Source organism: Pagrus pagrus (assembly GCF_965226575.1).
Source record: "Pagrus pagrus genome assembly, chromosome: 4".
Taxonomy (NCBI): domain Eukaryota; kingdom Metazoa; phylum Chordata; class Actinopteri; order Spariformes; family Sparidae; genus Pagrus; species Pagrus pagrus.
In genome coordinates, this window is record NC_140188.1 from 26992782 (window position 1) to 27136960 (window position 144179).

The 144179-nt window shown below is 41.6% G+C and overlaps 9 protein-coding genes across 15 annotated transcripts in view; 5 read left to right on the plus strand and 4 right to left on the minus strand.

Moving 5' to 3' along the window:
* Positions 1 to 10924: 10924 nt before the first annotated feature.
* LOC311256209 (lysophosphatidic acid receptor 4-like) lies at positions 10925 to 11788 on the plus strand (the record flags this gene model as incomplete). The annotated part of the gene is made up of 1 exon (XM_084351059.1): positions 10925 to 11788. One exon carries the CDS (start codon positions 10925 to 10927, stop codon positions 11786 to 11788), a length of 864 nt encoding a protein of 287 aa, XP_084207185.1.
* Positions 11789 to 19867: 8079 nt separating this feature from the next.
* On the plus strand, positions 19868 to 20731 carry LOC311256210 (lysophosphatidic acid receptor 6-like; the record flags this gene model as incomplete). Its single annotated transcript, XM_084351060.1, has 1 exon — positions 19868 to 20731. One exon carries the CDS (start codon positions 19868 to 19870, stop codon positions 20729 to 20731), a length of 864 nt encoding a protein of 287 aa, XP_084207186.1.
* Positions 20732 to 24018: 3287 nt separating this feature from the next.
* Positions 24019 to 24882, plus strand: LOC311256211 (lysophosphatidic acid receptor 6-like; the record flags this gene model as incomplete). The annotated part of the gene is made up of 1 exon (XM_084351061.1): positions 24019 to 24882. The coding sequence occupies one exon, from the start codon at positions 24019 to 24021 to the stop codon at positions 24880 to 24882; it is 864 nt and encodes a 287-aa protein (XP_084207187.1).
* A 1142-nt stretch (positions 24883 to 26024) lies between these two features.
* LOC311256789 (integral membrane protein 2C-like) lies at positions 26025 to 31656 on the minus strand. Its single transcript, XM_084352095.1, has 6 exons — positions 31376 to 31656; positions 29612 to 29755; positions 28998 to 29186; positions 28468 to 28578; positions 27359 to 27509; positions 26025 to 27162 (listed from the first exon to the last, which is right to left on the minus strand). The coding sequence occupies exons 1-6, from the start codon at positions 31466 to 31468 to the stop codon at positions 27071 to 27073; spliced, it is 780 nt and encodes a 259-aa protein (XP_084208221.1). The 5' UTR covers positions 31469 to 31656; the 3' UTR covers positions 26025 to 27070.
* A 1446-nt stretch (positions 31657 to 33102) lies between these two features.
* On the minus strand, positions 33103 to 44333 carry cab39 (calcium binding protein 39). Of its 4 annotated transcripts, none has more exons than XM_084352091.1 (10): positions 44097 to 44333; positions 42466 to 42599; positions 40157 to 40312; positions 39815 to 39979; positions 39006 to 39124; positions 37871 to 38039; positions 36780 to 36839; positions 36053 to 36118; positions 35374 to 35517; positions 33103 to 35288 (listed from the first exon to the last, which is right to left on the minus strand). In XM_084352091.1, exons 3-10 carry the CDS (start codon positions 40268 to 40270, stop codon positions 35100 to 35102), a joined length of 1026 nt encoding a protein of 341 aa, XP_084208217.1. In that variant the 5' UTR covers positions 40271 to 40312; positions 42466 to 42599; positions 44097 to 44333; the 3' UTR covers positions 33103 to 35099. The 4 variants fall into 4 exon arrangements, with proteins under 4 accessions (XP_084208217.1, XP_084208218.1, XP_084208216.1 ...); XM_084352092.1 differs by having other exon boundaries at positions 44223 to 44328; XM_084352090.1 differs by lacking the exon at positions 42466 to 42599 and having other exon boundaries at positions 44097 to 44332.
* Positions 44334 to 54043: 9710 nt separating this feature from the next.
* On the plus strand, positions 54044 to 55618 carry her8.2 (hairy-related 8.2). Its single transcript, XM_084352099.1, has 4 exons — positions 54044 to 54174; positions 54282 to 54377; positions 54472 to 54550; positions 54891 to 55618. Exons 1-4 carry the CDS (start codon positions 54112 to 54114, stop codon positions 55241 to 55243), a joined length of 591 nt encoding a protein of 196 aa, XP_084208225.1. The 5' UTR covers positions 54044 to 54111; the 3' UTR covers positions 55244 to 55618.
* Positions 55619 to 58824: 3206 nt separating this feature from the next.
* her13 (hairy-related 13) lies at positions 58825 to 61565 on the plus strand. Its single transcript, XM_084352098.1, has 4 exons — positions 58825 to 59199; positions 59390 to 59476; positions 59574 to 59655; positions 60173 to 61565. The coding sequence occupies exons 1-4, from the start codon at positions 59113 to 59115 to the stop codon at positions 60631 to 60633; spliced, it is 717 nt and encodes a 238-aa protein (XP_084208224.1). The 5' UTR covers positions 58825 to 59112; the 3' UTR covers positions 60634 to 61565.
* Positions 61566 to 65219: 3654 nt separating this feature from the next.
* On the minus strand, positions 65220 to 85972 carry LOC311256782 (period circadian protein homolog 2-like). 2 transcript variants are annotated; one of them, XM_084352083.1, is made up of 22 exons: positions 85822 to 85972; positions 81758 to 82328; positions 79865 to 79957; positions 78619 to 78773; positions 78204 to 78325; positions 77848 to 78049; positions 77190 to 77241; positions 76534 to 76676; positions 76224 to 76302; positions 76031 to 76137; positions 75642 to 75795; positions 75421 to 75529; positions 75042 to 75321; positions 72105 to 72261; positions 71874 to 72010; positions 71434 to 71640; positions 71059 to 71304; positions 69696 to 70885; positions 69284 to 69515; positions 68872 to 69109; positions 68508 to 68658; positions 65220 to 68071 (listed from the first exon to the last, which is right to left on the minus strand). In XM_084352083.1, the coding sequence occupies exons 2-22, from the start codon at positions 82210 to 82212 to the stop codon at positions 67919 to 67921; spliced, it is 4662 nt and encodes a 1553-aa protein (XP_084208209.1). In that variant the 5' UTR covers positions 82213 to 82328; positions 85822 to 85972; the 3' UTR covers positions 65220 to 67918. The 2 variants fall into 2 exon arrangements, with proteins under 2 accessions (XP_084208209.1, XP_084208208.1); XM_084352082.1 differs by having other exon boundaries at positions 72105 to 72264.
* A 5410-nt stretch (positions 85973 to 91382) lies between these two features.
* Positions 91383 to 144179, minus strand: part of pik3cb (phosphatidylinositol-4,5-bisphosphate 3-kinase, catalytic subunit beta) — a 69038-nt gene continuing 16241 nt past the window's right edge. For 2 of the 3 annotated variants that reach the window (XM_084352086.1, XM_084352087.1), the window contains 23 exons: positions 134354 to 134433; positions 117350 to 117545; positions 114488 to 114716; positions 112394 to 112623; positions 109719 to 109898; positions 108233 to 108400; positions 105664 to 105753; positions 104613 to 104867; positions 104380 to 104476; positions 104137 to 104267; positions 103769 to 103819; positions 102637 to 102825; positions 100376 to 100497; positions 99926 to 100069; positions 99719 to 99818; positions 98663 to 98859; positions 98446 to 98555; positions 98158 to 98236; positions 96061 to 96228; positions 95836 to 95959; positions 95602 to 95747; positions 93449 to 93581; positions 91383 to 93204 (listed from right to left, as the gene is read on the minus strand). In XM_084352086.1, the coding sequence (XP_084208212.1) occupies positions 93067 to 93204; positions 93449 to 93581; positions 95602 to 95747; positions 95836 to 95959; positions 96061 to 96228; positions 98158 to 98236; positions 98446 to 98555; positions 98663 to 98859; positions 99719 to 99818; positions 99926 to 100069; positions 100376 to 100497; positions 102637 to 102825; positions 103769 to 103819; positions 104137 to 104267; positions 104380 to 104476; positions 104613 to 104867; positions 105664 to 105753; positions 108233 to 108400; positions 109719 to 109898; positions 112394 to 112623; positions 114488 to 114716; positions 117350 to 117508 (3240 nt within the window). In that variant the 5' untranslated portion in view covers positions 117509 to 117545; positions 134354 to 134433 and the 3' untranslated portion in view covers positions 91383 to 93066. Of the gene's footprint in view, positions 93205 to 93448; positions 93582 to 95601; positions 95748 to 95835; positions 95960 to 96060; positions 96229 to 98157; positions 98237 to 98445; positions 98556 to 98662; positions 98860 to 99718; positions 99819 to 99925; positions 100070 to 100375; positions 100498 to 102636; positions 102826 to 103768; positions 103820 to 104136; positions 104268 to 104379; positions 104477 to 104612; positions 104868 to 105663; positions 105754 to 108232; positions 108401 to 109718; positions 109899 to 112393; positions 112624 to 114487; positions 114717 to 117349; positions 117546 to 131220; positions 131375 to 134353; positions 134434 to 144179 lie in introns of those variants that run through there. The other variant, XM_084352088.1, reaches the window with a different exon arrangement.

A 144179-nucleotide genomic window follows, 5' to 3' on the forward strand; every position in this document is an offset into this window, starting at 1 on the left:
GCCATATATAAACTGCTCAGCAAAAACGGAGCATCAGCTTGGTGATGTAATGAGATCTTTGTGCCTTGTAATGGCTTTTTTTCGAGTGGTTAAGTTACAGGAGCAGTTTTACATTAGAAAAAAGGCCTGCACTTTCTTTCAGAGTTAGGCCTTGTTCAGACTGCCAGCCCAAATACATTTTGTTGGCAGATTTAGATTGTATCCTGATTGATCTGAAGTAGTTTTCTAAGGCGATTCCATTTGGATTTTTATGGGTGTGCCTCAGTCCGGATGCTCTGGACACTGTGTCTTTTGAGTCACTTGCAATGTGACACACAGCGACTATGTCAGTCCAGAGTGACAGATGTGCATCAGAGCAGCTGAGCAGAAGCAATGCTACTTCTAGAAGAGTGGTCTGGTGCGACGGACAAGTTCTGAGCCACAACTTGATGATTGTTTGGAGAGCGAGACGAAGGTACGACTGTATGCGAGAACACAGTACTGAGAACATGTATGGCGCTTGTTCTTCGTTGCACCGCCTGCACCTGCATTTTGCTACATGGAGCTATGTACATGACCAAAGTTAAGTACATATCATCGTAAAGAATCGTAATGTAGAGAAATGGTCGCAATTCAGTTTAAGCACCAAAACTACTTAGTTAGCTTCATGGTTTGGATTAAAATGAGTACGTTAACTATATAATAACATCAGTTCAGTTGCATGTAACAAGTTTCAGATGCTGTGTGTTTTCATATAAAGTTGAAACTCATGAGTGAACACGAAATTAAAACATGAATTAGGTGAAGACACATCCATGACAAATGAAAGTTTTAAAGATTTATGCATCTGCAGTTACTTTGCTTTTCTTCATTAACGCACAAAGACGAGAAGAAGTAGTGAGACAGGAGGAAAATTTAAAAAAGAAACAGAGGTTGCCCATTTTACATTTCTGTTTTTGTGCAGAATAAATCCAGAGATGGTTTAAGCCAGTATTTTCCACTTTGGGCAGAGCCAGGCTAGCTGTTTTCCCCTGTTTCCAGATAAGCTAAGCTGTTGTTTCAGTTTTAGCACATGGAAAGAAAAGCAAAACATTCTCCAGTTTACTTTACCGTCTCATGATTATCTTCAGTGTCACATTAAATATCACGTAGTTTCTGTTGTGGGTGTGATGAGATTCTCCACCACATCCTGCCATAATAGGTGGCTATGCTGAGAAAACATTTCTATCAACATTCAAATGTCAGCGGAGGCTATGTCTTCTCCCTTTGAAAAAGGTCACATTACATTGACATTACATGGAGAAGGCTGCAGTAGGTGGCTGTTTTTGTTACATTTGCATATTTTTGTGTTTTTTCTGCTAAATAACTGGATGTTTCTGTCAGAATTTGATTGAAAACAAAGGAGAGCTCAAAGTAGGGCGGATACGTCTTACATTCATCAGGTCTACACATACACAACTGAAAGCTAATATTGTTGCCATCTGATGTAAGGCAACTATTTGCCAACAACCCAGTGAGCAAAGAGTGGTCTAGATCACGTCTTTTAGACATCATTTATGGACATCCAAGACGTCTAAAAGACGTCCTCTGGGGAGCCAGAATGAAAGTGACTGGACGTCTTTTCTCAATGTCATTTACCGACTAATTCTGGCTGTCAATGGACGTCCAGATCATGGCTTGGCCATGTCAATAGTCAGGCCATAATCTAGACATCCACTGACATCCAGAGTTAGTTGAGAATAGACGTTCATACTGGCTATGATCTGGACGTCCACTGACAGCCAGAATTAGTCAATAAACAACATATAAACGTCTATACAACGTCCAGAAAAGACGTATAAAAAACTTTCATTCTGGCTCCCCAGAGGACGTCTTTTAGACGTCTTGGATATCCATAAATGATGTCTAAAAGACGTGATCTAGACCACTCTTTGCTCACTGGGAAGATCACTTTTGGTGAAAATATCTCAGCACTGTGGAAACAGCTTGTTTCTGATGCTCTCGTGGTTGTCACTTTGCAGCAGATAAAGGAGAAAAGCCACACCTTATAAAGTTGTTGTGGTGAATGTGCGAGCAAACAGTTGCCTGTTCACACATCCAGCAGACATTGAGCAGCATTAGTATTTTATGCATGTGATCCATTATTAACGCAACTTCAAGCTAATTTGCAGCCTTAATTGAACTTAAATACACTGTGTAAATGGTATAAGTAACATTCAGTCAGCATCCTGTAACTTGCATTGTGTCAGATTTTAGTTGCTCATGACAATTGTTAGAAATGATTGAAAAGGTACTCAGAACACTTGCATGGGATAGGATCCCATTTAGAGGAAAATCAATTTCCTAAAACATTGCCTCAGCAGGCTTTATAATCTATACAGTTAACAACACCATCTATCCTTAGACCCTCAATTCAAGAAAGGATAAAACTCACCAAACACCCTTGGTTTGGAAGAAACCTCAGGAAGAGCCACAGAGGAGGGATCATTCTCCCAGAATAGACAGACCAACAAAATCACGGCGTATACAGATTACACTGCCAAAATATCTGAATAGCATATTGTAAAATACATGTGAAGACTGTGGATCCAGGAGGACAACTGAGCAGGCCAAGGTGTCTCCAGGTGGTGCCCGAGCCACACGACCTTCTCTCCACCATGGTGACCTGGAAGAGGACAGGCTAAATAAACAAGATGGTGACCATGGTGACCTGGAAGAGGACAGGCTAAATAAACAAGATAATTAGCATAATTAAATATGTATATAGGTCGTGTTAAAAAAGTACAGATATAAGAAGATTGTAAAGCAGAGGTGAGCAATGTTTCATGAGAGGGCCTAAGGGTATGACGTTCTTGATCCAGCATACATGAGGCACTCACTCAGTCAGGGGAGAATGGTTCCCGGGTGGTCGATGGTCCAGCAGAGAGGAGCCTGAGTGAAAAGAGAGGAGAGGAGGGACAGACCCACACACAGCTTGCAGCTCTTGGCGGTTCGACAGACTATAAATATTAAGGTTAAGAGATTCATTGATTAAAATCAACTATTGTTTTACTAATAATTTGCACTCAAACGATACAAATATGATTAAAACATCACCACAAATTCTCTTACAAATGGCTGTATGAAAAATTTGCATAAAAGAGAGAACTACCTATGTCATTCTACAACCTAAATATATATATATATATTAGGCCTGGGCCAAAAAATCTATTTTTATATTAATCGCGATTTTTTTCTGGCAATTTTTAAAAATCGATTCTCGTACGAGAATCGCTATTTATTTATTTATTTATTTATTTATTTATTAATATTTTATTTCATTTTTTTTTTTTTTTTTGGAAGACCAATTTTTATTGTACGACCATGTTATCTGTGCCATTACACTCGACATCAAGTCAAACCGGCCTGTTGTGTTTGTTTCTTCACACTGGTCTGTCTCTTTATTTTCGTCATCTGCATTCCGCTTCCGGAAATACAAGCACATGGGTCACCATAGTAACCTGAATGCGAGCAAATGCACACAACAAAATGGCGGAGCGCAGCAAGCCGAGTACCTCCACAGAGCCACCTGAACTCTTTCCCCCACCGCCCCCCTTCAAATCCAACACATTGAGTCTATTTGGTTTTTATAAAAAGCAGGGAACAGGAGAGTTCAACATGAAGAAAGCCGTATGTAAACTTTGTCGCAGTCAAGTCGCTTACTGCGGTAACACCACGAACATGACGGCGCACATTGCTCACCACCACCCTGAGAAAAAAAACGATCTGGGGAAAGCTAAACAGTGGCCCTTGCCAGTGCAGCAGACTCTTCAGCTCTCCACAAACTCCCAGCTGGATCAGACAAGGCGTCAAGGGTAACTACAGCAATTGTGCATTTCATATGCAAAGATCTCCGCCCCTACAGTGTCGTGGAGAATATTGGTTTTCGTCACATTATCCACACATTGGAACCACGATATGTAATTCAGGTCAGGTAGGGCAGGTGCACAGTTGTCAAAATAAATCTCACAAACTGATGTGATGTGTGTATTGTTTTTTGTAAATATGACTTATGATGTATTATCAAGTGTTCGGTTCAACCTGTTCTTGTTTAAGGAAAGTTGAATTGAAATAAATAAATATACAGTATATATATATATATATATATATATATATATATATATATATATATAAATTAATTGAAATATAAAATCGCAATACTTGTAAAATCGAATCGCAATACTTGTTTAATCAGAATCGCAATTTAAATCGAATCGAATCGGTAGAGAATCGAATCGGCACAAAAGCATATCGGCCCAGCCCTAATATATATACAGAGATTAAATTGGGCTGTGTGTGACTTATGCGCTGATAAAGAGGTGGGTGATCGATTTGCCTGGCATCGATTGATTCAGTTTCAGCAGCACCACGGTGGACAGCTCCCACTAAGAGCTTCCCTTGGATGCATGACCTACCAATACCTACACTCTTCCATGAGTGGGGTCAAAAATGACCCCAATTAGAATCAATGCGTTTTTGCAGTAAACTTAAGAAATTCCTTACATTTTGGTTAAAGATGATGATTTTCATTATATTTTGGTCAACAAAAGAGTGATTTAATTAAAGAACTTGTTCATTTAACACTTTTTATTCACATTCAATCAAAAACAATCAATCAATCAATCAGGTATCAAAATCCATTGTGTGTCTGTCTGTCTGTTACTATTGTTATCATGGAGGACGAACAGAGAACTCATAGGTCCAGGGACCATAACACTGTCCGCGCATAATACAGAAACACACACACACACACACTCACTCTCACCCTCACCCTCACACACACGCACACACACACACTCTCACGCTCACTCTCACACACACACTCACACACACACACACACACACACTCACACTCACTCTCACCCTCACACACACGCACACACACACACTCTCATGCTCACTCTCACACACACACTCACACACACACACTCACTCTCACCCTCACACACACACTCACACTCACTCTCACCCTCACACACACACGCACGCACACACACACTCACTCTCACCCTCACACACACACACTCACACTCACACTCATATGGCGGTAGAATCGTGTCATAATGCGTGCGCACCTATCAACTGAACGTGTCACACGCGCATGCTTTGACGCCTGTGCAGCAAGCAGCGCCTGACGTGTAATGTAGTTTCCCCATTGACTTATAATGGTCCCCCGTTCACACGCACGTTAACGCGTATGACTGCTGCACGCCGGTAATCACACGACGCGTAGTGACTACGTGTAACATTCATGCGTTTGTATGCGAACGCACGCATTAACGCTCGCATGAAGATAATTGAACATTTTTGTCACACGCTCACATGTAGGCGGAAATGACGTGCGCAAACTATGTCACGTGTAAAGCTTGATTTATGCTTCTGCGTCGCGGCGACGGCGTAGCTACGTCGTCGACGCAGACCCCTACGCAGACCCTGCGCCGTAGCCTGACGTGCGCCTCCAAAAAATCCTGACTACGCGTCACGTCGACGCGTCGAGACGCGAACGGCAAGGACTGGGATTGGTCCGCTCAGACCGTCATTCCGGCAGTTGCTTTTCCGGTCAACAGTATAACAACACCGCCAGTTACTTCTGCTGCTTGCATGCTTGTCTCCTATTGCTTGTGAACTCCATGCTTTGTGAGATCCCAGCAGGGCAGGAGGAGTATTGGTGTTGTGCAGCATGTAGCTTGTAGCCCCACACTGTGACCAGAATGCTACACAGCATATCCGCTCTGACCGCAACTGCAGTGCAAGAGAGCAAGAACCCCCCGAAACCAATCCCCCCACCCCCACCCCCCCTCGCGGCTTGGCGGTGAATTGCAGACCAACGCGTTCCCTCGACGCAGAACTTCGAATGCTCAATGACGGCGTCGGGTCGACGACGTAGCTCCGCCGTCGCCGCGACGCAGAAGCATAAACTAGGCTTAACAAGATGCTGCGTGCGTACGAAGCAGCGTGCGCACGTCTGTCTGTCACTGTTTGACAAATGTTGTCACGCGTTCACACACGCGTGCGGTCGCAGTTTCTGATGTGCGACCGGAAGTTGATCTGCACCGTGCGCAACACACCGCGTACTTAGACGCCTCGCGTAGTTGGCCTTTTCATTTTATTGAAGTGTCGTCAACCAGGGGAGGCAGCAGTGAGCCAGACACTGCTGCCAGAATTATAAAAGAAGAATGAGGAGGAGGAGAAGTGTTTTTTTTGTTATATTATATATATATATATATATATATATATATATATATATATATGTATATATGTATGTATAAAAAACGCTGCTGCTCGAGTCCTCAGTGGGACCAGGACGGTGGATCATTGATAAAAGTGCGTGCTTCCCCCGCCCCTCCCAACAAAAGTCCTGGGAGTGTGTTGCAGCTGTTCAGGTGCACAAACCTAACGCACCTCTCCAGCGGTCCCAGCAGTTCTCAATGAAGTGATTACCTGCGGGGGGCGTGGTTAACTTACAAATGTTTGTCATTGATTTTGTGTCTTATGTGAGAAACAAAGTAAAAGAAACAGCAACAGAACTCTTTCTCTGTCTTCATGGAACAAATGAATCATGTCATGTAAAAGCCTGTATGTCTGTATCTCGTATTGGATCGATTGCGCCATCTACTGGATGAACATGGAACACAGAACAACTACGCGAGGCGTCCAAGTACGCGGTGTGTTGCGCACGGTGCAGATCAACTTCCGGTTGCACATCAGAAACTGCGACCGCACGCATGTGTGAACGCGTGACAACATTTGTCAAACAGTGACAGACAGACGTGCGCACGCTGCTTCGTATGCACGCAGCTTCTTGTTACGCGTGAAATACAGTCTGCACGTAACAACGCACGCACGCACGCACGCACGCATAACAAAATTCTCATGCGTGCACACACCCGTTGCTGCGCATCTCTCTGGTTGTTTTGACATTGATATACCTTCATAACACTCACTCTCACCCTCACACACACACACACACACACACACACCATTGAATAATCAATAATCGTAAAGTAGGCTACCTAACGGGTTAGCTTTTATTACAAGGAAGTTATATAGTCTCACTCTCTACACAACAAAATGCAGCAATGTTAGCTACCTTACTAAACTAGCTAACATTAAAGTACTAACATTACTTTATAGTAATACACTAGTAATACACTAGTGTTAGCTAACACTGTTAGTAACACTAGTGTGCAGTAATGTTAAACTAGCTAACATTACAGTACTAACATTACTTTGTAGTTAGCTAACTAGTGCTAACACCAGTTAGCTAACACCAGTTAGCTAACAACAAAGTAGGCTTATTTGATGACAACTAGCGTTATACTCTATCACAGAAAAGTCACTGATGTGGAAAATAAGTTCATAAATGAAGATAATACTTACATATATGGAAAATAAGAAAGAAACTTTACCTTTAATTAGCACATCTTTACTAGAAATGATCAACCTGTCTCTATTAACAGGATACGTACCACAATCCTTTAAACTAGCTGTAATTAGACCGCTCCTTAAAAAGCCTAATCTTGATCCAGAAACTTTAGCCAACTATAGACCTATATCCAACCTCCCTTTCCTCTCCAAGATCCTTGAGAAAGCAGTCGCCAACCAGCTATGTGACTTTCTTCATAAAAATAGTTTATATGAGGATTTTCAATCAGGTTTTAGAGCACATCATAGCACAGAGACGGCACTGGTGAAAGTTACAAATGACCTCCTAATCGCTTCTGACAAAGGACTTGTCTCTGTCCTGGTCTTACTAGATCTTAGTGCTGCATTTGATACCATTGATCATCACATTCTACTACAGAGACTGGAACACTTAATTGGCATTAAAGGACCCGCATTAAACTGGTTTAAGTCCTATTTATCGGATCGATTTCAGTTTGTACATGTTAATGATGAGTCATCCCTGTATACCAAGGTTAGTCATGGTGTTCCTCACGGCTCCGTGCTTGGACCCATACTATTCACCTTATATATACTCCCTCTAGGAAATAATTCGGAAACACTCCATAAACTTTCATTGTTATGCAGATGATACACAGTTATACCTATCAATAAAGCCAAATGAAACTAATCAGCTTACTAAACTCCATGCATGTCTCAAGGACATTAAGACCTGGATGACCTGCAATTTTCTGCTGTTAAACTCAGATAAAACCGAAGTTATAGTACTTGGTCCTAAACACCTTAGAGATGCATTATCTAATGATATAGCGAGTTTGGATGGCATTAACTTGGCCTCCAGCACCACCGTCAGGAATCTGGGAGTTATCTTTGATCAAGATATGTCCTTCAACTCCCACATAAAACAAATTTCAAGGTCTGCATTTTTTCATCTACGTAACATTGCAAAAATCAGGCCCATCCTGTCTCAAAAAGACGCAGAAAAGCTAGTCCATGCATTTGTTACTTCCAGACTGGACTATTGTAATTCTCTATTATCAGGCTGCCCTAACAAGTCTCTAAAGAGTCTCCAGCTGGTCCAGAATGCTGCAGCACGTGTACTGACAGGAACTAAGAAAAGAGATCATATTACTCCTGTACTGGCCTCTCTGCACTGGCTCCCTGTAAAATCAAGAATAGAGTTTAAAATCCTTCTCCTCACTTACAAAGCTGTTAATGGTCAGGCACCATCATATCTCCAGGAGCTCATATTACCCTATCACCCAACTAGAGCATTACGCTCCCAGAACGCAGGATTACTTGTAGTTCCTAAAGTCTCCAAAAGTAGAATGGGAGCCAGAGCCTTCAGTTATCAAGCTCCTCTTCTGTGGAACCATCTTCCTGTTTTGGTCCGGGAGGCGGACACCCTCTCTACCTTTAAGAGTAGACTTAAGACCTTCCTCTTCGATAGAGCTTATAGTTAGGGCTGGTCCAGGACAGGCCCAGGCCTGTCCTGGACGAGCTCTTAGTTATGCTGCTATAGGCCTAGTCCGGGGGACAATGACACACTGAGCTTCTCTCTCCTCCCCTCTCCTCTCCTCTCCATCTGTATACATTATGCCTGTATACATGCCCCATCTCTGGATGTCACTGACTTGCTTCTTCCCCGGAGTCCTTGTGCTTTCTAGTCCTACAGGCTCCCTTGGATCCTGGCCGCGCCCGGGTCGTGGATCGTGGATGCGCCCACTGCTATGGCCCTGCCTGATCGTGGATGCGCCTACTGCTATGGCCCTGCCTGATCGTGGATGCACCTACTGCCATGACCCTGCCTGACACCCACCACTACTGTCGCTAATATTAGTCACATCTCTGTTACATACGTTCCACTACTATTATCGTACTGCATTGCTACATACCATCCTTGCCATTGATCATTACTACTGTTATCACTAGTAATCACATTTCCATGTGCATTTCATCATTATTGCTGTAATACATCTTTGTGTACTTTCACTCCTGTCAACCATCGCTTATAATTGAATACATTGTGATCTCGTTGATCTGCTCTGTACATGCGACATCTATTGCACGTCTGTCCGTCCTGGGAGAGGGATCCCTCCTCTGTGGCTCTCCCTGAGGTTTCTTCCTCATTTTTTCCCTGTTAAAAGGGCCTTTTTTGGGGCAAGTTTTTCCTCACTCGAATCGAGGGTCGAAGGACAGAGGGTGTCGTCTCTGTACAGATTGTAAAGCCCTCTGAGGCAAACTGTGATTTGTGAATTTGGGCTATACAAATAAAATTTGATTTGATTTGATTTGATTTGATATATGATATATATGTTATATGACTTCCTGGGTGATGAGACGGCTGACATATGTGTAAGTGGTATGCCTACTGACAGTCAGAGTTGATGAGATTCCATAGGAAATGCTTGGGGTCATTTTTGACCCCACTTATGGAAAGGTGGGCTAGTGATACAAAAACTGTGATTTCTTTAAATTAATGATTTAAAAAAAAAAAAAATGCAAATGGCCTCATGTCACAAACATGTTTTATGAGGAATACCTGGAATATGAAAATATACAAACTTTTAATTTCAAAGATTTTGAAGAATAACAACCCATGGGGTCATTTTTGACCCCACTTATGCATCTAAGGGTTAAGAAGCTTCTTTGGCTTGATCTTAAGGTTCTCCTAAGAAGGCAGTTAAGAACGCATCTGGGAAACACCCGTATCTTAGCCCTCCTTCTTAGCCGAACCCTTGTTAAGAGCCTTCTTAAGTCCTTAAGAACGATCGAATCTGGGAAACACGGCCCTTGTCAGTACAGCCAGCAGGAGCTGAGCTCCCTCTGCTTCCGTGTTTTATTGTAATCAGGTAGAGAGGTAGCCTACTTCAGGACACATGAAAGGTGTATAGCAGTGTGGATGGATGCTTTTGTAAACTGGTTTAAGATGGTTGGCTAGTTAGCATCACACCAGATATGTTCACTGCCAGTGTCCTAGTGTAGCATAATTCTTTATAATACCATAGCTCATTTGAGCCAGTGAGACTACCATATTTGCCGGTAGACTCATACTGTAGTTGTTTGATTAGCTAAACTGATTGTGTCTATTTATTCAGATGCTGTATGAACATAATTTTGACAATGCTGATATGTGAATTGACTGTGTATATTGTGAATACGTTTTACAAATTACAGTGTAGATTGGCATTATATATATATATATATATATATATATATATATACATACATGTGTGTTTATTTAGGTTGCAACAAGATAATACATTTTAGAATTGCACAGAACTTAAAGTAAGATGGTTACTGTAGTTTCACACACGTCACAGTGACCACAGTTCCCACAGTACAGAATTGACACGTTTCCTGGTTCATTTTTAAGCTAGTGACACGGTCAACATCAAACCTCACTTTGTACTGTTAAAGAGAAGATTGAGGAACTACTGCGTAGTGTGCTCGACTGCAATATTAAAGCACACCGAGACATTGCTTCTCTCATCAGGTAGACATGAACAACACCGTGGGAGATGGACTGAAGCCTGAGCCAGTTTATGCTGCAGTCTTTGGCTGTATTATGGCACTTGGGCTTCCTCTCAATGCTGTATCACTGTGGATAATGTTACGCCGACACAACCTCAAATCCCCAAATGTTGTCTTCATGGTCAACCTGGCAATCTCAGACCTGCTGCTCGTCATCTCCTTGCCAACGAGGGTCTACTTTTACGCCACAGGCACCTGGCCACTGAGCTCAGAGGCGTGCATTGTGACCACAGTGATCTTTCGCAAAAACATCAGCTGCAGTGCCATCTTGATCACCTTCATCTGCGTGGACCGCCTGCTGGCTGTGGTGTATCCTCTGAGGTCACGACGTCTTCGAACTTCTGCCAACGCCTGGAAAGCTGTTGCGCTCGTTTGGCTGTTTGTGCTGGTGGTGAACATTCCATGGAGCATAACCACGTTAAGAGATTTGAAAAACTGCAGCGTACCTATCTGTTATGATTATCATCACTGTTGGACTACTAATATCTCAGAAGTGATTTATTTTCAGCTTGTGTTAATGTTCATCATGCTGGCAGTAAATGTTGTGTGCACCACTCTGGTGTCTTGGACTCTACGGAGCCATCTCAAGGACTCTGCAAGGGTCAGCAACAAGGTGAATGTTATGCTGATTTTTGTCATGAACTTGGTTATGTTTGCCATATGTTTCTTTCCTTTGTCTCTTGGGTTACTTACAATTAAGACATCTGCAATCAGGCCTTTAGTATGTCTTGCTACCATGAACTGCTGTCTGGATCCACTGTTTTATTACTTTTCTCTGGATAACTTCTGGAAGAAAAAAGAAGATGTGGATCTTGCAGCAAGTGAGCAGTAGACAAAGGACGTGCCACAGTATTTTCATGAGAAGGCATCAAATTACCAGGTGACATGCCCCTTTCTGTTTTTCAGCTGCTGAGGTGTGGGGTGCTTACTTGGCTTGAAGTTTGACAGTGTGACAAATTTTATGACAAAAAAAGCCTGAATGTTTGTTAAAGTTTGCCATTTAATACAAGATAGAGAGAAGCTTGGCTTGTTCATGAACTATTGCCAACCTTAATTCGTACTTACAAGCTGTAACATCACAGACCCTTGAAGAAGTTGTTTGACATACTGTGAATTTGCTTACTTGCTAAGAGTTAAATAAGAAGACTGATACCACTCTCATGTCTGCAAGGTAAATATGATCACAGTCTCGAGGCAGAGAGGCTTAGCTCAGCACAAAGACAGGAAACAGAGCTCTATTTGAAATTTAGACCAAAGTGTAAAAACATGGAAATAACTCAGAATTATGGAAAATACACTTGTTGGCTTTCTTGTCTAAATTTAGATGGGGAGAGGGATACCAATTTACATGTCTGTAATTATAAAGCTTCAGCCAAAGGATGGTTAGGAAACAGTGGGACACAGCTAGCCTGACTCTGTTGCAGCTTAGTAAAAACAACCAAAAAAAAAATGTCAAAGAATAGTCTCTCACGACCCTTAAACCTATAAAATTGTCATTTTTTGACACTTTGGTTCCCATTCTAAAAAAATACAGTGTGTAGATGGATTTAAGAATTGATTTACACCTTTCAGTAACAGTACAGTAATGTTAGCTCAGAGGTGGCTGAATGTTAACATAACTGTTGTCTAACGGTAGCTTATAGTTATCAAACAAATTATTTAACCTTGAAATAAAGCCTGATCGTCACGATGAGAGCAGACAAGGTGAACCTAAATGCAGGAGACGGCAGGCAAAAAGAACAGTTGATGAAGTTTCATTCAGGAACAGGCATACACAACTCTACCAAAAACCCAAACCACCATACGTTGTCTTTTCAATCAGGAAGTGGTGAAAGGTTTACAGTCCATCAGATTGCCTACATTTATCAGACTTGCAATCTGCAACACAGCAGTACAACATTTTAACCTCCCACCCTGCGCATGATGGCAGATGAAAATGGTCGCCTTGTGAATATTGTCTATTGTAACCGAGTTGAGGCAGAATATTGTAATGACCCTGTCAAGTTTGTTGTGTGTTAACCCATTTCTTGGTTATGTTTGTTTAGATTTATTTGCTAAACTGAACTACACTCACTCACACACACACACACACACACACACACACACACACACACTTCAAATACCATTGATAAGACTGACCTACATACTTTATTTTATTTTTGTATATAGTTGTTTAGTTGGTACAATAAACTATTTTGCTAATTACTTGAAATCTCAGTGTGGTCTCCCATATTTTGTCTGAACACTGAGCTGGTTTATGACAATATTCAAAAACTGGACAAACCCAAAACAAGAGATATGGTTGAAAGCTCCAGAAAAGAAAAAAAAGAATTTCATATTACGTTCATATTATATTAACTTCCATATCTATATATATATCATGGACCTTGAGATTTTGTCAAAAGTAAGGTGTTTAATGTTATTGTTTTCTCACGTTTTTTTTAATGAAACATGAAACGTCTTATGGAGTACTACTGTGTATGTGGAAAAAGTAGTATAAAACCTGTTGCAGCTCCATAGGGAGCTGCATGTAATCTGATAAACTGCCACTGTGATGTTGCTGTGTGGTGACGTACTTGGTCTTGCATTTTACTGAAACAGTTGGGACCTGTTGTGTTGTCTGTGCGGGTTCTTGTTCTCAATAATGACACCGTAGTTGTTTCTTTGTACGTTTACTTCATGTACTTCATTAGCATGTTACAAGCGGCCAAGTCCACTTCCAGGTTAAGCTCCACCTACCCAGCATGCACCTACATGTGACGTCATCACATGTAAACAGAATACAATTACACCACATGCCCCTTTCCTTTAGGTCAGAAATTACCTGTAACTGCATTTTAATTTAACCTTAGCTCAGGCTTCAATACAAATCCATAAACATTCTTTGTATAATTAACAAAACAGCATCTCAGCTCTCGCTATCAGTGGTACCATATTTCACACATAACACAATAACAGTTTGGTCTCAACAAGTCCCGTAACCTTGTGAATAAACTGTATTAACATTATTAGTTTCACATCTCCATAACCCATCTGGGACATTAGAACTGAACATGTTTCACACCAATGCAAGACTGTCGCTACAGGTCAAGCCTCTGTGGCTTCTGTACTTCTCTGCCTGACCTCGTTCTCGTGATGCCTGCTGCATCCTGATGTTTAACTGGTGACACAGTCTCTGGTGCAGTCTCTTGAGGGCTCTCACTCTGAGACTCAGATACTGGCATGGGCACTAAATGCAGTCTGTTCCTCCTGAGTGCTCCTTGTGGTCCGTTGACCAGGTAGGACCGTGGTGAATGGTGTTTAGATATCACTGTCCCTTCTGTTTTTGCATCTGAGAACCACACAGAATCTCCAGGTAAGGGGTCTGGGAGATCTTTTGCTCTGTGTCTAAGATTGAAATGTCTAGTCCCTTTTTCACGTTGCTCCCTCTCCTTGCGCTGGAGCGCTTGAAGATCCAGGAGAGCTGGCCACAGAGTCTCTGGAAAGGTGGGCAGTGGGGTTCGAAGGTGACGTCCCATGAGCAGCTGGGCTGGGCTGTAGCCGTTGCTCAAAGGTGTGGCCCTGTAGGCCAGTAAAGCACGGTAAGGATCCCGGGCTTTCTTGAGTAGGTTTTTGATAGTCTGGACGGCATGCTCTGCTTCTCCTTTACTCTGGGGAAATTTGGGGCTGCTGGTTACATGATCAAACCCGTAGTCTGATGCAAATGTTTTCATTGCAGCTCCTGAAAACTGTGGACCGTTATCACTCACAAAAGTCTCTGGGATACCGTGTCTGGCGAACATTGATTTCAGGTGAACGATCACATTTGTGGACCTGGTTGGGCTTAGCTGTGCTATTTCTACAAAACAAGAGTATGGTCTACCACTAGTAGAAATGTGCTGTCTCTCAGGGAGAACAGATCAGCACCCACTTTTTGCCAAGGCCTTTCTGGTTTGTTAGGCATCAAAGGCTCTTTTGCATTGATTCTCTCTTTACAGCATTCTCTGCACCTAAGAACTAGCTCTCTTATCTGACTACTCAGTTCAGGCCACCACACTGTCTGGCCAGCACGGTCCCTGCACTTGACCACCCCCTGGTGGCCCTCGTGGATTTTCTCGAGTACATCAATCCTCATGTTAGCTGGTATGACTAACCGTGTGCCATACAGGAGAAGTCCATCGTGTACACTTAAAACCGCTCTCTTGTTCCAGTAGTGTCTGATTGGTGCTGGCAATTGGCTCTTGTCAGGCTAGCCCTCCAGACAGTACTTCATTACTTTAGCGCAAACACTGTCTGCACACAGCTGCTCCCACAGCTCAGCCATGTAGCTGTCGCTCGCTGGAAAACTCTCAACGACACTGTCAATGTAGATGTTGGTATCCTCCATCAGGCTCATGTCAGCCTGTGTTGCACTATTTGTGAGGGGTGAACGTGACAACGTGTCAGCTGTCGTGAGGCTCTTACCCGGTGTGTGTGAGATGGTGTATGAGTATCTCATCAGGCGCATCCTGAACCTCTGTATCCTAGGCGGCAGCGAGTCAAGAGCCCGCCCACCTAGCAGGCTCACCAGAGGTTTGTGGTCTGTTTCCAGCTCGAAATGGAGACCAAGGATAAAGTCACTGAACCTTTCGCAGGCCCAAGTCAGAACTAGCGCTTCTTTTTCTAGCTGGGCATAGCGCTGCTCCGTCACTGTCAGTGCCCATGAGGCATATGCAATAGGTGTCCACATCTCTCCAGTCTTTTGTAACATGACTGCCCCCAACCCATAGGATGAGGCATCAGCAGATATTCCCAGAGGTTTGGTAGGGTCATACAGCTGGAGAACAGGTGATGTCAACATCTCCTGTTTGAGCCTGTTAAATGTCTTTTGCTGCCCTGGACCCCAGTACCACTGATTCTTCTTCGATAGGAGGTCTCTTAGCGGTTTGTCTTTTTCCGCCAGATTTGGTATGAACTTCCCTAACTGGTTCACCATGCCGAGGAAGCTCCTGACCTCTGTCGTGTTCATCGGCTCTTTTAGCTCCTGCACAGCTCTCGTTTTATCAGGATCAGGTTTTAGGCCGTCAGCTGAGACGATGTAGCCGAGAAACTTCACCTCTTTCTTTCCAAACTCACACTTTTTCAGGTTGAGTGTGACTCCTGCTTTCTCTGCACGCTGCAGGACTGCATGTACCCTCTCGTCGTGCTGCTCCTTCGTGGTCCCCCAGATGAGGAGGTCATCCATGTGACAAACAACACCTTCAAGTCCCGCCATCACTTCAGTCACCATCATGTTCTGGAAGTGCTCCGGTGCAGAGGAAATGCCGAAGGGCAAACGGTTGAAGTGATAGCGCCTGAATGGGGTAATGAAGGTGGTAAGGAGCGCTGAGTCTTTGGCCAAAGGAATTTGCCAGAATCCCATGTTTGCATCTAATCTGGTAAAAAACTGGGCATCAGTGAGCATGCCAAGAGTCTGATCAACTGAGGGAAGAATGAATTTTTCTCGGCACACTGAGTCATTTAGAGTTGTCATGTCCTCACATATTCGGACCTCTTCCTTGTCCTTCTTTGGGGCTACGACCATGCCACAGCACCAGTCTGTGGGTTGCTCCACTCGACTAATAACCCCTAGACTTTCCATACTGTCTATCTCTTTTTTGACTTTGCCATTTGAGGCAGGGGAACCCTTCGTGGCACCTTCAGCTAGAATGGTTTAGCATTTGGTCTGAGTTTTACTGTGTAGGGCTTCTGAACTCGGCCAAGACCACCACAGAGCTTTGGGTATACTATTTTCACTGTGTCTAGGTCTATGCTTATGCTGTCTAGCCTAGCCACAAGTTTGAGCCGCAGCGCTACCTGTAGATCTCTCACTACAAATAACTTCTCGGTGGTGCTTATCTCCTTGTATGAGAGTGTCTCTGTGGTAACCCCTATGACATCTAATTTTGTACCTCCTAGGCCATAGAGTGGTTTCTGAGCTCTGTCTAGCTTTCTGTCTCTATGTATAACGCCTGCAAGCACATGCTCAGGAATGGCTGACACGTCGGCTCTTGTGTCAATCTTAAATGATACTTATCTGCCTTTCACATGTATTTCAGCCATCCACGGACCCTCACTGTCCTCAGAAGTCACTGTCCCTAAAAACAGTCCATCATGTAGTTTTCCACTGTCCTCAGCTACTGCATTAACTGAGCTAGCAGATCTGCACACTCGTCCATAATGACCACGTTTACTGCAGTTGTGGCATTCCACGCTTTTAGCTGGACATTGAGATGCAGGGTGAGAAGGTGATTTGCCACATTTATTACATGACATATATCCCCCTTTAATCTGTATGGGTTTCTTGAATGGCTTTTGATGTCCTTGTGGCAGTTCTTTGAGTTTGCTTTTGTGCAGTTTGCTCTTTTTAAGGTGCATTGCATCCACAGCTATTTTACTGACAGCTGCATCCCCTCTCAGGTCTGACTGCTGGCGTCTAATTTCTTCAGACTGCCTAGCCATGGTGATAGCTTTGGTGAGAGTGAGGTTTTTATCCAGCTGCATTTTCTCTGACAATGTTGCATCATGGAGACCCACAACTAGCCTGTCTCGCAAGAGGTCGTCGTGCAGTTGTCCATACTCACAGTTTTCTGAGAGTGCATAAAGTGCTGTGATGAATGAGTCCACCGGCTCCCCTGGCTGCTGCACTCTTTTGTTGAATCTGGCTCGTTCATATATTACGTTCTTTTTAGGGACGAAGTATCTGTCAAATCCCGTTTTGACAGCCTCATACTGCTCACGCTGCTCTCTGGTTAAATCCAACCCCCGTAGCACGTTGTCAGCCTCATCTCCCATGCAGTAAACTAGTGTGTATACTTGATTAGCATCTGATGATTCTTTCAGGTTACTTGCCAGTCTAAAACGCTCGAATCTCTGTATCCACTTCTCCCACTCCTGGGGCTTCGAGAAGTCGAGGAGTCTGGAGGTTTTATGGTGAACGTAGCCGTAGGGCCAGCTGAAGGCAGTGTGTCTGACATCTCACTCGTCTCCTCCTCCGCGGTCTCGTTGCTAGCCGTGCGTTAGCTGTCATAGCCGCATAGCTACGTATCGTAGACGTGACAACGTACGGTGGCTCGGGGCAGCTCCCGAGGCAGCTACACTTCTGACACCATGTTGTGTTGTCTGTGCGGGTTCTTGTTCTCAGTAATGACCCCGTAGTTGTTTCTTTGTACGTTTACTTCATGTACTTCATTAGCATGTTACAAGCGGCCAAGTCCACTTCCAGGTTAACCTCCAACTACCCGGCATGCACCTACTGTACATGTGACATCATCACATGTAAACAGAATACAATTACACCACAGGACCGGGAATAAAATTAATTAATTAATTAGCAGAACTGTGGTTATCACCTTTTTTTATTCAAAGCATTCTTCCACCTTTTCAAACCCTGCCACCTACTTTACCCACAATGCAACTTAGCCACAGATTAGCATGCCTTCCTGTGGAGCTGCTAAAGGCTTTATATCATAGGCCACTAACAGGCGGACCCGTGGTCCGAGTCCGGACCCAGAAGCCGTCCTATACGGACCTGGACCTATAGTCAATAAACCAACTTTTCTAGACTTTTCAGTACTGGTTTAGCGGATCAGGAATTCCACTGACCAATTGCATGCGAGTTAAGCCATCCCACATGATGCTACTCAGCCAATCAAATCTGTGCATTCCAGGCGATAAACATTGCGACTCTGAATACAGACAGATTAAAGTGATGAGAAGTGAGTGACAGACGGAAATACGAGTGAGCGATACAGGGAGAGAAGACAGAGATAGCCGGAGACAACAGAAAACAATAAGTGAAGAGAAAAGTGGACAGCGAAAGCGAAAGCTTTCAACCCACAATAGACAGACTCATTCATGTTCATTCTTCCCACTGGAAGCACAAAACCAGTCTGGCCCATATGCTCAGAGACCGTGGCACTCATAAAAAGTGTCAATGTGAAACCCCACTATGAGACAAGCACAAAGTTTTTGACCAAACATACCCACTCAAGTCTGAACTGAGGTCACAGAAAATAGGCAGTCTCAGAGCCCAATATGAACAATTCACCCAGATCCTGACCCATTCATTCACTACCCAACAGCGTGCTAATGAATGTTCCCCCAGAGTCGCTTGGATTGTGGGTCAATACAAAAAGCCATTTACTGATGGAGGGGTTTTCATGGAGTGCATGAGTGCAGTAGCTGAAACCTTACTTGAGGGGAAAACAGAAATCTGTGCTTTATTTGACAATGCACAATTTTTAAAAAGCTATTTTATTTATTTTCACTGTTTTATTTTTAAATGCAGCCCTACTTTTCCTTAAAGAGAGAAGAAAATAATACATATCTACAGTATTATATATCTGTATAATTAAATGTTAAGTGACAATAAATATTGTCGAAATGTTTTTGAATTGTTCTTTCTTTATTTGATTTGACAGTCAGTTGTTGATTACATGCAGACGTTGATACAACTGCGAGGCTACTTCAGTATATATCACACTAAATCATAACACAAGTTAGACATTATAATGTTCCAGACCTTTGCTTGAGGAAATTTTCCCTAACCAGACCTACTTGAATTTTAGTTGAATACCCTGCTTTATAGAATTTTTTTATTTTTTGCATATACAGTAATACTCCCTAAGACCTGTAAACACACTTTAATGTGTAAAACTGGTGGAGTTACCCTTTAATATTTCTCTGACTGCTTAAATTAACTGATTGATGCTGGAAACACAAGGAACTGACACAGTCACAGTTACCACATTTCCTGAGTTGACACGTTTCCTGTTACATTTTTAAGCGAGTGACTCGGTCAACATCAAACCTCACTTTGTACTGTTAAAGAGAAGATTGAGGAACTACTGCGTTGTGTGCTCGACTGCAATATTAAAGCACACCGAGACATCGCTTCTCTCATCAGGTAGACATGAACAACACCGTGGAAGATGGACTGAAGCCAGAGCCAGTTTATGCTGTGGTCTTTGGCTGTATTATGGCACTTGGGCTTCCTCTCAATGCTGTATCACTGTGGATAATGTTACGCCGCCACAGCCTCAAATCCCCAAATGTTGTCTTCATGGTCAACCTGGCAATCTCAGACCTGCTGCTCGTCATCTCCTTGCCAACGAGGGTCTACTTTTACGCCACAGGCACCTGGCCACTGAGCTCAGAGGCGTGCATTGTGACCACAGTGATCTTTCGCAAAAACATCACCTGCAGTGCCATCTTCATCACCTTCATCTGCGTGGACCGCCTGCTGGCTGTGGTGTATCCTCTGAGGTCACGACGTCTTCGAACTTCTTCCAACGCCTGGAAAGCTGTTGCGCTCGTTTGGCTGTTTTTGGTGGTGGTGAACGTTCCACGGATCATAACCATGTCAAGAGATTTGAAAAACTGCAGCATACCTATCTGTTTTGATTTTCATCGCTGTTGGAAACCTAAGATCTCAGCAGAGATTTATGTTAAGCCAGTGTTAGTGTTCATCATGCTGGCAGTAAATGTTGTGTGCACCACTCTGGTGTCTTGGACTCTACGCAGCCATCTAAAGGACTCTGCAAGGGTCAGCAACAAGGTGAATGTCATGCTGATTTTTGTCATGAACTTGGTTATGTTTGCCATATGTTTCTTTCCTTTGTCTGTTGGGTTACTTACACTTAAGACAACTGCAATCAGGCCTTTAGTTTGTCTTGCTACCATGAACTGCTGTCTGGATCCACTGTTTTATTACTTTTCTCTGGATAACTTCTGGAAGAAAAAAGAAGATGTGGATCTTGCAGCAAGTGAGCGTTAGACAAAGGACGTGCCACAGTATTTTCATGAGAAGGCATCAAATTACCAGGTGACATGCCCCTTTCTGTTTTTCAGCTGCTGAGGTGTGGGGTGCTTACTTGGCTTGAAGTTTGACAGTGTGACACATTTTATAAAAAAAAAAAAGAAAAAAAATGTTTGTTAAAGTTTGCCATTTAATACAAGATAGAGCGAAGCTTGGCTTGTTCATGAACTAATGCCAACCTTAATTCATATTAACAGGCTGTAACATCACAGCTTCATGAAAGAGTCACAGCAGTATCAGGAGACACTTTGACACTTTGGTTCCCATTCTAAACAAAATATACTGTATAGTGTGTAGATGGAGGTGCGTTGTTTTTACATTTGAACAGCCTAGCTGCTTCCAGTCTTTATGCTGTGAAAGGCTATGCTTTCCTGGGCCGTAGCTTCAGATTTATTGTACAGACTTTAAAGTGGTATCTTCTCATCCAACTCTCTGCAAGAAACTGAGTTTAGTTCATTTCTCCAAATGTCAAACCATTTCTTGAAACTGGGAAGGAGGCAAATGTTTCCCCCTACAGCTCCCTGACTGGATGGGCTACTGAAGGTTTCGTGTGATTGAATGTTTATAACCCAAGATGGTTTTCAAGCAGTGGCAAAAGAAAGTGTACCAAAGATAACGCTTATTGTAGCATCATTATTTTTTCTTTTTCATTTTTTCCTTGTGATTGTTGTAATGATTGACTCTCCTATGTGTCCTGTATATAATAAATCCTTTGATGAAACTCAGGCTGTTGTCTTCTTGGAGAGCGTCTCAGTCACAGAGCCAGCAGCTCCTGAGCCACACCAGATGGAAAGGCATTATTATAAGCCTACGACAGACTGTTAGCATCTAGATGGCCTCATTTGCAGATTTCAAATGATCCAAAAGTAAGTAATAGCTGCAAATTCAATTAGTCATCAGGGATTGGCGGTAGTCTATACTGAATTTCATCTCTGACTGGCTTCATCTTAACATAATATTAAATTACCCTGTCAGATGAGGCCGTTGATGGAACACGATGCACATATTTGTTATCTGTTGACAATCGACCACAAGTACAACGTCACAAAATAACTATCTGCGTATTCTCACTTCCTAAGGTGTAGGATGTGTATGATGCACGAGCTTGATAAGGATGATGACATCGGAAAACAAACTCAAACTAGCTACTAGGTCAATACTTAATCTGTCAGAAAACTGTTTATTTCACAGCACAAATACATTTAAATGCATTAACCTGCAACAGAATGAGCAAATAAATGAAAAGAGGAATCAGAGGAAGATGTGAGCACAAGAGAAAATTGAGCTTAATGCTCCATGCATGCTTACATAATTTGTTGGAGTGGATAAATGTTTTTGGTTTTTTTTCCGATGCGACATGGATCGAAACATCTGTTTGAATAAATGTTGTGTGTGAGTCAGTGTGCAGGTCAAGAAAGAACTGAATTTTGTGTTGTTCACATGAATTAAAGTTTTCAGTACCAACATGTCTGTCCATAATCAGTGTCCCCATTGCTCTTGATAGCAAATCAATTTCCACTCATCTCCATTGACCATATTCATACAGTGGTCATTTTCCTCTGATGTCACTCTCAGGGTGTGAAGCTTAGATGCTGGGTTAATGTCATGCTGCTTTTGTTCTGTGTTGCACTTCCTATAAATGCAGGGAATCCGACAAATTGTTATAACTTCACCACTTCCCAATTGATCATCAACTGAATAGATTATGGATGGTGAAAATCTGGAGGGACAGTGGGCTGTATTTCAAGGTCAAATAACACATTTGATAACTCATTAGCCACCGTTAGCATTGAGCCACTTCCTAGCTATGAATACAATTTGATTACATCCATTGTTTCACTTCCGACTTATATACAGTACATGTGTACAAGACATGAATTGATATTTAAGGATTGATTTACACCTTCCAGTAACAGTACAGTAATGTTAGCTCAGAGGTGGCTGAATGCTAACATTAGCTGTTGTCTAACGGTAGCTTATGGTTATCAAATAAGTTATTTAATTTTGAAATAAAGCCTGATTGTAACGATGAGAGCAGACAAGGTGAACCCAAATGCAGGAGACGGCAGGCAGAAAGTGCAATTGATAAAGTTTCATTCAGCAACAGGTAAACACAACTCTACCAAAAACCCAAACCACCATATGTTGTCTTTTCAATCAGGAAGTGGTGAAAGGTTAACAGTCCATCAGATTGCCTAGTCAGTCCGTCTATTTTATTTTTGTATATAGTTGTTTAGTTGGTACAATAAACTGTTTTGTTAATTACTTGAAATCTCGGTGTGGTCTCCCATATTTTGTCTGAACACTGAGCTGGTTTATGCCAATACTCAAAAACTGGACAAACCCAAAACAAGAGATATGGTTGAAAGCTCCAGAAAAAAAGAATTTAATATTATATTAATTTCCATATCTATATATATTATGGACCTTGAGATGGACCTTTTGTCAAAAAGGTGTTTAATGTTATTGTTTTCTCACATTTTTTATGAAACATACTCACAATATCCACCATACCAAACTCAGTTTTGTCACTAAAACTGCTCAAAGAAAAATTAACAATTCAAGTACCAATTTTACACATTAAAGTGTGTTTACAGGTCTTATGGAGTACTACTGTGTATGTGAAAAAAAGTAGTATAAAACCTGTTGCAGCTCCAGAGGGAGCTGCATGTTATCTGATAAACTGCCTCCTTGATGTCGCTGTGGTGTGTGGTGACGTAGGCGGCAGCTTTGGAAAAGCAAACACTTGGTCTTGCATTTTATGGAAACTGTTGGGACTGGGAAAAAAAAATAGCAGAACTGTGATTATCGCCTTTTTTTATTCAACGCATTCTTCCACCTTTTCAAACCCTGCCACCTACTTTACCCACAATGCAACTTAGCCACAGATTACATGCCTTCCTCTGGAGCTGCTAAAAGCTTTATACCATTTTTTATTTTTTGCATATACAGTAATACTCCCTAAGACCTGTAAACACACTTTAATGTGTAAAACTGGTGGACTTACCCTTTAATATTTCTCTGACTGCTTAACTGATTGATGCTGGAAACACAAGGAACTGACACAGTCACCGCTACCACATTTCCTGAGTTGACACGTTTCCTGTTACATTTTTAAGCGAGTGACACGGTCAACATCAAACCTCACTTTGTACTGATAAAGAAAAGATTGAGGAACTACTGCATCGTGTGCTCGACTGCAATATTAAAGCACACTGAGACATCGCTTCTCTCATCAGGTAGACATGAACAACACCGTGGAAGATGGACTGAAGCCAGAGCCAGTTTATGCTGCGGTCTTTGGCTGTATTATGGCACTTGGGCTTCCTCTCAATGCTGTATCACTGTGGATATTGTTACGCCGCCACAGCCTCAAATCCCCAAATGTTGTCTTCATGGTCAACCTGGCAATCTCAGACCTGCTGCTCGTCATCTCCTTGCCAACGAGGGTCTACTTTTACGCCACAGGCACCTGGCCACTGAGCCCAGAGGCGTGCATTGTGACCACAGTGATCTTTCGCAAAAACATCACCTGCAGTGCCATCTTCATCACCTTCATCTGCGTGGACCGCCTGCTGGCTGTTGTGTATCCTCTGAGGTCACGACGTCTTCGAACTTCTTCCAACGCCTGGAAAGCTGTTGCGCTCGTTTGGCTGTTTTTGGTGGTGGTGAACGTTCCACGGATCATAACCATGTCAAGAGATTTGAAAAACTGCAGCGTATCTATCTGTTTTGATTATCATCGCTGTTGGACTCCTTATAACTCAGCAGCACTTTATGTTCAGCTTGTGTTGGTGTTCATCATGCTGGCAGTCAATGTTGTGTGCACCACTCTGGTGTCTTGGACTCTACGCAGCCATCTAAAGGACTCTGCAAGGGTCAGCAACAATGTGAATGTCATGCTGATTTTTGTCATGAACTTGGTTATGTTTGCCATATGTTTCTTTCCTTTGTCCATTGGGTTAGTTACAATTAAGACAACTGCAATCAGGCCTTTAGTTTGTCTTGCTACCATGAACTGCTGTCTGGATCCACTGTTTTATTACTTTTCTCTGGATAACTTCTGGAAGAAAAAAGAAGATGTGGATCTTGCAGCAAGTGAGCAGTAGACAAAGGACGTGCCACAGTATTTTCATGAGAAGGCATCAAGTTACCAGGTGACATGCCCCTTTCTGTTTTTCAGCTGCTGAGGTGTGGGATGCTTACTTGGCTTGAAGTTTGACAGTGTGACAAATTTTAAGAAAAACATTTAAAAAAGCCTGAATGTTTGTTAAAGTTTGCGATTACATACAAGATAGAGAGAAGCTTGGCTTGTTCATGAACTATTGCCAGTTCTTTACATTTGAACAGGCCAGCTGCTTCCAGTCTTTATGCTGTGCAAAGCTATGTTTTTCTGAGCCGTAGCTTCAAATGTATCGTACAGACTCAAGGTCCACATCTATAAATATCATGGACCTTGAGATTTTGTCAAAAATAAGGTGTTTAATGTTATTGTTTTCTCCCGTTTTTTATGAAACATACTCACAATATGCACCATACCAAACTCAGCTTTGTCACTAAAACTGCTCAAAGAAAAATAAACAATTTAAGTACCAATTTTACACATTAAAGTGTGTTTACAGGTCTTGTGGAGTACTACTGTGTATGTGAAAAAGTAGTATAAAACCTGCTGCAGCTCCAGAGGAAGCTGCATGTAATCTGATAAACTCCCTCCATGTCAGTGTGGTGTGGTGACATACTTGGTCTTGCATTTTACTAAAACTGTTGGGACCGAAAAAAAAAAAAAAAAGAAAGAAATTAGCAGAACTGTGGTTATCACATTTTTTTATTCAATGCATTAGTCCACCTACTTTACCCCCAATGCAATTTAGCCACAGATTACATGCCTTCCTCTGGAGCTGCTATTTTTTGCATATGCAGTAATACTCCCTAGGACCTGTAAACACACTTTAATGTGTAAAACTGGTGGAGTTACCCTTTAATATTTCTCTGATTAATATGCTAAAATTAACTGATCGATGCTGGAAACACAAGGAACTGATGTTTGCTGATGTTACAATGTCTAGTTGGTGCAAAAATATTTTTCATCAAATAAATAAATTATAAAACAAAGAACTTAAATCATATGAGTATGTTTTGTGTAGATCATAATTTTCATGTACACTGTATTTAACCTTACCGGACAGCAGCATAACGATGATGTCATTGGGTCATTTTGAGGGTCTAAAAATGAATAAAGCATCAACAGATATCTAGTTATTTTCACTACTTTATTCACAGACAGATTTCATCGGCAGACAAAATATACAGATCAAAGTTGGTTTTGTTTAACTAACATTTCATATAATATGCTCCCTTTCAGTTGTACTGACTTTAGTCCAGTCTCTGACTCTGAACTAAGGCTTTAAACGTTGTTTTACAAAACATTCTAATGGTGCTGCTTTTCTCTTATAGATTACACATGCAAGGGGAAACGAAGACATCGTTTTAAAAGGATTCACAAAGGCATTGATGCGGAGTATGCGAAAATAAAAATAAAAGAGAAAAGCTGAGGAGAAATGAGAGCATCGAAAACAAATACATCGGTTTCAGTTATGATAGAATACTATAAAACAAAGAGTGAAGCATTCTAATGTCCATTGCAACCGTCTCTAACTTCTACTGGTGATGCTTTTTAAGAAGGAAATGAAAAGCAGAAATGGCAGCAAGGAAGCAACAGGCAGGCAAGAATTTAAAGATGCAATCAAGCAACTAGTTATCAGCAGTTACATGTTTACATTACAGAGAACATAAGAAAACACGATAGTTATTGTATTTTATTGATTATGTTTGCTATGTTTGCTCAGGGAAGCAATGCTGTCATGCTTTGCACAGATGACTGTTAGAAGTAAGAGACAGAAAGTAACCTCCAGGGAAGGAGGAAAAAAGTACAGTCACCTTGACAACACGTGGAGACAGTCATCTCCCCTAACAACAGTAACCACTACACAAATCCCCAGAGGAAGAGGAGAGGTCTTGAAACTGTAATTCATTATTGGCTTACGGACTTTGCTACAAGGAAAATCCTGTGATAGAACCAACAGCTTAGTATTGCATCACACATCGGAAATAGAAAAACTAAAAACAAAGACAGGTTGTGAAAAAAACAAAACGGCTTTTACAAAGGACATCAAACCAAAATCACAAGTAAAGTGCAACTCAGACGTGATCAGATCCACAGGAGGATGCTACAGTGGCTGGGGTAGTGACTGGAGATGTGCCTTTGGGTGGGTGGGGTGACACGGATGACCGTCGCATTTACGCTTCATCGCAGATAACCGTCTCCACCACAAATGTGTTCTCAAAGTGACGGATGTGGTGGCAATCCTTCGCCTCACGCTTGTTGATGCCTGAGAGGGAAATGGGGTGAGACACAGAGAGGAGGATCAGTGATGTGACTTTGTTCTTCAGATCTCATAACAACAATTTAAAACCATAAAGCTCCTTATTTCCCTTAAACAAAAACACTGAGTTCACCGACATCTTTCAGATGATTAAAGAGCTTTTGTCATATTTCCACTAATCCCTCCATTAACCCCAACTCACGTCTGTGGGTGACACGGCGGTTCAGACGGTAGGTGTCCTTTCCATTACACAGGCGGTAGATGAAGGGTCCCAGCTGACGCATGTTGTGCACTTTGCCAGTCACCACCATCTCTTCATGGATGATGTAGGTCTGAGGCAAGTATGTTCCCTTCTGCAAGAGACAACAACAACAACAAGCTCACTAGGGTATATTTTCCAACAGATACACTCCAAAAAAATCAGACAGCATTGGGTGTCAACACACGCACAGACACACAATAACCTGACCAGGAAATGGAGAGCTGGAGGGTCCAAAATTGAGGAAAACCAATCATAACTATTTGGCTATGTTGCTCCATCCAGTTTTATTTATCCTGCCTCTTCCGAACAATAAACTGATAAACAAAATATTTTGCATTTTCGAAAATTGAAGAGACAGGAGCCAATTGAATGTTCTGGCCAGTAAGTGACCAAGCTAACAAGCTTGATCACTGACAGCTAGCAAGCATTCCCCCCTCTTAACTAACTTATAGTGAAGTTATGTAAAAGCAAATAAGATGTTCAGAGACTAGAAGCTCAACGATTGCCAGAGGCTGACTAATGCTAGCATCCTTCAGGAGCACAGGCGTGGTAGCTGTTAGCTTGCTAGTTGCTGTAGTTCACCAACTAGCCCTGCTTGGGCTGGTTTTTGGTGGTAATTGGTTGGTTTGTCAGCAGGATTACACAAAAGCTACTTAATTGATTTCCATGAAACTTGGATGGAAGATGGGTCTCGACACAGAATAGACCACATTAACTTTTGGTGTGGATTCGAATTCGTATTTAGGTTGCTGGTATCTATGAGTGAGTAGAATTTTGTGAGGATTCGAACTGATATTGGCTTAGGTTTGATTGAATCAAAGTGGACTGTTGGTCCTTGGAAGAGGTACGCACTCTACTGAGTAAAAACTTCTAGTTTTTGTGGGTTTTTTTTTATAAAGAAATACATTTTTAAAAAAAATGAACATCTTAACCAGTTCATACCATTTGGGAACAGTAAAGGCTAAAACTTAAACCATTGCTTTCTCAGAATTCAAGAGGAAAAGGTGCTGGTGTAGGCATCAAGTCATCTAACACTGCAGTCGTGTTACCTTGACGTTGATAAGAAGCTCCCAGAGGTTTCGCGGAGGCATCACGATGGTGGTGTTGAGCTCGATAACATAGCACTTGTCCAGGGCAATGTCATGGTAAGCAGTCAGTCCCTTGAAAATAAAGCAGTTTATTGAAGACTACCTTAAAAGACCAGTGTTACGTTTGTTTTATGCAAATCTGTCAATGCTAGCTATCTGCTGGCAGTTCCTTGTGGTAATGTTACTAATTTCAGTGATCTCAATGGTCTGATTCCTACTGACTTAGGTGATTCTGTCTTTATCTTGTGCCAACATCAGGTCAAAATGTTGCCAGATTTGTCCAATATTCTGGTCTGTGACCAAATACCTGAGAAGCATAAGACATTCCTGGTTCTGGCTGTAGGCTGTGTTCTTGTTTTATATTAATTTTCATTTCTGTAAATTGTTCGTAGTGTGCTTTTAAAAAAGTGCACTGCTATTAGTGAGTTGTAGTAAAAAGAAGCATGTAGTCAATGAGTGTTCTTTATGTCAATGCGTGTGTTTGTCCTCACTCTGTGGAAGTCGTGGATTATATCAGCCGGGTCGCTGCCTCCGAAGTGAGGCACGGGCACAGTGATCTTCTCGTAGTTGTCAGCCAAGTAGATGCCAACATTTTCCTCCAGCTCCTGGCGCCCACGCAGCGGGGCGTACACAGAGTCTTCATAGAGCACCCTGCAGTGGAACAGGTTCTCCTCTGGGATCTGCACGCACACACACAGATCAGCATCTAGATCAACAGATCAGCATGAACACTCGGAAATTCAGATGTTCAGATTGACTTTTTTCGTTCCCGATGAAGGAACTTCAGTTCAGATCAGAATACTGAAGACTATATATGTATAAATAAATATTATTGTTATCATTTTTGACAGCTGTATACTACTAACAGTGTACGGATGTCATGTATTGGATTGGTGCATAGACCTGTGTACTCACAAATGATCAATCCAGCTCTTAAGACATGATTGTACTGATACCAGTATCGGAACAACCCAACTCGGAAACAAGTCCGATTCAAAAATATCTATCCTATAAGGAGGTTACTTTAAAAAAATAAAAGGACATATCTTTATTTGTACATACAGTGTTGATACACAGACAGCACACAGTAATAATCAGGTCTTACATGAGGTATAAAGTAGTAGCGGTAGACATAAATGGAGGCCAAGACCAGACCGGCCATGAACACAACCAGGCCAAACGTCAGGCAGCACAGCCCATTGAGGGGAGACTTTTTGGGCCGCAGTGGCAGGACCAGCTCGTCCTCATCCTGGAACACACACACACACACACACACACACACACACACACACACACACACACACACACACACACACACACACACAACCCACATATTAATACTTCAAATGAGCACAGAAAGGCATTTCAAGGCAGCTTCAATACAACTCCCAGCCTACTCATCGTCAGCGTGACGAGCAGCTTAAAATGACCTGAATTGACTAACTGCTAAAATAGAAGCTCACATAAATGACGACTCCGCAATTCAAGCAGGAATTAGTAGCACTGGGCCCGACGCTGGGAAATGAAAACTCGACCGAGGTGGTGAGTAATCTTCCCAGACGCCTCCAGTCTCGCAGTCCATCTGCCAGTGCCACGCGCCCAAACTGAGTAGGCAGGTTGGCACCACTCACAGATAGTAGCCACTCACTGTGTGCTTCCATTTACAAAAATAATGACTGTAGCTGAAGTGCGGAGTGGCTGTGGCAGGTACAATTATCCTCTGAAAAAAGTGTCTCTATAAAGAAACAATGGTTGCTATTCTTAGCTGGAGCTATGAGGGAGAAAAATGATTGTGTGCATGAGTGCAATGGCTGTTGTCAGAAACTTCAAAAGAAAATGATGACAGTCTCATGTGAACGTGTTCCATCATTTTGAAAAGGAAATGGCACAAAGAGCCTGAAAGCAGTGCCTTTGATTCAAGAGTATTTTCATGTTATGACACTCATTTCAGTTCAGTGGCTGTTCTTTGTGCAGACACTTGGAAACAGAGGGTGCATAAGGACAAGGCGACGACTGTGTATGTGCGAACACACACTTCTGTGATACTTCGTGTTCTCCCACCCCACCGAGAGGGATAGAGGCTCTTTCACACCAGCTGAGAGCGTGACACGCCATGAGGCCTGTCTGTCTCTTGCTCAATGCATTTGGGTGAACAGACCTCACACAGACACGCAGTCACTCCAGCTCTGTACTTTTTGCAATATTCACTTTATATGCATGCCTGATGTCCTATCTATATTCCATTATGGTTCATCATCTCCAGGGCTCCGTCATGTATCTTTGATAAGGGTTGAGGGGATGCTGGGAATGCTGCTGCTGCTGCAAAGTTGAGGAGTCCACTGCTCTTCATCCTTTACAAAAATAATCTTGCATGCGCTGCAAGCATCAGCAACCCATCTGCCATTTTGTCACTCAATGCTTCTGCATTTCTTGCATTCAGATTGTTTTTTTTTTTAATTTAAGCTGGGGAGTTGTTTACTTAAATCTGCACTGAAGGAGAAACACGTCAGAGGCCACGCCACTTATAAAGCAAAACCCCATTCAGAGCCTTTCTATTGTTCTATTGCTTTCTGCTTGTTATCCTCGCACAGTCCTAAACAAGGAGCAATGCATGTGCACACTGTAATAACTTGCACCGAGCCTGCAATGAGCGCACTGGCGCAGAGGAAACCATCACGGCAATGACATGTTTTGTTTCCGACCAAATGGCGATAGATGGTGTCAAAATCCCCCTGCTGTTCATGGCCGTGCAGGTGCAGCGGCCAGGCAGCCAGGCAGGGGGGTGAAATACAACATCATGTTAAAGCGACAGTTAAAAAAAAAAGGCGTTATCAACAAGACAAAAGACAAGAAGAGACGCGCTGCTCACCAGCGGATGAGGAATGAGGATTTCGGTCTTGTCGCCATCATTCTCCTTCTCCACTTTCTGTCCCGCGACAGACTGGAAACTGATCTTCACCATGGCTCGGTGTCACTGTCCCTCTGTCTGTCTGTCTGTGTGTGTGTGTGTCTGTCTGCAGGCGCCTTCACTCTTCGTCTGTGTTAATAATAGCTGGTCACCCTTTCTGAAACAAATCCCCTCAACTCGTCGACGGGCCGTCCTCTTCTCACCGCTGGGCTGCCTCTCTGTCTGTTTTTGTCCGTATCAACCGGAAGTGTGCTGGTTTGGGTTTTTTATTTTTTTTTAATATCTGCCCTTAAAGGACCAGTCCGCTGCTTTGTGTCTACCGTAGTGCTGTAAACTCAATTCAGAAAAACAACACTATTGTATCAGTTCTCATTTAATTGATGACATGTGCTGTTACATGCTGTATACATCAAAATCAACAGAGCCTCCCTCCACTTATATAAAATTACATTAGGGAACCAAACTTATCTCAACGCAGCTTATCAGTGAATGGTGAAATTACAGTGAGAGGAAAAAAAGGTGTTTTTGATTTGATTAATTTTAAAGCAACATTATGTAGATATTGGCATTTTGTGCGATTTGGCTCCGCCCATAGATTCTGACTTAAACACAGCTGTTGTAAATACAAATCCCAGCTCTGTTAAAGTTTGTCAGATGTAATGTAGGTGCTAATACAAACAAAACTCATTACATCATAAGTGTTGTGTTGAAAGCTTGTATGTTGAAGTAAACTTGTGTAACACTGTGATCATCCCCTCTCACTGAAGCTACATGGTGCAGAAACAAGTGACAGTGAGGCGGAGACACCGTTCACTCTATTACAAGACACTGTACCATCAACATGATTCTGAAGCTGTTATTTTAAGGTAAAGTTATTTTATGTTCAGAAGATCAGAAAATGTTGGCTAATAATCCTATAAGGTTGTAGCCGATAATAATGACTAACCCACAATTATCATATGCTTTTTAACATTTATGAGATATTTATGGCGGAAAAAATAAATACTTGGGTGTTACAAATTGCATCTCAGAGTACATTAAACTCTTTCTAAGTCCACATGAGCTTTGTTCTGTGATCTGTTATGGGTATTTTGTTAAAAGCAGTGAGCTTGTAACAATTAATCATAGTTGCCAACTATTTTGTTAATTGATTAGTTGGTTTGAATAATTTTTTAAGGTAAAATAGGTCAAAATTCTCTGATTCCAGTTTCTCAAATGTGAATATGTTCTGGTGTCTTTACTCCTCTATGACAGTAAACTGAACATCTTAAGGCCTATATTTTTCACCATTTTCTATCTGCCCTCAATCTGCAGATTAATTGACAATTAAATTCATTTAGTTGCAGCCCTAACTTGTACTTTAAGTATGTCCATTATGTTGATACTTATCCTCCAATACAAGTCAGAAATATTGCACTTTAAAATGTGTTCCTCTCAAAAAGTTATCTTATATAGGATCCACACTCCACAATGTTGACTATTTTGAGACAAAAGTACATTGTGCTCATTTTACTTATGTTTTCTGACTTAAGTAAACGTTCATGTACATGGAGTATTTTTACGTAAGGACCCGGTACCAAGGCACCACTTCAATATATATACACGAAGCTGATGTCCCCCCCCCTAAAACGTTAACACACATTTGACAGATGAGTTGTTAAAAATGACCACAGCTTTATTTTATTCCAAATGTTTTTTTTTTTCTTTATTTCGATTGTAGGGCCCAGGCCTTTGACACTTCTGAAAGCACCCACACGCTCTATGCTGAAACTGGAGTCAAAATCAGCATACAGCCATACAGCCAAGGGTTCAATTTGACATTTCAATGTTAAATACTTGGAGAAAAGAAACAATTCCAGTACAACATCTTTAGTACAGCATCATGCACAGCCAGTGGAGGAACATGCATGTTCAATGCGTATGGAGGAACTGTGGGCTATCTAAGTGCTGTTGTCTGCACTCAGATGGTTTCTCATTTGCCTGTTTGAATGTATCTGTATCTGGTTTCATCAGTTTTGCTTTTTCAGCACCATGAGGACAATCCAACATGCCCAAAATACTCTGCTACCCACAATGCTTTACACTCATCATTGTACTGGAATTATAAACCCTCAGAGAGGAAATGCTCAAACATGAGGAGAAGGGGGGGAAAGTAAGAATGATGTGCTGAGTTGCCAATGTCCTGATGAGCTCACCCCTGATGCACACTCACTGTGAGGCTACACAGCACTCCCTATCCACTAGCAGACCGGTGAGAATGAGGAAAAAAAACAAGTTAATGACTTTGAGGAGGGGGGGAAAATCCCTGCTATCCTCGACTCCAGTTAGGTGACGTTGATCACTCAGCACCTCACAAAGTGCACAAACACACAGGCTTTAATGTTTCAGTTAATGCTCTCCAAATCCCCTCCCTCCCCTCCTGCACTGCTCACACCCCTGCACGTTTTCAGCAGTCTGAGAGATACTCAAAATGTAGATGGAGAATAAAAAGAGGATTAACAGATCCAGAGCTAATACCATGACATTCCTCTGCTGTACAAATTGTTAATATCCTATAGGTTAGCTAAATGTGAGCTGGCCCTTTAAGTTATGTACAAAGAAAACCCACCAGCAACCATTTCAGCAGTAAAATGAAATGCAAAAACAACGTCACTTAACTTGTTTGTTTCTTTTATGGTTTAGAAAGTAATTTGATTACAATTAACCAAAAACGTGATGTTTAAGGTAATATATATATAATATATATTCATATGTCAAGGTTAAACAAAAATCTACAAAGCAAAAAAAAGGCATATGTACATGTTCACCCTGTCCCAGAAAACAATAAAGAGACCCAACTCCTGGGCTTCACCAAATTCATACCTTACATCCCTCCCTCCTTTCCTCATGTGCTTCAAGTGCTGTGTCGTAACAAAGCACACGGGAGGTAAATGGTTCTGTGTGATGGCCTCTGAGAGCTTGTCCCCACAAATCGCTAGAATGAACCACTGTTGCTTTATTGGATGAAGGCATAGATGCAAACTGTAGCGGTTACTGTGATGCGCGTGCATTTCCGAGTCTGTGGCACTGAACATGGGAGCCAGACTGGGCAGGCCATCACAGAGCCGACACTGGGTACAGCCATGGATCTGTCACATTTCAAGGCATGCAACAAACACACCAATGTTCAACTCTCGTACCATTTCCATCACAAGGTTTTAGCTGATATTCTTGCAGTATGTGTGTATGCATGTTTTTTTTTTTAATGTAATTTATATATGCGTGTAAACATGTGTCTGCTTTTGTTCATATGGTGTGTTTGTGTGTATGTGTCTATCAGGAAGTCTGCCTTACTTTGAATGCACAAATATTTTCTGTCACTATGTTTGATGGACTGTTGTGTCATTATTATATACCTTACATGTCTCAATGTGCAAGAAAGCAGCAGCATCTATTATTTTCTCTTATTTCTTTTGAAGGAAAAAGACTGAAAAAAGAAAAAAATATCATCAAATGTTCACTGAGGAGCAGAGGAGCTGGCAACTTCCTGATGAGTTGATATGGGTACGTTGGTTTTTCATTTGTTTCCTCAATTTTTGTTCAGAAACCAGAACAGCAGCTGCTGATGGGTCCGTTAAGCAGACGTTGTCTGGATGGTGTCCAGACATGGTCCTGGTGGCTCCTCCCCCCACCTCTGCACCCTTCCTCAGGCCTCCTGAGGGGCAGGCCTCTTGAGGTCCCTGATCTGTTTGACCAGGTAAGTCTTTTCATCATTGAACTGTTCATCCTCCGTTCTGTCGTTCTGGAACTTGCTGAGAAACTCGATGAGTTTGGTCTGGTTCTTCAGCAGGATGTCCAGGATGGGCTGCGTCTTGTTGGGGTTGGCCACAAACACCTGAAGGTGGAGGAAGATAACAACGATGTTCATGTATACGGATTGTGCACTCCATTTAATGTTGACCACATCTTTGAATTTTTACCTTGAAAACATGAAAAGCCTCAAACTGGATGTTGCGGCTCTTGTCCCGTAGCAGGTTCATCATTAGTTTGAGATTCTCTGGCTTGCTGATGTATTTCGTCATTATGGTGAAATTGTGCCGGTCCAGAAGCAACTCCCCGAGTAACTACATCATATCAGAGGGAAACAGATAGAAATATTAATGTGATATTTCTTTTAAAATTTACAGACAGTTGCAGATTCATCAAGTTGACAGGCTGATTACTTAAAGCTTAATTAGTTTAATAAAAACTACATTATATTATAGGCGTGTTTTACTCCTGTATGTACACACATTATAATGTTAAACCTTAAACAGAATCAGAAATTTATAATTAATTTGATAAACAACTTGAGAGAAATAGCGGATAATAATTATGGGTAATAATTTGTCAGTGGGGGACCTGTTTGTTTACATCAGATTACAGATTGTGGCTTCAGAGCAATAAAATAAGGCAAGTCAAGAAAACACTAGCCTTAAAAGATAGGTCAAGCATATACATGGCACTCTCACCACTAGATGGCGTTAACAACAAGGTGATGGAGATGGCATGGCTCAGAGAAACCCAACACTCTGACCAGACCCCATCTTTAAATAGCTCTCTGAAAAGAGTTGCACTACTACATGAGACCTGTTTACTGGTACAACCCAGGCTCCTTACCTTGAGGGACTGCCTTTTAGTCACGTAGTTTTCTGAGTGGAGTAACTTCTCATATTCACTAAAGAACTAGAGAGAGAGGAAGAAGTAGTGAAAAAAAGAGAGAAGACAGAAAAAATAGAAGGGGTCGGGGGTGAGAGAGATGGAGTCATCTAAATGTGTCAAGAAGTGTTTTTCACAATTGCATTCGTGTCTTGTATCAAAACACAATGACAGGGAAATGAGAGATTTCCTCTAACAGACTGACAGTTACTTTGTGTTCTCAAATAACTGGTTTGATGATGTTCGGAAACAGACTGCAAGCAGGCCAGACACACAGACTACCAGTTTTAATTTAAATGTAAACTGGTAGGAAGAAAAGTTCACATAGTTTTAAGAAATGGTAATCTCAAACATGTTGAAATCCTTGAAAGGTCTTCAAAGTTTCAAACAACCTCAACATCTAAAGTGCTGTATAGGGATGAATGATTCTTTGCTCCATTTGTTGTACTGATCTCTGAACTGATGAATATGTTCACTAAATATAAATGTAAAATACTAATACCTGAATATCTGAATAATTATCCATTTCTCCATCTGCCTATAAATATTAGTGGTAGGATACATACTTTCTGTCCTCTATGATGACATGACCACACTTAACATACATACCACTTTAAAGCCTTTCTTTCTCCCTTTGGGTGAGCCCATTCCCAATTTAATACTAGGTTTCACATCAGTATGGACTTACTCTGTCGTAATGTTGCTCCAGAAACTCAGCACTCAGTAGCTTGTGTCTTGTGAGGAGGTCCTGGAAATAGACAATGCAAATAAATTCAGACTTAATGGTTCTGACTGGTCCCGTTTGACTCCTTTTTGGAAACTGTAGGTACAACACACTGATGCACTTGCAAAATAATCCTTAGAAATGCATTGCTCAAATCTGAAAAACCCCAACCTAAAATTAGACTGAAAGAAATGCTTTGGGTTACAGTGTGTATTTTGCTGGGACATAATCATTTTCAAAGACGTAAGAAGGTTTATAGCTGGTTTATCTGTTGCAAATATGTTGGCAAATCAATCCTTCATTGGACCAGATAAAAAATGCTTTGTAATTAAAGAAACCTCATCAGGTCTTCTTAACACTGGTTTTCATTAAGCAGTTAAAAGTAAGTCCAAACGGCACAGGATTTATTCCAGTCTTTTAAATGTCAGTTTTAAACTGAGCCCCTCTGATAGAAGCCTAAACAATCAGCAAACTAGTAATGGTTTAAATCATCATATGAATTAATATAAATGCTTAATCAAAGTGTTTTATTTCTAACCTTACATTTAAACCAGAAACTAAAGTAAGTGGAACATTAAGGAGATTTTGACATGAGTTTCCACAACAGCCACCAATTAGAGGCAGATTATTGACTGTTCAAGTGGTGCATTCAGGTCCATAAAGAATGGCATAACTTTGCATATGAACCCTGTCTTTCTCATCATAAAAAGCCATTGTTGGCTGTTCATGTGAGCATGTCTGTGATTGCAGTATCAGCAGGAGCAGCAGCAGGAGCAGCAGCAGGAGCAGGTGCCAAGACTTCATCTAATCTGCTGTTTGAGCTGTCTAATTAGTTACAATGTTTCAAATTATATAATGTGAATAAACCATCAACGAAGAAGCAGGAAGTAGGAAATGAGGATGCTGAAGAGAGATGTCATGAAATTATAGAGAGCATCTCTACTAATCACAGTATGTTAATGAGTTACTTTTGAAATGATGCTTTTGAATTCTCTTGCAAAGGAGTCACAGATGTTTCAGAGCACCCATCAAAGAAAATCTGCTGAACAACTTACTTTGAAAGTGGCAAATGCGTCTGAGGCAATGTCGAATGTGGACATCTCCACGTATCTGAAGAAGTCATAAAACTGCTCTGACCACAGTGTGATTTTGGCCAGCGGTTCATGTCTGATGCACTCCCTCAACATGATACCGCAGTTTAGGGCAATCTCTGGAGACTCATACCTGCAGAAAACAGCAACACAAGACAAGGACTTATCACATAGAAGCATACTACACACACACAAGGGGTGGTGAACTGAAACAAGAGGTAGGTGTATGGCATACACGCTGCATAAAATGTGCTGTGGTGGGCTATTAATCTCCTCAATCTCCTTAATCTTCATAACAGGTTTTTATTTTCACCTAAGATTAGTGTTGTTATACATACAGAAACCCCAGACTTCAAACGTTCAGATAAAATGTCACCAGATATCAATTTTACTGACATTTGGCTCTTAGCTGGTTGGCCATGGGGAAGAGCAACTGAACAGAGAAATCTAATTTATGGTGCATTGTACAACAGAGAAGGTCAATCACAATGGGAGTATTTGCACACGGTGTAGTTTCTCTCAATAAAAATTCTAATATATATTTACCTTTCTACAAGTACTACAACCTTTTTATTCACTTGGACTATTCTGTCTTTAGGTATTATTGATATTGGTTAAACTTTGCCATGTGTATATATTTTAGCATGATTTAAGGCCAAGTATTGTCATCTATATCAGTTCCTTCTGAGTACTTCTCTCTTGCTTCATGGAGAAAGAAGCACAGGAAACACTGATACAATCGTCACTGGTATTTTGGAACTTGTATCACAGAGAGCTAGATTGACACAGCTTTCACCAAAGTTAAACGTTGCTTTATTGACATAAACATTTGAGCCTATTTTCGTTCTTCTACAATAAGAAGCAGTCAGACAATTTGAAAACAGGTGCTCTCACTTCCCTTTATGTCAGGAAGTTGCTATAACTGTTCAGTGATGTGTTTAAAAATGTGGGAATTCAAAAATATTCATAAATACAGAAAATCAGAATGAACATGGGAGCATGATTGCTTGCGTATTTGTGTGTGTGTGTGTGTGTGTGTGTGTGTGTGTGTGTGTGTGTGTGTGTGTGTGTGTGTGTGTGTGTTTGTGTGCCTCCTTACCCTTTAAGCAACATGAAGAGGATATTCTGCTGGGTGCAGAGGTACTCCACCGTGGGCGTCCTAGTGCCAATCTGACGCCTAAGGATGTTGTTGAAGATCTGGGCCACATCTTTCTTACCCTGGTGGTAACAGATAAAGCATACATAAAGTTTGATAAAGCCAACGTTAATGTAGGATACAATACACAAAAAAGGTTTTACAACACACTTCTAAACTGACAGTACAATCAGGAGCTAGATCAGGGTGGAAAATGCAGCGCTAAACTTAAGGTGTGTTGTAGTTTGTTCAGCAGTGAGGAAAGACAGATGTCCTCTTAAGATAATAACAAGGAAGGATATTGACGAATAGCTACCAAAGAATATTATAATCATACTGATAAGAGAAAAAGTGCAATGTCATATTTTTATGTTAAACTCTTGTGATTTGCAATTCTTGGCCAGCTTTTTCTTTTGAAAAGGGAGGGAGGATGAAAGAGGTTAAAAAGAGGAACAGAGAGATCACAACAACACAGTGGCTCATGCTGTGACAGTGAGTCAGAGAAACCTGCTGCAGCAGTTACCACACAGCACCAGTCACAACATATTGCAGAGGGACATGAGTTTGCCCACGTATCAACATATACCCAGCTGTCCCTCACCCCCTGAATGCACATTTTCAAAACATATGCATCCCTTTCTCACATTCTTCAGGTTTGTACATAGCTCACATAAACTTAGCACTAACATTTGCCTCTCTGTTTTTCCTTTCTTTCTGTCTCATTCATGAAATACTTTTCTGCCTCACCCCCAAGAAAGGACACAAAGTCTCACCTCAAAGTCGATAAGTTGCAGGTCGGCTATCAGAGTGCTGAGCAAGCCACTGTTGTAGAGCTCCTGGGCTAGCTGGGCCACTGCTTCTGTTTGGGGCTCTTTCTCATTAGTCCCATACAGGATCTCTTTCATGGCCACCAGGCTTTTTGACACCTCTTCTGTGGCCTGAATAAAATACATGCAGACATATACAGACCATAAAGCAGGTGTTAAACTACTTCAAGCTTAAGAAAGATACTTCAAACTCATCTTCCCTCATCAAAACAAAATTACTTTTATGTCTTCCAATGACATTTCAGACATGATGAATCCCCAAAGCGAGTTCGAGCAAGATCGACCTACCTTCTCAGCCTTTTTGTCAGAAATGTCATGCTTCTCAAGCACCGTCATGCTGTCCTTAAGGTTCTTGACGATGTCCGCCGGCGACTTGTGGGACTTGCCAAAGGGGAAAGGCATGGCGCAGAGTTACCACGAGCAACCAGGGAGCGGACTGTCCACCTGAGGAATGAAATGTAAAACTGGATCAGAGCCTGTAAAGATGGAGGGATTGCCTTGAAGAAAAGTACGAGAATGTTAAAAGCACAAAAGTACAGAGAGAGACCAAAATTAATGTTGTTGCACTGTACAAACAAAATGTTCAGTAAGTGAATCACAGGTGACCAAAAACAAAGTACCAGTTATTCCAGACAAAACCGGAGCAATACTCTGCTCAGACTATCAAATAGTTATAGAAAAGGACAGAAGTAGGCACTGTATTAGGTGAGGGTGATTGCAAATATACAGACAGTGACTTGCAAATGATTCAGAAGTCATACTCATGCTAACATAACAATGATACCATGCAAGTCTGAACAAAGGCCGACAGATCTCAAGAACGATACAGGAGTAAGACAGAACAACACGTACACCACTAAACAGCTTCAGCAAAGAACCTCTACAAAAAGACTAATATAAGTGTATAAGTTTATACCAAGTAAATGTAAGGCTGGGTGTGGGTTGTAGGTTTCAATGTGCATATTTTATAGTGAACTATGGTGACATTTTATATCTAATAAACAATGCCATAAACCTGAAGAATCCTTTTTTATGTTTTTATGCTGATGTTTAAATGGGAGAGGCTGATGTGTCTGTGTGCATTAAAATCCTCCCATCAGTCTGTAAAACTAAACACTGATCATAAGAGAAAATCAAAAAACAACAGCAGACTGAGAGCTGTTGGAGCGCATTCCCAAAAAAGGTTCTGTTGGTCGGCCAAGTCTAGTTTCCACAACTTAAGTCCATCTTTGAGTCCTTGTGCAGTTGTTGCTCTGGTGTGCTCATCTGGAACAAAGCTGGTTTCTGAAGACAGGTACACTCCAAATATACCAGTGAAATGCAGCATTAGGTCTTTTATACAAAAAACTACAGTGGCAGCGAGCACTGATGGCAAACTGTAAGTTAAACACTAACAAAAAATCCATTGCTGGTAATTAATGCTAATAAAGTTCCATATCAGGCAAACATTGAATACAGTATACAAACACACCAGTGTTGACAAAAGTATAGATCAATTCTGAATATTTGAACCAGCTGGTATCAGAGTATCGATACTGCAGATAATGAGTATTGAAACCGTTTATCTGCAGTATCGATACTCTTGATACCAGCTGTGCTGTCTTTTCTCTCCAACAGTGTCAACTCCAACAGAGTTGACACACACACACACAATTTTTAAAGCGCTAAAGAAAAAAAAAAACTAATGTTTCTGAAACAATGTGACATTTACCATTTACAACAGTCTTTCTGCTCCTAGCCAAAAAAAGTTGTATCTCTTTGTCATGCAGCCTTGTTATATATATATATATCTCAAAAAAAATTGTTGCATTATTTTTTTCCCTGTGGTATCAAAATGGTGGATATCAATTTGTTTTCAAGGTATTGATGTATCACACACAGTGACAACACTAATACACAACAGAGGAGAGGTGATGTATTCTTTAAACTTGTGAACACCATAAATAGATCTGACCTTTAATGCTTTATTGAGCAGTTGCAGTTCTGTGAATCTTCTTTAGTAAATAATTAACAACACAATGTTGACTATGACATAGGCCTACTAACAGCTTGATGACATATCCTCTGACCTTTGTATGAACCACTCTATGAAGAGTGACTAATATATCCAAGTTAACACACTACTAAACACATTGTACTTTCTCAGGTAACTAATTCAGGTCAATAATAACACCCTCTCTTTATAAAAACCTCTAACCCAGGACAAAACTGAAACCTGCTACAAAGAATATAGCAAAGAAGTGGGCGATGCAATTCACAGATGTGACAACCATATCTTGTCATAGCTCTTATTTAACTGGGTTACTCAACAAGGACCCTTATCTACACATTTCCCTGACCCACCCAGCCACCTTACAAACACAGAGGCCAAAGTTTTCTGAACAGACAAGAAGGGTATGACAGTGTAATTAGCAACACAGCAGCCTAAATGTGTTTTCCTTACTTTAGGAAGGCTACAATATCTATTCCAATAGCGTCAGACAGAAATACACATTCATATAATGTAATCATAGTCACATGATGGTTTCATCTTAAAAGAATATTGTCACAGAAGATTTACACTAGTCACTTAAGAGGTAAACATCACTGACACCAACCTGTTGTCCTGCCGGGATCCTCTAAACTCTGAACACAAACCCTGGAGCTGTCACTCTCTTCCTCTTACGTCTTTTGGCAGTGAGTCCACATTTAGAAAGCAACGCAGGGGCCAGGAATATAAACCAGGCAGCACCTAAGTGGGAGGTGCAGTCAGTCCACTATTCAGATATGATGCGTCATGTGTGACTGAGCGGAAATATAAAACGTGTCCCCGGGTTCGCTGGTGACCCAAACACTTGCTCTCATCTTTATTAAACTAGACACACCTCAACTTAGCCAGGTGGCCCAATCCGTCTTTCGCACAGGCTAATGCTTGTTAATATAGCCAGCAGGCAGCAGAACTGCTTCAGTATCAGTGACGCAAATACGAAGGAAACACATATGGCAGGATCAAAATCAGCTGCTCACCGCTAACCCACAATGCCTCGGTCACTTATCAGGTGCGGTGTGCTGGAGTAATGTCAGGCCAACAAATGTCACAGGTGCAGCGGGCCTGACTTTTCCACAACAGACCTAACATGGCCTAGAAGACGGAAAGAAAGTCCAAACCCCTGCCGACCATCTCAAAGGAAACGTCACGTTAGCTAGAGCTGACTTTACATATCCTCGATTTAAACAGCCAGTGAAGCGTGAAGCATAGATATCCTCCAGAAAACAAACAAGAGTGTCTGTCAGCTCAAACGTCACCCCCACCCTTCAGTCCAGACAGCAGCAGATGCTCTGCTATCATCTGACAGTAAGCTAGTGACCACTGTGAGCTGCTAGCTAATACCAGCCCTGTCACATAAGCTAGCTTAGCTCATGTACATGTATCACAAACTCTTCCAAAGTGCCTCTGCTACATTTATGATCTCATGTAAAGACGAGCATAACTCAAACAAGTTACAAACCCGCGGCCCAGTAAGCTGGCCAACGTGAAGCTGACAGTGAGCACCGCCCCTCTGTTATCCATGCCTGGTTTGTGATGGTGTGAAGCCTGCCAACTTTGCGCAATGCTTACAAAATGGATACTTGCTCACTGAGTAATTCTGTGTCAAGCAAATGCGAGACAGCTTCATCGTTGAGCCTCAGTGAAATGTGTGATTCAGCTGCCTTTACCCTTTACTTGACAGCGAACTTTGTATGTTTGTAAGCTAACGTGGCCTGTAATGTTTCAATCACTGTCCACCAAACAACAGTGCTACTGCTGCCTCCTCGCTTGTGAAGTGTGTCTGTGTATTTTGTCGACATACAGAAGGCCTCGGCAGGCCCAATGCTTACAAACCTTTCATAGCTGCTTTAGCTTCATTTAAAATAGCTAAGAGTGTAGGAAGCAACTTAATTTATACTACCCAGCTTTGTCACGTAATGTTGGTAACGTCAGCTAGGTAGCTAGCTTAGCATAACGTTAGCTAGGCCTGGCAGTGGCTCCCCGCGTTAGTGCTACCAAGTCCATGCCTGCCTTCAGCAGAACATCAACAGCGGGCTAACGCTGGCAGCTGCTCCGCAAGCTAACACTAGCAAATGTAAAACAGTTAGTTAACAAGGATAACCTAGCTAACTTTAATGCTGATAGCTAAAGTAGCCCTGGCGTTACCCCACATCCTTGCATACAGTAATCCATAACATCACAGTTATACACAACATATACCTTGTAAACGGTGTTTTCTCTAGTTTCCCCCGATTTGTCAAGACAGCAGAAGGCAACACAGGTGCTCCTCGGAACAAAAACTGCTTTGTTTTCCTTGTTCGTCGCCTCCCCTCGTTCGCAACTTACTGTAGTTAATTGTGCGGCCCCTGTTTCCTAGTTCTCTCTCTGAGCCCGACTGGTAGCGCTTGCAGCGGAGCAGTTGTCACTGCAGCAGCATCTACCGCCTCCTCTGGCTGTCTCCTGTCATGGCAGCCGTGGTGGTGGCTCCCCCCCGCGAGGATGCTCGGTGACCGTAGGAGGGCGCGCTCACCCCGTGTACAGACTATCGGACATACTATCGTGTGTGACTGAGCCACCTAAGTTCATTTTATCAAGTAAATTTAAGTAGCCCACAGTGCAAGTAAATACCCCAAGTCCATTATAGCAGCCTACACTAATATCAGTGTACTAGTATACTTGCAAGTGTACTATATCAAAAGCCTAGGTCTTGGGACTAAATTGAAGTAGGCTACACTTCTGAACGTAGTAGCCTACTTCAAGTGTTAATTATTGGCTACATTACCCAACTGATAATCCAGTCTTAGCCCTTGCACATGCTCATACCTCTGCCGACTAGTCGCTATCTGTTAACATTGCTGACCTTGATTTTTACTTGTATTTTACTCAGTATGTTTGAATGGCCAAATAAATCTGAACCACATCTTTTTTAGATTTAGCTTGAAAAAGTCTTGACACAGCCACATGTTGATACATTCATACAAATCTATAAATGCAGGCATTGAAACATGTGCACCTTCACCTGAAATTCAGAGGGAGCAGCAAGTAATGCAGCAGAAAATAAGCACAACAAGGCACAGCAAATCATTTGTGCCCATTGCTAAAGAGAGATATACTGTATGTGCACTTGTATCATCTGATGTGAGTATCTGGATTGTGTGTACTTTGACTGTGTTTTGACAGTTGGTTGTTTGTGTACATTGTATATTTTGATTGTGTATTGTAAATGATATATATCTTATACCAGCACCACTCGGGATACTTCTCATCATATATCCTGTGTGTATTTATACTTGTTTACTGTGTTTTATAAAGATTTTGATTTGGTATATTGTATATTTAGATTGTATATTGTACATAATGGATATTTATATATTGCTCAGGATATTGTGTTGATATACTACAAGTGTTGCTGGAGATTTTACCTCTTTAGACCTATTTTCTCTTCTTTATGCACCTTGGAAGATGATGAAGATGAAGCCAGAAACCCCTACTCTGCTTTTACAGTATTTCACAAGATCACAAGTTCAGATCATTAGGATGCACAAGTATATTATAGTATTTTTTTTAAAAAGCAAAAAGCAACAGTCATCTGTCAACAGTGGGTCTGTAAGGTAACTATTCAACAATGGCAGTAGTCTGCACTGTCACAATATATTTACATAAATGTCTCTCGTCAGCTTTTTACGGACATGTAATTTGAATCACACGGCCTCTTTTGTGTCCACATCTGTGTCTTATCACAAGGCATCATCACATCAGTTACAGTAGACACTTTTCCGTTGTGTGACTTTACAGCCACAACATTTTCTATACATTTAAATAAACAAATACTTTCCCAGCTAACAGAGCTGTATTCTTTAAGGACAGGAAGAGGTGGAAGCACTCTGATATTACCTCTCCATAAGTTTCTCAATGGATGTGGAGTTCTGAAGAAATCTGACTTGAGTCATCACACAGCACCTCATCCCTTCTGCCAACGGACCCTGCAAGACTAAAGTGAGAAAAAGATTAACTCTACTTTTAGCTAGTTACAATGAAGTAATTAGTAATTAATGAGTCTATTGGGTAACTACTCAGTATTATGTCATTTATTTGAAAGTGCACAAAAAGTAATTAATGATAAATGATAATGATAATGATTATTATTATTATTATTATTATTATTATTATAATCACCATTATTATTATCATTATTATTTATAATTATTATTATTTCTGCGTATTCTGAACTTTGAATGGGAGCAGCTGTAACACAAACAATTTCCCCTGGCGATAATAAAGTATTTCTGATTCTGATTCTGAAAGTAATATAGTCATAGTTCATAGTTCATAGTTAATCAGGAGCAACTCATGAAAAAAGTAGTCAGTATGTGGATTTACAGAAATTTTTCAACTAATCATTACCAAATGATACATTGATACAGTATCTCCCAGTCTGTTCTCATCATGGTCTACTCCAAGCTATAGTCCTTGAATCACAGTTATTCAGGAATTAAACCGTTAATGATTCATCAAGTATTCATTCCTGTCTCGCTCCTTAGTAACTTCTCACCTTATTGTAAAGTGTGACCACTTTTAACATAACAAGGGTAGGGTATCAGTTATTTTAAATGACAGGAAAACCATGTGTATATGCACTGTTGCAGATCACTCTATGTTGATTACTGTACTTGAGAATTACGGTATGTCTGTTTTTTTCTCTTGTTTTATCACAAATCAAGCCTCAACATAAATTGCTCATTTTGCTCCAAAGAAATCCTTTGACACTAAAGTCTTAAGGCTGCTGAAGTCTCATTAGGTTTTGTCTGATTCTGCCAACAGGCTGTAACTGTACACACCATGGACAGGAACACAGTTGTTTTCATGATCTTGTCAGGTAAGCGTGATTTAAATTTGGTTATTGTTGCTGTTGATTTTCAAAATCCTAAACAAAGATTTAAAGTAGATACAACATTTTAATTGTTTTTTGGCTATTTTTCATGTGACTGACATATATAAGAGTGGCATTTGTACAGAGTGATAGTAGAACAACTAAATAATTAATGCTTTCATAGCATGAATGAAATCCCAAATCTTTGTCAGTACTACACCCGGTGTACTCACAAGAGGACAGCACTTCACAGCTGGCATTAAAATACCGTAGACCAACAAAAAGCAGGTCTAAAGTCAGTGGCACATTATTTTTCCTGCTATTTAAAGGGCAGAGTATTCAGACACAGGTGGGCTCACAACACGTGCACACACTGGTTTTATGATTAGACTGCTTTTGGTTATTTTAAACATTTCCATGCATGCAGTAACATCGCTGTGACAAGACTTAGCTTCTGAAATGAATATTTTTAAACACATATAACTTAGCACACAATTCAAATGTGATGGAAATGTATGTTTTTTATGGGTTATGGGCGGGGCAAAATGGCTCTCTAGTGCACCCTTAAAAAAAAGCCTTCTGGACCACTTTCACTTACGTGTATGAAATTAGATACATATCTGTTTCGTACCTAGACCTACGATAAAGTCTCTTGCTGCCATGACCTAAACCCAACAGGAAGTCAGCCATTTTGAATGAAGTGCTCATTTTTGGCCATTTGCACTTGTTGTACTTTAACAAACTTGTCCTACAGCTGTAACCCGATCAACTTCAAATTTTGTCAGGGCAATCTTAACACCTTTGCGATAACAAGTTATTCAAAGCTTCAGGTTTCCTTGAAGGGCATGGCTGTCACGGCCAGGTGAATATCGTTCAGTGTGGGCCTGGACATGTGTTTGTACACTCTGCTAAAAGTCCACATGCGACCCAGACCATGTGGTCTGGTCTCAAATGAATCCTCAATGCAACTGGTGACTTCTCGGGACTGCAGCCAACACGTAACAAGCACCATCTCCCCATAAATCAATACTCAACTCATGTCTGTGCAGGAAACCTGAGAGAAAGATGGTTTTAAAAATCTCAGTACTATTGTAGCTTCTAACTGAAGCTTCTAACTGAATCTCTTTAGTTTCTAACGTCCTGTTTGTACTTCAAACATCTGCTGTGTTTTACTGTTTCGTTGTGTTCACTACCAGCTGTTTCATTCACTGCTGGTGAAAACACAACATTTCCTGCAATGTTGCTTCACAGTAAAAGCTTTTAAATGACTAAATAACAGGGGGTTTTATTGTGAAGAAGTTATAGTCAATGAAACGTGTTTGTGACTGAATTAGCGGAGCCACTTTGTTAGCAGTGATTCTTCAATAGTACTGCTGGGATTGAGTCAAACCGAGTAGAGCCATGCCGGCAGATGCGATGGAAAAACGGCATGGGTGTCCCCAAATTTTTAACACCTGTACTTAGATTGTCCACTTGTGATTGGATCACTCAGGACAGATGTTAACACAGGTCTGAACAGAACCCAAGATTCAAACATCTGCTCTGACTGTAGCTTTCACACACAAAATATATCACTAGATATATTCTTCATGTAAGAGTTCACTAAATGCAACAGTTCCATGACACTGAATGTTATTGTGTTAATTGTCGTTATTGTGATCACAGGACTCTGCATCCTCCCCTCATGCTTTGCTCAACTTTACCACATTGTTAAAGAGGCAAAGACCTGGAGTGAGGCCCAGAGTTACTGCAGGGAGAAGTACACAGACCTGGTCACCATAAAAAGCGAGGAAGACATGGTCCGGCTGAGTCACTTGTTATGGAATAATGTTGATGAAGCCTGGATCGGTCTGTATGGTGATTTTAACAACTGGAAGTGGTCTCTGGAAAGGGAGGGATTTTATGAAAAAGGGGAGGCTGAGTATAGAAAATGGAACAATAATGAGCCCAATGTCTACAACGGAGCCTTTATGTGTGGTAACATAGCAACCTTTGGACCATGGTCAGATTATTGGTGCTCTGGAGTGCTCCCTTTCGTCTGCTACAATGGTAAGACAAGAACAATAAAGCCAGTATATGAATCATTATCATCATCATCATCATTAATAGAGTGAAGTAAATAAACAAAAGTTCCCAAACACAAATAAAAATATGTTTAGTAATGTGTGACATGTTCATCCCCATACTATGAATAATACAGGAAATGTCGGGATGTGTTGGCTTTCTCTAGAGCCAGCTATGGTCTCTATATTAACAATTCTCTTCTTGTGTACTAAGATACCATCATTTCAGGCTAATTAGGGATACTCGCATGCACACTAATAGTGAACATGGTCATTGCTAAATTTTCTGAGCACATTAGCATAATGCCATTAGTGTTTAGCTCAGTAAAATCAAGCACTATTCTCGGTCATTGTATGAGTGAATTTTTTGTTGAGTTGTCATCTTGACTTTTGTTTAAAAGAATTTTCCGAGACTAAATACATCTATGTGACGAAGAAAAGGAACTGGAGCGATGCTCAGAGCTACTGCAGGCAGCGCTACACAGACCTTGCCAGTGTGAGGAGCATAGAAGAGAACGAGGAGATCCGGAGGCTCGTGCACACTTATTCCTGGATCGGCCTGTACAGAGAGTCATGGAGGTGGTCAGATGGTCAGCGGCTTCGTTTTACTTCATTCAGCAGCTGGAACTCTGGTCAGCCTGATAAAATCATAGGTTCCTGTGTGACTACAACTCCCAGTAAATGGAATGCACAACTTTGTAACGCCAAATATGCTTTTGTCTGCAGTGGTGAGTCATGACTTACTATTCTGATCTGAAAGGCAATATACTGTACACAAAACCTGCTTGTAACATGGCTTTCAACTTCACAGTTTACCACATTAACATATCATCATTATGAAATTACTATCCCAGAAGATGCAGTGATGAAAGGGGTGGTGAAGGTGATGTTGACAAAATCAGACTCTTCTATGGACCTGGAGGAGATGCAGGACGCCATCTTAGAGCAGGTAATGATGTTTGAGTACAAAGCTTATTTGCATAATGACAGTTTCTTTGTGTATAGTTTTGATATGTGGAGGTTAGCAGCATGTATCGCTGTCTACCATAGTAACACTGACGGCCTGACTCCAGGGTTGATTGTGTCGGTCAGTCCATTTGACAGCTAACGCAATTTGGTACAGACACTCATATTCCAGTCAGGATGGATTGCAAAATTCCAAATTTAAGATCAACTGCTTATTAGAAAACATGCTAACACACTAAAGTATTGAACATGGTTAACATGGTGTACATGACACAGCGCAACACATACCTGCGAAACGTATACAGCTGCTGACTAGACGTGTTGAAACTTCTACTGGATGATGCCGTACTTGAAAAGTTCCAAGTCCTTCAGCTTGTACCCAAATATAGTAACGGTAAATCTGTGTGTTCAGCTCAACCAGAGACTGAAGAACCACAATCTGGGAGAACACGTCAAACTGACATGGATAGCGCAGCCTGATGGAAAGGTCTTCCATTTGAAAGAAACAGAAGAGCGCAAGGAAAAAGAAAAAGACACAAACAAGAGGAGCTGCATAATCAAAATATGATTTTATTTTTTCATGCTTCCATCTGTTTTGATTAAAGGGGAATTGTGGTATTTTAAAACCTGGGTCCATATTCACAAACAGTCTGAGAATCCTCTCAGAGGGCCCTGATGTAGCCTAAAAACATAGACCAAGGAGTCCCAGCTTAGAAGCAATTTGGGAAAACTTTGTAGAGCAACTCTGAGCAACAAAAAAAGGACAGAAACTTTTATCTTAGTGAGGGGGTGGGGTTGATCCCGTTGTTAGGGGCGACACATTCTTTTAACAGCTGTGATTGGTTGATCCAATATATATATATATATATATAAAATCTTGGGCCACTGGCTCCATGGCTAACTGAGCCATGAGCTAATACGCTAACGGTAGCGAGTTGCAGCCAAGGATAGTTAGCAAGGAGCAGCAGTTGCTGGTTACTGTGGTGATATGCTGCCCCAATGGATTCTGGCCATATTCTACAAATGACACCTTTAAGGAGAACAGGGTCAGAGGGACGCTTAACCTTACACAGCTCTTGGTTAGGAAAAAATTCACCTTTTTTCATGTAATTACTAGTGTCTTAAGCATTTGAGTGTGTTGATTTGTTCATAGTTAATCCCCCAAAAAAAGTCGTAGTTCCTTAATTATGCATGGATTATATATGTATTATATATCTTTCAGTTTTTTGGTTTTTAAATTATTTAAAATGTAAGTGAATGCCACATCATATTTCTCACATAAACACTCACACCCACTTTCTCCTTTCACATTGTTGTTGTTTTCTTGTTTTGCATTGTCTGTTTAAATGCAATGCTTTTTTATTTGTTATATCGTATTAAATTAGATGTTTACAAGATAAATATATTGAAAATATATAGTAAGCCATTCTATAGTAATGGGACATGTTGGTAACAGGCCCTGTATGGTAGAAATACATTTGTTCATGTTATTTGATTTGGAGCTGGTATCACCTACACATTTTTCAACTTTTTATGTTTTAATGTCTTTATTTTATTCATTTTTTTGTCAAGTGGTTTATCAATAAACATTCTCTTTTTCTTACTCAAATCGAAACATACTGTGATATTTAACATTGTTGCTTTCCTCTGGAGACAAACAGAGACTTACGTGCAGCATAAATTCATTCTGATGCAAAGTGTTTCCAGCACACCACACAGGTGCAGGTGAAGGCAGATAAATCTTTAGTTACATAAAAGAGGAAATGAAAGGACTTGTTGTACTGTATTTGCATATTTTGACATGTCTGCTACATTAATATTGATGATTTCTCTCGAATACACTTTGAGGAAGTCCACTGTGTGATGAAATACCAACCTATTTTGTTCATCTTGGACAGTAAGCATAAGAGCAGTCACACTGACATATCCTGGTATTGAAATCACTGTAAAAATACCAACCTTCAGTATATTCTTGGGAATATAAAAAATGGGAATATCAAATGAGTCTTAGATATATATAAACACAAAATTTCTCTTGTCTTAAGTTAAAATTCATTGCAAAGTAAAACGGTCAGTTAAATTGTTTCTTAAGTTGTTTGTTTCATGGCCCGGCCTTTATAGCAGACTCCTCCAGGCTCAATTCTTACAAACAGTGATTAAATCAGATATTAAACCAACTCATCTAAATCTATCAACATGAAAAATCTTGGACACATACAAGGCTCATATAATAATTAGTAAAACAGAAACTGACACTTGACACTTTTTGTGAGTTATATTTTACAAACTGCAATTTTCAAAATCTTTTCATAAAAATAATATTTCAATGTTTGTTTTTACTCTTGAACAAGTGAAAAATCTTGGCGATAACTTTTTTCAACATTTGTTATTTTGAAGGACCGTGCATCAACAGTATAAGAATTGACTCAGGACTAACTGTAAAATCTATCTATACTCAGAAAACCAGACAACGAGACAGGTGGAAACTGAATGAAAATTATTTTTCAATGAAAAGGTTTTAGAAATACTGTTAATCAGGTTTTAATAAAAGTATTTTTCTTGTACATATTTTTCTGTGACTGAAAATAGGCCTACAACTGTCGACTCCAGTGGACGTTTTGCACCAAAGGGTACATTCTGCCAGATGGGTCTATATTTAGATCAAATCTGAATGCTATATAATATTGCAGTTTAATTAAACTGTTAAAGTATGGATTATATCATGGTTTAAAATAAAACATAATAAAAAGAAAATAAGGCAGAACTAAAAAGAAGCAGAATTTACCCTTTGGTGCATAACGTCCACTGGAGTGGACATGTGTTTTTAGTCACAGAAGAAGAAAACTGAATAAAAACATTTCTTGCATTTTTCTTGGTGTATTGTTTTGTCTGGTTTTCTGAGAATAAGATGATTTAACAGTTATCAAAGAGGTACTTGGTTGGTGCATCTCGTCTCCCCTATGCCATATCTCAAAATGGTAAGGAGATACAGAGATAATATTTAAATGCAATTGTGGACGAGGCAACCATCACTACTCTAACTTAAATGGTTAAAAATGGCTCCAAACACCTGTCCACAGTAGTGGAAACTAAACAAAAATAAACTTGGCTTTGAAGCTTGAATGAAAAATGACAAGGAGGTATTAACCACAGACCTTGTTGTCATGTTTCTGACATTTGGATCTAATATGCTGTGGCCTATGTTAGCTGGCTATCCATCAGACCTTGCTGTGGCTTCGGTCATCCTGGTCACCTGCCAGAGCCTCCTCCTCCTCCTCCTCCTCCTCCTCCTCTTGTCCACCCACTCTGGAGGTTATTACGCTCTTCATGCTGATTTGGTTTGGATGAATAGAGGCCTTTGTTCGGCTCCAGTTCCCACGACCCGGCATTCGCCTGGCAGTCGCGTGGCTCTAAAAAACAGGGGCCCTCGCTTTAAGGGACCCAAAGGTGGGTGGGTGGGGTGCTGCTGGGGGGGCATCTGGTCAATCTGACATCTGCTCGCTAACAGTTAACAGCAGATGTCGGACATTTGAAGACAGGGAGAATGATCAAAGCCGGCTAAATACCCCGCAAGAGTGTTGCTCTTGGAAAACAAGTCCTCAAAGAAGAGGTGTGTGTGTGTGTGTGTGTGTGTGTGTCACTATTTTAATCAGACTCTCCCGCTGCAGCCAGCTGATAAAACTATAATTGATCAACTCAGGAATCAGAATTCAAATAAAGTTAACAGCTGATAGAAATGATTGAAGAACTTTATGTCAGAGTGAAGCATGTTCCACACAGGACAGCCTGTGGTGTACCCAGGCAGACATATCCTCAGGTGATTTGTCAGTCTGTTGTGTCTTCCTGTGAGCTCTGAGGGAATGGGTTTGGCCTTTTTGCAGGTAGTGTAATGTTGCTCCTGTGAACAATAGGCGAGGGGCTCCCCGGAGTCAAGCACGGTAACTGCACACTCTTGTTCAGCCCTGGGAGAAGAGGAAACTGCGTTGTGTGTGTGTGTGTGTGTGTGTGTGTGTGTTGGGTGGGGGCTGGAGGGTGGTGGGTGGTGGGTGTAGCGCATGGTTTCAGGCTGGACATCTGTCGCTTGTCAGTATTTTCTTTTTTTTTCTCTCTTTTTTTTTCTAGGCCGGGTCTCTCGGTTATTGAATGGAGCCAGTGACCTGTCAGTCTTGACTGATGGGACCCCGTGTGTGGGAAAATCCCGCAGCCAAAGAGCTGGAGCATTCACATGCTAATTGCGCCCCGATAAATAAGAGGGCCGTGCCGCGCCGAGGGCCCTAGAGACGCGCTGAGACTCAGAGCAGAGCAGGCACAGGCGCACAGACACCCGAGAGGAACCATGACTGCTTCATCCATGGCGCACAACGTGGGGAAACATCCCAGCGCCAAGGAGGAGAGAAAGGTATTTTACACTTGGATATACAGTAGATCGATGTCCCCTGCGCTCCAGCATGGTGTCTCACCATCCTTGCTGCCTTTTTTTAAATTTCTTTTTTTTTTTTTTTACAGCTGAGAAAGCCGCTCATTGAGAGGAAACGACGAGAGAGGATAAACAATTGTTTGGATCAGCTCAAAGAAACTGTGATCGGAGCGTTCAGACTTGATGTGAGTATTATCCTCACGTGGCACACCCTCTCTCTATAAGTAAACAGTGGAGTCTGAATCACGTTTAACCTCAAGGCTGCTCGTCTCTCAACAGCAATCCAAGCTGGAAAAGGCCGATATCCTAGAGATGACAGTGAAACACCTGCAGAACATCCAGAGCAGTAAACTCAACGGTAAGGACCATGATGTGCTCTGTGTGTGCCACCCTGAGACAGTCATACATGTTATTCTTTGGGTCAACAATGGGGTAGTACAAAGTAAAATATGACCCAGTTGACATCAGGCAGCAGAGCTGATCAGCAGCACTCAAGGTGTCAGATACTGTTTACCTCAGATACTGTGTTCTCACTGTGTTTAACAGTTAAGTGATTGTGTAGCACACTTGTGAAGGATTTACTGAGCAGCTTCCTGATGGCAGACAGCATCACTTGGGGCTGTGTTACTGGGTGCATGTTGTGCTGTCACCACCAGGGGCTGCTGTAACCTCACACCTCCCCCCTTTCCTTCCTGCAGACCCCACATTAGGCCTGGAGGCCCAGCAGAAGTACAGCACAGGGTACATCCAGTGCATGCACGAGGTCCACAATATGCTCCTCACCTGCGACTGGATGGATAAAACTCTGGGCTCCCGGCTGCTCAACCACCTCCTCAAGTCCCTGCCCAGGTCCACCGATGAGCGCCCCCTCCAGCCAACACCCAGACGCGATGTCCCTCCTCCGGCCAGCCCGGGCACGGGGCTCCCCGGCACACCCCTCAGAGGAGACCCCCTCGCTGGGAGGCAGCTCCATAGAGAAGGGCCCACCTGCCAGAGACCAGGGCTCCACAGCTCCCACCTGGGGATGCTGGACATGTGGAGGCCCTGGTGAACTGGTGGATTAATGATCTTGGTTGTCCATTTTTGTTAGACCATCCTATGTTATGTATCTTATAGATATGCAGCTCAGAAGACAAACGTGGGGCAGTTTTGTTCCAGTGATTATTATTGTAGGTGTGCTGTAATGATTCTATACAGACCTTTTCTCAGTACTTCCCTTCAGAAGTCGACTTCCTGTAGCCTGCATTGTAGAAGGCTCTTATTAATCTCTCGTGTATTTATTGTATTAACAGCTTTATTTATTTGATATTATAAGGCATGGCTTTGCTTCTTAGACACTTGCTTGGCATTACATAGATTTTTATGTCTTCCTGCTTTTCTGTATTATTAACCCAAATATGAATAATAATAAATTGAATACAATGTATTGTACACTCTTGAGATTTTATTTAGCTTCATGAACTAGTTTTGACATTTGACCTCTATGGGCTATAACAGCTTCCTCAGGAGAACCAAACTGTCAGGTTGTTTACTGATATAATCACACAAGTATAGATATGTAAATATAATTAGCAACTGAGGCCATTTAAAGCATTTATTACTCAGCCCGGATTTTTACCATCAAAGGTAGAAATTAGCATCAACAGTCCCATACCTGAAAAAACAAAGATATTAACCTACACACTAGCCTCTTTATAGTCAATAGTGAACATTTTTAAGCTGCATTAATCAACATTTTACATACGTTTCAAATCAAGTTGTGTAATTAAATGGGTCACTCGCAGTGACACAGCACATATGATCCAAATTTTGCAGCTCACTGCGTCTTTTTGTAGCCTTTTTTAGCTCATTGTTTTAATGGATGTAAATGCAAATGCAAATACTGAACAGTTCAGTCACACCACATTATCACCAGCAGCAGGCAGGTGTTTCCAGTAAATAAACTCAGATAAACACACTACCTGCCCAGCAACCAATGTCAGACAGTTAGCAGTCGAGAACGAAAACAAGCCAGACCAAACCGAGCTAAAGAAGAGTGACCGCAGGCCTTTTTCACAGCAGACACCCTGACTTAAAACCTCAAGAGCCACTAACTGCAATAACAACACTCACTTTGTTTTATTCAAGTGTCCCATTAAAGTGTCACAGTGTTCCAGAGACTAGAGCAGCTAAATCTCTCTGTCATTTTATTTTCAATTGTTTTTCTGACTGTAGTCTCAAACTGTCTTGATGATGCTATTAATGTGTTTGCCAGCTGACATGTCAGCTCCAACTACTTTATATTTTGATAACATGTGAGGGGATTAGAGGTTTTTATTGCCCCCTAGTGGTCAATATTGGAGCTTTAATTAAAGGGTCAGTTCACCCTAATCACAAAGCAACACATGACTTACTGACTTACCTGTAGTGGTAGCCTATTTACAGTTTGACTTTTATGAGATGAGGTCTTTACATGACCAGTCGACACAGTGGAGACGGGTGGGATTTCATTTTCACAGTGGACACGTCAGTAAAAGCACAGGTGTAAATAATGAAATCAACAGTGAGTGAATTCCACATTGTTGTGTCTCACTGGGACACAGAACAGAACAGACACATTACTAATGTTATCTGTGACACCTGCTCTGTTCCTACTGTGGCAATGTCCAGATTCCATACAGATTAAATCTTTGGCGAGTAACCAGGACATTGTTGCTGGAGAGACATGCTGCCTTCCAGTTCTCAAATTTCATCTTCTGATACTTCTGATACTCTACAAATGAAATTCCAGTCACCTCTGTTGTGTTTGGGGTGGCGACAGAAACCAGCCCCTGTCCCTGAGACTGGTATCTCAAAACCTGTTCCTTTGTGATGCCCCTATTATGGGGGAACTACGCCTTTAATTCCAATGTCCAACCAACATCCTTATGGAAGTATTAATTCATAATGAATGGGTTATAAATCATAATAAATCAGCATAATGTGCGTTTTGTGTTTGAGAGAACAAGACACCAGGTTGAACTAAATGAATAATGAACTATTTGACACTTTGGTTGACTATAAACTTAAAAAGTAAGTCGGATAATCAGATGAGGGACCCAGTGAGGTCTGAAAGAGGGATTTGAGACTTCACAGCACCACAGCCATCTCCATCTGTGCGCACAGAAACGCCATGATGTTGCCCAACCATGGTCAAAGCGAGTGCTCTGCTACGTTTGCGCTTTAATAAAGATGTAATTCATCACTGGGATGTGAAGAGTAGAAACGTGCATATGGCCCCTTCTCCCGCTATTATTGCCGTTATGATTGGCCGCCACATGGAGCCAGGCGGCGGGTCTGAAGAGAGGGAGAGACAGAGAGGGGGACGCCTGGTCCCTCAGCGGAGCTCACCAACAAAAGCGAGCCGAGACAGCTGCTCTCTCCACAGTCCACACCATTAAAGATCTGGAACAGAGATCTGGGGGTGGCGAGGTGCCAAAACCCCCTCCACTTGAAAGGTCTGAAACTCTTCCTTCATGTGGGGCACGAGAGTTTAGTGCTGCTTTTATTCTGCGGAAATGCTGCGCAACTGTGGAAACACCGTGCGTAAAAGAGCACCCGAAAACACATGGCTGCGTTTACCTGGAAGGTGGCACAGATGCCTGCGTGGTCCTTTAACAAGCAGACAGAGCGGGTCTATTGTGAGGGGTCATTAACATGATAATGCCGTGTTCAAAACATGTCTAATAACGAGGGCACAGGGCTGAGCGCTCTTATTAGATATAAACACATGGACATTGTGCGTAACCAGCGCGTCCAAACGCACAAAGTCCAACACTGATTCCACTAGAATCATGTCATTCTCAAACACTTTACGTGCTGTGTAAATGACGACCGCTCCATAAACGTGCATGTTCGTACACGCACCACATTACAATAAAGACGCCACGCAGCACGGATGGTTTCAGATCAACCAGATACTTAAGTCTCTCTTAGAGGAGAGCAGGCAACGTGAGAATTCAGTTGCAGACACACACCAGAAGTCACCAAACAACGGGGAGAACAAACGAGGCGCAGGCCAACACCTGTCGCTTTCTTTGGAGAAGGGCCCTTAATTCCCCCGGCTGATTCAGTTTGGGCCGAGGGGCCGCCGGCAGCAGCTGCCAACTGAAGGCATCGCGTTACATCCGCCAAACAGCCGGGTAAATCTGCTGAGGCTCGGACACGACAGCCGGCAGAGCGATGAATGGGTAGGGCAGAAAAAAAACAGAGCGAGGAGATTCACTTAAAGCGGCCAGTAAGGTAGAGAGAGAATCAACACAGACCACCTTTAGTGAAATACATCAAGTATATTTTCTAAACATTGAACGTATCACATTGCACTTTAAATTATTAGGGTGCTAAATGTTATTAATTTTAGCGCTTTAGAATAATAATTCTAATGTGTTTTTTAAGAACACGTATCAGTCTTATTTGAAGATGTAAGTATGAACACCATTACTCCGGAGCTATTCTGCCTCTGCATTATAAAGATTGCGTGCACACGCATTTGATCAGTGCCAACAGTGTGGGTGAAAATGAGAGCGGTCGGTCCCCTAACACAACAAACTGTCTGATTAAAGCCCATCCAGCTCCTCGGGGCGCAGACCGGGGCTGACCGGAGACAAAGGGAGTGGGCGCTCATTGGCTCCGGCCGTGTGCGCTCTGTTGTCCCCCAGCGAGAGCAGCTCAGCCCCTATTCACATGTTAATAAGCCCCTATAAATACTAACAACAGCCACTCAGCGCCAGCAGCACGTCTCACTTGGATTGCACAATAAACAGAGGGCGCCTCGCCTCGCCTGCGAGTTTGTCGATTTTTTTTTTCCCTTCCTGAAACCGGTTCCGTTTGCCAGCTGCCCCCTCACTGACGACTGGGGAGGAAGCAGCAGCAGCAGTGGGAGAAGCCACAGAAGAGACAAACATGGCCCCGTCGGCTCGGCCCAGCAACACCGAACTGGATATGGAGGAAGATGAGTCCGAATATGGGATTCAGAAAGCGGACAGAAAGGTAACTCCAGGGGCTGATGGGAGGGGTGCGGGGCAGGCTCCCTCCGGACGCACTTGGCAGTGTCGCACTTGTCACGCTGGTGACAGCCTGTAATGCATTTTTTTTAAAAAGAAGATAAATCAATATGATTTTGTACGCACAGCTTGATGTTTCTGTCAGTGGATGAAGTGTGATGTGTGTGTTCCTGCAGACCAGGAAACCTCTGGTGGAGAAGAAGAGGCGAGCGCGCATCAACGAGAGTTTGCAGGAGCTGCGGACTCTGCTGGCGGACACAGACGTGAGTACGGTGCGCCTCAGCTCACCTGGCCCTGTGACACAGTAGTGAGAGGGGTCGAGTTCGGTTCTGACGTGGGCTCTGCTGGTTGTTTCCACAGTTTCATTCCAAGATGGAGAACGCAGAGGTGCTGGAGATGACGGTGAAGAAGGTGGAGGACGTACTGAAGAACCGAAATCAAGGTCTGCACACCTCTGCTCTGCTTACGCTTTCACTCAGAATAATCAGACAAATTCAAAAATATTGTACAGTCTTAATGTAATGTATCCACTAACAAAAAGCCAATATTAATGACATATTACCACACCATGAGTCAAAATCCCTGCTGATGTAGTATGACCCTGGTGTTATCATTTTTATTTGGCCCAGTTCTAAATCAAAGGTGTTGCTGTCTGTATACTTGAGGTTCGACCTGAAATTTAGAGCCGTGGTTCCTAACTTGTGGGTCAGGAGAGCTTTTGTTTTGTAAATGACTGATAACCTGACTTCTCCAGGACTTTTAGGTGTATGTAACTGATGAAGGAGGGTATTTGTGTTTTATCTGATTGCCCTCTTCTGATAGGAAATTGTGACAAATATCTCACACCACTTCTTAAAGTCACGACTAATGCAAAACTCCCATCTGATAACGACCAGGCTGGGACCTCGAGCTGCCCACCTGCTGCAGTCATTTCATCCTCTCTCTCTCTCCTCCCACAGAAACAGACGCACTCAACAGAGAAGCCAGTGAGAGGTTCGCCGCCGGCTACATCCAGTGCATGCACGAGGTCCACATGTTCGTGTCCAGCTGTCCTGGGATAGATGCAACGGTGGCAGCGGAGCTCCTCAACCACCTGCTGGAGTGTATGCCCCTGAACGAGGACCACCTCCAGGACGTGTTGATGGATCTAATCACTGACACTTCTGGGAGTAACGGCAGCACTTGGCACGGCAGCAGCGAGACGCTCTGCGCCAGCCTGGCTTCACCTGGAGGAAGGAGTCTGTCCAGCAGCTCCTCGGCCCTCTCCCCGGCACCCTCCACCACGTCCAGCGAGGACCTGTGCTCCGACTTGGATGAGACCGACAGCGAGCACAACCAGAGCTCCACTGAGAGCTTGGAGAGCAGGGAGGCCCTGAGCATGCCCCTGACCTACCCACGGTCTATGTGGAGACCCTGGTAGGGGTGTTGAGCTTGGGTGGGGTGCATTTGGAGATGTTGAAGCAGAGTTTGTCTTTTAAGATGTTACACTGGGCCTCTAACTGGAAAGGAAAATTCCACCCTATGACACATGAAGTCTTTCAAACACTCACATTACATTTCACGGCTCGTTTACCCCGGCAGGTAACGGGCCACATGCATGGATTTATTCTGGATTCCAATCAATAATCAAAGAAGAAGAAGAAGGAGACACAGAGAGCCCAGTTCATCCACTCAGCTAACCAAAATGCAGTGAGAACTGCAGATCACTTTGTGTTTCCTGGAGGGACCACGACTGTGGCTTTACTTTTCACCCACAACGGATTGCAGGCTTTCATTGCATTCTGGGAAATGGAGGACATCACTCAGTGAAGTAGAAGTAGAAAGTGCCAGTTGATGGAATATCATTTCGCCAGGAAAAACACTGCTAAAGCGCTTTGGATATCACAAACATAACAGAGTGCTAAATGGTGGAGTTTACCGTTATCTCATTAAAGGGGTCCTCTCTCTGAAGGGCTCCTGCAGCTAGGGGCCTCCTGAAAGTCCTCCCCCTCTCCTTTTTAGTCGCGACTCGCCCGGCATTGAGTCCTCTGTTTTGACTTTTCTAGACACCTGGAGCAAGATGAAACCTCCCCTCTCTACACTCACTTATAGCCCAACAAAGGACAGACGAGGAACAGTTTAAGTTCACACTTTTTCGTGTCAATATCTCTGTGTATATAGGATGTGTACGTGAAGAAAAGCTCTTTTAGAAACCGAGAAGTTTGGCAATGCCTCCGATTAATATAAATATTTCTAATGTATTTCATAAGACCCGTAGTTTATGACCAGTAGCCTCCTTCAGAATGCTGTAATAATGTTTAGAAATGCCAGGAAAATGTCAAAATTTGTTAAATAAAATAATGTAATTGAGGAGCTGTTGTCTGACTTGACTCAATGTGTATTATACAGCAGGAAACAGGATGAAGACTTTTGTCAACACTCAATAAAGGGTTCAAATCATATACTTAAATCATAACTAATGCATGAATTACATTAGGATGTATCATGACTTCCTGTGGTTCACCATCAACACATTAGGAAGTTCCTATGACTTTAATGGTAGGTTCACACTTAAAGGATAAGTTCAGCAAAAAGGGTAAATTCAGTCATTATCTACTCGTCCCCATGTTGATAGAAAGAAGGGTGAAGCTGCGTAATCCACAAAACGTTTCTGGAGCTTCACAGCAAAACAGCATCACAGCTTCCTCTGAAACAACTGAAGTAGATGGGAACTTATTTTAAAACATCAAAAAACAGCTGCAGATCACTTGTAACTATTATAATATAACTGTTATATATTAACTTTATAAACTATTATGCACATTTATGGTCTTATTGACTTTATTTACACTATTGACTTACTACTAAAGGTGCATTATGTAGTTTTGGGGAAGAAATAAAGTAAACAAGTAAACAAGCTGTCTTCATTTTCATGACTGAATAAACTGAATAAACAAACTGACCTTAAAGGACAACACAATTTCATACTGTTTTACTTTGTTGATATGTGGCGGACCCAGCCACCTTTCTAGCTTCAAACAGTGTTCTTGGACCTTATTTTCCTCTGAGAACAGCTTTTATTAAGAGGTTATGGAAAAAATAGATATTATAGTTTATAATATATAATAGTATATGATATAGTTCTATAATAGCCTCATTAATATTGTAAAAAATCTAATTCTGAGGTTTAATTTAGATCATAGCCTCAAAATACGCTCCTCTTCTTCCTATTTCCCGTCCCTTCTCAGAGTCGCACCTCTCCAGGTGTCTTCACTCTCACCTCACTTACAATGAGCTCTTTCACAAAGGGCTGTGAGATCCTGCCTGGACTGTCTGGACCAGCCATCAGACACCGGCAACATGGCCACCCGAGTCCGGAGAATAACTGAAAATACACACTTTTCTCTTGTTTCTCACAAACTATAAAGCATCGACAGTCTAGATCTAATACTGGGGTAATATCACAGGTGGTTCATGCTGCTCGTTGCCTGTTGTCAGGTGATGCTGGAGTCTTGAAGTAATAATGAACATCCCCGGGTGGAGGCGGTGGTGGAGGGGGGCTGCCTGGGGTGTGAAGGTCAGAGGAAACACATTGAAATGGGAGCGAGGGAGACAGGGTGATCAAAGCTGCGACCATTTGACAGAGGAGCGTCAAATGGTCGCAGCTACAAAGGGTACAAGCAGGCTCAGATTCTTCAAAGGGACACACACACACACACACACACACACACACACTGACACTGGCTCATGCAAGCTATATGGGATGGCTTGCTGTCTTGTTGGAGGTGGTGGAACATTAAAGACTTCTGCTGGATAAAGCAGATTGAGATCATTCACTTAAATACAAGTATCTCTGGCTCAGTGTGCAGTACTCTAACTACAAAACCCAAAGTAAAAGTACAGTAAGTAAGGAGCCTTTGATCCAGAGTAAAATAGCTCCTTACAAAGAAGAATGTGTTTTCTGAAACCTGGCAACCCAAAGGTTGTTCCTGTTTTTGGCCTGTGATTTCTTTCAGAAAACCTTAATAAATAATCTAATAAATAAACCCTTCAAGTTTGCTGTTATTATTGAGTTTAATCTTTAACAGTGCCTATGCACCCATTTTATACTCCTGATTTTGGTTTGTAGAATGTTAAAGGAGTAGTTCGACAATTTGGATGACAATACATTGATTCACTTTATGATAGATAGATAGATAGATAGATAGATAGATAGATAGATAGGAACAGTTCACCGTAAAATGAAAAAAAATCATCATTTACTCACCCCCATGCCTATGGAGAAGCAGTTGAAATTTATAGTCTATATTTCTGTCATTCTATATTTAGTCTTTTGCTGATTTCAGTCAAACCCTGTTTCAAACAAAGTCAATTCAATTACAGTACACGATCTACAGAAACATATGCTTAGTCCCCCACACACCAGCCATTGTAATTTTGACCTGCTGTGTAGTTTGAAACCCTATGTTGTGTATGTTTACATATATGAAAGGGAGCAGTTGTGTGACTGGGTGTGGATGTTGATTTTAAGGACCCTTGGCTAAATTAAATTACAGTCACACCCTGTTCTGTCCGGTCAAACTGACACATCACTGAACTGAAACCTTGAAAAAAAGTTTAATCTAACCTTTAATAAATCTAAACATGCAGTCAAAACAAAGCATGTACAGCAATCTCACTGCTAAAACATTCATAATATTAAAGAAACCTTTAAAACACTATACAAAAATAAAGTTCATGACTGTGGGAATACTTCCCGCCATCAAACTCCTGCATGTCACCGCAATCTGCTAACTGGAAGCGACAGACAACAGGCTGACCGCATTAACAGATTCAGTTTTAGCGGGGAAAAGGGGAGAAAAAATCAGACAGGAGGGAGTTACTCATGCATCAGCTGTGGGTTTGTGACCGTGCATATGAATTCTGAGGTTAAAGGTCAGTGCAGTGCAACAGTTGGTGTGAGAGAGATCCAACGGCGGAGGAGAGCATATGGTGCTGAAACAGATCCCCAGGGGAACCCTGCCATCCTTGGGCTCTTCTCAACTGTCTTTGACTGTGAGGGAACATTCCCTTCCTATTGGGCAGCAGCAGCAGCAGCTTCTGTTGCTCTGTGCAAGACACAATGAACTTTGGAGAGACACAGACCTACAATTATAGATTCATTCATTCATTTTGTTAGGCCTATGAAAACAGTTCTGTAGTATTCTGTGACTCTGGAGGAGTTTCATCCATTCTGAGCAAATAACCATATTTTACAGTCTGTCTCCTATTAGTTTCCCAGCTTTAAAGAAATGCCACCAGGAGCACTGACTGAAATGCATCTAAGAAAAAGAAAGGTTTTCTTTTAACATAGAAAGGCTCAGAGCCTGAAACTGCTGATGAAAGAAGCTGCATTGCTTTCTGGAAGCCTTTGATAAATTACTGGACAGGAGGGATCCCATCACTCCACTGAGTTATAAAACATGTCATGAGTTGATTTGACTGAACTAACCCTCTCATATTAGCAATGCACATGATGAAATGTGACAAAATTCCACTTCCTTCTTATTCTTATTCCCATGGAAGCTCCTGATGCTTCTTAAATGTGAGATATGCTGTTTTGTCTAGATCTTACATTATGGCAAATCCTTTGAACTGCTGTTTGGAGCAAACAAGGCACATACAGACATCTTATTGTGATTGACATTTTACGTTTTTTTTTTGTAGATTTTATAATCCAAGTAGGCTAGACCATTAATTAATTCATTGGTCAAAAAAACAACTATAGTGTATCAAATCTAATATCTAAATATCAAATCTATAGTGTGAGTAATTGTTCTTTGCGGCCCCATTTATTCATTTATCTACTCTTCTTACCAATAGCCACAAATTAGCAACCCCTCTGGGAATGGCTTCATTTAATTTATTAAGTTGTGTGTAAGAGTTCATTTATCAGCCCATCATTATTCCTTCCTCTTCCAACCAACAATGTGCAACCTTAAAATGTTGAGCAACGAGCAGAAAAACAAGTCATCTGAGTCACACAGGTTATATTTCTGTCATTTTATTACAACATTGTTTCCATGTCTCAAACACAGCTTACCTACAAAATTGCACAGAACTGTGCTAGTTTAACATACCACAGACGGTGGCAATGAAACAAATTTACAAGACTGTACACAGCATCATGTGCCAGTACCGTGTGTACGCATTTACAGGCAAGGGTGCTTCCAACGACCCACCAGTGTGTAATTCATTTATAAATGGTTTCCCTCCGTAAGAAAGGTAAGGCTTAAACACTACTGCAGCACGATTCCCTGGCTTACTCTCAGCATTCAGACCAGCTCATTTCCACATTTCAGTTTCCAAATGAATAAATAACATTTCTTGCATTCTTAATGGTTTAAACACAGGTGAGTGTTGGAGGCCCCCCTTCAAGATATTTTGCACAGAAAAGAGACAAAAGACCGAGAAATAGACCGTAGTTGCTAAAGGTGGTGACGGGTGACTGCCCCGTGTGCATTCATTCATTCATTCGTTCATTCATAGAGACAGAAGGAGTCCACAAACCTCTGTCAGTCCAGAGACAGACTCTCTGTACAAACCCATCACTCACCAGAATCATTTAAGTATCTGACCACTCTGTCCATTGCGCTATGCCCACATGTGTATACACATGCTATGTTCTGCGTACAGTAACACGACCTGGGATTTATTAGAGGTAGGGTCCGTCCCTAGCGACACTCAAAAACTCTTACTTTCGTCAAGCAAATAAAATAAAATACACAAGAGAATAAAATAGAAAAATAGAACAATAAAAAAAAATCTGACAAGTGAACAAGAAATGAAAAGAATAAAAAGAACCTTTTGAGAACTAAGCCAGTGAGATGCTCTTGGTCCAGTCTGTGTTACATTCACGAGCCCAAGAGTTTCTCTGCTATGGGACCAGAGTTGTTCCCAGTTCACATCCTATTTACCTCGACTGCATGGACCCAGTGTGGATCACAGTTTACTTAATACTTCATGTTAGATGACGAGAGGCTGGCATGGTTTCTAATACATGAATGTTGCCATTTCCTGTGTAACCCACAACACTTAGGCAACATGGTCCCCATATTTGCTACAATTGTAATGCTGTTTACCCACCATCATCATTCCATATATGTTTCAGTGCTGATGTTTGATATCGACCTCTGTTCAGAACATAGTATCACAAAACTCTTTGACCAAAAGCTTTTAAAATACTCAGGGATCTGTACAAATAGATGTGTGAAAATATGAGCAAAGGAAATGTCCCTGAAAGGAGACAATATCATTTTGCATAATGTATGAATGCCTAATATTGCACTGGTTTGTTCTAAAAATGACATTTTGTGGTAGAGCTGCACCATAAGGACAGAAAAGGAATATTAGTTAACAATTTTAGCAATTTTCTGCAATATAAATGGATATATCTCTCTTAAAAAGAAAACAAAACGTCTCATTTAAAGATACAAATTGGATGTGAAAATTAAATGCTAATCCCACAGATATAGTTTGTTTGTGTAACCTCTATCTTTTCAATCTCTGCTTTTTGTGCACCGATTTTCTGATGTTGACTGTTTGACAAAAGAAAAACATTTTCAGCAGCTTCTCAAACCCACTCCTCACAACACTCGGAGGTTAATCTGTGTAACGGATAAGCTAGCTCCAGCTTTTAACTCTCGGAGTCAAGTGACTTTAAACGTCCTGTGGAGTTAATTGTCAATGCATGTACATTTTTCATATATAAGTACTGTCTTTCAGCTGAATGGATTTGGCTTAAGCTTAAAAAAGTCTATTCTAGATACGATATCTTGTAAAAATAAATAGGATACTTGATTCAATGAATATCCTGCACTATGTATCAGATTGTCACTGTTGTGTTTTTTCTGTCGGCTGCTGAGTCAGGATCTACCACTGCTGTATGCCTGGGTATTTAACATACTCATGACATGAGGAGATAAAGACACATCCATGATACTAAAGTGGGAGTCCCTGCCCTTTGACCTGGACTACATCATCCAATAAGCACCACAACTATTCTACATTGTTCCAACTGGGAAAATAAAGGGAGTACTGGGTTTTAAAGGACTTGAATGGGACCATGGAGCAAAACAACACTAACATAATGTCTGGCAGCAGAGGATTGTAACAGTTATACCGGGCTCTTTGTTAATAACATCTTTTAACTCTTTACTGACAATTATTGTGCCACTATATAAATACATATATAATCATATATATTTATAAGATGTCCATCAACTATGACATTTGTCTTTTTAAGAATAATAACTGCTCATGTTGCTGTTAAGCTCTGCCCTGACACAGCAGATGGGATACAAATAAATAGAACTATATGTGGGAGGCCAAAGGTTACCAAACCACACAGGCTGGGTCCAGATCCGTTTAGAGTGTGTGTGTATGTGTTACCTGTCAAACGTACTATATGAAGGTCTTGCATACAGAGACCCTCATAATGCATTGCTGCCCCCTGCGGGGGAGCAACAAGAACTGCAATTCAGCAGCAGTCCTCCTCACAACACACAGAACACATGATGATCACAGGAGTGGCACACATCCTCATATTCACCACAATGGCAACACAGAGTTCTGATGAGTTCATGTTGTGTGTGTTTGTCCCACATCCACATTGTGTGTTTGTGTGTGTATATGTCTCGAGGGTCCATGTCTGGTAGAGCGTATCCCCCTGCTGGCAGTGTGTGTGTTCAGGAGCCAGTGTCTGCTTGAGGCTGAGACTCCTCTGATTGGCTCTGAACGTTCTGACCCTCCTGACGCAGCTCCACTCCCAGCTCACCCATGTCCATGTCTGGCAGGTCCTCCTCGATGGGTGCTGCTGCATCTTCGCAGTACACACACTCCTAAAACATACACAAAGTCAATATTAATTCTAATTACATTTGACCATTTTCCATGCAATAAATATATATTTTAATTAATTGAGTCTGGAGTCTGAAGCTTATCACAAGCAGCACCCAGTTAGCTTAGTTTAGCAGAAGAACTCTGGTTGTGGGGGTGACTTCCTGGAGTCTCTGCTGTTTCCTGGCAACCCCATAATGACATCAAGTCTACAGGAAGTCACAGCCGGAAAAAAGGCCAGCAAATTCTTCTGTTTTTGTACCAATTACACAAGAAAAATATAATAAGGATCTGTATAGGTTGTTGTAAGCAGATTTCTTTTGTTGCCCGTTTTTTTTAACCAATCTCTATGCTAAGCTTAGTTAGCCAGCAGCTGGTTCTAGCTTCTCATTTATCCGACAGACAAGAGATTGGTATTGATCCACTCACTGAACTGACCTTAACATTGATAGCAGCAGGTAGACCTCCCCTCCTCATCCAGGGGTGTTCATCCAGTAGCTCTCGTCGTTGGTCAGAGGAGAAGTGTGGCTGGCTCTTCTGCATCTGTCTCAGCCTCTCCTTGTCTTCCCGCAAAACCTTCTGGATGTCCCTGAGGGTCAAGAAACACACACGGGACAGTTTAGAGGTAAGGCTAATACATACTGGTTTTACTGAAAGTGTGGAAATAAAAAACAATCAGGTAAACAATCACAAATAAATTGGCACAGAAGGTCTCTATAGCAAAAAACAACGCCAACGGATTACATCTAAATGAGTTTTACACTTGGTGTTCTTCATTTTTTTTCCACTGACTGCATCTTACCTGGATGGCATCTGATAAGTCATCATGACCTTGTCGTCAGCATTGGCCATCAGCAGCCAGAGGGGCTCCTGGAGAACATATTTGATGAAATGGTCTCCATCCCCTTGGCTTGAGACCTTGGCCTGTGACTGACCACCTTCAGAGCTTCCTTCGCCTCTCGTCTTGGCTTTGGCCTTGGCCTTGGGGTCATGTTCCAGGGAGTCAACACTGCCGAAGTATTTGCTGGTGTTGCTGCTCCCTATACACAATTTTAGACAGAGAACAGTCAAAAATAGACTCTAACATACATACTGGTTTTGGGAAATGTTGGACCAATCACAAACTAGGAATATCATGAAATAGCATGATGGTACATTCATTTACTCAGAGGTTGAAATAACTTTTGTATTGTCTGGATGTTTCTTCTACTGACCCGCTCTGCTGCCAGAAGCTCCACTAGCTGAAGTACGACAGCCTGAGCCTGATCCTGAGCCTGATCCAGAGCCTGATCCGGAGCCACATCCTGAGCCCATGGAGCCTGAGGTGGCTGATCCGGTGCCAGAGTGGGAGTCCTCCTGCTCCTGCAGCAAGATGTCTAGCAGGTCGCAGGATGAGGAGTTACCGTCGCTGTGAGCCCCGTCTCCTGGAGACTCCTTGCATGACATCTGAAACATAAGGTAGCAAAACATCAGTGATAAACTCACAATTCAGTGAGGCATTGTGAAAGGTAATACATGGAACTGTTTGTGTGGATATGGATGATTGAAGCATTTATAAGACAGACTTCTCATGTTACAAGAAATATCATACTATCTCTCTCCATCACTTGGTTCACTGTCTCTCACCTGTTGGTGGTTTTCACTTTTGACCACGCCTCTGTTCTTCTCCCCTGCAGCTGCCCCTGATGCTGCTGCTGTACCGTTGCCCTGGCCTCCAGCAGGGGGCGCTGTGCTGTCAAGCCGTTCCACTGAGCGCTGTCCCTCCTCCATACTCAGCAGATTGAGCTGAAGGGGCGAGCTGCACCGTGACTCAAACAGTGGTGGTGATGTTGCCGGCTCCCTTGCTCCAGAGGCTGGGGTGGAGGAGCGTGATGCCGCCCCCTCTCGGACAAGGCCTTTGGGGGGCTCTGAGGCTAGGCTGTAAGGGAAGGGCTGAGATGGATATGGGGCTGCGGCCACAAACTGAGTCTGCACTGAGAAAGAAGGCTGGGCAGCAAAGGGCTGCTGGGCAGTGTAGGCAGTTTGAGGGGCCTGGAAAGGCTGCTGGTTGGTATAGGGGGCCTGAGTGGCCTGGAAGGGCTGCTGGGTGGTAAAGGGGGTCTGAGGGGCCTGGAAGGGCTGCTGGGTGGTATAGGGGGCCTGAGGGGCCTGGAAGGGCTGCTGGGTAGTGTAGGGGGTCTGAGCTGTTTGGAATGGCTGCTGGGGGGCAAAGGCAGTCTGCACAGGAAACGGCTGTTGGCTGGTGAAAGGGGGTTGTGTTTGTATGGTGTAGGCTGGCTGCGGGGGCTGAAAGGGCTGCTGAGTAGAGTATGCAGGTTGTGTCTGTGTCTGCTCAGGGAAAAATGTTGGTCTTGGGGCAGCTCCAAGCTGCCCAATCTGACCTAACTGTCCTACTTGGGAGAATAGGTAATTGGGTAGCACCAGGGCCACCACAGGTGTAACAATGGGTGCAGGATATGGAGTGGCAGTAGGTGGGGCTTGGGTGCTCTGCCCATCTCCAAAGCCTGTAGAAAGGGAGGGGTCAGGGAGGGGGGCCTGAGCTGAGGCAGCAGGTGCTGGGGGGTACAGCGGGTAGGCAGGCACCATGGCTGGATAGGAGACGTTAAAAGCTGATTGAGATGCTTCTGATGGCGACCACGAAGTTTGGTTGAGACCCTGAAGAGGGGGCCGGGGTTTGCGGTTTGACACAGCGCTGTCTGACGACTCCGGATGCTTCATCCGTGGCTTCTTGGACTTCCTGTTGCGGATGCCCTTCTTGGCAGTAGTCTCGGGCCTGGTGGTGCCTTGTTTGGCTGCACCTCGTGGTCCAGACGATCCTGAGACGACACATGGAGGAGTCAGAGGATTATTTTTCAACCTCTCAAACTTGGCTCACTGATATCATGTACACAAAGACTTATATCAAATTAATAGTCATAAATAAAAGAAAAAGCAAATGAATTACAAAAAACATTTTCGTCTCATGTGGTGAATATTAAACACTGTGTACCTTCAGCATTGGCTGGCCCTCTCTGCTTGTGCAGATATGTCGAACAATCCTTCTGGAAGGTCCTGGCATTGAGGAGGTCTCGGCAGCGGGTGAGGAAGGCCTGCTCTTCTTTCTGGGTGTGTGCAGCCAGCACTTGTTTGGTCAGTCCCAGACGCTTGTATGCCTCCTTCTCCTGGCTGGGTGGAGACACCACGTTGACAGGCAGAGCCGGGGGTGCTGGGCTCTCTGCCACATCCTCAATAATCTCTGTCAAAGGAGTCAGAGCCATAACCATTAGTCAAACAGAACTAAATATCTAACAGTCTGATGTAACACACCACTACATGAACGAGTGTTCAACATCACTTCCATTATACAATGGACAACAACACTCACCAGACTCTGGCTGCGGCTTCTTGTCTCCGACATGGACGATGGTGCTGCTGTAGCTGCACTGTGAGGTGATGGACACCACACTCTCAGCTTTGCTGGGCAGAGTGAGGGGTGCCAGGGGGCCTCCGACCACAGCAGCTGCTCCAGATGGAGGCTTCTTTGGTGCTTTCATGTTTGAAAGGCCTGGCTGGGCTTCTAGCATCAAAGGGTCTGGATTGGGAGCGAGAGAAAAGCCCTGTTAGCTCCAGCTACAGATGATTACAGTCTAATTCCTAATAGTAAGGCAGCTCAACCCAAGTGAAGGCAGGCAATAATTACTATGACAATGAACAATGTAAAGGGTGATTCTAGGCAAAAGTTTGATTAAGTATCAAGAGTGTATCTACAATTTCACATGGTGTGTGACATGTGTATGTATGCACAGATGTATGATGTGTACATGCCTGGGTTTCCATCTGGAGGCACTTGCACGCCATCCTCTGAGGCCTTCTTGTCATCATCTGAGTTGGAGGATGTGGTGTTGGAGGAGAATTGGTACTTCCTCTTCACTGTAATGGGAATGTTACAACTCTCCAGGTACCTGAGAAAAACAAATCGATGTAATAAGAAAGTGCCGGCTATACACATGTAATCTTTTAACCAAATCATTCATCAACACAAACACCACCCCTTACCTGATGACACTGTCGAGGCAGCTGATCTGCTGGTAGGAGTGGACAGTCTGGTCTTTGCAGGGGAAGTCCTCCATGCTGGCTGCAGCACTGTCTCTGACCTGCAGGGGGGGCGCCAAGTCCTTCAGCCGCACCGCTGGACTCTTCTGAGCTCCCACTGCTGCTGGGGACAAAGGGATCAGAAAAGGATTAATATTCTCTTCAAATTTATAGGGTACCCATTTTTTTTTTTTCAGAATTTTTGATCTTGACGTTAAGTCCTTTATTCCTTGAGGAGAATGTGCATCAATGTGATTGCCACTTTAGAGTTGTAGCTCACATGTTCACCAAAGTAGTTCAGTTGGTAGGGCGTGCGCCCTGTGTATAGAGGTTGTGTCCTCGCCATAGCACGGCTCAGATCTGACCTGTCAACCTCTCTCTTTCCATTTCCTGACATCTGTCTGAGCTGTCCTGTCCAATCAAGCCATGAAAAAGGCCAAAAAAAACAGCTAATGACATCACAGCACAAAACACACACATTAAGTTTTATAGCTGAGTGCTATAATTTACGACATTACACTGAAATGATGGCTTGCAGCAACAGAGAAAACAGCAAAGATTAGATAAATAGCTAATAGTTTTCACTGTAACTGCGTGTTTGCGTTTTTGCAATGACAGGCTATATACAGGAATCCTGAAGTTTAATCTAATACCTTTTAAGACCTTTTTTAAGACCCTTTCTGTACATTTTAAGATCTCAGCCACTTCGAGTTCTAACAGGTTACATCAGTGACACACTTTAACTAACATTTACTATACATTGATTGTAAGATAGCACAACCAAACAGGTTTAGTTTGTGGTAGCTCCTTATTACTACAACATAATTCAAATAGACAGGGTGGGAACAAAGCACAAGAGAATGAACTAACCCAATGTGACTAACCCAATGCAAGGTTTATTCGAAAGAAACCATTAGAAATCAGTGTTTGGCCAATAAACAAATCAATTGACAAAACTAAAAATTAAATATATTAAACTTTGGTGAGCTTCATGAGGGTCATGCCATGTAGGAACTCCCTCACAAACACCCAGTGGTATGTATTTATTTTGTTGTCACGTCTGTTGTTATCCAATTGTTATTAATATGATGCTCATCATATTGTTTTATGCACTGTTTGTGTATTTTGTAAAGCAATAATAAAGTTGTTGGGAAAAAAAACAAAAAAAAAACAATACCCAGTGGTGGAAGAAGTATTCAAATCTTTTACTCAAGTCAAAGTAGCAATGAAACAATGTAAAGGTACTCCACAACAGGTAAAAGTCCTGCATTCAAAATCCTACTTAAAGGATAAGTACCGTTTTTTACAACCTGGACCTTATTTCTGGCAAAATATATGGTCATTTACTCACCCAGATAACTTTGGTGTCATTCGGCGTCGTTCGGACGAAATTAGATCCAGTGTAGCGGCGATATATCCATATAATGGGAGAGACGGGGCAGCGACACACAGCCTCTATATAACGCATTATCTGCCACGAAACTAGTTCATTTCATCAATATTTTGTTATGAAATGCTAGCGCTATTAGCCTCTGAGTCCGGGCTCGTCTATTGTCAACATCCGGGGTCTGTAGGCTGATCTACTACCTCTGACCTGGAAGATGTTGTCTCTGAGCTGCGCGCGCACCCGCGACAGCGCGCCTTGTTTACCTGTAGCTGCTACTGCTAGTTTGACCCCGGATGTTGATAACGGACGAGCCCGGACTCAGAGGCTAATAGCGCTAGCATTTCATAACAAAATATTAGTGAAATGAACTAGTTTCGTGGCAGATAATGCGTTATATAGAGGCTGTGTGTTGCTGCCCCGTCTCTCCCATTATATGGATATATCGCCGCTACACTGGATCTAATTTCGTCCGAACGACGCCGAATGACACCAAAGTTATCTGGGTGAGTAAATGACCATATCTTTTGCTAGAAAAAAGGTCCAGGTTGTAAAAAACGGTACTTATCCTTTAAGTAAAAGTACAGTATTATCAGCTAAAACTTGGCCTGTAGAAAGTTGGCCCTGTGACTCATATATAATTAGATATTATTATTAGACTATTAATACTGCATCAATTCTGTTGTCGCTAAAAGTAATTACTTTATGCACTATTAGGTTGTTCAATCCAGTGGTTCCCAACCTAGGGGTCGGGCCCCTCCAAAGGTTCACAAGATAAATCTGAGAGCTGCTGCTGAGAGCTGATTATTAATGGGGTAGAAAATAAGAAAGAAGGTTCTGCCACACGAATTTGTATTATTTTTCTGGGACTTTAGTCTAATCTTGGCTTGTTTGAGAAACATTTCAGAATTTTAACACTCAGAACCTCAGATATTTATTTAAATTAAACCATATGAGGAGTTAAGAGGGGAAATGTCTGGCAACAACTCATGGTCATGCAATGATTAAATTCAGGCAAACTTTACCTATTTGGATAAATATACATATTGAAAACAAGCTATAAAATGTTATTCCTTGGAAACGGCATTTCAGACTTTTTAAGGGCCTTAATTTTCGCTTAATTGATTTATCTACTTTTAATACTTTTTAAGGGGTCCGCAGACACCCTAAATGAGGCTCAGTTTCAAAGAAAAGGGAATTTTGTGACAAATGTATGCATATTACTTGTGAAAATATGTGCAAATTGCCGATTAGGGGTATATTTCACCCTTTGAGGGTGATTTGAGAATTACAAGGCTTCTTTTCGTCCCATTTTGGCAGGTTAAGCGACAGCAAAATAGTGTGATCATTTGCACTGACAGGTGTGTATCTGTGTTTCCAATCTTTTTGTTCAGCTTGTGTTTGTTTTTAGATAGAGGTTTAGAGTCTCATCCCGTTAGCCATGCGTACAATAAATATGTTCCCTGTCAAGGCAACCATAAAATGTTATCTGTTTGGTGATATTAAACTGAACTCACTGTCAGTGGTCTTTCTCTGCTCAGGCTTGGATGGTGATGGTGAGGGCGAAGGCGAAGGGGAGCGCAGGCCAACCTGGGAGTCCTGGTTCTTCAGCATGTGAACCCCTTTACAAATCTCCTGGAACGTCCTTGGAGGTTTGGCCTTGCCCGTCTCCTCCGCTGTCTTCCCTGTTGTGACGTTACCATTGCTCTCGCTGGATGAGCTGATGCTCACCAGTTGCTCATGGGAACCATTGCTGCCATGGCTACCGTAACCACTGGAGCCCATGTTGTGGATTGGCTGGAAAGAGAAAAGGTTGTTACAGACACAAAATTAAAATGTGTGTTTATTTTAGCATGAAGGGGCATCAAGTGTGTGTGTGTGTTTGTGTGTACATACTTGGAGTAGCAGCCTGTGAATCTGTTCACTAATTTCCTGGATGTCTGAATCCATGATCTTCCCTCCATGGAAAGCTGGTGCTGCAAAAACATCTTCATTCACAGGACCCCTGAAAAAACACACATGCCACTGTCATCTAGCATGTCTCCTCAAATAAATTCCAACATATCTCCACTGACAGCAAAAATCCTTGACTAAAGCAATAGATTAGGTATACTCACATGCGGACTTTGTGCCTGCCGATGACAAAGGAGACCTTGCGGCTCCAGGGGTTGACAAAGCTGGACCAGCTGGTGTCGATGGTGATGAACTCGCCATTTTTCGCACAGAAACGGATCGAGGAGTGATCAAACGGCTGCCCTGCATACTGCAGAACTGTTGGCAACAGAGGGTAGAGTGTGTGTGAGAGACAGCTGAGCAACATCAAAGCTTTAATGCACCAGTCACACTGAGTTCTTAAGAAAACGTGATACACAGAACACAACCAGGCTCTTCAAAGCATCTTAAACTGCTAAGTAATGAGTGGCTACTTGTATTAACTGTTGATGCTAAATAACTTTTGCACGGATACTATGCTGATCAGAGAATCAAGTCATGAAAGGCTTCATACTCTTGCGATGCACTGCCAGCATCAAGGGTCGGTCACTTGGGTGCAGATTGAGTAGCACAGGGGTCCCGATCAGGTCCTGAGGGAGGTAACCCAGCAGAGGAACAGCCCTGATGGAGAAACAACAACATCAACAATGTGTTAACGACAGATAAAAAACAAATCCTGCAGTGCTTCCGCTTCGACATGTCCTCACCTCTCATCCACATCCTGGAACACACAGTTGGGTGTGTGTGTGGTGGTGAAGATACGCTTGTCAGGAGGAATTCTGGGTGCTATGGAGAGAGAAGAAAAAAATATGATTTGGGTTGGTCAGGCATAAAAAGTAAATAGTGATCATTAAACATGCATAGTATCATGCTTTTAGCCAACTGCTTTATTTAATGTTTGTACAACTTAAATACACCCAGAGAGTGTGTGTGTGTTTTATGATTAAGTGTGGCAATGTAGTAAAATGAACAGTACTAATGTCAGTGAAAGCATGTGGAGAAGGCGGCAGGCCTCACCTTCGTATCCAGAGTGCACCCTCTCAGCCAGCAGGAGGCAGCAGAACTGTTCCTCAGCCAGCTCTGCATCCTGGACTTTCATCAGGTATGGAGTCATACGGAAAGGAAAGTACTGGAGTTCCCCGCCACGCTCCTTACTACCACTGCGACACACACATAATCATACACATGCACCATTAAAATGCTGTTTCACAGTATAAGAGTTTAACTTTAAGAGGCTTACAAAAAAATGCCTGAATTTGTGTGCATGATATTTAGTTTATAAACAATTAAGCTCCTCATATTTTTAAAAATTGGATTAATTACATAACTGGATATTTTGTACGTCATCGTACACTGCGGCAAAGAAGTAAACTAACTGGTATTGAATTTTAATGGTCTGACACTCCTCTAACTCCTCTAACTCCTCTAAGCTGTAACTGCTTTTGATTGCTCATATGTTCTAATGTAGTTATTACGTAATTAAAGCTCGTAGACTGATCAAATATCATAAACTGTAGCTATAACTCTCTATCTGGCCACTAGATGGAGAAACAGTTGAGAAGCTCATAGCTGCCAACTTCCTCTCTCCTCTCAGACACCAACCCTGTGCTGACTCAGAGCTTGTTTGAGCAGGAAACTATGGATCAGAGAAGCCACCAGCCACTGTCACTCACCTAATGCGGCAAAAGAAGGATTTCTCCTGCATGCACTCCGTGGGAGATGACTCTGAATAAGAGACAGGGAGAAGGCGGGATGAATATATCACCAAATGCATCAGATTAACTTCTTCCAAACAGCACATCTGTTGGTCACCCATATTCAAAACACTGCTGACAGGACCTGAGAAGTCTGTCTCTTAGACAACAAAATAACTAAAGCCTAAAAAAAAAAGTAGGATTTATTGCAGTATGTTGCATTATGATTTACGGAGGTTGTTCAAAAATAATCCAATTGCACCCCCGTGCACCTACATGTGATTATATCTTCAATAAATATGTGGCAGGTGTGTGAGTGGGCGTGCATGTTAATGTGTGATTGAGCATGTTAATGAAATATGTGCTATGTGTGTATAAGCATGTGTGTGCGTGGGTGGGTCATGTGAGGGAAATTAAATTAGGTTGTTGGTGTCGTGTTTCATGTGGGTTTTCCATGTGCTCTTGGTGGGTGACAGAAATCTAGCCCCCATGTGCAATATGTCCAATCACATGTTGGCCCAGTTTAAAATGAGTATCTGTTCATTTACATTTTTTGAAAACATTGGATGAGGTTCATACACAGTTGTATCCAAGAGATATTTTTACATTTAGGTACGAGTTAGGGGACAGTTGGTACCTGCTCCAGTGCACATGCTCCATGAGGGCAGGCGGTAGGGCGTGGTAAAGCTGTAGAACACGCTGACATCCTGAGGTGTCAAGAACTCCACAAACTTGGCATTGTTAAACACCTCCCGCTTGCAGTTCAAGATCGATGCCGCCTGGTCTGAGATGTAAACAATCTTCCCTGTGACGAGGGACACGGCTACAGCAAATATATCCTGCAGGTAAAGTTAAAATCAGTCAGTCAGGTATCAATTTTTTAAAAGAACTTCAAAATACTGAACATGTATCCTCTTTTACGCAACTGCAGTTGTGTGATAGACTTTTTAGAGGTTCCTTATTTATTGTGAGGTGAAGATCAGAGTAACTTACGGTGTTTTTAAGGGTGTATTCAGAGGTGATGCTGTTGATTTCCTCAATAGTGTATGAGGATACATCGAACCCTGGTGGCTGACTGTCATTAATCATCAGCATTTGGTAGTATTCCTCATTGGCTGCAGAACAAGAGAAGGTGGATCAGTGCACACATCACTTCACACAAAATACACAGTCAGCGAAGAAGACACTTCTAAGAATCATGTTTTATCACATATCTTTAAGAGATACTTTTGGTAATCACTTTTAATGTAATGTCACAAACTCAAAACTTGAGAATATTTTGAGTCCAAGATCACCCAAGAAAAATGTTTATTTCAATATGACAGCCGTCAACAGCACTAACGTACGATAAACAACAATGTGAATAAATATTTGAAGATGCGTGAGTGCTTAAAGAAGCAAGTCTTACCTTTCACCTGCTTCACACATCGCAGTGCATATTTGAGCGTGTTGAGGGTGCTGCTCTTGCCCTTGCTCCTCTTTTCCGACGGCAAGTGCATTTTCAGCTCCTTTAGGGTCTTGAAGAGCTCCTTCTGTGTCTTAGCTTTGGCTGACTGTTCACTGCTGCAGAGCGTACATGAGACAGATACACGTGCATCAAAAAATGACAAGGTCTCACCAGCACTGTCACAATCTGGGAAGTACAGCTTTCTGGCATGCAGAGCAGAAAAAGGAGGGGGGGTGTCACCAGTGTATAAGGGGATGGGGTATGAGGGGATTGATTTGCAGTGGGTGATTCACCTGACTTTTCAGAACGTTCTACTGTTGCATGCTCCTAAAATCTTCCATCGCTAAACATTTTACATCTAAGGAGGAATAAATTAGTGATCTACTTTCTTGGATTATTTCCTGTCAAAGTGTATTAAATGATTAAGGGTTGCATCTTGATTCAAACCAAATTATGAAAGGCAAGAGGTCAGATCATGTAGAAAAGCAAAAAAGTCGTTTCATATGACAAAATGACTTGAGAGGAATTTTGACAGTGCAGACCAATAAAGAATGTCATTATATTACATTCAAATGAGTCAATTTAAGGAACAACTGCAATGAGGAAATCAAACATGGACAACATTAAAGAAATTCAAGCAACTATTCAAAAACTAGAATGGCACTCAGTAGAGTGCATACCTCTGCTAAGGCATTATTCACCGATTCACAATTCGACTCATCCTCCATTCAAGTTTGGAAATCTGTTCAGTAGTTTTTGTGTAATCCAGCTGACAAACCTACCAACCAACTAACAGACACAGGTGAAAACAAAATAGAGTTTCGGGTTTCTATGGTGAGCACTGGGGCAGACCAGAATATTTAATTTCTTAATTTTTATTGACAAGAAGTTTTTGGATAAAATAAAGGGGGTAGGACTCCCTTCTTCCTACTCCTTTTCGAACATGAATTACTTTTTTATGTGAGTTTGCTTTAACAATTATAGGTTATTACCTCCACCAAAGAGATTTTGTTTTTACCCATGTCTCTTGGTTGGTTTGTCCGCAGGATTACACAAACGTATTTAGGTGGCTTGTATCAATGAGCGAGTACAAAGTGGTGCAATTGTGCAATTCTACTTCTTGTTTTGTTTTTTATTACTTTTCTGACTGTTTTACTTACAGACATGTTGGAAATAGAATCTAATCTGATGCAGGATATTTACTAACCTGCAACCACTGGTTGAAGGGTTGTCCTGCTCGGAGCTGACCAGACTGAAGGCGTTGGAGCTGCTTGGCGGCGAGGGGCTGTGAGAGTTTGAGCTGTAACCGTAAACAAGATGTCATGTCATTGAAGGTGTACAGAAAGAGCACAAAACAGAGCAAGTGACAGAACAGTTAGAGCACTAAAACAAAAGGTAAGACTAAACATGTTAAGTGAGTCAAGGACTCTGTGTTAAAGAGCGTGCTCAAAATGCCACAAACATACCATCTGTGTACCCTGTATGCATAAAAATGTGCAGATATGGACCGTAGCTAACACAGAGCAAACAGTGGCACAGTTCAAGGGCCAGGTAGTGCACCACCGAAGAGGATAATCTCCTCTATTATTGTTGTTTAAACATAGCCTTAAGATTGTATTGGTGCACTCATGAGAGTAACAGACATAAAATTCATAATGCAGTGAGGCAGCAAAGAAGGACACTTTAAAGTCATCAAAACAAAAACAGCCTTTGTAAAAGAAGATGAGAGGAAAGAGTTAAGGGAAGCAGAATACAATCGTCACATCGTATTAGTTGAATTTGTTAAGTCTGACAATATCTAAATATGACTATTGTAGTAGTTAAAGGCATTACAAGAATAACAAGCTAGATTATAACTCACAAGTTTTAACCCCCTGAGCAAAACTCTAAAAATAACCACCGAGCCCAAAGCAAGACACCTGTATGTGTGTTAGACAAATGAGAGAGCTCAGGAGAACCAATTTTACATTTTTGCATTTAATATGATTGAACACGTTTCTCTGCTTGTGAACACACTCATAACTGTTTTTATGGTTGACACAGTTGTGACACAATTTTCTTTATTTGTTGTCCTAACCTTGGACACATAAAAGTAGGCTAAGCATTTCCTAATATCAGCTGATATATCATAATTAGATTTTAAAACTGAAATAACAGCATTGGCCTTTAAAATCCTGTCTATTTTTTAATAACTTCTCGACACACTGTGTGCTACAACATTAGCAAGACATTATGTGGTCACTACATTTCAATAAAGCAGCACAAAGAGCTTGAAACACAAGATGTTGTGGGCCACTAGCTTCAGTTTGATGGCTGCAAAATTAAAATGGGTGCCAAGTGTTTCGAGTTCCTCAGGTGTGTGTTGAGGCCCTGATCTCATTCTGTCAGCACATTCCTGTGCGAAACATCATCAGTCATTGACAAAGTAATACACTGGCTCAGTGTTGTACAGCAGGGTCTACACAGGATGACTGCTATGTTTGTGTAGCATTTCAAGCATGAGTACAAAGAAATATGGAAGCATACCTACAATCTGATACAATCCCCATACAATGCTTTATCCTCGCCTTTGTGTTGAACTCTAGAGCCTGACGTTAGTGATGGCGTTATGCTGGACTGCATGTTTACAAATGCATCCATTATTTTCTCCACCTCATGGATGTAATGGAGGTGGAGAGCTTGGTTATGTAACAGCTGACCTCCAGTAGGTGTGCTGTTTTCTTCAGACAAGATGAAAATGGCAGTTGGATAGATGTAGAGAGGGCTATTATTTAAAGCCTGGATTATTGTATATTGTTCATGAACAAAACACAGGGCCAAGCTATTTAGAATTACTGAAACCAACATAGACCATCAATGAAACAGTCCTTGTCATTTTGTAGCCTCTCTTAAAATTAGAAAATAAAATATCCACTTCTGTCTCAGACAGTCGCTGCTACACTCCTCCAGCGACTCAGACTAACAGTGACTCATACAGGAGAAAATGGCCCTCATATTACATTTAATGAACCTTACTTCCGTGACCTAGATGGTCTGCTCCCCCACGGTGGTGGGAAGAAACTTTATTAAATACGACTCAGTGCATTTGATGTGGCCTCACCTCTTGTTGCTCCCTGAAGACTCCATAAGAGCGGAATCCTTGCCATTGCCATTGGAGCTGCCCACAGATTCATTGCCGTGGGACTCATTGCCATGAGACTCATTACCATGGGATTCTGTCCCACTCCCACTTGAGCCGCTGCCACCCATCTCTACATCTTCGTGTAAGGGTGGGCGCGGCCGCTTCCTGTCGTCGTGCAGGGAGCCCGGCGAGGCCGGGTGCTCATGGCTGCTGACGCTCCCCTCGGAGGCCAATCCTAGCTCGGGTTCCAGTTCGACCCCGCTCCGCCCGCCACAACCCTCGTCGTAACTGCTGGCCATGCGGTGACGTTGGCTAATGGAGCCACAGGGAGAGTGCTCCTCTTCCTCCATCTGGAAACCGACCCTTTCACGGTTCCGTTCACAACCTTCCAGGGTTGAGTACAGGTAGTTGTTTGGATCACTGCCCTCAGACATGGGAAGGCCGAAAGAGTTAAAGGTGGGGCATTAAGTTATCTTCCACATAGCAATGCCATGAAGTGCATGGCACCGGGATGTAAATGGGGTTGATGCCTCAGCAGTGGGGATGCAGTCTGAAGGAGGAAAATAAAACACAGCTGAAATTACTAAAAAAAAATCCCTCTATAATAAAGTGCACTTCTATAGATAGCACATCAATGGTAAAAAAAAAAAAAGCGGTCCTAAAAAAGAAGCAAAATCAATGGAGATCAAGAGCAACCATCCATCAAACGTACAGCACCACACTTTGATCTGATCAGCCAGTGTAGCTTTGAATCTCAGCTTTTATAAAAGTCAATGATAAACAAAAGGGCACAGCCTCACAGGTAAAGTGATCCTGTTGATGTACTCACACTCACACACACACACACACACACACACACACACAAGAATACACAAACACCAAGGGCTGCGGCCATCCATCCTTTAAATGGTCTGCACAGTAAATAGGACACCGTTTGCCCTTTCAGAGTGGACTTCAGCCGCAGACCAGTGTGATCCAGTTCAATTTTTCAAAAGAGCTTTTTCACATGAAAGGTGAGTCTGCTCAGATGAAAGCGCAGCGTTGAGGACATGTCACAAACAAAAACCCTCACCTCGCACAAACTTTCAGGACTAATATGGATGCCGACAAGACAAAATGATTTGAAATCATTTTTACTATTCAAATTGTTCAAAAGCAGGGCTGCAACTAAAGTAACTGCATTTTCTCGATAAATTGTTCGGTTTATAAAATGTCAGAAAATGGAAAAACAATTAAAAACTCCATCTCTGAGGAGAGATGACAAATAACAGCATTGTTAATGATGCCATGGATACAGATCCCACACAAACAGCTGATAAACAGTTGAGCTGATGCACTGTCCATTCTCATTTAAGTCTAAATCAAACAATTGCGATTTTATGTAACACAGTGATGTGCCCCTGAATCCACCAATGACATAAAACGATGCATAGTCAGACAAGTCTCAATCACCTTGTATCATAAAAACATATTCAGTAATTACATCGGTCACCCCAGACAACCTCTGCCAACTCTATGATAAGAACACAAGCACCCACATTGGAAATTAAAAGGTTTTATTTCATTTGGTTGTGGCACACCACAACAAAACAGGACTATTAACAAGCAGTCAGGGGTGTAGAATATTATTTGCTCTCTGAATGAAATGTCAGAAAATACAAAAGCAGCAGATCTGATCAGCTCTGCCATCTCCTCCTCCAGAGTAGCAGGAGTTTGGGCTAAAACTGTCTCTAAAAATCGTAATAGGAAATGCTGGCAACAGGCACTGAAGCCAAATCCAAAATGTTTCACTGTTTTTTCTGCTTTCCAAGATCAGGTTGCAGCTATTTATATAAGAATGCAATTTCAGCAGCTTGTCTATGCTATTCTTCACTCTTTACATAAGCAGCAGTTTTACATAACGTCTCAAAGTTTTAGAGAAGGTTTTAATTTTTAAATATCTACAGAATCCTTGCAGACTTTCCAACCACCCACACAACCACTGCCACCTTAGGAAATGACCCAGTCCCGAGTATAACTGAGGCAGGCCAAGCTGCAGAGGGGACTTTCCATTGGCTGCTGCAATTGACCAATCAGGAGACAGCAAGGAGTGTAAACAGGTTAGAAGACAGTATTAGGGTAGACCAGGTTATAATCATGTCACTAATAACAAAGGCTCATTAAATCAAGAATAGCATGTTATTGTTGTTAAAAATGTATCAGGCAGGCAGTTATTTAGTAATACAAAAACTCTAGTAATACAAAACAAATATTTCAATAAGCAACTGTACAACCTATATACATTTGATCATTTTTAAACCCTCTCAAACTTAAAAAAAACCATGCAACATACATAGGACCTTACCGGACACCCTTTCCTTTATGTCAGTCACTCATAGACCAAGATTATACACGCTCTGAATTATAACTTTCTTCCAAGATCTTGAAAACTCTCTTAGATCCGCACAGATAAACATGTCACTCTCAAAACAAAGCAAGAGAATGACATAATGTCACTGAACTCCCTCTGCCTCCAGCTAGAGTGCTGATACACCCAGCACACTAGCACAGATCTCACTCTTGCATTATACAACGCTGCTCCAGTCACATGGATTTGGCTAAAGCGCAGCACAAAGCGGTGGTGGCCCTGTTTCATAAAACCACATGCATACACTTGTAACCAACTCCTGAATGAAAGCTGAGCCACAAATTACATGAGCAGTGTTTGAGAAAGAATAGTAAATATATACAAAACAGGGAGGATAGAAACTGTTGCTAATCATTTATATAATCCACTTCATCACAGGGCAAAACATGAAGGCCACTAGTGTTGATTAAAGAGGATAGGATAACTACAAAAGGTAACATTTACTGAAGTTAGTATTTAATATTTTCATGTTCAGGTCTACTCAAGTAATTCATGTCACAAAACCTGCCACTACATTTCATATATATTCTACGTTCTTACATTTAACATACAAATCTTGACAAGAGTAATGAAATACAGGGAAACTAATCATAACAATATCTAATAGAATGGCATCTCATCTGTTGTTAGAGTAGTGTGACACAAATAACTTTCTTTATTCCTGCCACACTGTTACCAAGAGTTAATCACTGGGTTACAGGAAAGCTCCCCAGCTCTGTGTGTGTGCTCTTATAAAGGCCACACATTTGCCATAATTAGGAGTCAGAATCAGATCAAGGTCTGCTGTGGTTATCTAATAAAGGTCGAGCATCTATGTCCAGCTCATACTGAACGTAACAACATTGTAATGTGCTCATTAAGTCGACCTAGTATTCACAGGTAACGTTCCAGTATAGTAGGTGCAAACAGGTATACCTGTGTTTGTGTAGACTAGGCCTCAAAGAGGACCCTGACAATGAACAGACAGAAATAAACCAACTAGTCTAGTTGTTTTCTTTAACAAAATAACGTCTGCTCGATAACATTTGCCATTTATTTACGAAACGCAGTGACATAAAAGCATTTTCTCAGATAATATGTGTCAAAAATGAGGCAACGCAATAATGCCAGTGTTTTCTGAGTTTCAACACAATTTGACAACTGACTAACAGCTCATTTTAAACGTCAAATATTATATAATTATCCCTATTATATTACATACATAGAAAAACTTTCAAAAGATTGAGGTTAAATTAAGTTAAATACGATAAAAAACACTTCTGTACGGGGAAAGGACCTCCCTTCCCCCATCTAACTCCCATTGACCTGCTATTCAAAATCCACACACACGTTGACCTGCAATCCAGTGCACGGTACACTGACACAGTTATGTAAAAGTCACTATATCATTCAAAACCCGCTACAAAACAACTGCCACTCGGCCGCTGAGGGTCCGTTTCACAGAAATAGACACTTTTCTGACCCTACGAGTGAAAATAAAACCTCAAACAGGTATTTTTTTGCTAATAAAAGTACAGTAAGTAGAGCAAGTAGAATTGACGCGCATGCGCACATCGGTCTTCGTTATGCAACTTATTTTTTTTAGCCCGGTTATATATTCTTACTTAACTATAAAGTGCGAATTGAGGAAACTCACCTGAGCCGCCGAAGCAAAAATCGCCTTCCCGGTCGTCCTTGGTGTCGAGCAAAAGCAAAGCGGTGAATAAAACATTCAGTGAAATCGCCCAGTATTCCTCAATGAGGGAGAGACGGCACACAGACGGGTTGACACAGTAGTGGACGGTTCCTCCCCGGCTCTCTCCGGCACCGGCCAACCAGCGAATCAGCGAGCTCGGCGCGCGACCTCAATTCAGACTCCGCCCTTAGCGTTTCCGAATTGGCTGGAAACTATGGGTTTCCATGGAGAACGTGACGGAATTGCAACAGTGCGATATCATTGGTCCAGAGGGCTGTCCGTCGTTTTATATAAACAAGTCATCCTCTGCACGTGGAATCCCATGTTGTGTGCATAGTGCGGCGTGAGGCCGGGGCCGGTTGCGATTACGCGGCAGCGCAAACTATCAAATGCTGAAATTACATAAATGCAAAAGTCTGAGTCGGAAACGACCAGGAAACAAAGAGCTACATTAAATAACCGACAGCTGCGCCCAGTTTTCCGCGGCTCTGTCGAGGCTGAGTCGCGAGGAAATTGTTTGTATGCTGTCGTAGGCTGAATTAAATGTTAAAACTCCTCGTGAGTTGGAAGAGGCGTGCCGTTACGCAAGACACTGCAGGTACTTAAGCTAATTTTTACTTTACAATATTAAAAACACGTACCGAGAAGACATGGACAGAGTGTCAAACGACATATTTGGTGATCTAACCAGACATGTTTTTTCCTCGCAGCTGTTACCTGCGTCATATCTGTCATTGCACTGTAGTGATGCACCCTTCCTTCGAGGAGTCATGCATAAAATGTCTGCTGACATTATGGAGGGTTATTTGTAACACGACACAGGAAATTGGTATTTTAAGTGTTTTCATAAATGCACATTTTACAAGAGAACACGACTGCTGTTAGTCATTAAAGATATAAGTGATTTGGGAGAAGCAGGCACTAACCTTTCCCTCTCTCTTGCTTGCATCATCAGGCATAACATCTGACAGGGATGAGTGTTTTACTTCCTCTTCTTATTTCCCACTGAGACCTTTGTTAAACAGCCTGCAATAATGAATGGGACTGTCCTTTGTGCCAAGCTTGCTCATCTCAGTTTTCCATGAGTGGTTGTGGCTGGAGAGCACGCACTATTTTCCTATGCTGGCATGGTAGCCACAACACCATATTTTCCCTTCTTCAGCCAAGAGCTTTCCTGGAGTAGCTCAGTGCAGAAATCTAGACTCGGGCTCTCTGCCTATTTCAAGTGGCACCCCCACTGAGGTGGCAGTCCAGTTACCAACACACTGCAGTCTGCCTCATGACACTCAGTGTCCACTCACCAGAACATGTGAGAACCAAGTCTCTCACCTCCACCCTCTTTAAACTGGCTTGTATGATATCACACTAACAGTATGAGGTTCACTTGTTGGCTTTGTGTTTTCCAACATTTCCCAGGAAGCCTTTCGACAGGCCCAAAGGAAGAGGTGTAAACTTTTTGCATTGAGTTGTGGATGTAAGCGTAGGCGGACGGATTAAAATCTTCAACACACTGCATAGTGTGGGTGGAACTGACAAAAAAAAAGAGATTTATTCATGGATCACTCTCATCACCAGCCTCTCTTTCAGACACACATGCACACAAAACTCATTTGCTGGAGGTGACAGCAGACTGGGAGATCCTACAGGTGGGTGGAATTCCCTTAACAGCAGTGAGTCATGATGTGGGTGGCTTTATCTTTAAAGCCCAGGAGCTTTGACTGGCGGTCATGACTATTATGATTATCTAACCAGATATCCTCTACATTTAATGTGCATGTATCACCACATATGTTACTGTGCATGCATAAACTGACTTATGACTGTTCTGCACAGTGGAGCTCAGTGTACTGAGGAGGGATGTTACCTGTATTTGCTTCTACTAATAAAAATAAGAATTAAAAAATCATTAAACAAATCTAGATACAAATTGAACGAATGAATGAATGTATACAGATAGAGAGGAATAGAAGGAAAGTTTTAAGCCTACTCTTAGAAGTAGAGAGGGTGACTGCGTCCTGAACCGACACTGGGATATGGTGTGTAGTATTTAGTGGGATCTAGCGATGAGGTTGCGGATTACAACCAAATGAGCCTCTCTCCTCACCCTCCCCACAGTGGCTGCGAAAAAACACAGTGATGCAACACGGCGGGCTCAGCAAAAGAGGACTCCCTCCCTCTGCAGATATAAAAGGCTCACCCTAAGGTCAACGAAAACTTAATTATGAATATTATGTTCCATTTCTGCCCCTAAGTCTTACGCACTGAACCTGTAAATAAAAAGCACCAGTAAAATATTGAAGTAGTGATGTTAGCCTTGAATATTTAAGGCAAGTCATCAGTGTTTTAAAATGTACCCAAAAGTCATACTGAGTAAAAGTAAAGATATGATATAAGATATGTTAAAATATGACTTTAGTTAAAGTGAAAGTCGCCCGTATAAATAATACTTTTATAAAAGTCTTAAAGTTTCTGATTTTAATGTATCAAAAGTAATTTTCTGGAAATATCAGAAGCACAAGTAAAACATTTATATTTACATGTTTTTTGGGTCAACTGATTAACAGCTCGGACAGCTATCAGATCTGATAATGAGCTTTCCCTCATTATCTGAATCACTGTTTTTATTTTAATCCAATAATGATTACATTTGAACGCCCACTGCTTTAGCTCTGATGCAGCATGTAATTTTGTAAAGTAACCAATCACCAAAGTTATCAAATAAATGAAGTGAGTAAAAAGTACAACATTCGCATCCAAAATGTAGTGGAGTGGAAGTATAAAGTAGGAGAAAATGGAAATACTGAAGTTAAGTGCCTGCAAATTGTACTTAAGTACAGTACTCGAGTTACATTTCATCACTGTCAGTTACATTAAAGCACTATTGCTTTCTGGATGCATTGTCAGCATCCTTAAAAAACAGACCACTATTAGGGAACATCTTGTAACGTATAAAGCAGTATGTAGGCCAGGTTCAAATATGTGTAAGCTTAGGTTAAGGTAGTGGAGCAGTATCTCCAGTGAGTCAGAGGAAGACTGAAACGTCACACAGTCAGTTAACTGCTCTGTCCTTGTTCACCTGTGTGTTGGATGGAGCCTTCATTTATATTCATAAATGTCAAAGTGAGGAACCATCGGCCACCTGTTGATGGAAGTGATGTCAGGGGGGAAGAGAATGAATGTGGAGGGAGTATCAGATAAGAGCACCAGTTTATGTCATCCATAGATGCTGAGGATGACATAAGAGCTCTGCTGAGACAGACTGTGTGTTGAGTGTGTTCACATTTAGAACTATATTTACTGTTGTTTCTCTTCACTGCCCTCGTCTAAATCTTTTATTTGCAGATGAATTTTCATTGGCTGTTTTATATTCCTTGTTTATATCTGCGACTGTGTCTGCGCTCTCCTCAACCAGGTAACTGAATTATGTAACTGCAGTGAACAACAACTACACACACACACACACACAGCAGATGATTCACACTGAGCAATGACTGCGGCTTCAAGTAATAGAGAACCGATAAACGATGATCGCTGAAGGCAGACACATTTAAACATTCCCCACAGAGGGAAGAGAAATAGAGTTTCTGAGTCATTCGAACAGCAATAAAAAAGCACTTTCAGATAATAAAGAACCCCCACACAAAAGGAGCTTCATGATGAGGTGGGTGGCATTTTCAAAGATCCCTTTCATATCCCTTAATTCCAGCGTAGAGATAGGAGGTCACAATTTGCACTTCTAAAAGTCAGCGCGCACAGTTTATAAACAAGAAGTGACATTGGACCATATTCTAAGGCTCCATATCTATGTCAAGGTACTGTGCAAAACAATACATCTTTTTCATAAGAGACATTTTAATAATAACGGTTGAACTCTATTTAGCGGCTTCGGTTTAGGTATTGTGCGTGTTGACTCTGTCATGAATTACTGGGGCACTTAAATAGAAGAAAGCCAGTATTAATCGTATTAGTAACACCCGAGCTTTTCCTGCTATGACAAATGTCTGCTGCTCTTCATCATAACTAAAGACGAGTGTCTCAGATTTTAATGCAACAATTCCTTATCAGTGAAGGTAACTAAGTACATTCACTCAAGTACTGTTTTGAAGCACAATTTCAATTTGCATTTCATGCTACTTTATGCTTCTCCACTCGAAATGTAATAATTTCTAACTTCAAAAATGTTAAATACTGTACTTTTTTTTTTTAAACACACATTTTGTCATAGCTATAGTCATTGGTTATTTTACAAATTAAAGGATAAGTTCACCCAAAAATGAAAATTCAGTTATTATCTCTTAAACCCCATGCTGATGGAAAATCAAGTGAAGTTTCGTGGACCACAAAACATTTCTGGAGCTTCACAGCCAAAGAGCATCGCAGCATTCTCCTAAACATCCTAAATTATAAAACAAAACCAAAAAAGTCAGAATAAATGGCTTTAGTACACAAGGATAGTTAAAATAAACCCCACCTTGCAAACTACAATAAACTGTTGCTACAGTAATGCAGCATAATTAATAATTGTATTATATAATAGTAAACAACTTAATTTAAAATTCCTATTTGTAAGATATAATTTTTAAGTTGCATTCCCAACTCGTCAAACATGACACTTTTGGATAGCGTGGGAAGAGGGGATGAGACTCATAAATCATCTTGTGGTTGGAACTTTAAACAACATTTACTTTGACAAGATCTGACACTACTATTCAAAGTTGTTGTACTTTTTGGGAACAATGCTGAGCCTTTACACTCCGTTTATGTCTCTATGCATAAAGTAGCAGAAAAATCAACCAAACAAAAGCAACTTAGCCTTTTTTAAAAATATTATTTCAGTTAATTTTACCTCAGCCACAGACTTGTTGAAATGTTTTTGCTGTTCTGCCTCAGTGACTTTTCTGCCCTGAAAATGACTACGTGCAGTGGGTCCAGTTGCTTGAAAGCGTAATGGTGGTGTTTTGACTGGAGAGTTTTCAAACTGTGAGCGAGCGTCTGTTTTATTTTCTCGTATGTGTGTCAGGGTTAGGAACAGTATTTTTTGCCCTTGGTCGAATCTAACATCTTCAAATAAGTCCTGTGTGTTCTCACTTGTTTAGTATTGTGCATCCCCTAACACTGAGGTGTGACCTTGAATACGAGGTCAGTATGTGCAGATACAGCATTATTTAGTGAGGCTTTTATACTTTAAGATTTGCCTCCTGTGAGATTAAAACCATACCATACGTTCTCATCTTCGCTGTGAAGCAGGGAATTTAAACTTATACCCCTCAACTATTTTGCACACATCTTTCAATGTATGAAAAGCAGAGCATATGAATTTATATGACTGCCTTCTATTTGTCAATGAGACTCCTTTTTTTATTTTCTGCTGCACATAAAACAGGTAAAAATAGCTTGGAATATATTTCTGAACAAGAATCAGGAAGATCTCCCAACTGAGAAAATATCCATGGTGCTGCTGTGAGTGGGTGCAGCCACACAACCCACGTCTAGAATTAAAAAAAACAGACTACAGGCAGAAATGCAGCGCGTTGGAAAATAACTTTAATAAAACTCCTATGAAAACAAAAACCAGCAAAACAATAAAAGCCTGTACATTTGACAATATCCAGTGTCTGAGACTTTTGAAGGCTAGTGGTGCGAAATACAGCTGCATCACACATAAACCGACAGAGAGAAACCATTATAGGCTTAGGCCCAGGCCTAAGGTTTTATATAATAGGATATGGTTCATATACTCGGATATTGCACGAAAATCAAACAGAGATGCAGATGCTGAGGAGCACCTTATGTCAAAAACAAGGAAGTAGCTTTGCATCGCAGTGTAATGTCCCTACTGATAGACCCTGCCCACACAGGCCCCAAACTCCGCCCACACCTGCTCGTATAAAAACAAATACACTTAAAAAGAGAGCGGCACATATTTTCACATTCAGTTCAGAGACAGATAATTAAAAACACAGTATGAACAACAGAACGACTACATGTTGCTTTTTGTTTTGGTCCTAACATGTTAAAAGCATCAGTTATTCCTCAGTGAGTTTATTTATCATGGTTGCTAGCATGAGTGGGATGGCGCTTTTAAAGGCTCACCTCCTTTTAGGCTTTCAGACAAGTTGACTAGTGATAACTCACAGCTGATAAAACTTTGTCCAATAATGCTCTTGATTTGACAATTTTGAAAGAAACAATGCACATTGTCATTTCAAAAATAAAAGAAACTCAAAATAAAGTGTTTAGTTAATTTAAAGACTATTTAAAAGTTCTCATATATATCTTTCTGAAAGCATACCGGTGTTCAATGGTTAAAATGAAGTGAGATTCAAACAGCGGACCAGAGGGCTCAGGGCATCTTTTTATCTAATCAATCCTTCTCTTTCATCATTATTTCCCTAGTACAAGTTTTCTCTGTGGACTAGTAAAGTAGTCTGGCACATAGACGTCTCATGATAAATTTTTGAATGGCAACAGAAAAAGAAAACTCATAAAAAATACAATCTTCCCGCAGTTTTGAGGCACACTTGGAGCGGCGGGAGCGAGACAGTTAAGATGCACTTCCTGTGGGCGTTGTGCACATTGTTTTAAGACATGGGGGTCAGACGTTTTTGTCCTTTCCTTTCTGCGCTTCCACACCCATCTGTTATCTCAGCTGTACTCAAAACAGTTCAGGGGTGTGGTCATACCATGTCCCCCTTCAGAGTCCATACAAGCCGAGTTTCAAGTCCATCTGACGAAATTCAACCACTCCAATACACGACTGTTGTTGTCAGCCCACTCCGTAGGGAGAGTGTGGGCAGAGTAGGTGCTTCACTTCCCTTCCTTTGGCTGTGTGCTCCATCAGCTGATGTGCCTGTGCAAAACTCGCAACGACTTAGCCCACCATGATTCCACAGAAATGTCAGAAGACCGTGAATTTGGATTTTCAGGAGGCACCATGCTGGAGTGATGCAAGGCGAGGAGGGATACAGGAAGTAAGGGTGCAGGCTAACTGAACAGTTTCGTAGGAGAGTAGGTTTACTCTGTGTGTACAGTAAGTGGGGGTGAATCTGCTCATGGTTGGGATATTCTGCTAGATTCCCTTCTTTAAACCAGGTTGGCTTTCACCCCATCTCCTTGGAACACCTTTGCCCTCCTGCGCAACTCACACACTCCTCCACTGTGTCCTCGTGGTCCCTGACCCCTGGCCTTTGAGGGGTCTGAGCTGCTCTAGGAGCGGTTGTCTTTGGCCACATTATGGGCCATCCAGTTGACTTTGGTTGTCCAGCTCTCTCTCAGGGCCTCGTCGAACTTCTGGCGGAACTGTTTCAGAGCCTCGTCGTCGGTTTTACCCAGAGCCAGAGAGTCCTGAGGAGGGAGGGTTTGAAGCAAATGAGGAGGATTAGTCGAGAGGGCAGATGAATTGACAAGTGTAGAGGAAATGAATGAAATGGGCACGGAATGTGTTTAAAATTGCAGCTAACGAATAATAAAATAATATAATTCAATAATCTACTCAATCTGAACTATGTAAATATACAGTTTCTCCCAGGCAACACATTGACACTCATTTTGCACATGTATAAAACCCGCTGGTGTGCCCGTGTGTTACCTTTAAGTACTGGATGTCTTTGACTGAGGTGAGCTCAGGCAGTCCAGCAGTCAGCATGAGGGCAAACAGTGTGATGAATAGGTTCCCATTCTTCCTCAATATTAGATAGGCTTCCTCACAGTACTGACGGAAACTACAAGAGCAACATAGACACACACATACACAGTTCATCATTTCTGAATTTTAAATACTGAAGTTCATAGTGATAGACATGATGTTCTCTTATGAGGCCTTTTATATGGAAAGTAGACAACATCCAAGATGTTACTGGCCTCCTTCAGCATTCCTTGTAAGTGTTTTGATTTATGTTGTGTCATGTTCTTAACCCCCCGTGTGTTGTTGCTGATGTACGGAGTCCAGAGGGGTCCAGAGGGGTCTGGCTGCTAGCGAACATGTTAGAATATTTCTTTATACATATCTGCAGATCTATGGCTGAAAAAAATGAGGTTTCGGGCACACTGTTTATCGTGGGCGACAAACACTTCCTTTACGTTTTAGGCCAACCATCATGTGACTTACTGCATTCTGCCTTTGTGTCAGCAAATGAGGTGGTTTCAGAGTCGTCATTACAACCACTGACTTTGGAAGCTACGAAACCTAAGTAATTAAAATGTGTATGCTAGTTAAATATGGTCCTCTATAGACAGCTCAGTTGTTGTGATGTTTAAGTAATCTATTGAGTGCTGAAAATCAAATGTAGACATTTACCTCAATACCCAGGTACAAAGGAATATGTTTTGAATATACTATCAGCCTTCCTATAGAGGGCATACTTCCACCCTGGTATTTCCGCTTCACAACATGATTTGTATACGTCTTCACCTTCTTATCCGATACTAGATGAACTCTTTCTTGAACCCACGCATACCACCGCTGACGCAGCAATGCACCACAACTGTACTTCTCTTTTGACGGATAAACATACTTGAGGATTGATCACTGTCTAGCTCATGGTCTCATATCAGGGCAGGAGATGCCACTAACATCCAGCTGTGGAGCTTAGTTGTTGGATAAGCAGCTTTAATGTCACATGTTCATACTGAGTTTGATATATAAAGCCATTTAGTCAGTGCAATTAATAATGTAAAGACTTGCACTTGCTTCAGACCATTAGTGGTTATTTCACGGTCACATGCTGCTAACAATCCAACACTCTCACACCATCTCAAACTCAGTGTGGCATGGCTTTGTCAAGGCTACTGTGATGTTCTCGACTACTTCACCACACATGAGAGCATCATACGTTTATTTAGATTACTTATGAGCTGTAGTAACTTCAGCTATAGAAACGGTTCATGGTACACAGGAGGACCTGTCTCCACATGCTTACCTTCCTGTGGTACATTTAAAAATGTAGGTCATAATAACACAGATTACTGTAACACGGGTATTTCCACTTTCACAACATGACCTGTTCCACCGCTGATATCTCACTGATAGTAACAGACAGACGCTGTGGTCTGTACATTTCCAGACTCATCATGTTCAGTGATGATATATTTAAGCTTGTCATCTGTATCCGGGAATAATAACCTACAAATGTAGTAAAAAGTGGTTTGAGAAAATCTACAGTACGAATAAAATATTGTGTTTTTTGAACATCTGAGTAATGTAGTATATAGTTATTAAATAAAGCAATATCAGAATTTAGCAGAATGTTTCACTTGGTACATTTTCACTTGAGGCAGCAGTCGGCATTACACAGTGCTGTTTCAAATGACACACCTTTTGTAGAAAAAAAATGCAACATCATCAAAGATTTAATTTATGGATCCAGGGAGACTTGACTATAAAAGGGCAGGTTTTGCTTTCTAAAGTCAGGTCTTGACTTGTTTTTATGCAAATTTTATCAGAGAACATTTCTCCTCAGTAAAACTTGATGTTCATCAGTGCCTGAGCTGCTACTGCCGGCTGCTGGTGGAGGAGGGTACTGCACGGACAAACTTGCGTAAGCTGAGGTTTGATTGTGATCCTCTATGTCCATGCATACATCTTGTGCCTCTGAAAGTCATGTCTTTCCTCAGGCGGTCCACCCTCATTTGGTATTTATACTCTTTCATCCCATAAAGTTATTGAGCCCTCTTTCTCCACTCTCCCAACAAATGTTAAACAACACTGGCTGAAGAAAAAAGGATAAACTAAATGGAACAAACCTGCCAAACTTCTCAGTGTATCCCGTCTTGCCTTGCTGTATGACATGGATGAAGTCGTGTGTGAGGATGAAAGGTACACGCTCTCTCTTGATGCCAAACTTGGACTTGAAGTTGCCCAGGATGTGGCCAAAGTCTATGTGGAAGAGCTGACAAACAAGAAGGCCAATATGTGAACACCGTAAAAGAATTAGAGACTGGATAATTCATACGAAGAAAACCAACAGTCTGTCCTACCTGTCCGGTGCTGCGGACCATGATGTTGTCGCTGTGGCGGTCTCCGATGCCCAGGACGTAGGTGGCTACACAGTAGCCTGCACATGACAGAGTGAACTCCTCGATGGCTCGATCAAGAGCGTCCCTGTCAATACAAAATATACACATGATACACTCTTATTCTCTTCCAATGGCGCCTCAGTGGTGCACTTATTGCACTCATGTAATCAGCAGGCAGCATCTTACCCAGAGTTTCTCTCTTTGAGCCAGTTGAGCAGAGCATCCTTGTTGAAGGCGGCGGCTGCTGCCACGTTGCTGCTGGTCAGCTGGATGTTGGCAATCGTGTCGGCTGATGAGACTACCTCGATCAGCCCTGCCCGGTCGCCTGTCGCTAGGCAACCATACGGTACAATTCTGCATGACATGTACAGGAAGAGAAGAAACAAGCTTAATCATATCATTGTGAATATATCCATCCTGGGCTGGGCGATATTGCTTCAAATAATATTAAGATTCATATCTTGATATTTTGAAATCACACCAAAAGCACTTCAGAAATGATAGGTCTGGGCGACAAACTGTCACCATATTTTTGACCAGTATTTTTGAACAGTATGGTATGACTGTTGGTACTTTCAAAAAATATTAACATGACATCTTTGATAAATATTCATTAGTAATGTGGATATAATGACTAAGAGGGAAAAGGCAAGTACCAGAAGAAGCAGAACAGGTTGGTAAGTTCAGAAAATGGCATCACTTTACTGTAATGCAGCCTTTAAAACTAGGAAAAGACAACACTTATGGCATACCACAATATAACAACATCCAAAATCAATGACAATAAATGATCTCATATCATCGTAACAATAGAATATATAAGTGATATATTGCCCTAATGCAGAACACATAATCAGGCCTTTTTTTCCGCATGAACACTTGTTAATATATTTTTCACAATCAGTAAGCCTTGAAATATAACCACTAGCTTTTTATGAATGCCCCATTTCTGATTTGGTTTACGCTTGAAATACTCTGCATATACGTTCTGTATTAACTATCAGATCAGATGTATTAGTAACAGTGTCTGATTTTTGTCACATTTATTTCAATATACAAATGAATACACTTAATAACATGACTCAGAAAAGTCTTTGCAACATGAAGGAAAAGTCTGCTTTGGGTCATTCGAACAGGCAGTGTATGCACAGCATTGTGTGTGCTGCTGTAGATTCATTTCCACTGTTGTGTATTCATGAGATTAAGCTATTAGGCAGTGGGCTATTTGCAAGTACATTCATATCCACTCCCCTGGGTGCAATTTCCTCCGTCAGACAGTATCAGTATCCTACTGTTTACACCGAGTTGAGACAGGACAGATGGGAACATTTGGTGAAGAACATATGGCGGTTACGTGATGGCACGCAGATCAGCCAGATGATGATACGTTTTCTAAGTCATGCACTTTATCTTCTTCTTTCTGCCCACAAGATGGCAGTAGGTCTTCATTTTACAGGATGCAGAATTTCATGACCTGGACATAGTGACCCCCAACGTCTTACATATCAGACAGCCATGAGCTCAAAACACACTATACTTCCAGATTTCATTTTCAGTCTGACAGAGATTTAATGGAGACCAAATGCCTTTAAGTCATTTCCTCCTCAACTTGGTGGGTGTTGAGTTTAAATAACTAAAAAAATTGACTACAGCAAGCCAACAAGTACGGGTACGTGTGGTAAAATCTATCAGCAAGAAACCACAGAACAAACTCACATCCAACACATCATAGTGGTTTAATTACATTGTCCCTCCTTTCATTCACAATGTCCCATCACTGTGTTTGAACTCTGAACCTCTGTCCCTGTAATCCGAAGCACCGTCCTAAAGCTCAACTGTCAAAACAACCCCCTCCACTGCTCAGCTCCAGATGTGTCAGTGTATGACGAAGGGAGAAAAGGGGTTTGTAAAAGTGCGAAAGTGTGGATTTGATTAGGATGTAATGCAGTTATTGTGTGTGTGAGTGTGTGGATGAATGTCGAGGGTGTAAGAGGGTTGGAGGTCAAACTAGCATGGGGTAATTTAGTGTCTCCCCTCCTCTGCTGCACCCCACCAAAGCTTCCCCTTCCCTGCGGAGAGCAGGAACAAACAAGCTCGACAAAGGCTGATCGTTTAACACACACACACACACACACACACACACACACACACACACACACACACACACACACACACACACACACACACACACACACACACACACACACACACACACACACACACACACACACACACACACACACACACACACACACGTACAGATACAAAGCCAAAAAAACTCACCTGAGGTCCAGACTAGCCTCCTTCCATAGGCGATCCATTAACCTCAAAATCTGGAGGGTCAACATGTCTTGTCTTAGGTCTGTGGAAAGGGAATAGGTGAGGAAGAAAAGGGACATGTTTCTAAATTCTGAAAAAATGTGCTTTGAAAAGCAAAACATTACTTAAAGGTGGAAAGTGATTTGTATCCCTGACCATCATGACCTCAAAGTATCTCCACTTCTCCTCCCTCCCAACATCTTTTCTCTTTCATCCCACACCTCCGTCCCCCCGTTCTTTGATTCCACCTACCATCTCCATTCTTGAAGATGATTCCCAGCGTGTCTCCCCCCAGGAGCTTGTTGTTGTAAACAATCCAGAGTGGCTTCATCTTAGAGTCCATGTACCGACACTTCTCCACGCTGACGGCAGGAGGAGAGAGAGACGGTGAATTTCATTGTGAAACAGAAGAGAAAAAGTACAATCTGATCTGAAGCTTGGACCAGTGATCAGAATAGTGTTCTCTTACTTGATGCCAGACAGCAGGACATTGGGGTTTAGAGGGGAGTACAGGTCTGACAGAGTCTCTGAGTAGCCGCTCTGCCTCAGACAAGTCATCATGGCCTCCTTAGTCAACATTGCCTCCTTGGTCTTACTCCGAGCGTTCTTGATGGTTCCCAGCTTGATGAGCTCATTCACTGACTTTAGCTTACTCAGGGCCTCCACCTGGTACAGACAACATTAATTCATTTTTTTTTAATAATCCCTGTTATATCCCTCCTTAAGCAGACTATGTCAGCAGTGTGCATGCTCTTCCAAACAGGAAGGTGACCAGATAAATGACTTTGCTGATGAGGAAGTAGGAGGATGCGTCCACAGGAGGAACTGTCAGAATCAACAGTGTGGAGGGCAAAGGTTAGAGGGCAGGAGGGTGACGCTGCTGTCACTGTGACGGGCTAAAAATACCATAGATCGAGTCCTACTGGGGATCAACAATAGACTACAGCTGTTCTGGTTTTTAAGTACTAGTAGAGTAATAGTCCGAAGCACAGCTATGTCATGTATCATTTGCTCTGATGTCTCACCACCTTCCCATTTAGACAGATTTCCCTTTGACCTGGTTTGTGACTGGCCATAACCACCTTTTAACTAACATGGGGCAGGTTTGATACAATGACAGAGGAGTGTCACTGGTGCAGATTGGTTGTAGCTCTATACAGTTGGTCTAGTCAGCAGGTCTGTCCAGTGAAACACACCAGACTCAAAGAGCTCAGATCAATGTGTTTCAGTGCTGATCAAATATGAATCAAGAGTATTTTACTGCATTGCCTATTTCTTGTCTTGCTTGTTATGCTGTAATTTGAGAAATTTTGTGGCCAGGCTGCCCTTTTTTTCTGCTTGAAAATGGACAAAGCACCATCGTGACTTGCTGCTCTGATTGGTTGTAGGTCTATCCAATTATGTCCAGAGGCATTTCAGACTTCACCTGTTGATAATGCCACTTAGAAATTGAAAATGAATTGAGGCGTCCCGGAGTCTTACACGTTAGTCTAGGATGTGTATTTGTTTGTTATGTGACACATACCTGTTTCTTTAAAACCTCAATATGAGGGATGCTGCCTCTACAGTAGGCCTCCAGGATGAGGGAGAACTGGACTGAAACAGCTGGCATGTGGATCTCTGACCTATAGAGGGCAGCAGAGAAGAGAATGAACTTGAGACTCAACTGATTTCACAAACAGCCGCCTTCCCTTTCTTTCTATGTACACACAGACCACGTTTCCATACACACCTTAGGTGCCAGAAGAGGAAGTGTCCTATCTTGCGGTTGCCCTGTGCACGCTCCAGCAGGAAGTGGGTGAGGGCGCAGTCGTAGTAAGGCTCATAACGCAACACTTGCACCAACTGTAGCAAGTACTGCGCCAGCTCCTCATTACTGGTGAAGGGAGAGAGGAAAAAGAGAGAGAGAAGCATGAGAGGAGATTTTTCTAGCTTTTACATTTCTTTCATTTTAAAACCATTAGCTTGATTTCAAAGGGTGATGTGCCTTTGTCTCTCTATAGGAGAAGGAACAACACATAGCAGCACTATCCCCTGACAGCAAGAAACAGGGGGAATGTAGCAAAGTCTGATGGATTGCAGTGGATGATGATATGAATGTAGAGGCTTGAAAAGACAAGTAAAACAGGGAAGGCTACTGTATTATATAAAACTGTGTGTGTGGGTGGATACATATGTTTACCTCATATCACGCAGACAGCCCACAGCGTATTCTCTGACATACTGGTCAGGGTAGTTGAAGTCCAGAAGCTCCAGAGCATCTCTGGGACACAGTTTGGGCCAGATCTGAAGCAGTGCCTGGAGCTGAGACCCACACAGACAGATACTCAGAAACGTATACGCAGAAGTTTAATCAGAGTTACATACATAAATATAGTCCTAGTGTAGCTCGGTGAATAAAATGTTTATTAGAAACCACATGACTGCACAGTTAGTCTTACAGGATCGACAATTGTGATCAAGATTTTCTTTTTTGTAAATAAATGTAAGTTGTTCAGGTTTGAAATGAACACTTTATGTTTAGCTGGCCCTCTATCTTGCACTTGTCGCCGCTCATAAGTAAACTGACTGTCACAGTAGGGCTGGGCGATATGGCCTCAAATCAATATCACGATATATTGAGCAACTCACCTCGATAATGATAAATGAACGATAAGTACAATCCCCCCACCCCCCCCACCCCACCCCGACGCCTAAAAAAAAGGTAGTGTCACTTGTAAACAAATAATAAATAATGTAATGAACAAAAATGTCAATAAAACACTATTGCAAATAACACTGCCATGTGACAGGTGACAACTTTAAACTCTTTTAAACAAATAAGAGCACTGATGATTAAGAATAAGAGGGGCTTGAACAGGGCACTTCAAAAAGGAGCAGCAGACTTGGTATCCTGACCTGTTTACTCAGACTAGTGTTGTAGATGTGAATCTGACTCATGGTTGCATGTGATCACTCTACTCTACACACTAGTGTTTACTCCAGGTTCTGCTAAGAAACACTAGCATGTTTACCATTTCAGGTTTCAGGCAGGATCTGAGGCATGTAACAATGTTTCCTCCAGAACTGAAAAAGCCACTTTTAAGATTCACCGTAGTTTCGTTTCCAGGTCAAACTCATTTACAATGGAGGTGCACGGGTCAACTTTTCTGTAGCATCAAAATCGCTATTTTTAAAACACTAAGAAGACTCGACACAACATGAAACTTTGCTCGTAGTATCACCAGGGTCCCTACACCTGAACACGAGCATTGAGAACATCGTTTGTGGACACGAAGTTTGCTAAAAAGAAGGTTTTTAAACAACTCACGTTAGCATTAGCAGTAGCAGTCCTGCCAGTCGCGATGCGTCGATCCCCGAAGGAGAAAGCTCCATGTTACATCGGGGATCGACGCATCTCGACTGGCAGGACGGCTAAGCTAACGTGACTTGTTCAAAAACCTTCTTTTTAGCAAACTTTGTGTCCACAAACGATGTTCTCAGTGCTCGTGTTCATGTGTAGAGACCCTGGTGATACTACGAGCAAAGTTTCATGTTGTGTCGAGTCTTCTTAGTGTTTTAAAAATAGCGATTTTGATGCTACAGAAAAGTTGACCCGTGCACCTCCATTGTAAATGAGTTTGACCTGGAAACGAAACTACGGTGAATCTTAAAAGTGGCTTTTTCGTCGTAATTATGCTTTTAACAAAGGTTTGACTCGTGTTCATTCACAAAATAAGCCGAGGTTGCATTTTGGCAACAGTTACACATGAATATACCGGTAGCCTACCTACACACACACAGCCAAACAAGACAAAAACGACTTTTTTTTTTTTTTTTTTACACACCGAACATACCGACATGGGCAAAATGACGTCGGTTATCGTCGTAAATTTCGGTATCGGTACATTTTCGGTTTATCGCCCAGGCCTATGTCACAGGTGTTTGTTTCATGTGTACTGTGATCAATCAGTCTCTGCTGCTCAAACACAGTACAGGCTGAAGCGAACAGCAGTGTCTCTCAATAAGTAACATGCAGTGTTATGTAACACCATCTATGTAGAGAAGTTTGTTTATTACTGAACCCAATTCTAGTTGTATTAAGCTTTCAGAGTGCAAGTTCATTTCATTAACATATATTTATAATATTTTTTATTCCAAGGCAGATTCATTCAAATCTGATAGTGAGGCTAGTTTTCTGTAAATTCAACTTTAACATCACATCTGAAGAAGTAGAAGAAGAAGAGGGAGGAGGCATGCTTTATAATCCTTTGAGGGAAATTAAATTAAATATATTTTTTTAAAAGTACACAGTTTTGAACCAAGTCTGTTTTTTTAATAGCTTCTATAGATGTTGAATTGGTAAAACTACTTTTACTTGCATTTATCTGTGGTGTCCCCAAACTGTAGACTGTAAAGAACTGACTGAACTTAAATATTTAAACAGTGGATACGCTGTCTAACCTGGGCCATGTCCTCATGTTTGCTCCACTTGACGGAGAGTAGCAGCTTGGGCAGCGACTGAGGGAAATTTTCTCTACAGTCATAGCGTAGTGTCCAGATCAAATCCTTCTCGTTTTCACACAGCTGAGAGAGTGCATCACGCTCCATGATCTCCTTCAGCTCTATGTGGAACTTCTTGCCACCACGACCCTGAGAGAAATGACGAGGAAGGAAGAAAGGTCAGTTGGGCGGGCAGTTTGGCAAAGAGAAGATAAAGAAGATACAGAGGTAAGAAAGAATGAGAGGATGAAGGAGCACTGATGAAGGAAAACTGGAAGCGGCCAGGATGTGGCAGGAAATGAGACGATGATGATGAGTAGCAGCAGTGACTGTGAAGAACCACAAGATGGCAGGAGTGCTTCAACAAGTTCTAATGAACTGCCTTGAATGCAATTCAACACATTGAACAAACCAAGGACCAACACTGAATAGTCTCAGAACAGGTTGTAAATTGTCTGATTCAAAGGGGACACATATTCTTTAATCAGCCAATAATATAAATGTTATGAGTAATAACATTTATATTATTACAACTTTGATTATAGAGAAATAATATGTGAGGAACTACGTGGATCAATGAACAGAGTGTAAACAACTTGACATACAGTGAAAAATAGACACAAAATTGTAGTTGGTGCTAATCTAAGGTTTCACATACACACATCTCACATTAAAGGGGTGTGTTCAGGCATGCCCTCAACATGAACACAGGATTACGTAAGTGGCTGTAACACGCCCAGGAGCTGGGTTTTAGTCGCGGGGCGGTGAGACAGGAAAACGTACAAATAATCTGATTAGCGTCTCCAGTTTTGAAGGGGCTTGAAATATTTTTGCTGCTACACCCTGACGAAGTGATAACAATGGGTTTCCAAGGCAACAAGCTGTACAGGCCGATGTACATGTGGTGTGTGTGTGTGTGTGTTAGAAGTGTGCGTGAGGGGGGAGAGACAGAGAGCAATGATGCAGCATGTCCATTTGTTACAGGCCAACTTGAGACAAATACGTCACTTTATCTTTACCTGGTTTGTCTTGTTTGTATTCTGAATGCATTTGGGCATGTTCACACAATTATCTTCACTGTACATGAGCTCACCATGTTTGCGCAGTCACTTGCTCCGGCGATCTCTGCAGCTTTTTCCAGTATCTGCAAAACAGTAAGTGAGCACAGTTTGAGTGAACACACACATTAGGCAGGCCGAGCAAATCTTGATCCTCTCGTGCTAACAGCCACCACTTGATCATTATCACTTGGTACCATCATGAAGAGCACTTAGCCACTGCAATGACAAATTCAACTGCACTCGAGTCTTCGCCACAGAGGTTTAATCCTGTCAACTAAGTTCAAATATAGTCCGAGTATGGCACTGTCTTGACATGTTTGTTGTGTGCATTACACATTTATTGGCCCACAGGTATGTTTCTATGAGTGAGACTGAGTGTAATGACTGAAGGCTGTCTTACCTTGTCAAAGGGAGGAAAGATGATGGGATGTGGCGAGTACTCTGGGAAGTGGATGTGCAGTGCTGTAGCGTTCTCAGTGTACGGGTTGGTCTGAATGGTTCCTATGGGATTCAGCATCTCTTCAAGTTCATCTGATTGAGACACACAGACACACATGAAACGACATACGTGCATTAAGTGCAGCAATGGTAAAGCTCATTTAACCCTAGTTCAACTGCATTCATAGATATAGAGGGTGCATACCAGGAAAGGAAGACCAGCAGTGAAGGATGATGTCTCCGGTCTTCAGCTGGCCTTTGTAGTCAAACACCATGGTGTTGACCCAAGCTATGGGGTAGTGCTGGATCACACAGGTCAAACATAGTGAAATGAATTATTAGTTAAAGCGTATAGTATTTAGTTTAGTATATGTGTTACCTTATTAAAACCACTGCAAACTGCAGACGGTGTGGGTTTGTGTACAAGCCTTCTCTTACCACTTTCCCTGCTTTGCGGATGGTCTGGTATTTGTTGATGTGAGCATTTTTGGTGGACTTCTGCTTCTTGACCTTATCCATGACGGCATAGATAGCAAAGCAGAGGCGGGTCATGCGCGGCAGGTCAGAGACGGAGATGTCAAACTCCAGCGTGCTGTCTTTCCACGTGTGGTCTGAGCGTCCGCTGCTCTCACTGCTCACCGCCGGCTTGCACAGAAGCTCAGTGCCATGGAAGAGCCCTGCCCTCACCTGTACCTGTGTGGGTAGAAGCGGTTGGCAAGGATATTAATATCATACTTATCTTTGAATTTATTTATTTAAAAAGCCAGCCTGCTCCAACCTTTAATAAGATATTAAAGGTGCATGATTTGTCTGATGTTCTCTGAACTTTTTCATATTTCCAACAAATGCCATGAACATACCAAAAACAACAGTTGATTATGAATACACATTCAGTCCTACTGATGATGCAAAATTTTTAAAAACGGTTCACAAAATTACAGTTTCAGTTTAAAAAAGCTCTAGCTTTTCACGAACGTTACTCAAACAGGAGTGCCTTTGTTGGAAAATACTAATCCCCATTTGGTGCAGAACACTGTTTGAAGGATCGACTTAAAATAAACTACAGTGTGTGTGTAATAAAGGAACATGTCAGCCAGTGTGACAGTGTGACTCACACTGTTTTTAATAGTTTTTGGAGAACAATGGAGCTCTATTGCACAGAGAAATAAGATACTGTATATCAGGCTGTGGCAACAAAACCATATTTGTTAATAAGACCCAATCACTGTTGGGTGTTTATGGGCTTTCCTAAATATGTATATAAATATAAAAAAAAAATATCGCAAAATGTATCCTTTAATGCCAACTTGTTTTCTTAGCTCAGCTTCATGAAAACAAACAGAGATCAACATGATAATCTGAAGTGTTCAAGCCTCATATTCAAGCCAAAGCTGTTATAAAAACCTTAAATGTGAAACCGACTGTGCTTGCGGTGACATATTAACAGGAAATTGCGTGTTTTATGGATGTGGACAAAGCAGGAGTTTACCTTGGCAGTCTCCTCTGCGTTCACCTTGCTGCCTTTCACTAGGACTATCTTAAACGGGATAGACACGTCCCACACACACGTCTGTACTTGCTGCAGAGGGAAAGTGAGAGGAGAAAGAGAGACTTGCAATGAGTGAGCAGTATTAGCATAATGAGCTGTCAAAATATGTACTTCCACACCCTGCTTCTTCACACCCACCAGTTCCCTGCACACATACACCCACCAGTTCCCTGCACAGACACACACACACAGAAAAACACAAACAATGTGAGGGGTCAGGCAGGTCAGTCTGATGTCAAGCCAAGTGGATTTGCGAGGGTCAGCAGTCAGCAGGAAAAACAGCATCACATGACACCTAGAGTCTCTGAACATGACTAACTAGCGCACTTCCTGCTGTTTACTGCCTTTGTCTTTGTGGGTGGATGTACTGTATGTGTTGGTGTGTTTAAATAACGGAGTGTGATGGTGTGTGTAATTAGCTTCTTGTCAGATAATAGACTATATTTGTGTCTGACTCTACTATTACAAGACCTCCTTGTACTGTAGCACCACGGACACCCTGTCCCTCTGTTCCCTTCTCTTGCTTTGTTTTGACCAAATTATCAGTCAGGTCTGCTTCCACACTATAGCAGAGCATCCAATAACAGGCTCCTTTCCCGAAAATATATCTCACTTCCTGTCACAGACAACAACACTGCTATGGTAAACTTAGTCCGACAAGAATCTCTGTCTGCCTCTGTGTCTCCAATCTCCCTGCACTGAGCTGCACTGCTATACAATATATTTGCATAGCCCATACAGTACAATAAAGTAACAGACAGGGATGCACTGATGTATTAGCTAAACATTTGCCTTGTTGATTGCTATTGGCCTATCAGCAAATAAGATGACATTCACCGAAGGCAGTGACAGATGTTTATCTGATGTGTTACATCAGGTTTTGCGCTGACACATTCATGAGCTACTGACTTGTGACATCCCTGCCATCAGTTTTTACAGCTATTTAAGTAATGAAAACTTTGTATCATGGGTAGGTAAGTAGCTGGGCAAAAAGGCTGTTGAAGCAGTTACTTCTCAAAAAAATCATAAAAGCAGAGGACCTTTTATCTTTGTGTCTTAACATCATAGAGGGAGGGAGAGGATCACAGAAACTGAGGGCAACAGAAAGTCTGAGATATAACATGGAGCAAGTCCCAACCTGGCTTTTTAAGTTACCCGTAAAATGTTCAAATCTGTTCTAAGATCAATAGGTGTAGACTACAGAGAAACGAGAATTAGTAAAACCTGATCTCGTTTCTTAATGCCAGTTAATCTATTAGCAGGCAGCTGATTTTTGAGCAAGCAGCAAACTCAACACAACTTTTAATGTTTCCCAAAAGCAAAATCCCAAAAAATAATGTTTACTAAAAGTGCTTGACATTCTCTGAATCTTTAAGACTCAGATGTCTTAGTCTCCAGAAAAGTAAAACAAATATCTTTCACAATTGTTGGATATTCTACAATATATTATTAGTTGCAGCCCTAACCAACTATCTGGACACTATTTCCATTTATTCAGGGCTTCATGGGGCACATGGAGAAGCATGCATTTATTAAATTATACACCTATGTGCTTGTCAGCCTCACCGACCACAACACTGATTGCAACACTCAGTTATTTTCAGTAATATTATTTATAATATCACTGGAATTAATATTATATTATTTACAGTAAACATGTGGAAGTGAGGTATTGACGGCTGTTTTTACTGTAAACAACAAAAATGTTTCGTCAAAAGGTGGGAACGGTAACATAGTTATAGCTGTTTTAATGCTCTTATGATTATAAGTGATAAAAATAATGTGGTAAAGTTTCATAAGATGATTCACAACGGTTATATTTACAGACTTTCCAAACCACACATTCACCAGGCATCAAAAGTCAACTTGACATCAGCCAGTAAAACCCCTGGGAGACTCGCTAACGAAGGCCAATTAAATTCAACCTGACATTTAAAATGTGGATGCACACATCCAGGGGTGATGTCACTGCGCACCTGGTGGCAGCATCAGTGAGGAGCCAGTGAGATTTTCTGACAACGTGGCAAATGCTGGCAGGGCAGTGCACGCTTGCTCCGACACACTCAGTACACTGCCTCATAAAAGACAGGTGGCAGCTGCCAAGTGCATGTTTACTCAGTAAACTTCCACACCTGCCTCGCTCAGCGCAGGTGGATCAATCAAACTGTGGAGCTTTTACTATTTTGGTGAACCAAGAACAATATTCAGGACACACTGGCGGATATTGGGTGGTTGTTATCTTTGGGTACATGAAAAAAATCTTTATTACAGCCTCGGTTTGAGTCCTAGTGATGCCAAATATCACCAATCAAATTTGCATGCACAGTTTCCACATTAATCAAGTCAAAAGTCAAAACAATCAGTTGAACTGCATATGTGGCTGTTAGTAAAGCGCCTTAGTAAGTTCCCCTGAAAACAGCAGCAGATATTAAACAGATAAAAGCATTGCAACACAGAGGTGAGAAGTACAGTCATTTATACAGACACACACACACTTTACTGGACTAACCGTGGGAATCCTTCTCTTGGGAGGTAGCGGTAAAGGTGGATTGGAGGACTTGCGAGAGACCACAGCTCCGATGGCAGAGATATCCTTATCAAACATGGCCTTGACGTTGCTGGTGTGGACCAGAGTTAGGTGTGGAGGCTCCTTGGCTTGCATGCATGTGCGGATGTACTGCAAACAAGACAGGACAGGAAATCTGTTGCTGTGTGCATATCTAATGTGTCAAACACAAAAAAAGCTAGATCCCTTTTTTATATGTTAGCTGTATGTTAAAGTTGAACTGTGAAAACATTGCTATTTATTAGAAATGGAAGTGGAACTGCTTTTTAGAAAGAATCAGGTCAATTACTTTTAGGACAGAAAAGTAAACAAGCGTGTGAAATTTATGCACAGCTTGTCAGCACACTTGATCAAATTAACATACAAGAGCGCACACAGACAGGAAACCATCCAATTTCAAATGCTTTGGTGTAATAAATGACTTCAAACTCATGTTAAAAAACAACACTAAGCTTACTGAACTTGAGATACCTACACATTTAGCTACTTTGGAAAAATATTTAATTTCACGATAAATGTCTGATAAAAAGGCCTCCTGATTCAAAACATTTTACTTTCACAGAAATACAACAGTAACCTTGTACAATACAAAAAGCAAACAGTGAAAGCATCTTAAAGAAAGAACACACTGTGAAATATGTTATTCCATCGAGGTCATTCATTCTCTCCTCGATCACAAACAACCAGATTAGTGACAGTAACTGTTCTTCTTTTGTCAAACTAATGTTACTGATGTTCACATCTCTCTGCTTATAACAGTCACGTGCCAGCATGCTAATGTATGCTTCACCTGCTATGACCCTTCCATAATACTGTGCTTCCTGCAGAAAAATGCAACCATGCTACTTTTAATGCTCTGTGAATTCTTTGTCTATTGTGCTCTTCTCAATCCCACTCCCATCTGCAACTGGCCACATGACTAATACATTTAAAATGTTCATTATTGTGCACGTTTTTAAAAAATAAATAACTCTGTCTAGAAAATAAAAAACAATAAACATCGAGCAGATATTTAATGTCTGAGGGATGGATGAGACTACTGTACAAGCTTTCCTCAGTTCCGTTGCTCCAGTTACAGTGAGTTGAACAAAGTTAGTGCCAGCATCTGGCATGAGCTGACTGAAGGATGCGTTTTGTGTGCACATTTGGCCATAATGTTAGCTGCCTGAATGTTTATGAAACAGTTGAAAACAATTTACACATAAACATGCATACTGTAAACATACAATCCACCATGTGCACCGCAACCAGGAAGATTATTGTTGAGCCATCAGCTGCTTGAACTCTTACAAAGCAGTCATAAAACAGGCTTTGGGATTACTGTCACACCAGTGTCACACTAGAACGATCACTAACCATGCTGTATATATTCAGAAAGGTCCATCAATCACTGATAGCCACCTGACCTAGTTACAGTGTGTCCACTGACCTTGTACTGAATCAGAGGTTGGTCTCCACAGAGGAACTCCAGACAGTGGCTGACCCGCAGTACATACTGACCCCTCCACGTCTCCTCCTCCGGCGCGTGGGTGGTCAGCCACTTCCTCACAGCCAGCTCCATCAGCTCCATGGGGGTGCAGGATGATGGCACCTTCACACTGGCTGAGTCCTGCAAGCCAAGACAGGAAAACAGAGACAGAGAGATGGATTTGAGTGTTCACTAGTGCTCAAATGGATAACTTCATGAAAACTATTTTTTACTAAAAACACGTAAAAAAAAAGAAAAGATTTGTGTGTTCCGCCATCTAGCAGCACCACGGTTAATGTGGTGACAAGCAGTGTCTGCCTGCTGAAATTGATAGCAGCATGGTTAGTTGGATTGACGATGTTAGGCAGTGTCCCCAAGCTACAGATTTTACATATTAGACATTACATATGAAGTACTGTGAATACTGCACTAGCTCGCTAGCATAATCAAAAGCTGCATTTAATCATTACAGCCTAGTTACAATGGCAAAAAATGTAGATTAAGAGATTAATCAAGATTATTTCATTAATCGCCTGGTGATGAGCACAAAATGTAAACTGCAGGTCAGTCACAGATGGTCAAACTTACTATAATAATATTGAATAATCAATAATGCTTGTCCATATTTATACAATAGTCTTGATCCACCACTGGCAAATGTCTTGGTCTTAGTTTATTCGAAAGTTGGAGCAGCTGAGAACTGAAAAAGTTGGTCCTGGTTTTCTAGACATTGTTGTCAAAAGTCAAAAATAAAGTAGAAAATTGTTTCTCAACACAACTTTCATTCAAACATGTGTCTGTTGTAGGGAGACGACACCAGAGTGTTGGTGCCCTGTCGATATGAAGTCTAGATGACATAAGTAGAGAAAAGGACAGTGAGAATATGAGACTGATAGATGTAACAGACAGGCTTTAACATAAATTGCCAGATAGACTGGACGCTCACACCTCATACAGCTCAAAAAGCATCTCAATTCTCACACAGGCGCACACACACAGTGTTCATATACAAGTGATCACTTGGACATGTGTGTATTTGTGGCTGAATGAACTAATGCTGCAGCAGACTGTGCACTAAACTGCGTGATTATGCAAGCGGGTCGTCCACACATTGCCATCTAATGTGCTGCACTGGGGCTCGCCGATTCGTTCTATTTATAGCATGGAGATGACCTGATACCTGAGATGAAATTATAATTTCCTGGAGGTTGATTAAAAATGCCATCCATTAATAATTAATAACAAAATAAAAATCTTGACTGCATTGTGGAACTACAAATTCAGCAGCAGAGATGTTTCCTGAAGGGATTTTAGCATTTTTGCCCATTTCTCTCAACTGTTTGTACAGTATTTAGAAGTTAGATAATGCAGTGGGGAAAACCCTATGACCCTAATGACATCACTAAAAGCAGGGCTCACACTGAACCTTGGTCATATTCACTTTAGAACATTACACTACATCACCCCACTTCCTGTCTATAATGTGGCTCATTGTGTCTGACCTCCATAATAAGACTTCCTGCCAATGTCCACCTGAGCGCAGTGGCACAGATGGCCTGCCTTTGTGTATGTGCATGTGTGTGTGTCTGTGATGTTTATCAAAGCTGATATACACAGGTCTGGAGGGACCCGACCATCTGTTTTATTATTAACTAACATTATTTCTATAACGGAGGCAAAGAGAAAAAGACAGAGGGAGAGACTAAGACAGATGGAAGGAGACAGTCAGGGAGTTCAGAGAAGGAGAGGGAGAGGTTTCATTTTAATCAGGGTTTGGGTCCCCTGAGCTGCCCTGCTAATGTGCGTGTGTGTCCGGGAGGATGGCATAATTTCGCTGATGGTTTTGACCCACTTAGTAGTTGTCACATGACTCACTAGTTGGGCTCAGTCACGTGACCACTGAGGAGCTGCCAACTGTGAGCAGTAAAAGAGGCTGAGCTACAGTGCATGTGCCTGCGCTGGTGGAGTCACATGGCTACTTTTGCTACTCAAACAAGTTGGTTTTGTGTGCTGTAGTGGTGCAGTAAGTCACACTGTTATTCTGAGCTCATTGTGCATGCAGAGTTGTTGTGCAGGCAGCACAATATGGGTTTGGCTAATGGGTCCATCAAAGGAGTTTTTTGTTTCCTCTTCAATTAGAAAAATGATAACGTGAATAGAGATAAGTACATAAATTAGCCATTATTCTTCATAACTGCTAGCTCTCTACCAAGAATTACAAGTATCTCTCATCATAATGCAATCTATCCAAGTGCCACTTACCGTAATATTACACCTATTATGTTTAATGACCTGAAGTATCTATTACAGTAATATTTATTCAATTTACAAAGCAGTCATAAAACAATCATTCATTTATTGTGTTTGAACAATTTATGGGAAGGCAATTGGTTAAAACCTCAAATAATTATAACCCTGAGCCCTAAGAGAAGGTCTAAGAACAAATATTGTGAAATACATTAGTTATTTCATTTTTATTTATGTTCTCTACCATTATTTAGAACGTTTCCAATTCAGAATGGATCTGTCCACATTACTGCAATCTACAATAAAACCCTGGACTGAAAAGAGAAAAATACTCGTATGTCCCGTCCCTTACTTTGCAGCATTTGTCACACTGGACTAAGAACTCTTACCTGAGACTGGTCGAAGTGGATGATGACTTTGAGGTCAGCTGGCCGGTCATTGAGGCCATCTGCGATGGCTGTTCCTGCTGTGGGCTCCAGCTGTGGGGAGAAGCAGGCCTGCAGCCACTCTGTGTATGTCATCATCTGGACTCTTTGCATCCTTTCTTCACTCATACGAAACATCTTACTGCGAAAGTCCTTCACCTCCTGATCATTTATGCCATCAAGTTCATGGAGACCTAGCGGTGGGAAGGAAAGGGCATTGTTACAGGTTTGCCTCAAAGCAGAATCAGAACAAAACACTTGCACGTAAACGTTGTCAGAAAATGTTCCTGATTGTAAGTGAGGAGGAGAGGACAGTGTGTTGGCTTTCAATGATCCATGTCTATTTGTCTATTGTTCTTTCAAGGCCTTGATTTTCCCCCTCATATTCAGAAACTTTCAAGTATTTCAAGGACCCATGGGAACCCTGTAAATCAGTGTTTTTCAATGTGAGCTCAGCACGAACCTCATGAAGTTCAAAGAGCTGTTGAGTGGGTAGCTGTATATATAAAACTAACATGCTTTAACTTTCATTAAAAATGCATAAACACCTGTGCAACACTTGATGCCATGCATGTGCACCTAGTACTAATGAATGTGTAAGAAGGATTACAAACAGCAGTGTCTCATGGGATTAAAGCAGAGCCTTCGAATATTCATACAAGTACCAAATGCCAGAGGTATATACCGCTGTTTGGCTGATCATTCTTTATCTCTGTGCTCCCTGTTGAGCTTTTGTCTTTGTGTTTTTATCAAAGGGCTGCTACACAATACTCTCTTGGTAATGAAAACAACATGTTGACATTTAAAGCCGTTTAACATTCATATGACCCTCAGCATTCAAAGGAGGGCTCTGGACCACATTAGCTGCATTGTGTGGGTGTGCAAGCAGGTTTGTGTGACCGTTTCTGCAGGGAAAAAACATGGTTGGCCATGTGAGTGTGTAATAGTTTGTTACTGTGCGTTGCATGAGGTTCGAGGGGTGTGCGAGTGTGTGGGGACTATCCAGAAGAGCCTGTGGGGTTCCTTTTGAAAACACCACTTTACTCTGACAAAAGCCTTTAAAAAGATCATGTCAGACCAAAGTGGAGCCAGGAGGGGAGAATATCAATATCGTCTGAGTCTCCTTCAATTAGACTCAGAGCCCCTTCTCTCCCTCTTTGCCTCTGAAGAGGTCTGCTGTGTTCTGAGGACATCCATAATCCTCAATATCACTGTCAGAAGAGGGTCGAATGTGTGTGTTTGTGTGCAACTTCACTTATAGCTGGTTCATTGTTATTGAGTGTTTATATCTATTTTGGTGACTACATCAAATAAAATTTAACACATATAGTGCTGTGCAGTCAAAGACTAAAGAGATATTCATATATGATAAAGAAAAGAAACAATTTTTGTGATTTTCGTCTGAAAAATAACAAACGATGTTTCAGTTATAGAAGTAGCTGAAGATTCATTTTCTATCTGTTAACTAATCGATTCATTGTTGCAGCTATATTAAGCACTGTACTGCTAGGATATACAGTATGATATAGATATACGAGTCTATCTTTGGATCTTTTCGGTCAAGTAAAAACGTTTTTTTTCCCTCTTATGCATTGATAAATATTCTGTCAACAGATGTTTAATCGCCTCAGAGGACTTTGCTTTTCTACTGGACTGATCAATCCCATCTGCTCCTCTAAAAGGCCTAATCTTCACCAGAGATAACACAAAGTGACAGGTGATGGAAGACATGTCGGGAACACGTCCAGTCAATCCTCACGCTTCTCTAACAGACAGCAGGGTCACTGATAGAGGCCAGCTGCAGATGGGCCTCGGCTCTGACGGCTGGGGCGAAAGTTGCTGAGTAGGAGAGCTACTGAGTGTAGTGAAGGAGGTGCTTAAGGCTTGTTGTGCAGGGGGAAAGATTTACTGTCCCACTTACCAACTCTAAGTGCTTTTCTTTATTGGGAATGTCAAACAGGGACAGTAAACGGATCAATCTGGGGGGTAGTAATGTGTGTAAGAGCTTGCATGATAACTTTAACTTGAGGGGAAGTCTCAGAAGGGATGCTGTCTTACCCTTGCCAATGAGCACGCCGATTTTGGAGTCCAGCAGGCGCTCCGCTCGGCCGCAGTTGCGCGTCACCAGCTTGAGGACCGGCAGGAAAGGGCGAACGTCGCACAGCCTGCGAGTCTCGTCCTCCAGTTCTTCGTGCACCGCTGCCTGGTTGACACACTCGAACATGTGGCTCTCCATCTCGCCCAGGGAGGGAAACAGTGGGAAAGACTGAGCCTGCTTCCATAAGAGCTGGGGGGAGAAGAAGAATCAGAGTTTCACAGAAGTGCTTTTGCACTACAGAACCACAGGAAGTGATTTTATTGTCTCCATTAGACTCAATTAAATAAATCCTGCTTAGTAATATTTGCAACCAGAATAAACAACAGCCATGCATATATGAGATTATCTGAGGGTTTCTGAAAGGGTTCAATAAAAAAAAGGCATCTTCTTAACACATACAGGACCATTACAGTGCTTTTGATTCAGTGGTAATATGAATGACTTCAGCAATAAAATGCTGCTTTCCTTAAGGGCCATGCATTCTTCTTCCTTTTCATTACCCATAATGCAACTTAGCCACTGAGTGACATCACTGGGGGATATTTATCAGAACACATGCCGATTCCTGGAGCCACAGAAGGCTTTAAACTACTTTACTCTAACATATGAAGTAATAATAATGATGTAATATATTGACATAAGTGTATGTTTCATGATCAGGAACAAGCATGACTCATGGCAACATGACACAGTTTCTGGGTGAGCCGATCAGGATGTGAATAATCAGTCCACTAGCTAATCCAGCCATGATTCATGTACCTGTGCCCCCGCAGCATAATCACAGGGCCAGGTGTCAAGTTGTGTGTGTTTGTCTGAGGTTATAAAGTTATGCTGTGGCATACTAGAAGAGGTCACGTTTGACATCACAACAAAAATATTCTCCTCGAGGAACACTCGTGATTTTATGTTATGTTGATCACATCTCTCCATAAACCATGTGCAAAATGCAAAGAGGATTTAATTATTTGATTTTCTTAGAAATTAATTGCCAAACAAACCAGCTTTAGAAAAGTATCACAATGCTGTATTTACAAGCGTTGTATAAAAGGCTGCAGTCTCAACAAATCACAAATGGAAAATGAAGATTTTCCAACGATAATGGTCAATTCCACAAAACATTTTAGAACAACTGATGGGCTTCCTGAGAAATCTGATCTGATGTTTATGAGCATGAATGAAACACAGTCATTCTTAAGCCTGGTCTTATTGCCTTCTTAATAACCAATAAAAAGTCTGGTACTGCATAAAGCTATCGGGAAGTCAAAGGAATATTCTCCCCTTTGGCTCAACGAATACCCTTTCTCACATTTGTCCTGCTCTTTCATTTATTAGAAAAGTCCTGGAGGAGTTGCCCTCTCTCTGTCTTCCCTCTGTCCTTCTTGCCTAAGTGACGTATAATTTGCCAGCAGTTTCCACTGCTTCTGGACATGCATTCCTCTGGGAATGAGAATCTCTCACGTGTGCAGGCCAACACACCCGCATATACATCTTATCCAATAAACCTTAAGGCCTGACCATTGGACAGAAACCTCACTTACTGTACAGTTCCATGAAAATCAAACACGACTGCCCAGAGCAAGTATCTATGAATGTCAGACAAAGTGAAATCAGATCTGTATATTGGGACATGTTATGAAGCCATAAGGGATTTCTACGAAATGGCAGGCAATGTACATACAGCCAGACTTGTTTATTTATTTGCTATTCAGAACAACCTCCCTCCAGACTTTGTTTAATGGTGTCTGTCTGAGGGGAACATGTTTGAGAAAGTGTGTCGATGCAGGGCATGTTTTCTGCATTGATCAAAACATAAAAGTATGCTTTTATATCAGCTGTGAGAAGGTTAAACACTAACGAGAAAAATACAAATACTGTACACTGTAATGTAAGCCAACACAACAGCCCTGAATACACACTGTAATAAATATTAACTTAGAAAAATGTTTGTAAGGATGACTATTACTACTTCGAAAGTTTCAAGTCTCAGTAGCACGGATATAATGCTTAGTAGAACAGTCTTGTAAGTTTAGTTAATTTCATCACTTTACTGTCATGCAGCCTTTAAAACCACAAAATGACATCCAAAATCTAAGATCATACAAAGCGTCACATCATGATAACGATATAATTTGGATATATTACCCAGTAGACGCTTTGTCAAACTTTAAGCCCTCTTTAAATTTTAATTCAATTTAATGATGACACACTCCAGAGCATAATTCCACTTCTGCAATAACTCATGTTTTGATCTGATCCAACCGAAGCTAAGAGAAAACACATTCATCTAATATTTGCTGCACCGATGTCCAGATGATACAAACACCTTCTCACTAACACATTCTTTGTGCCACTTTGTAAACAGGGTAATTTCCTTAACAACTCCTAAAAGACTCATCCAGCCAGTGACTTCTGACCTTCACTTCACAACATTAGCTGCAGTCATGCATGATGTCACGAGTTATTTGCGTGCTGAAAGCAAAGAGGTATTCATAAACAAGCTGCAGCCACCTCTGTCAAAACAGGCATTAGATAATGTCTAACAGACCAGCTGTGACTGTGTGTGTGTGTGTGTGTGTGTGTGTGTGGCGTGTGTGTGTCCTCTTTAGGAAAACAGACCAAGAGGCATCTCAGGACATAAAGTTGGGACAAGCAAGCGAAGCAAATAATTTAATAATTGAATTTAATATGCCTTGTAGTGTGTTAAGCTGATTTCATTAGAAACCATTAATTTATGTCATGCTGTAAAAACAAAGCTGAAAAAACGTCACCTCAGCACAAACATATGACTTTAAGTACACCTGATGTGGATAAATCTCACTCACCAGTTTGATGTGCTGAATGGTGGCCTCTCGTGGAACATCCATCTGGATGTAGATACCAGTGGGCAGCAGAAAATCCACAGTGATCTGGTCCAGAGCGTGGCCGGCCAGGGGCGAGTGGGCCGCCCATATGTCCAGGAGGTCTGTCATGGCAGGAGGCATGGCAAGGGGCACCACACACCACCTCAACCATAAGGACCTGGAGGAACAGAGGAGACAATCGCACACACAGTTTAGACTGATATTGAGTATATCGAATTACAAAAAGGGGACATTTAATGAAAGGCGCTTTTCACATTTTTATAAATGTATATTTGTTCTCAGGAGGTCACTCTCATTATTGCAGGGTGGAGTTGTGGGATATGTTCAAATCGGCCTTAAAAAATGTAATTACACAGGAGAAAAATCATAGCCTGGGTTAAGAAGTTGATAAAATAACAACTTCAGAACTAACAAACAAACACACATCATGTGAACATGTTACACAACCTTACAGCTTAGGGGTGGTATTCCAGAGCCCCATCAGGCCATTCCTCAAAGCTAACTCAGCTGTTTAGGCCTGGTTAAAACCATCCAGATAACTGCAAATGTGAACAACTTTAAGTCAGAGACCTGAGATTTCAAGCACAGATAACATAAATTCATCGTGAGAAAGACACAGTTTGAGTAAAATAGCTTCAAAAGCCGATATTTTTGGATCTGCATTAGTAAAATTGTGCCCAAATGTAAACCTCGTCAATTACTAGTCAAAAGTGACAAAGCTCAAAAACACACGGTTTATCTTGTGAAGCTTTAGCTTCTGAGGCTCGTCAAACAATCCAGTTATATATTGAACCTTTCAATGATGCATTAAAACCACCATTGTGCTGTTTAACATGCAGGCTCTTTTTCTCCTATCCTTTTCATTAACAACAAATTGACAGGCGCAAATGATTCAGTGTCACTGTATCCCTGTGGGGGCAGCACTGTGCTGAGTCCAGTGTGTGGCTGGTGGCTTTAACTTGGGTGAGGGCCAGTGCTCAGAGGAATGCCCACTAAGCAAACAGAACAAAAGGTCAGCCTGCCCTCCCCTCTTCTGACAATCTGTCCCCTCCGGCAGAGAGAGCACACACACACTCACACACACACACACAAAGAAAACACTCACACTTATAGATGGATGATGCATGCATAAAAGTGCACGCTAATAAATATGCACCGTGCACAATGTCACAAAACACACACATATGCTTACACAAAAACAGAACAGTCTGCTGTGAAGATAATTATCAAGAAAGGCATGAGGGGGCTAGCCTGCCACAGGTCCTCTCCACAGGCTCAAAGCACTGGCTGAGATAGGCTATTTCTGTCTGCCAATGAGACATGCGGAAGACTTGCATCTCAAAATTCAGTGCATGCAATGTACATAATGAAAATGCATTTCAAGGAAAACAAACAAATGCACATAAACAATAAAAGTTAACTGCGGTGAGTTCCCTTGAGCTGCAGTACGTGGCTTCCCAGCTGCTGTTGTAAATTCAGCCCACAGCCTGGTTTCCATTTGGGCTCGTGCCTCAACCACAGCTGTACCGTCCCACCACTTCCACCTGCCTTTTTCTCATTACCTAGTCCTCAAGTGGCCTAGTACATTAACTCTTCCACTAGGCCACAGGTCCATCTCCATTTTGTCTCGATCTGCCCATTAAAAATGACAGCCCTGATTGCCTCTAATGGTCTTTCCCCCTTGAAGTTAAGTGCTCAAGCTAGCAGCAGATGAGCCGTAGTTATGCCACGTGTCCGAGGACGGTGCAATATCTGCTGTGCATTTGGAGCCACAATCTCAGCCACTTAACATTATCAGCCATGCAAAAGGAAACAATCTTGTGTGTGTTTCTGTGTGTTGTTCAAACTGTAGATTGCTGTCTGGAATCTCTTGAAGGGACTTTACAGTTGCTGCATGTGATAAGGGGTGACTCAGACAAGATCCGTTCAACACAACAGACAACAACACAAATTACACTACACAGGGATGATTGTGTAGGAAATAACTCCTACATACAGAAGACAATGTTTTACTCACTGACAGAGACACACTTCCAACAAGAAAATATGCAACAACACAAGAAACCATTCAAATGAACATTTAGAGGCAGACAGTGGTGAGCCTGTAACGTCACAAAGGTGCACAGTTACACACATGAAAAGTAACATGACACCCAGCATGTCTGTCTGACGCACTGACAACACTGGGTGTGCAGGGATGGATGAACAAGTACATGCGCATGCACGTCTATACATCTAAACACCTGTCTCATTAATTATGGGCTTCTAGAATGACGTTTTCACACCAGACAGCTTGACTACTGTCTCATCCTGCTGTGATGCCGACACACTCGGCTTCTCTCTCTCTCTCTCTCTCTCACGCTGTATAGACACAGGTGAGCAGGGTTATTGAGGATGTGGTGGCAGACAGCCAGAGGTCTGCTGCCAGGTCAGGTTTCAGCGGCTGGATCAGAGGAGAACAAGTGCGTTGGCAGGATCAGGGAGAAAGAGAGAGTTTCAAGTGACAACAAACAGAAGAGCCTGCAGGGATCCATCCAGGTAGCTGACATTAGCAGAAGTAAACGATGTTTCACTACTATGGAGCCTTTAGTCCACAGCTCCCAGGCACACTTTGATGGCTATTTGCGTTTGAAGATGCAGAAATATGATTCTGCTTGCAATTGTTTCGTGTGCAAACCAAGGGAGATTGATGTAAGAGCTGTAAAAACTGTCATTAAAATAATGAATTGCAATTTTAAGTGTAAATTGTCTTTATGCAGGAGATTCAACATGGCTCCATAGCCGCCTTTCACATACAGCTCACATCTCTGACTCTTTGTGTGTGATCAAATATCTGGAAAGGGGTGTGTCAGTAAATCAAAGGGGAGTTGGTAGGTCAGGGGGAAGCATACCTGAGAAACAAACAGGTTTGCTTTAGTAATAATGTCACTGACTTCCAAAAAAGATGAGAACACAGAACAACATCACCTCAAACATACAGTTCACTGTAGGGGTGAGCAATCTGACAGTTTAAGATGGTGATCGACCTTGAAAGTATTCATAAGGTACTTTTTAGGTGAATCTTAGAGATCACTGTATTTACAGCCACTACAAGGAACTTTCATTTTTTGTTGATTCTGGCAGCACTGTACCACCACAATAAAGAGCAACCTCTCCCCCCAGGCAGAGACTGTTGGAATCTGACTCCGTGACTATTTTAGTTTATACATAAATAGCCAATCTCCCTGCTGATGGTCTGTTATGCTTATGTAGATCATAGAGAAGGGTCACTATTGAATTGAGACTGTTTCATAACCAGTTAAACGTTCACCTTTTAATAAAAGTGTCTCCAAAAATATAAACTGTCATCATCTACTCACCCCCATGTCGATGGAAGGTCGGGTGAAGTTTCATAGTTCACAAAAAAAATCTCGTCTGGTGTAATCAAAGTGTTCGGAAGCTCAGAGATCCCAAATTGATTTCAAAAGACAGTATGTCCACCCTCAACGAGCGGTCAAGCTCCTATTTCAGACGGGATGCACGCTAATGCTTTTATCTTAGCAGATCTTGATCACACTGACTGTTTGTTTTTTTCATTTTAAAACAAGTCCCCATCTACTTCAGCTGTCACAATCTAAATGATGGATTAGATCCCAATTAAATAGATTGTGATATTTTTGGACACAGACCCAAAAGTAGTTCACTGCAACCAATCCAGCCACAAAGCCATACCTCACATAACAGCAAATCACTGCTTGTAATGGAAGACGTTCCTCTGAACCAGTGACAGTGACATGTTGTCTATGTGACGGCTTTCATGCCCAGATGCATTTATGGTTATTTAAACACTAGTGTTACTCAGCACTCTCTTTCTAAAACTCTCTCTGTCTGACAGTAAGAGGCCTGTGGGGCTCTCTACAATGGAGTGTGTGTCCACGCATCTGTGGGTGTGACTGATGAGAGAAGGGCTAACATAAATGGTTAGTGTGTGTGTAAAAGGTCATGTCTGGTGATTAAGGGTCTTGTGACACATTTTCTACCGCACTGTGCTAAAAATAAAGTTCACAAAAAGGATCTAAGACCTCCTCACCTCACCACTACAATCACTGCACTCCTGTAGCATGGAGGCATACACACACAGGCAATACTGAGACTGCTTGAGTCAGCGTTTCCGCCTCTGGGCAGGCAGAGTGAGCGTGTATGTGTGTGGGTGTAGGTGGGATGGTGCGTGGCTCCATCCGGCTCATCTTTCTGTGTGAAGATGTTGTTTAGTAGACAACTTCAAAATGTCTCGCAGAAGCAAAAAGGAAGTTCTTATATATAATAGTTATAGTTATTTATTAGTGTATTAGCTGATGGTCAGAATTCACTTGACAAACAAAGATTTTCTGGTAACATCATTTAAATTGAGGATTTGTTTTGTTTTCGGTTTCACGTAACTGTAAATCTAGTAGTTTGGATTTTGGACTGTCAACTGGAACAAAATGGCAATTCAAGGATGTGGGTAGCAGAGTTACAGCAATTAATGAATTAATTATCAAAATAGGCAATTCATTTTCTTATAATATAATAAAATATAATATAATATAATATAATATCCGGCAGAATAATCAAAAATGAAATTATTGGTTGTCCTACTGTCAAGCTTTGATAGCTATTTTACATCGTTTGTGAACATTTTTTAAACTAAATCAATTTATTGAAGAAAAAAACAAACATCTACCGAACAATCAATAATAAAACCAGTCAATAGTTGTAGCCCTAATTGCATTGTATGACATCAAAATCAACAATCAATACATTAAGTTCGGCAGCATGCTACTGCCACCCCCACATATCTTGTTTCCCTTTAAGCAACTAACCACAGTGATACAGAATGATGCACATTGTTAAACAAGCCATAACACAACAGAGCTGGATGCTGCTGCACCCACACAGCCTGTTGTTGCTTCAAAAAATGTTTAGTTCACAGACACTGAAATCCATCCAAGCAACAGAAAATGGTCCATTCATTCGAGGAGTACCTTTTCTCTTTGGCAGTCATTACTGAAAACACAGCTCACAAACTACCTCAGGTAACCTGTCAGAGTTTTGGAAGATGAATGAACAGCGGGTGTAGCTTTGTGCACAATATGCTTACTGTGTTCAAATCTGGCTCAATATTAGAGCGTGTTGGCCTCTGTGAGAGTGTGTGTAGGTTAACAGAGAAGCTGTTAAGCTCAACAGTATGTGTTTGTCTGGGGAGCGAGTGGATAAGCGGTTTGCTGGGGGGTGTGTCTGTGTACTGTGGCTGGAGCGTGTGTGTGTGTGTGTGTGTGTATGTGAGTCACCAGTCGAGCAATCCTAACCCTTACTGTATTTAGGAGTGGACGTAGGTGGTGGCTGTAGACAGTAAACACACATTCAAGTGTAACGGTCACTTTAACTGTGACACACTGTGGTTGGTCAGTGACTAGACATGTTTGTGTGCATGTATGAATATTTGTACAAAGTGACTGCAGTGTGTTGACATTCAAGTTGAACCCCTCATGTTGCACTCATGATATATACCCAAGTATTTCCAGTGCTGCTTCAAATTTTTTTCTTTTTTTTCATCCTACAACTATTTCTTGCTTCATTGCCTTAGTTCTCCCACAGTGCCCAGTTTCATCTTTTTTACTGATCAAATATTCATCTTAGTGCTGTTTCCTACAGGAAGTAAGAATGAGGAAGCATCATGAAACCAGATCCCCTGTAAAGATATTCTCCCAGCCACTAGGGAACAACTTGTCTCCGTACACACACAGCATCTGAGAAGAAACATGAATGAAGTGAATGAGTGGGAGTGTGTGTGTACTTTTGTGTTTGTAAGGTTTGTGTGTGTGTGAACCGACCACATCCGGACAGCTAACAGTGCTCCGTCGTGCTAACCACCTCCAGTGACACAGTGGCACATGTCTGCCTCTCAGACAGGAAGCAATGACACTCGACAGGAAATGAGTGACAAACAATAACCAGGCCAAAAGTCCCAACCAGTCATTCATAAATGATGAATGCTGAGTCATAGGCTGCGCTGTTATTCTTATTCCTGAAGAGTTATTTTTTATGTTGCTTTCAGTATTCTAGTCGAATAAACAGGATTGTAACAGGAACTGATAAAATATCTGTGCATTGAGAGTATGCACAGCAATGTTTGTTCATGCACTAACAGAGTTAGAATCCACACACATTAGCAGTCTGTCCCTTATAAAAGGATTATTTCAATAAGGTCAAAATCCGCAGATGTGTTCAGACTAAAAGCTAAGTGAATTTTAGATAGTACACATAAAGTGAATGCAAAGATGTGAGTGGACAGACGCAAAGTTCAAAATGTTTCAGTTTGAGCAAAACACCATTCTGCCCTTATCGCGTGGCCTTATGACTGCACTTCACAGAGATACACAGGCAACGGTGTGAAGGAGAGAAACTGGAGAAAAATATAGAAACATACACAGACACTGTGTATGCTGCTTCAGTAACTATAGGTACAGGTAATGTCCGTAGATTAACACAAAGGCTACTACCGGTGAATAAACACAGATGAGAGAAGAAGATGTACTAAGTTTCATTCAGCAGTACTGCAACAACACAATCATGACTGTATGGTTCACAGACACTCAGACATTACTGTTTGACATGTTTTCACTGAAGCATTTTGTCTAAAAGTCCAAACTTCTTCCTGCATTACAATTTAGATGGTTACAAATTACCTATGATCAGAGTGACATTTGTTACACAACCATTAAACCTCTGTGACGTTACCATATCCAATCCATTGCCTACTGTTACATCATGGGTAAGAAAAGGAGATCAGATCAGCATCAATCTCTTGTGACAACTGTGCACCAACATATCAAAGCACCTCTAGCTGTGACATCATGAGGAGTCACTGCCAGATAGATTGTGACAGTGCAAGTCCGCATTGTGACTCTATCAAGTTTGAATGACATTAGGGGCTCTAATGTGCACTCATGGCAATTTTCCTCTATGTTTGCATCAGGAGGACCAGGTCACTGAGTGGATGCAGTGAGACAGACAGAGAGGTATCCGCAGAAGAGGAGCAATGGGAACAGATCCACTGCAGAATTCTCTTAGAGCAACACATAATCCCTACAACAACAATCACTAATGGCATTAAAGACACACTGTTTGTTAGTATGCCGGTGTGTGCACAGCAGTTGTGATTATGCACTTGTAGGGAAATGCAAGTAACAATTTGTTGAAGTGTCAAAAAGGGTCATTTAACTCTAAGCTAGGATGAATAAGAATTTCATGGCTACCCCTTTAATGAATCCACTAAGGTAATGGTGTTTTGTTTCTTTGTGTTTGTTTAATTAATTGAGAATTTTTTGTTTGACAAGAAAGGTGAAGAGTAACAAAGAGAGGGGATGACACGCAGAAAGTTGCAAGATAAATCTCTAGGATGCGCTGAGATGCATCATCAGTGATGTTCCTAGGGTCATCGGGGGTTTCAGGCAGACCGGGTAGGGCCACAGGTTGGCATCAAACCAGCTGCTCAAATCTAATTCATGTGGTTTAAAGTCCTCGTCCGGTTATGTCACAGCAAAACCCTTCACTGCAGATGGAAAGCACCTGTATTGACATCACCGCTGCGGTGTAAACAGAACATGCCTTCAACAGTGCACTGAAAGGCAGAAAATACCAACATTTATCATTTCTGAAAAGAGAACAAGGCGACATTCATTTTTTATAATCAGTTGCCTAGCAACGGTGCTCTCAAGTTAAAACGCTTGAACAACAAGCATATTACGTACTAAACTTCCCATGTCGAAAACATGATCTCACAAGTTCCACTTTAAAGGCGGCATTAGTCTGAACCTGCCTAAAACACACTGCCTGCACCGAACTGTGTCATCCATCAGTGCATGTGTGTGTGTGGTATAAAAAGCAGTCTTTCCACAGAGTTTTTCCCACGCCTATGTATAAAATCTCCTATCATGGTAATTACACTCAGTTGCAACAGAAACTGAAAAGTATAACCAGTGTTGAGGGAGGATTCATTGGGGGCATGTTATATTACATTGTATTAGTAAAATCAGCTAGGTGTACCAAATAAACTGGCAACTATTTTCGATAGGAAAGGTTTAGCAAAATCTCCAGCAGTTGCTAAATGTCTATGGTGACATGGTATATATACACTGCCTGGCTAAAAAAAAAGTCACCACCTGGATTGAACTAAGTAAATAGGTAAGAGCCTTCCATTGGATGATTACTGCAGTGACTGATACAGTGAGTAGCTTCTCATTTTTTAAATAACCATGTTGGAAGACATATCCTGTGGTCGTGGAAAAGATGTTAATTTGACCCTTCTGAAAGAAACAAGATTGCTGAAACTTCAAAAATTGGGTTAAGAACTTATCTACGCATTATGAAAACCTGGAAGGATAGTGGTGAACCATCTCACACGCACAGTGAGAAGAGAACTCAAGGGATTGGGATTAAACAGCTGTGTAGCCTTAAAAAAGTCACTTATCATCGAGGCCAATCGGAAAAAAAAAAGGCTTCAATTTGCTAGGGAGCATAAAGATTGGACTCTGGACTCATCAGACCACATGACCTTTCCATTACTCCAGATTTACCCTGTTCCAGAGCAATGGGCACATCAGGGTAAGAAGAGAGACGGATGAAGTGATTCGCCCATCATGCCTAGTGCCTACCATACAAGCCTGTGGGGGCAGTGTTATGATCTGGGGTGGCTTCAGTTGGTCAGGTCTAGGTTCAGCAACGTTATGAGCCCAAAAAATGACGTCAGCTGGCCACCTGAATATGCTGAATAACCAAGTTTTTCCATCGATGGATTTTTTCTTCCCCGATGGCACGGGCATATTCCAAGATGACAATGCCACAATTCATCAGGCTCAAATTGTGAAAGAGTGGTTCAGGGAGCATGAGACATCGTTTTCACATTTGGATTGGCCACCAGAGTGCAGACCTTAACCCCACTGAGAATCTTTGGGATGTGCTGGAGAAGACTTTACGCAGCAGCCCAACTCTCCCATCATAAATATAAGATCTTGGTAAAAGATTAATGCAACTCTGGACGGAAATAAATGTTGTGGCATTGCATAAGCTTATCAAAGCGATGCCACAGAGAATGCACGCCGTAATCAAAGCTAAAGACAGTCCAACAAAATATTAGAGTGTGTGACTTTTCTTTTGGCCCGGCAGTGTATATATATTTTCATCATATTCATGGCTGGGACTTTGATCAGCCCTGGTTGATCTGCATTTTATGCACCATTTTCTGACATGCTAGGCTTCAAGCTTCATTTGCTTCATGAAATTACAGGATAACTTCGGACACAAAACTACCATGATATGTTGCCCAATATAATGGTGGTGTCACAATACAGGCAATTTTGTGATGCACAATATACTGAACAGCAATCAGCCTCAAAATATCTATAACGGAAGAGGAAGATATACTCATAAGTTATATTATTATTAAAAAAGCAAGAATTAATTCTGTTGTATCTATTTGCTGCATCAAGAAGTGTTTTAACTTTCACAGAATTAGTAAAAACCCTCTTACACACACATACAGAGAGTTCTTGTTGCACACCAGAAACTCATTCATATTGAACATGAACTTGTGAAGTCTGACCTGATGAAAAGCCATTATAACTTATATAATATTTGACCTTTAATAAAGAAGTGAATGGACCTCTGATGCGCAGACTCTTCTCTGACCTGGATGTACCTCACACTCTTGTTGATGTGCATCCTGTATGTGTACTCATCTGCCTTGTTTACACACATGAGCCACCCATCAAGTGTCAACGGGCAATAAAGTGGCAGATGCTGAACTGGCAGGACGCAGAGAAAATGTATGTGGTAAGGGAATGTTATAATTATGTTGCAAGAGCTCATATGGGGACAGCAGTGCATCAATGACAATAGTGTGTTTTTACCTTAGGTATATAGGGGGCAAAAGAGGACTGAATAGCTTTGCATTAGTGACCATGGTAACATACCTTAATAATAACAATTAGCTGGCATTATGAGAAAATGACAGGACACTAAAATACAAGACACTGGTGCAATGAGTAGCATTGATATAATATATACTATGATAAACATACCAATATACATGCTGATAAAATGTGGATTTTAATAGTGATGCAGACAGTCTGCATAATAAGGACAGATTAAGAGTTCGTCTCATTAGCTTCCATCTCTGTCAGTATGAGGGGTGGGGAGGTAGCAAGTTAGATGTGCGAGTGTGATGTTCCACAGAGCCTGATTCACTTCACACACACAAGACAAGTGAGGAGACACACACACGCGCAAACACACACACACACACACACACACACACACACACACACACACACACGCGCAAACACACACACACACACACACACACACACGCGCAAACACACACACACGCGCAAACACACACACACACACACACACACACACACACACACACACACACACACACACACACACACACACACACACACACACACACACACACACACACACACACACACACAAATATAAAGCAGCCGCCCTCCCTCCATGACTCAACTGTCAGACTCCTCACACCTCCCTCAGAGATGAGAAGTAAAGAGGGGATGTGGGACGATTCAAGATGACTAGAGAGGGAGTCTGTCATGAAGAAAGGCTAGTTGAAAGATGAAAAGAAGGGAACAACTGCCGCAACTGAGAGAGCCATGAGTTGAATGTACAGGTGAAGTGCGAATGTGATGTCATGAGAGTGTCAGAAACTGAAGTGAAACACGATTAAAGAGTAAAGGGAAGTAACAGAGGAAGAAAAACAGAGTTATTTGTGATAGATAAAGAGAGAGAAAGATAAGAGAAAGGAAGAGACAGAGAGGCAGCGGGTGATACAATGTGTGACTGTAGTGCGTGGACCCAACTGGGCTGGGCGTCCACAATAAGCCACTGTTTTTAGCAAGTGTGTGTGCATGCTTGTATGTGTACGTGCGTGCCAGCAAGGACGGTCCCGTGCCCGACACAAACACTACCCTTGTAATGCCCTTGCCCCCATCAACCCTCACAACCAGCCCCCCCTACAACATTTCTCTCTCTCAAACATACACACACAAACACACATAAACACACAAAGCCACACCAGCTTGGCCTCAAAGACCAGTCAACACACTGAGCTCCAGTAAAAACACTGGGGCTGGAGGGGGCAACAGGGTCATATGGCGCTGGTCACAGAGTCCCCCTACAATTAACAACTACACTTGCGTGATTTACTGCAGTTTTCAGTGTGGGATGTGTAGCTTCAGCCGGCTGTTACTCACTCCTTCAGTAGCTTCCAAAAACCATATGCACACACACAGACATAGCCACATGGGTCAATGCCTAAGCACATGTAAATAAGCTGCTTCTTTTAGTCTAAGCATCTCTGAATAAAGTCAATACTACAGTAAATATACACCAGCTTTCCTCAGAGACATGGAGGCAGAGCGCTCAGAACTCATGTTTACCATACCTTTACTGAAAAGCTAGAGGCTATGCAAACTCTTATCACAACCACAGGTCATTATTCAAAGTAAGCTCCGACACAGGCACGAGAAAGTATTACAAGGTAAAAAATAAAACCACATATGCAAAGTCTGCCGTGCCAATCGGATTCTGAGAAACAGGAAATGAAGAAATTAAAAGCACAAGGATGACCACACAGAGACCGAATATATTTGTCTTTGCCTCGTCTGCTCTTGACAATGACTCAAAGCAGTGAAGACCATTTCTGGGAACATTTTTTAAAAAATACATCCTTCTCTTCTATAAATACACCTGATGTCATCAAAACAGGTCCATTTTGAATTGTATATTATGGGTTACTTCCTTGTTTTCTTTTCTGTAAAGGGCTATTTGAATAACTGCAGTGTTGCGGGCTGCGCTTCACCCTCCTTTACCTCAGCACGGAGGTGGCTGGCCCGTATGGTTTGTCCTATCGTGATGTTGATGAGGATCGTGCACCAACAGCTGCTCTATGAGGGGGACATAAGGATTAGCCTTTGTTCCATTTGACACAACAGCCTTTTTTTTTTTTTCTAAGGACAGAGGAAGCCTTCCTTGGAAACTATGATAAAGCGGAAACAATGAACAGCTATCACTAGGAAGTGAACACATTGCAGACGTGTTATTTATTTTTTGTTTTAGGTCAATATTTTTTCCATTAACATCAACCTTTCTAATGACTACTTACTGGCTATAAATAAAATCGGTTTTCACTTATTACCAACTGGTTCAATCCGGTATTGTCAAAGACGTTACAAGCACTGAAATAGCGGACAACAATGCAGTAAATATTTGCGATGACAGCGACAGCAGATTTTCAGATCTGTTCCAATTCAATCCGATCTAAAAAGAAAAAAAGAGTCCGAAAATTGTAAAAGAAATGCCTATTTCAATCTCCTGAAGACCAAGTTGCCCAATCAATATTGTTTATTTGATCTAGTATTCCAACTATTGATTAATCTGCTTATGTTCTTCTAAATTAATACTTGAACCCTTTAGTCTATAAAATGTCATAAAAAAAAACAAAAGTTCCTAGAGCCTCGGGTGCTGTCTTTAAATTGCTTGTTTTGTCTGACAATAGTCCAAAACCCAAAGATATTCTTATTCATCAAGACTTAGAACGCTGGAAAATACATTTGAGAAGCTAGCACAATTGTTTTTGCTTAAAAAATGATTTAGGCAACAAATTTATTATCTTTGCATCTGCACATGTCAGCAGGACAGCCAAAAGTAATGTCAAAATATTGACAGTGCAACATATTAATACATTTTAATCCTATTATTTTTCTTTGTCTCACTTCTACTTGGTAGACAATCATGCCCTAACTTTTGGTACTACAATCTCCATAATGCTTTGGGGGACAGTGAATTCAGTGAGTTTAGTGAGTGAGAAAATTAAGTCACTGTGGGCTGCATCGTGGGCTCAATATATCTAGTCTATATAGGTTATTTTTTTGCAGATTTATAAATATTTATTCAATGGACAGCTGAGGTAATGATGTCCCACGGTAAGTCTCACTGAATCTAAAATATGCGTGTTCAGGTTTGACTTGACATTATGACTCCAAGTTTGGGGAAATTGGGTGCCAAGGGTTTTCAGTACTTTAACTGCCTCCATCACTTGTGTGTCTTGTGCTCCAGCTGCAGAACATGTTGATAAACAGACCAAATCATCATACCAAACTATAATAACTGACTTCTTATTGTTCTTGCAGCCTGCCATGCACTTACATGGCAGTCCTGTCAATCTGCACTTCTCTTGTGTAGTATCTTTGACCATGTCTCTTCCTATGCACACACCCCACAGAAAGATGCACCTCACATTTTGAAAGCCCCTGGTTGATATATATACTGTACTATTGTCAATTTTGACACTGTTTAAAGGACAAAGTATGTTTTAAACAACCCTCTCAAGATTTGCTACCATTCTGCGCAGAGGCACTACCATCATTTATAACCACAACAGAGGAGTCTGACGAGCAATGTGAAATACAAGTTCAGCCAAAGAACAACAGAGCTGATTGAGAGGTCGTTTGAGGTCACTACCAGAAGCACATCTCACTGCAACACGATTCTTCATAGTGGGAAGTCACAAACAGGCTTGATCGGCTTTAGATGCTGATTATATCATTGAACATTTGAAGGACTGGAAAGAAATGGACAAAAATAACACTGAGCTGCCGTTAATGTAGCGGGGATGGCTCCCACACACACTGCTGATTTTTCAGTATAAGTCTCCCAGCATCTTGCCAAACCACCATTTATCTCCCTCATAAACAAAGGGCCACACATTGGCGCTGAATGGCACACACACAAGCCTGGAAATGGGAGAGATTTCTTGGCTGCGGCTGTCATCTTGCTATAGAGGTAACTGGGTTGCTGGGAACTCTTCGCTGCGGTAAATGACACGCTGATGTCTGCCTCTCCACTTTATACATCCATCCATCTGTCTGGGCTGCTCAGCTCTACACACAGGGTCCCTTTCTGTTCAGCTATTAATAAAGCACACAGAACAAGAATCAATTCCAAATATATTGTATTATCACTGTTTTCTACAGAGACAGACACAAAATCATCAAATATAATGTAGCCGAGCATGCAAGGGAACTGCCTTTCTCCACGGTCCGTCTATAGTTAGTTAACTGTAGCACTACATGTTCTATTGTCCAGCTGAAAACACGGGCTAGTCTAATTATACACAAGCTCTGTAATAACTCGGGTAGCAAGGTCAGTGGCATACGGATAATGCCACCCAAACACAATCTGAAGAATGGAGAAGGGCAGGGCTTCCTAGGATTGTGAGTCAAATGGTTTCAACACACTGCTTAATGTTAATACTAAAAGCAAGAAAGAGAACACTTAGAGGTCATTTCTGGGAAAAAAAGACAAGTCAGCACAGACGTTCCTCATTTTTCGTATGAGAAGCTATGTGATAATCCTGCAGTGCGGTGGTGATAGTACAACAGTGTTGGTGGGAAGATCACCGGAGACAGAACACAGCATGAGTAATTGGATCAAGCTATTTTTCCACATTGGAGTAGGAGTGAAGGAAGGAGGGGAGGGGGGCAAACAGAGAGCGCAGGTGGGAGGCATCTGTCCTGATTATTGGTGGTTATTGGCCACCGGCACTGATTGACAGCAGGAAATGTGGGCTTTATGCGGTCAAAGCTGCACCTGCACCAGAACATTTATAAAGCACCACATCTGAGCGAAGGAGGAAGTTAAAACTGTGTTTGCTCTGTGAGTTTCTGCAGCTGGCACACATGCCATCATGGTGATGAATAGCAGAAAACAAAACTGTATGACTTAGAGCTGCCACTAGTGATTATTTTCATCACTGATTAATATGTTAATATAATAATATACAGTTTTTCTCGATTAATCAATTAATCATTTGTAGGGATCGACCCATACATTACCTGATTATTAGTAATTAAGGAGACCGATAAAGGATATTTGGAGTGGATATACTTTTTTTTGCAGTAAAAATAAAAATCTTTGTGTCAAAATTTTTAACAAAAAACTAAATTTATTTTATCACAATCAGACACAAAAAACACAGATAATCAGATTAATGCTGAATATCTGCCCCAAAAATCAGCCAAGGAGGAAATCAGTCCATCCACAATCAATTGGCCCATTAAGTGTTATAAAACAATTAGAAAATTGCTTGTTTCATCCAACCAACAGTCCCAAACCCCACAGGTATGGAGTTCAGAGCAACATTATTTAACTTTTTATCTTAAAATAACAGCTTCAGATTCATTGTGGTGGTACAGTGTCCTGTAATAGACTGAATGGTGTCTCTGTCTCAGCCACTCCACCCCCATTACTTGTTTCTGCACTGTGTAACTTCAGTGAGAGGAGAGGATCGCAGCGTTACATACATGTTTACTTCAAGATACAAGCTTTCAAGACATCAATCAATCAATCAATCAATCAATCAATCATTCATTTGTATAGCAACAGCATTCACAACAAAACTTATCTCATGAAACTTTCCCATTTGAGTCCAGACCATACTCTTTATTTAATTTATTGTCATGATGTACTGAGTTTTGTTTATAGTTAGCACATTTATTACATCAAACAAATTTTACAGACTGTCCCCCACAGTCTGTAAAATCCAAATCCCACAAAATGCCAATTTCTACATAATGTCGCTTTAATCTCAAAGAAGACCAAAGAAAAATGCAAATATTCACATTTGAGTTCCTATTTCTCTTTAAACCTGATTATAACAATTAATTGATTATCAAATGCAGATGTAAAATTTCTGCCAACCGACTAATTCATGAATGAACCGACTGTTGCAGCTCTGGTTTGATTCAAAAGTAGAGGAGGAGGAGAGCATGTGGTAGGTGACGACAGCAAAAAGGACAAACTGTAACAAACAAACCATTCTGCACTTGAAAGCAGCAGACTCACACACTCCACTTGTGACAGCCAGGGCTGGATCGACAAATTGGGTCAGTAGTGCTGAGAGTGCCGCAGGTCAGGACTTTAATGGTTAAATTTACAGAGCCATTCATCCAATCACCACATCTGTTCTAAAAAAGGGCATCTTCACCAGCTCACTGGGCAACTACAGTGATGGAGAAAGCATTTGTACACGCACATACACGCGCACACACACGCCCACATATATACCCACATACCTCTATACATGTATACACACAGCACTGTACTGCACAGAACCTCCGGCAATAAGGACACACTGTTCCAAAGCCCGGCTAAATGTGGCACAGGGTGCAACACTTGTGACGAGGAAATGACAGCCAAGTTTAGCAACAGCTCAAACCTGATGAAACACTTCAGAGTTTACAGTGCTGACTAGAGCCAAGAAAGCTACAGGAGAAATTTAAGGAAGCAAAAACCTGCTGATAACTTTCACACAATGCAGCTGCAGTGACATAAAATCAAAAAATAAAAAAACTTTAAAAAAACAACACAAGATCCATTTTGTTTACCTGTCTGTTCTACAGCAATTCAGCCATATAGGAGGACATAATGCATCAAAGATGATGCAGTGAGAGTGCACTCAGGTAGTGTAACACTGATTTCTGACATGAAAGTAAAGCACGCTGGCTGACTTCCACATATTCCCCGCCTGTCAGGACGAGGCCTACTCTCCCAGATTCCAGTCAAGTCAGCGCTCCATTCCTCCTCTCCCACTTATACACAGAAACAAATGCACACATACACACAACATCACAGGTTAAGTAGGTCGAGATAATTACAAGATACAACACGCAGACACACACAGACACACACACACACACACACACACACACACACAGACACACACACACACACACACACACACACACACACACACACACACACAGACACACACACACACACACACACACACAGACACACACACACATATACACACACACACACACACACACACACACACACACACACACACACACGTTTTACCTGCTGTTTCCTAAAGTCTCTTATTTCCTGTGCCTCTGCTCCTTGCTGGGGGTGTCTGGATAGTGGCTGGGACACTGCATCTGATGGACGAGAGAGCACAACAAGTGAGTTTGTGTGTGCATGAAGGTAAGAAAGTCAAAGAACGAGTTCAAATAACTGTCAATAAATAGGAAGTGGTGAAAGTGGTTGATTTAACAAATTGGAATGGAAACAGAGCGCGGTGGCTTTTCTCTTTAAGTGAGAGACTATACACTGAGCACAAGTCTGCATCATCTGCTGTAAACTCCCACACACTGAAATAGTCCCCTGGTGCCCCGACATTCGAGATAAGACAACAGAAAGTACAGAGCACTCAAAGCCAAGTGCCCCCGCTGACCTCTCTTCACCGTCTCTCTTTTCTTACCATCTTTTCACTCTGTCTCCCTTCTCTATGAAACCTAATAATTTCTGCTCCACTCAAGGTCAATTTGGAGATAATTTTAGAAATCACTGAGAAGGCATAATGCCTGCACAAGGCAGTTCAAACAAGGACAATTATTGCATGTAACATCAACTACTGTCATTTACATTTTCACTGCAGCCTGAATGGTTCCAAAGCCATAGATGAAAATGTTACTTTTCAGTGTGATTGGTGAAGAAAAATATCAATCACACCTACAAGAAAGTCTGAGTCACATCTACTTGGTGGTCTTTTTTTACACACTTTTTTGTCATAAGTGATAGAAAATGGAAAATCCTTGGTTGTTGAGATAAAACAAGGACTTTCACACGCCATCATGCACATTTGTCACTATTTTTTAACATTTTACAGACACAACAATTAAATAAATAAGGAAATAATCATTGGACTGATCAATAAGGAAAATAATGGTTGCAGCATAATACAAGAATTGTTATATACAGTCTTGCTGTGTCAACATTATGATGGGAGGGATTTGAATATGTTGGACTTGAACAGATTTCCCCAGTAGGAAAAGGTAATCACCTAATAAATGAAAGCCTGGTTCATAGCTACAATACAATTAAACATGTACAATGTCAGGCTGTATTTACTTATAAGTAATACTGACTCTGACTGAGGCAGTAGAAGTGCCGTCAAGCCCTCTGATTGGGATCTTTTGTGGTTCTATGTGTCATCTCATTCAAATATGAGTTTGGGTGTGAGTTTCTCAAAGTCTTGGCTAGTAAGCCTGAAATCCAAATATGATGGATGAAAACCTCAAGTGTTGTGGCTTGAAATGTCAAGAAGAAACAAGAAGCAGAGGACATGACCTCTGTATGTGGAGACAAAGTGCTCAGGGTGGTCAATCGTCCTCTCCATCAGTAACATCTGGCTACAGTTCAAAGAGTTGTAACTATGGAAACCAAGATGTGAACTGAGCGATATGGTAAACAAATATACTGTGTGCAAAAACACACAGTGAGGCCATACACGCTGATGATGACAAGCAATGCACACACTCTGATTGAGGCCAGTAAATTTCCTGTTTTTCCCCAGTGGTTAAGATGCTCTATCTTGTTTACCAGGGTGTGACACAGAGAGCTTCACAAAAACAACTGCGGTGTGTGTGTGTGTGTGTGTGTGTGTTTGTCAGAGATCTATGTACAGACCCTGATATTTTTAATCATACAATGGAAGTTGACGATAGATTTCAAGAAATAGTTGAGACTGTGGGTTTCCCCAGAAAATGGCAGCCATGATAATGATTTTTGTTTCCACGCAAAACTACAGTGAAACTGCACATGGGATGACCACTTCCAGGAAATGTGTGTTTAACACAATGATAAAATCTCAGGCCAGAGACAGTCAATGTTCAACTCCCCGACTGGATTTAGCTCAGAGTATCACATGATCCACAGCAAGTGTGTGTGTGTTTTTGTTACAGTGACTTTAGGAGAATCTGAGAAAGCAAGACAGACAGAGGGTTCACTATGGAGTGGTTCAGGGATGACGTGTTTGCTGGAGGGCCAAGCCCGAACTCAGTTCTGTTCCTGTTCTTTAGAAACAACCTTACTATAAAGTCAAGGGTTTCTGAGTTGTTTCATGGCTGATGATGTTTAAATACAGAATGTAAAAACTGTACCACAGATCTCTAAATTGATTTCTTAGAAGCCTGAAGTTTGGATTTATTGCTGCCATTACTTCATTCATTACATATCACTTTCCAGGAATAAAAAAACCTACATTTCTGACAACAGCAGTCTTCTCTTTAAGCTTTGATTACCCATTCATGGGAAATTATTTTAATTCCTTACACTGTATGAATAATAAAAAAAAGAGCCACTGACGTCAAAAGATTTCATTCCTACGCAAGCCTATTTTAAACCTGCACTTAAAAAGCTACAACTGGAAAACTTATAACATTGTTAATCTACTGTGAAATATTACTCAATATAGCAGAAGTATTGAGGCTCAGTCAGTGAGAAACCCAGCATCCCAATTTCTATGGCTTTTAGCCATCTGTTAGCATCTGTTAGCAGTCTAACTACTTACACCGATCACCTCGCAACCTACTAGACCCAAATCAGCCACAACATTCAAATGTTGCTGTGGCTGATCAGTGTAAATTCATGACAGGGTTGTGTTGTAGTTTATTTAAAGTAAATGCTAGTTTAGTTACGGAATTCAATGAAAAATAAATTAAGCTGTCCTAAAGCTTCTCTTAATCGGTCTTTATTTTGAAATTTACAAATGAAAACCCTTCTTGGCTCAAAAAAGTCAAGTCTCCTCTGTGATTGTGGGTTCTGTCCATGTGGGTTTTTATACAGTATTGTATTGTAAAGAAGCACTGGTGTTGTTAATTAAATTCATATAAATAATACACATTTCTGACCTATTCTTTATTTGCAAGATTACTGTGCTATTATCTGTTCTTGTTGTCATTTTTTCCCTAGAATTTTGGTTTGAAATAGCATTAAATTAGATATTTTTCACACTGATAGCTTTGCCATTATTGAAGAATATCTGGTTTTAATCTGTTACATTAGCTACATTGTCAGAGTAACGTCTCAGTTGCCAGGGATACCACTGCAAGTTTGTTAAACCAACTGAGGCTATTCACTGAACAGAAGTTTTTTATGAGGGATAACAACACTGACAAAACAATTTCCATGACAATGCACAGAGTAGTGGTTAGTGACGTTAGCTTCTAGTGTTTTGTGTATCTAGTGAGGTTTCTTATGCAAGAGGAATTATGCGCATACGTAGACTTTAATCCGTCCTGGAGGACTAACTGAGCAAACACACACAGACACACAAGAAAAATTCCCTCCCACAAATTGTTGTCACTCTTATCATTGTACAAACACCATAGTGAGAATCTAACTCTGATATTTCTTTCTCACTCCCCACACAACCACACAAACACACACCCTTCCTCTCCTCCACCCATCCTCTGGTACAGGAATGTGAAGAATGCAAAAATGCAAATGCAAAATGAGAGTGGGCTTCATCAGCAGCCAAGTCTCTCACTGTCCCTCACCTTGGGGCACTCACCATGGCTGCCAATATGCTCCTGGTTTCTTACTGAATTGGTCATGTGGGTCAGTCACTGGGGGAACATGCTTGCCATTCTCATAAATATCCTTCATTTTCTTACAACCTGCAGGCCATGAAGGTCAGGTGAGAGCTCCTGTTGTAAACGGTTGGTTTTTCTGGCTCTGAAAGGTTGCAAAATAAACATATTCTCGTGAAGGACCTTACTGTTCCTACCAATGACCAAAGAATAAGCAAATGTAAGATGTAATGAACTTATTAATACTTTTGTCAAGCTTTTCAATATAGCGCCAGATGAATGAAAAAAAGGAGAATCATGCTCCCCATGACGGATCTGAAGTAAGTTTTAAGTCTCTGGAAATCATCACGTAAAGACTATTTAGGTAATGAGCTCAAAACATGCAAAAGGAATGCGAGAGGAATGCACCAGTGCACACATTTCACACACTCCCCGAACCAAGTGTGGTCTGAAGGGCCATTACATTTGACCATGCGTCATCACTGCTTCACCGTAAACAAAAGAGCACTGTCCATTTCTAAAAAACAATACACACCCACTCATTAGCACAGTGGGATGTTTATAACCCTCCATCCCAGAGAAACGCCCACAGACGGGTTTCACTGCCATCAAAGTAAAGTTAGATGTATTTTATAGGTAGTCTTTCAATCAATGCACCTCTAAGTGTCTACAGATGGCTTTTACCTACTTCTTTCTCCTGTCTCCCTTTATTTAGCTTCTTGCTTCAATCTCTATTTCTAGGTGCTATTGTGAGGCTGCCCTTAGGTGGGTGGAGTGTGTCTGTGTGTGTATTCTCAAAAGTTCCCCTCAGACACTGTCTGTAAATCAGTTACCTTCCGGCTGTCTGACTGAGCAAAGGTCCGTCTCAGTCTGGGGTATAGCAACGCTGATCTCTCTCAAGACAAACACATAAACCAAGTCAAAGCTGTCACATCATAATTACAGTACAGACAGAAACACTTGCCGTCTGAGCTCAGTCCTAGGTCATATAGTTTTATAGGAGGAAAGGAAAGAGAGGTTGAGAGTGAGATAAACACTTAACACTGTCCAGACGACGCAATGACATCATGAGGGCAGCATGAAGTTGCACAACACCTGTTTTCAACTTCAGTTCAAGCCAAATGTGATCCTCCATTTTCTCAGCACTAACATGCCAGAAAAAAATAGTGCTAAACTCTGTCCATACTGAATGCTGTCCAGGTTACTATGAGGACACATCTACTCCCATCTTCAGCTCCTCATTATCTTAAAGGTTTCCATACCTTGTGTGAGACAAAGTCATTAACTATTATTATTCCTCATCCCACCCCAGCTATCTTGTGCAGTCTCTGAACACACACTTGCATCAACATGTTGAGATGCATTAAAGTGGAAGCAGTTGTCAGTTATGTGTGGATACATGGGTGCAGGAATGTTGGGATGAGCGCAGCATGTGAACGCACCACATGTAACCATAAGGCCATATGCATATTAAGATATCACCAGGCTCAACGCGTGTGTGAGACCGTGTGTGTGTGTCATCAGCAGCTGGAACCTGTGCTATAAGGAAGCGTGGTCATAGAGATGTGAAGCTGAGGTTTTGCCCTCTCAGGTTACAGAGAGGAGGCTAGGGCCCCCTGGGGTGACAGCATAAACCGACGCTATCTTTGCATCTAGGGCTGCCATGGTTACCGCATCCAGCTGCTGTATCTGTGAACACACAAATAGCCCACTGGAACAACAGGTGTCGTACCGCACGTGCCCAGTTGTTTTATCGCAAAGTCTTTTGTTTATTAAGTTAATATGAATAATTAAAACTTTTTTTCTTATATTCAGTGATTATTCAATTGCCAGAAGGCTTATTCTTCTCATCATGTTTTTTTACTTGAGTAAAGTTAAGTGGGTTAAAACCTACTGCTCATCAGACAGCAACAATTTGACACCTGAAGTAGTTCCAAAATGGTTTTGCAATTATTCTAATTCAAAGTGACACATCATAATCAAACCCTGATTTTGTTTTAAATTCACTTCCAATAACAAACATATGTTGGTAGGCATAAATATTTGTTGGCCTTCGCTGATTTACGTGCTTTTACTGACTGTAGCTGCAACTAAAGTTTGAACCAGTCAGAGGGGTTTAACAGGGAGCTTTCACATGCTTATCTGTGTGGAAAAAGTGAGCCACTGTATCTTTGCTTCACACATCACTGTAACCAAAGACACAAATCTATCATAGCCCCATATACACCTTTAAATACATGACCTGACTTCATGCCCTTATTATACCGCCCAAATCTTTGCATTTTCAGAGAACTTTGACACCTGGCTGACATTATTACATGTCTCACATTCTGACATTTTCAACATCTGATGTAGCTGAATCATACCTTTTCCCTTCTATATAAATAATCAATAGGACCAGACAGACAACATTTAGCTTCATTACCAAAATCCCAGACAATATGAAGTCTCATATGACAAAACCAATATTAGAATCAGTATCACAGCTATACATAGTAATATGAAATATGATAAGAACAACTAGAATACAATATTAATGTTCCCGTCATTAGATGTGCAGGAAAAGTATACTACAAGAATATACAGCCTGTGAATTCTGTGTATCAACCCTCTCAGACATGTAATACAAATGCAGCAGAGGGATGATAGCCTTGTCCCCATGTTATATGTGTGAGCAAGGAATTTGTTGGAACGCTGATCCCGGATCAAATATCATCTAGACTATCCCATTATCATCAGATTTGTTTTTACAGGAAGTTGAGAAAATGCATGCATCGTTTCATTCACGGTCAGTGGTTCTTTGTGTATAATTAACTAGACTACATGTAATCAAATGATTTGTTTCTTCTCCTTCCTGGATGAGTGTCTATTGTTTTTACTGGACATTGCACCTTGTATAACACGCTTCTCTGATATCTGATCATCTGTAATGTTGATAATCCAAATATCAACACTGATGGCTGAATGACTCATTCTCACTGTCAGAATTGCTCACTCGGTCGATAGAATGGACGAGTTGGGGAAATAAAATGGGCAAAAACTGGGAATTGACAGCTTAGCAACCTTTAATGCAACAAGACACCAAATGTACGCTACCGTTTTCTCAACAATCCTGTTTATGGTTTCTCTTTTGGGTTTGATTTTAGTGGTAAATTTGTTTATACGACAAGATTTACTTGCCAGAGATGAACTGATGGATGTCGTTAAGTGCTGAGTCGGTGGAGAAAATGTGGCTAAATGTGTCTCCACCCAGTATAAATGTATCACATCCCATTTATACTGGGTGCACCTTAGTTGGTTTTTTGGTCAAAACTGTACATGTTTCTGCTCTGCATTGGAGCTGCAACGAGTAGTTTTGTCCATGAATTGTTCAGCCAAATGTCAAACAGTTGCTGGTTCCAGCTTCTTAAATGTAAAGATTTAATGCTTTTCTTTTTCATTTACGATAGTAAATGAAGAGCCTTTGGGTTTTGGACTGTTGGTTGGATAAATGAAAGAATCTGAAGACGTCACTTTGGGCTCTTAGAAATTGTGAGTATTAAGCAATTTTGTTTGACTTTTTATAGACTAAACGATTAACTGTGAAAATAATCAACAGATTAATCGATAATCAACGTTACGTTAATTGCAGCACCACTCTGTCGGCAAACTAATCACTGAGAATTAAAAGGTAGCCATCACTTTATTTGTGGCTGTATTTACTTCACACATCACATTTAAGATTTATCTCTCCTATATTTCACTGTACCTTCTCTGGCATTTCTCTTTCTGCTCATTACGTCTCCCTCTATCTCTCTCCTGCTGTCTTCCCTGCATTCCTTGGCAGGTCTCGGCCTGCTGTGCAGTAAAGTGGAGAATTCCAGCAGGCCGTTCTCATCTAACAGTCAGTCACATTTCTTGCTATGGCGTTTTCCATTTCTATGTATAGTGTTATAATGAGCTATAAGGTGCAGTTAGAGCAGTTGCCTTTCCTTTTCAGTGCTGGTGGCAGAGAGAAATTGTGAGGCATAAAAAAGACAGTTGTGAAATTGTGAAAGCCAGCTTGTACACATTGACACAAAATAAAAAAAACACACACACACACACAACACGTTTTCCGACTCCCTTTCCTACCATGCACTCAGAGGATGTTACGCAAGCCTTTCACTGTAATGAGAGTTAATTACTTTAAAAGTGTAGCAGCAGGAAGTGTGAATGAGTGTGAGAGAGTGAGAGGGAGATAGATGCAGGGACAGAGAGGGAGATAAAGAAAATTTCACTAATAATAAGTGAAAGGAATTGCAACACACACACACACACACACACACACACACACACACACACACACACACACACACACACACACACACACACACACACACACACACACACACACACACACACACACACACACACACGTGTCTTACTCGATAGACACAGACAATAGAACATATAATCAGGCAATCGGATTGCAAAAGTGGGTCTGTAGGCGTTTCATATGAAAGTGTTGTTATAACAAATACATTGGAAACAAAAAAATGACCTTTTCTCTAATGCTACTCCACAGCTCACTCTCGATGCAGTTAAATAATGCTGCCTTTCAGAGCTCCAGCAACATTTAGCTCTATTCAAACACAGCAGGCAATCAGTGAGACAGAAACTCAATGGCAGGGAACATACGGTCAGGAAAAAAAATCTGCTGGTCAAGGACCATTAGGTCAATACACGCAGCACCTGTCTGACACTGTACACAAACACACTGCTAATAATTATTCTCCATATTAAGCCTTTGAAATCCACCTTTTTTTCCCCCTGATCTCTTATCTTTTACTTGGATGTAAACCCTGAATATTCTGTCTTACCAGTACTATTTTAATATACATAAGTTGTATATACAGTGCGGTCAGTGGACAGTGGACTCCAGCACATTGGAGTTGAAATTACAACAATGACAAACACATTGAAGTGTTGACTTAAAACTTTCCCACACTGTTCACTCGGTATGAATGTGAACACCCTTAGAGTTGAAAGTCAGCATTTTCACCTCATTGGCTTTGTATCATTTGAAATCCAACATGGTGGACTACAGCCAAGACAATGAAAAACAGATCACTGTCCAAATACTTGCAGACTGCGCAGTATGTTTAGTTTCACCTTGCAGAGATATGCCCGTTGTTCTGATGTGCTTAATGGTCAGAGTTGAGGAGTCTTTGAGCACAGTGAAACATGTAACGGCAATAATATGTATCATTGTTCTGATCACTGACACCGAGCACACTGCTGCATGTAAAGTAGGTCTGGCGGTATTAACGACAGACTCAAAGCTTTACACCCTAATTTCAATGTGCCGTTGGTCACCGAGAGCAGAAACATGTTTTTTCTCCAGTTACAGTCCACCTTTCTCAGCCCCGAACATTCAGGTAGCTAATCCTAAACCCCAACACAAATCGGAAACCTCTCACAAGAATGACCTCACTTTAGTGTTCAACTCTGAAAGGCCAGTGATTAAGGAAATGGACGTCACAAGAGTTACAAAACTTTTTTTTTTCTGACACACTTATTTAGAATTCTGCTTTCATTTGTGCCCAGTTTCTCGGAGAGGCCTGCTTTGGGACTAAATCTGGCTTGGAGTAAATAGCTGCATTGTTGGCTGATGTCTGTGGAGTGACGTCAGTTAGAAAGTCTTATCAGACAACTTTACCTCAGAGGGGGCCTGACAGCAGACCCCGCCCAAGAAAGAGCAGCCAGGACATTTGCCTGATCGAAATAACTCGAAATAAACTCAAAAGCATCAAATGGAAAGTAGTAATGCTGTCTGTGCCAATACAAACCTAAACTAACAGCAAATGTTGGCTAATTGTCTTGGGAAATTCTCCTCTTTTGTAACATGCTGTGAGACTCTAAGATTCTCTCTCTGCAAGCATCAATCCAAGTCTGAGTAATCAACAGTGTAGGATGGCAGAGTTGGGAATGTGTGTGAATGCTGGGAAAATGCCTGTAAGTGCCTGCATCACTGTCAGAAAGATGAAACCTCTGTAAATTAAAACTAAACAACAACAGTCAGAATATCATTACAGTTATGTGTGTTTGTGTGTGCGTGTTTTACATCTATAAACAACTGAACAGGAAATGTCAGACTGAGTCTCGCATTACCTAAAATACCAGTTACAATTGCTGGCCCAGTGCCCCTGTAGAACATGTTGGTCTCAGAGTGGGTCAGGGGTGGGTGACATGGATAAAGTCCTTTGCCATGCTACTGTATAACGTAAATGTATATCATTGTATTGTGATAAAGCAAAATTTTGGGTGATTGAACAACCCAAAAACCATAC

Bases quoted from the DNA above. Each gene is read 5' to 3' on its own strand.
- her13 (XM_084352098.1), top strand. From the start codon at position 59,113: ATGGCCCCGTCGGCTCGGCCCAGCAACACCGAACTGGATATGGAGGAA. The intron at 59,200-59,389 runs GTAACTCCAGGG...GTGTTCCTGCAG, and splicing joins TTCAGAAAGCGGACAGAAAG to ACCAGGAAACCTCTGGTGGA. The intron at 59,477-59,573 runs GTGAGTACGGTG...TTGTTTCCACAG, and splicing joins CTCTGCTGGCGGACACAGAC to TTTCATTCCAAGATGGAGAA.
- LOC311256782 (XM_084352082.1), bottom strand. From the start codon at position 82,212: ATGTCTGAGGGCAGTGATCCAAACAACTACCTGTACTCAACCCTGGAA. The intron at 79,958-81,757 runs GTGAGGCCACAT...TTACGGTTACAG, and splicing joins TCTTCAGGGAGCAACAAGAG to CTCAAACTCTCACAGCCCCT. The intron at 72,011-72,104 runs GTAAGGGGTGGT...TGTTTTTCTCAG, and splicing joins TGCCTCGACAGTGTCATCAG to GTACCTGGAGAGTTGTAACA.
- LOC311256789 (XM_084352095.1), bottom strand. From the start codon at position 31,468: ATGGTGAAGATCAGTTTCCAGTCTGTCGCGGGACAGAAAGTGGAGAAG. The intron at 27,510-28,467 runs GTAACACGACTG...TGTCTCTTGCAG, and splicing joins AGCTTCTTATCAACGTCAAG to AAGGGAACATACTTGCCTCA. The intron at 27,163-27,358 runs GTGAGTTGGGGT...TTTCCCTCTCAG, and splicing joins CCGCCGTGTCACCCACAGAC to GCATCAACAAGCGTGAGGCG.
- her8.2 (XM_084352099.1), top strand. From the start codon at position 54,112: ATGACTGCTTCATCCATGGCGCACAACGTGGGGAAACATCCCAGCGCC. The intron at 54,378-54,471 runs GTGAGTATTATC...GTCTCTCAACAG, and splicing joins TCGGAGCGTTCAGACTTGAT to CAATCCAAGCTGGAAAAGGC. The intron at 54,551-54,890 runs GTAAGGACCATG...TCCTTCCTGCAG, and splicing joins CCAGAGCAGTAAACTCAACG to ACCCCACATTAGGCCTGGAG.
- cab39 (XM_084352091.1), bottom strand. From the start codon at position 40,270: ATGCCTTTCCCCTTTGGCAAGTCCCACAAGTCGCCGGCGGACATCGTC. The intron at 39,980-40,156 runs GTAGGTCGATCT...TATTTTATTCAG, and splicing joins CTGACAAAAAGGCTGAGAAG to GCCACAGAAGAGGTGTCAAA. The intron at 36,119-36,779 runs GTAAGTCCATAC...CTCTCTCTCTAG, and splicing joins TGGAGCAACATTACGACAGA to TTCTTTAGTGAATATGAGAA.